The 118,321-nt window shown below is 32.3% G+C and overlaps 2 protein-coding genes across 2 annotated transcripts; both read right to left on the minus strand.

The window, feature by feature from the left end:
* Positions 1-57,867: 57,867 nt before the first annotated feature.
* On the minus strand, positions 57,868-68,849 carry LOC129000522 (uncharacterized). The gene is made up of 6 exons (XM_054427485.1): positions 68,781-68,849; positions 63,744-63,822; positions 63,070-63,233; positions 60,895-61,011; positions 59,136-59,291; positions 57,868-57,948 (listed from the first exon to the last, which is right to left on the minus strand). The coding sequence occupies exons 1-6, from the start codon at positions 68,847-68,849 to the stop codon at positions 57,868-57,870; spliced, it is 666 nt and encodes a 221-aa protein (XP_054283460.1).
* A 4,934-nt stretch (positions 68,850-73,783) lies between these two features.
* Positions 73,784-118,095, minus strand: LOC129000524 (adenylate kinase isoenzyme 5-like). The gene is made up of 10 exons (XM_054427486.1): positions 118,089-118,095; positions 112,245-112,418; positions 102,463-102,573; positions 95,380-95,525; positions 92,249-92,431; positions 80,156-80,375; positions 78,700-78,878; positions 75,974-76,087; positions 74,899-75,063; positions 73,784-74,258 (listed from the first exon to the last, which is right to left on the minus strand). The coding sequence occupies exons 1-10, from the start codon at positions 118,093-118,095 to the stop codon at positions 73,833-73,835; spliced, it is 1,725 nt and encodes a 574-aa protein (XP_054283461.1). The 3' UTR covers positions 73,784-73,832.
* Positions 118,096-118,321: the final 226 nt, after the last annotated feature.

A 118,321-nucleotide genomic window follows, 5' to 3' on the forward strand; every position in this document is an offset into this window, starting at 1 on the left:
ATATTAAAGTGATTTTTTTAAATTTAGGATTTTTGAAAGAATCAATATCCTAAAAATCGTATTTATTGAATTCGTATATCTTATGAAAACAGAAAAAAAACACAGCACACTTTTAATTAACAGATGCAAAACCACCGATTTTTTTCAATTAGAACCTAACCACCTATTCTTTCACCATACACCACTACATTTCCTCAGGCAAAACCAGAGTAGGATCATACATTACCACGAATGCAATTGGAGAAATAGGCTAAGCTGGGTTGGGATTGATTGCAATGTTAGGGGCCATGTCCATATATTGGGATGGTTTCAAAACAAATCGAGAGCCAATCCCTTTTTATGTATTAACAATAATTATGTTTTCCGTGCTTTAATTAGAAATACTAAATTGTAATTTTATTCTATAAAAAAGTTAAATTACATGTATTTTTATTTATCTTATATCAAGAGTAAATAATGTGTCAGAGCAACATATGTTTAACCTATTCATATGTTTTCTCTTAATTAAAACCACGTAAAAAGGTTTAAACCACTTTATCTTACATTTAATAAATCTTATAAATGTAACTACGTATCTCTAAGACAAAATTATGCATAGTTCAGGAAGAAATAATTCAGGTAACTACTACATGTTTATGTGTTTACTTTGTACATTGTTCAGTATATCTAAGTTCGCCAACACAAAGAATCAACAATGTCTTAATCAGCGTCTTATAAGTTGTTTTACAGTTAGTTATAAGCAAATTTAGTTAATACTAGCTGTTGTACCCGTGCTTTGCAACGGGAAGAGAACACGAAATAGAAACATTTTGATCTTTACATCTGTTGACAAAATAGTTACACATAAGCCTTTTAAAACAAAATTTAACCTTTATGGCCTTTATAGGATATAATAGATGTTGTCATAAATTAAATGTAAAATAATAATAGTACTGCACCCTGTTATTAAACCTTGTAACTTTTTAATACTATTCAATATCATAGAACCAACTTGGAAAGTTGAAACAGCTGACAAAATTATTTTATTCATTTTAAATATGATTACTCATAAGGTTAACATGGGAAACTCCAGAGCCACTGGGGCGGAGCCCGAAAGGACTTTTGAGATAAGAATGCGTCTATATGTTAATCGGGAATGTGAGCTATCATCATACCAAATTTCAGCCCAATCCGACCAGTATTTTTCGCATTTACTTGTCACAAACATACATCCATACATCCATACATCCAAACTTTCTCATTTATAATATTAGTAGGATATCTAATAGAAACTGTGTGATACTAATATTATTTTTTTCTAGAAGCATTATTATAGTTTCCTTTATCATATAAAATCAAAAACATTTCTTAAGGTGACACAGTACTCCCTATCCCACCCATGTTAAAATGGCAGTTTTTAGGTACACATAATTTTTACAAATATTAACCTATCAACTTGAAATTTTTTTTCTAAGTTTAATACATTATTACCAACAATAATATGAAGTAAAAAAGTTTTTGAGTAAAATTAAATTGTTACCTAGTATGATTTTAAAAGTTTTATAAATTATTTTGTAATTTTTTAACATAAAATATTTTTTTATTTCAAAGGTTTTTGTTTGTCATGGAAACTGATTCGTACTATTGTTCCTTATCACATGAGGAACACACACACCAATTTTTATTGAAATTCTTATTGAATTCTTATTGAATTTGAAATTTTTATTGAAATTGGATTATAATTGAGGAAGAAAAGTGTACCTAACTAAAAACCACTTGACTTTCGGAAAACGACAAAAGTACCTCCTGTTACGGGTAGTAGTAGGACCCTTGTATTAATTAATTGTTATATTAATTGATACAGGGAAAATATTGGGCATGCTAAAGTTAGAGTGTATAAATGTCGCTGTATAACTTAAAATAGGTTTTTCTTCCATAATATTTTGTATGTACGTGTTCAGGAAAGTGTGTTCTACAAAACTAAATAATAAAATATGTTTACAAAATTATAATATTTGAAGGCGTACCCTCTGTGTCATGATTAGTAGTAGGAGATTGGGTATGCTAAATTAGGCTGCAAGAGTTAATAAAAGTAGCTGGAAATGTTAAAAATATTTTTTTCTTCCTTAATATTTATTATCTACGTGTTCAGAAAAGTCTATTCTACAAAACTAAATAATAAAAAAAAATTAATTTAAAACTGAATATTTATATTAAAAACTTATGCGTATTTAGGTATACATAAGTAAACTTTCAGCGCTTTGGATGAATGTAACTACCCAAAACACTCATGTTTATTAAAACTGTGTTTTAAATATGTAATCTTTAACAAACTATACAAAAGATCTTGAGATTATATAATGAGATTTTAGTAGTTATTCCTAACATTTGAAAAGAGTTAAACAGTATAGCTGGAATTAAAATTATTGATTAATTATTTTGACCAAAAGGTCCAGGTAAAAGTGGATAAACAAAGTGGGAAATAAACACCGTAACAATATTTGTAAATGGATTAGTTCCATTAGTAAGAGGAACTTTACCAAAACAAAAACAAGTGTTAATAGAGGCTTGAAGTAGTGTAGTGTTGTTTCTCCATTTGTACTGCACTTCAATGATTAAATTTGTTTTACTATTAAATTAAATGTTGTCTGTTCCAAGTCAGTTCATTCATTTTCAGTTCAGTTAATTTATTTTTATTACGGTAAAAATTGCATGTACTAAGCAGCTGTCGAAATAGTAATAATTTCAAGTAACCATGGTTATTTCAGATTAACCAAAAAGTTGTTTGCCATACATTTTATTTCATTTAAATTCAAAATTGTTTTGTAGAAATTAGTTTTAAGTATTAAATTTGCAATTTCACGTCCGTCAAACTGATTTTACTTTTGACTTTTGTTTACCAAATACCACAGTTTCTTTTTTTAATGCGTTGCATTAAACAATATTAAAAGAACATGCGGGGTTCAAATAAGACCCTGTCACGAATGATAAGTATTACTGTGGTTGGTAAGACAGAAATGAAAACCAAAGATCGTAAGTTTCACTAGTTTCTTTTTAGTTTTGACGTGATCAATGTTATACCTCATTGTCTGTTACATTGAAACGAACGATCTTACCATTAATCTTTCTCGTGTAACACTATATCTCTAGTAACGTAGGTAACACTCACGATATGTCTTGTCCAAGGAATGGCCAATTTATAATACGACTTCCTAAAAACAATTTTGTTTATAGTATAGAACAAATTTTATTATCAAATGTTTACCATTACTTTCCATGTACTGTAAGCTGAAGTTTATTTACGGATTTTAGGATATGACCTAAAAGTTGTATTAACAAATGACATAGTTTATATAGTTTTTTACATGAAGTTAATCTCAACTCGTCAACTGGGGAAGAGTATCAAAGGCATTCAAGCTATTAAAAGGCATTCAAGCTATTAAAGCTTTTAGACTAAACTTTTGATATTTCTTTACTTAAAAAAAGAAGAAGTTTACATCTGTATTGAGATATACACTTTAAAAAATAACCTAAACAAATCCATCCTACACATTGTGTCCAAATGCTTTAAAGGATATTTAGTAATATTATCACAAGGTTTACTATCCTTTAGTTTACCAGGTAAATCTACAAACCTAATACTCTATAATAAATATTACAGCTGTCTTGAACCCTGCTGTCTTGGCAGTTACTTACAGTACTCCCTTTTAGCGCTAGCAAAGAATGTACTCAACTAAGATTATTGAGTTGTAATTAACTAGCCTAAAATACAGTCAAATAATCCCGTTGCGGCCTACTCTAAATCCTAGCATGACATCCCACCAGAAAGATATCGACCCAAATGTATTGAGGATGTTGTTTTAGTCTTTATATGTGGATCTTAAACATAGATAACGTCTCACTTGATGAATAGTTTCCCATAGCGAGTTTCCACAGAGAGATTACCCCTTTTTCAATGGTTACTCATTAGAAATATTGTGTAGTTAATCAGCAATACTGTGTAGTTAAAAAGCAATAATGTGTAGTTAATCAGCAATACTGTGTAGTTAATCAGCAATACTGTGTAGTTAAAAAGCAATACCGTGTAGTTAAGGAGCAATATTGTGCCTACTAGACAAAGACTGTGTGAAATCATTCTATTTTTCTGATGAATATCTAAAACCTTTTTCCTCTTTTGATTTTCCCTTAGTTGCCATTAGCTGTATGGGTTATTAATTAAAATCTGTGTCTAAGGAATATGTCGGCCTTAGTCACTAACAAGACTACAAGATCGCACCGCTCATCCTACACTCATTTCCATTCATACTTGGCTTAAGATACCTAATTTGTATGGTCGCAATTTTATTGAAATGTTTTAAAGTATTTTAAAATACTAAAACCATATCACAATTGAATAAAACAGGCACTTGCATATTCTTATTGCAACATACAAAAAACATATTTTAAAAGTATAACATGTTTTGTAGGAATGATATCTGTTAAAATAATATGATGGCCAAGATATAAAAGCTGAAAAAATGCAAAGTAAAAGAAGTACACACGGTATATAATACGAGGATATTATAGCAAGAATTCCAGGGTAAGAAAATGTGTAGATGTTTACACAACAGTGGAAAGAGATTGGGCTGTAAGCCAAGGGACGGCTTAATGTTATAATATTTAAACCTTAAACTCCTTACTTTGATATGCTACTTAGATATCGTAATTTAATATTGTAAACTAAAAACCAGGCTATTTAAGGTCTCTACAGCGAACTATAATTCTAAGCTCATAATACCTTTAGATATTATATATAATATAATACCTATTAGCCCCGAAAATTATACTCCATTTAATAGGTAGGTATTTGTACCACTGTTTTAATATAATAAGTATTATTCTCATTACCAGACAGGAAACAAGGAACGTTTCTGTGTTTTAATTTCAGCAGGTAACAATTGTTCTTACGTTTTTGTAGGGTATGCAATGGATGATGAAAACGAATAAAAACGATGGATTTAGTATTAAGCCCAACGAATACAAAACTCATATCTTTTATGAGTTACTGAACACTAAAATACTCGTAATATGTTCTTCTGAAAGAAAAGTACGATGAGGGATCAAACTGGTCTAGTAGTAAAGCGTGGGACTTTGGTTCTCGAGGTTCAACGTTCAAAACCCACCAATCACACATTGGCTTTATTTAAGTAATGATAATACGGTAAAATACATCCTCTATGTCTAGACTGGAGCAATTTGGAAAGCCTTTCTTGGCTAGAACCTTACTAAAGCGTAGTAAATGGATTATTATAACTCACTAACGTAAAAAGTTCAACCATAACTTAACCATAAAAAGGTTTGTTATTTATTTACTTTTCGCTCCTGATAAAATGAACGTGGCACAAACAATTCGAAATTACTTCAATAACGTTATGTGTACTTTAATAAATAATATGTTCCTAATAATCTCTCCTTACAATTTATAATTCACATTATATCACTTATATTGCTTTGTAAGAAATAAATTGGTGAAGGTTGGACAAACTATATGCACATATCTGATTTACTCTCTGTACTACTGCAATTAAACAACATATATCAATAGTGAACCTCCCACAAAACGTACAGTTCTGTAAATGCAATCTAAAAACAATAAAAAGCTTAAGTCCTCGATGAGACTCTAGATTTATCGAGCTCCGTAATGAGAATTCTTAATGGCTTCTCCACTTCTGTTTATCTTAAAACAATACTCTCTTGGAGTGTTTTTAAAACCATCATGTGGTTGGAAATATGTATATGGCCATAAAAAAGTGCAGACAGTTAATTAGGAATAATATTATATTATTGATTGGCCTCCTGTTGTATCTACAAGAGTTTATATAAATTTTTAGTGTATATATTTGAAAAATAGACTTTGTCAGATCGGAGAGTTTTATAAGTTTCAAGAGTAGTGGGGCTTTTGAATTGACAGTATATCTGCTATCGGCAAAATACAATAAATTGTTTTGTTAGGTAAAAATTACAGTAATTAAAATTCAAATTACTTTTCAGGATAAAGTCATCTAACTATTGTTATACTGTGATAACAATTTTAGATATCTCAAAATAATCATAGTTTATTAAACTTTAATAACATTTCTTTACTTAATTAGCAGTTCTGACTTACTAAACACACATGGACACATTTTTTAATTCTGAATCAGGATGCTATTTTTGTTCTTTTCCTAACTGAATAATAATATAAGAACGATCATCTGTAAAATCTAGATGAGGAAAAATAACTAGTTTAAACAAAAATGAAGACAAAGAAGATAGTACAAAAATCATATAAGGGAATACCATTACATCGATGGAATGGTGTATCAATGAAATGAAAAACTTTGAAATCCTTAAAACTTGTTACATTTTTTCTCAAGTAACTGTTTAAGTGTAGGTTTATGACGTAATTTAAAGTGGTAAATGATAATAGTTGCAGAAGCTGATGCCGATGGGCTTGATATTTGTTTGGTCCGTAGACGATGCAAAAGATTCTCTTTTTCTCAAAGACCATCTTTTTTTTATTTAACCACATATGTAACGTAACCATTTTTGACATTTCTAGGTATAGGATTTTACCATACAGGTGATGGATTTTTGAGTGACATGATATTAAAAGCTATGAGAAGAAATCATTCTTTAGGTATCTAAATACTTCTTGATAGTCATTTAAAGAAATTTAAACATGATATCCAGGAAAGCGAGGTGTTACCAACTAATTAATAGATTTTAATAGTAAAAGATTATATCTATAAAATAACTAAGTAGCTATTTGGCTTTTGTTAAATTAAATCAATAAATTGAAAATAATAACTGATTTTATGAGAGTTAATAACCCAAACATTAACCATAAATATATCTATTGCAATATAGCAGTAGCATATAGTATATAAATTGTACAAACTACGTCCCCGAAGGCTCCCAATACAAGCTTATCCATAGAGACAATGCATTTATGACAACATAAATCTTTTCAATATTCTTTGATCAATTGAAAAGTTTCCATTGCTGGAAAATGTATCACCTGGAGTTTTGCAGATATGCTAGTCTATTTATAATGTGCAGTTATGTGTTTGCCACTGTTGTGACAAATAAGTATTTTTCTCCATAACTATAACCTGACTCTTGTAAATCAGTTTTTTAACTTGAAATGCGATTTTTATCTTGTGCAACATATTTTGAGAATTCACTAGTATTATTCAGTAGCAATAGATCAAAGAAAAAACTCATTTGAATCAAACCTTGAAAGAATTAATCAAAATCAAATGCGTAACAATTTCAATGTAATACAATGTTGATCTGTTTCCTGTAAATGTTTGGCTGTCATCTCCGTATATATATCATGTCATAACCAATGTTAATCTAAACTTAAGGGTCTTGTTTGAAGAAGAAGATTACAGTAGCCTATAAAAATAACAATCCTTATTATTGTAAATTTAATACATCTTGAAGTATGTTAGCAGTGCATACACATTGTATTGTACATTTTTATTCATTTTTGCGGTTAAATTATTTTTACTTTTGGTCTGTAAACATACTTACCAAATACTGTTTTGACACGTTGCAATGGCAACAGCTTTATTACAGAATAAAAATAATCAAAAAAATGGCGAGACTGGATCTAAAAGACGAGATTGGCTAACACATTGCTTTGCTTTTGATTAGAACCGCAGTTTTTTTTTAGAATAAAGTATTATAACCGTTTTTAATTCTTACTTAGATTTTTAATTCATTCAGCATGAAGAATTTATGTTTAAATCAATAATTAAATGCGTTGTTGCACCCCACTGAAGAGTATACAGTTTTTCATCCGTTAACTGAAGATTGCTTACTGGTTATTTATATAGGACCTCAGAGTAACACTCTGAGATAGGACTAATCATGTACTGTTTTGATTGCAGAGCGTCGTCAACCTAACACTAGTCAAAGAAACGAGATGCAACTCAAATGACTGATGATTTATTCATTGGGCGTTTGTTTTATCTCTGATGGTTTTTTCAATTTCCTTTAGGGTTCAGTGGGTAAGCAAAGGATCTTTTCACATCGAAGGTCATATTATCGAAATAGCCTCACATGAACTTGAGAGTTTCCATAAACTTAGACTTTTTAAAATAACAGGACTTTTCTGTCGTTGGTCTTTGAGGTTACGTTATACAATAATCATTACACTACAAAATAACCTTCTTCAGTGTAAATCTATATCATATTAAGCTGTTTACTTGAGCTGGTTACTTAATATGACGGCTCACAAGGGTAGCCATATTTAGCACAATGATAGTAGCAACTAGAATACTAGAGTAGTAGGATATGCTATGACTGCTGATAATTAATCAAGAAATCGTGAATCTAGGGAAAACAAGAAAAATATAATTAATTTAAAATCAGAAATAAATATTCCCTAACAAAGTAATATGTGTTATGCAATTTTTCTGTAGCCATAAGGTTTAATTGTGTTATTTTAAGATAATAGTTTAGGTAAGCTGTTCGCTTTTTCTCTAAAAATCTATATAAATGATTCAATTGTAGGTTTGGATTCAAAATATATTAAATAAGCAAACTAATTTATTATAATTCATAAATGCTATCAAAACTGATTTTTGTGTAGTGACAACATTTGATAACAAAATAAGACAAAAAGGCTGACTTGCCTATTAGAATATAACAACTAATGCTGCCAACAAACTCTACTTAATTGTCACAGGTAATGCCAGTGATGATCCTTAACCACGAATGCAATTGGAGAACTTTGTTAAGCTGGGTTGTGATTGAATGGTGAAGTTGGTAAGCCCGTGCATTAATCAGGCAAATTTTAATATAAATCGAGTCCATCTTCCCATTTTTAAGGAATAAAATAGTGATTTTTAGGTTTTAAACAAAAATAAAACTATTAAAGTAACCCAACCCTAATAAACCTTCCTTCTTTGCCTAATTCACAATTCTTTACCTATTTATTTATTGTTTTGAACATTCCTCCTATTACCTGATTTGATCTATTAAAAATATGTTATTGTTGTATAAATTATAAATATGCATAATATAATTAATCTACTTAATTTTTTAAAACATCATTTTCCAAAACCAGCTGATCCAAAGAATACTAAAATAGTTTAATTATTTTACCAACATTATATTTACTCATAGATTTTCTAAAACATATCTGATTAAATCCATAAATAAAAAACTAGGTTTAAGAAACACTTATGTTTGATGCAAATGTTGTTTTTTGTGAAGTGTAATGTAACTTGGTATGAAGTGAATAAATTTGCCTAATATAAACGAAATAACTTCATATCCAAATAACCTGTCTTGCATCAGGATCACGAAGAAAACACAAATTTGTATTCAGTACTTTGTTTGTGTACGTAATACCGTACTGAATGAACCCTTTTACATGTTATTAACCGATGATGGATGCATCATGAACATAGTTTCAAGCCAAGCGTTTCTATAATTTAACTTAAATTAATAAAATTAACAAATCTTCATAAACTTAGCTCTGTTGTACTTTGGAGTAGATGTTATCTTATTTAGGAAGATAATTAAGGTAACTCCAATACGTGACAGTGTTTACCTTCCATATTGTTTAGTTCAAATAGGTTTGCTAATGTAAAGATACAACATTAACTTTAAATTTCATGGTACATATAAACTAAAAATTTTATGTTACATAATACATATGTACCTTAAGAGGGTATTTTTCTGTCGGTTTTAAATGTTCTATCAAACCCCATTTCGAGAAGTTTAAAAGCTTTGGCCATTTGTATTAATTTTTCCTAACTAATTATGGAAAGGTGCAAGGCTTAAGACGAGTTTTGAATTTTAAAATATCCAAATACAAGAAGTTTATAATAACTGGAGGATCTTTCAATAAGTATATTATCAGAAAAATATGTTTTTGTAAGCACACTTAGGGAGTATCAACTCCCTGGATAGATGATCGTATGATTACATGTCTTGTTTAAACCCCTTTTCTGGTTATGGTTATTTTTTGTTTCGATAAATTGAAACTAAATTGTGGTATTTTGCTTTACTACCATAGACATAAAAGAAGTAAAATTCTCATTGACTCCATATGCAAATTAACCTGAATTGCTTTTTTTTATTCAGTTTCAATTATTATTACGGTGGTAATTTTACATAGTAAATTTCAAGATTCGTAGATAAGGTAAACTGGTTTTAACAGTTTTGAGTAGCAAATAAGGCTAAGCAGAATAAACATTTACGTGTTGGATCTAAAAAGTTTTAATTACATGTAGATAGACAAAAGTGGAAGCAAAAAGACAATTTAATTTGTTAAATGGATTAGTTCCATTTATAAAGAGAATCTTACCAAAAGGATAACACTGTTTATGGAAGCTTGGAGAAGTGTGCTTTTGTACTTGCGCCTCCTCTGTACTTTAATAATTAAAGTTGTTTCCCCTGGATGGCATGTTTCGCTCTGCTCTGATTCAATTCATTCATACATTCTTAACATTTTTTCATGACAAAATACCCATTTACTGGGTAACTGTCGCAAGGATATTGATTTTAATGAAACAAGATTTCATGTATTTTATAATGACATTGTTTGGATCTGCTTAATTTCATTTTCTGCTCAAAAATTTTTTTGAGGTGCCATTGTAGATTTTACAGATCAAAAACTAAGTTTAAAAAACTGTGATATTTTATACGAGTTATTTAACAAGTAAGGGAAGGAAGCTAACACGTATAATTTTACAGTGAACGAGGTGTAACCCGGTCAATTTGAGACCACATCATTAGTTACATTGGAGCGAACGATCTTACAATTTATCTCTGCTATGTAATATTATACCTTACATAACGTCCAGGATCCTAATACCATTGACTATACACAGACCATCCGTGTATTGTCAATGCTAGTGCTCATAAATAATTTGTGGGGTTTAATTGCAAACTATATATAATTCAGGGAATGTCAGTATTTTGAGCATGACTATTATTTAAAATAAAACAAGTACCTCATTAATTGAACAAGACCTACAATCTCAAGCTATTTTAATGGTGGGGCCAGTACAAAATAATCTATTTTTACGTTAATTGTACGCCCTTCTAAACCCGTTGTTTGACAACGCTTTCTAAATCTTGTAACAAAATAACAGTGGAACCATTGTTAAAGTACAAAGGGCTTTGGGTGACTAAAATTTAATTTATACGAGCGAGTATGTACGAACTGTGTAAAAAACTAACTACGAATTGTAACAGTTTTATCCATAAAAATAACAGTTTATAACACAGCCTACATGTCTCAATTACACAATTCCTTACGAAGGGCATTGAATGTAACAGATTAATCTATTACTAGATAAAATGTAAAATGTGTATTTAATTTAAAATTATTTTAATACAATAATATGATTTATTTATATAATAAACTTACAAATAAACGTCCTACCTGGTTTAGAAGGCATTCTCACTAATCAATGTGGACTACAGGAAGAGTTGACAAGTTTTTCACCAAGTTTCTTCAAACACTTTGCACTTTACAATAAAGTCCACCTCATTTTACGCCGAACATAGAAACCGGTTTAAATAGTTTTAAATAGCATGATAAATCATTCACCACGTGGAAGCGTTAGACTTCGCGGTAAATGTAGGGACAGCACCGAACTAACAGACTGCAGCGCAATGAGTAACACTCTAACTCTCAACCCCTAACCTCCAACCCAACCCCTAAACCACCCCATACCCCCAAACCCTCCCATACCCCCGTGACCACGTCGCCAACTGACCTGAACACGCGGGAATAGTCCGTCGGATCAAAGATTTAGATGAAACTGAGAGAGATGAAAGACAACTGTTTTTGCAGATATTTGTTTTTTTACATTACCGGGGTTTTTCGTGGTTTTGAAAGTAAATTAAAATTACCAGCTTATATTATGAAGAGTAAAGTGTGTTGTTAGATAATGAAATAAATATAAAAATAATTGCAAATGTTCAATATGTAATGCTGATTTCCCCGTTTTAATATTTTGAATCGAATTTGTATTGTTGCCTTTGCCCACAAAAAGATGTTCTATTCTTGTTAAATACAATATTTTGGATCGTTATTGTGTTTTTAAACCAAAACTAAATTACCTGGGTAAAAATATCTGTTTCGTGCGGTTATTAACCGAGTAAACAGCAAGTCAACCAGTAAACGTGTCTAAAATCCAAAGAATAAGTGAAATAAACATTAAATAATATTGATTTATATTTATTATTTTAAAATTAAGAATAATTTTTTTGTGGAGACGATATATAATTACACATGTTATTATTCCATAACATTGTTCACGAAACTATTAAGATTATGATAACAGTATTGACTACAGTTTTATATTTATTTATTTATTTATTATACATTTCAACGGCATAGCCATTTGAAAAAAAGGCAACAAACAGTTTCCAACTTACACAAACAATGTGACAATCAATAGAACAATAGAAAAATCAACAATAAATAACAATTAAGTTAATAACAATATAAATAAATGACAAAATAAATAAATAACAATATAAATAAATAACAATATAAATAAATGACAATATAAATAAGTAATAATATTTATAAATGCAATATAAATAAATAACAATACCCGTTACAATAAATATGTTAATGAATATAATGAATGCCAAAAAGTTAAAAAATAGCGTAAGGCTGAATAACAACAACAAAAATTGATGGTAAGACAATCATCGACAAAAGTTTGATTAAGGAATTGCATTCCGTTGCTCACCAAGGACAGTGAGGAACTTTCTTCGAGCTAGTTTGAAGCCGTCGAAGAAGAAGTCCACTGCACCTGACACCGTGTTTCCCAGGCGAAGAATCCTAGCGAGTGGACTGTTGGCGTCATAGGATGTTGACCTGAAGCGCCGGCTAAAAAATGCTCTGAGACGAGTTCTGCCTGGAACCCTGATGTCGATCTCCAGAAGACGTTCGGAGCAACTGAGAATGCCATTCATGATCTTGTATAGGAGACACAGGTCAGCAACATCTCTTCGAAGGTCTAAAGGATGCAATCCCAGCATCTGTGCACAGTCGTCCACGGGAGCGTCTCTATAGGAGTAGCCATTTCTAACACAGACCAGACGAAGAAATCTTTTCTGGATGGCGTCCAAGCGTTGCCTGTCGAATTCCGTGTAGGGTGACCAGACCACAGAAGCATATTCAAGACCTTGTCTGACTAATGCGCAGTACAGAGACTTCAAAGCATGGGGACAACGGATACCTCGTGTGAATCGTATGATGAATCCCAGCATTTTGTTTCCTTTCCTGGTAACATGGTCCACATGATCTCCAAACCGTAGGTTGTGTGAGAAAATAGTTCCTAGGTCTTTGATGGTCGTGGTTCTTGGAATACTGTCTACTCCCAAAAAATACAAAAAGATGAGCGGATTAAGAGAGCGATGGTACGTTATAACAGAACATTTGCTGGGATTTATCTTCATATTATTGTCCTCACACCATATCATAACCTTATCCAGGTTCATCCGTAACTGTGCAGCGTTATTGTCAGAAAACACCTCGCAAAAAACTTCAGATCATCGGCGAACATGAGGGCATTAACGCCCATATGGTCAAGAAGATCATTGATGAATACATTGAAGAGGTACGGTTCCAAATGTGAACCCTGTGGAACCCCAGAAGTCTGATAAAAAGGTCTAGACACAACGGAGTCAATCCTGACAGCCAAGTGACGATCAGTCAGGTAGTCTTGAATCCAACTGACTAATGGGTTAAGCAATCCATACCCCTTAAGATTAGAGATGAGAATGTTGTGATCCACCTTGTCGAACGCTTTAGCAAAATCAATATAAACAGTATCCAGTTGGGATCCTTTTCTAACTGCTGAGAGAGCCTTTTCTTGAATGAACAGTAGGTTGGTTGTTGTAGACCTCCCGGTGACAAATCCATCCTGACTGTCATGAATGATTCCCCCAAAGACAGGCTTCAGCATGTCCAAAACCAAGCTCTCGAAGACTTTAGAGATGGCAGACAATATGGTTATTGGACGGTAGTTCCTAATGTCACAGGGATCGCCGGACTCAAGCAGCGGAACAATAAGACCAAACTTCAGGCATTCAGGGAATTTCCCACTAGAGAGGGAAATGTTAAAGAGACGTTGAAGAGGGGTCGCCAGAATATCACAACAATGCCGCAATAGAGAAGGGGGAATTTCACCAGGGCCTGCATTCTTAGATGGGTCTAGCTGAGCTAACTTGTGCTTGATTGCACCGTGGTGATATGAAGTGTGCTGATAGAGTTGATAGACACGCGGGTGCTAGGACTGAAGATTCAGAATAAACTGAGCCAAAGAAATTAGCAAAGAGGTCACATTTATCAGCCAGGTCTTCTGCAGAAACATTATCGAAGTGCATAGATTGTGGCATAGACGAGGAATTTCTGGCTGAGTTGACGAAACTCCAGAACACCCGTGGATTTAGTTAAGAATAGAAATATTTTTCAAGACGTTGGTTCTATAATGTATTATCAAAATATAAATATATTCTTAATAAATATAATCCGTATTTGATTTCATACACAAAACTATTCTTTAAATTATGACACAACGTTGATGTCTTATAATTAACTAAAATATTCACATTTCGATAAATACCAAAGTATAGTTGTTTGGAAAAAATCTAAATATCAAAAGCGATATTGATCATGGTTATACTTTTCATTTTGAAAGCTGAATAAACAACGGAAAGGTTTCACAGTGAAAAGCGTTTAATCCCTATTTGTGTTCCTTTGTGTTAGTGATGGTCTGTAAATCAAACAGCAGCAGCATCATACATCTAAACCCTACTCGGGGCTATAAAATATCAAAATTAAAAACATTCCAATCAATTCAGAGATCTATTAAAATTAACAAATGTTTCAGCACGTATTAATTGAGTATTCTGCGTATTTCACTTTCGGCGTGACAAAATGTTGCAATCAAATCACTCTCAAAGAACAAGCACTTTTAGAATGACAGGGTTGAGTATTTTCTCTATTTTTATTATTGTAGACGTTAAGTTGTGGCTGTAACTGACAAACATATCTAGAATCTATACTATATTTATTCTTATAGTGTCTGTATTTTCTGTTTTCTCAGTGGTTAAACTGAGCGCGGAACGCGGAGTGCGGAATTCGCTCTTCTTTTTTCACAGGTAATACAACACTTTAAAAAGATACAGCTGAGGAATAGATTATGACTATACCCTCATTGATAATAATTAGGGACTCTGCACCATTGGCAGAGTTCTGAGGTGAGGGTTTTAAAATGAGGTAAAAATTAATTGTTCTCCATGTGAGCAATGAACAAGCCCCCAACGTTCCAATTTTCTTTGACATTTCAATGTAAACCAGCAGAACTGTCATACGTTTTTCCTTTGAAAACTCCAAATATCTGACATTGACAACAGGTTTAATATAAAATTTCGCAGAACCATGTGACAGGTTTATTTATTTTAAGATTGTGGACATTAATCAAAGAATGTAACCAGCTGTGTCAATTAAAGGACTGTTCCCGAACTATTTGTGTTGGGCTTTATAAATAATTTTTTGGCAGACATTTGTGTCGAAAGTGGGCAAATTTTAATGTATACATGCTTTAAACTTTTTTTTTGGCTTATTGTTTCTAATTTAATGAGTCTTAACGTGTTTATATTGGGTGTCAAAATATAAAACAAAAAAACTTAATCTGCGTTTTATCAAATTTGAGAAACAAATGGTTTTATTTTTTTTTTCTTTTACAACAATTGCACCTATGTTACACTGTGTACAGTGTCTAATCATGCTACAAATCCAGATGGCTTCCCAGGGTTAGCTGATGTTTATTTTTCATTCATGGGATTTCATACATTTACTTGTGGTATAGCAGCTACTAGAAAGGAGTTAGATCTTCACAATAAAATCTATTTTCCGACCTCTTTTCCTTGCGTGGTTACTCATCAAAATGTTTAATCTTTTAATGACTTAGTTGTAATGATTCGACCTCACAACCGTTGTAGGGGTATTTCCAACATGAAAATATGAATTGGTAAAGAAAGTTTTGAATTTCGTCCTTTTCCCTCGCCTATGTTGTAAGTTTACTTTTAACCTATCGGCTTAGAAGGTAACACATTTTGGTTGAGCTAACTTTAAAAATTCATAAATTTATTGGGCTTCAAAGATATTTTAATACACTTACTAATATGCGATAAAAGAAAAAAACTGTATGAATGCGTACGATTTCTGCGTGACAATGATTTCGTCGTTCACAAAACTAGGAAATTATCTTGTATTGGTTATTGTATTATTTTTAATTGATCTGATAGCATTAATAAATATATTTAATAACCGAAGCATTAGCGACAATTTCTTATCACCTTTGCTCTAAACACACAGCCATTTTAAAAATTTAGTTATAGAATGAGCCTACGCATACGATAGTTCTAATTCTAATGATAGATACGCATATACTCGTAAAATACAGCCAATATCAATTTTTAAATTTAAATCAAAATATAACTTTTCAACAAAATACAGTTTTAATTAATTTTTGAGCTTATATGGCTATCAAATATCGTATCGTATTTAGAACTGTGTAAACGTAAATTTATATTTTTAATAAACCAGAAATTGACTTCATAAAACGATATCATAGCCAATAAAGTTTATTAAAGATAAAAAGTTAAACGTTATTGATATAAATTGATGTGGTTTTGAACAAGCTTTATCAATAAGCTTGACATTGATGCATCTGTGTTTGAAGTTGGTTCCTGACAAATTCAATGTATAAAGCGAACGAATCATAGCTTTTATCATATTGGTTTGTTTAGTAAGTAGCCTTATACTACACAGAAATGTAATTCATATTATTTTATAACTTCCAACAAAACATGGTAAAGTTACTTAAATTTACTTAAAAGTAAAAACTATTCCAACTATTCCAACTGTTTAACTTAAGGTTCATGGATCAATTTTTCTTTTATGAAAGAATGGCGTATATTATTTTAACATGATGGGGTTTCTTATTGTTCACGTTTTTAATCAACTAACAAACATATTATAGGATATGAAAAGAAAAAAAACTATGTGTAAATATAATTGGTTCATTGATTGATTGATATTGGTTGATAAATCAAAGAATGGAATTTGTTGGGTTTGATAATTAATAATTAATAAATACCCTCACCATAGCCAACCTATGGTCTTTAAAGACCAAGGCAATTATTTAGTGTTCCCTTGTTTAGACTAAGTGCTTAAAATACAGCATACTATTACTACATTTGTATTTTTACTTAACAATATTATACAAATATTTTTTTTTTACTCTCACTGACTAAGTTTAATTGTAAATTACCTAATAAAATGTCAATTGAAAATCACTATTTTAGATGCAGGTTTTTTCATAAAATCTTTAAGATTTCGTACAATACATGCTTTTAACTAGTTTTGAATAATTTTATTTTTTTTTAACTGACAAGCAAAATACCTCATGTTATAGTTTAGTATGTGAAATGCATAAATCACTTAGAAGACGAGGGTTAATTTCTGTGACTACTAATTTTCCTTGAGGCAGTTCTACAGCTTCAGTCAACCAAACTGGAACGTCCAGTGTGGTTAGGTGAAGTAGAGCGAGTTCTGAAGGAAAATGGTATTCATGCTTTTTAAATAAATTGTCGATTTCTAATTGTATATAACTCAGATTAACTGTAATTAGGGATATAGATTCCGTTTATAATTATGTAGCAAGTACTGTTGAATATAGTAGTTGCTTTGAACTGAAACTTTATTTTATACCTAATATTTCATATTTTGTAAATCCTAAAAAGGTTAAAAGAAGTATAAAAGGGCATTTAACCAATTAATGAAGTAGTAAGTATAAAAATCATTTTTTATATCGACAGCAATGACAATAACATACCAAGCTGTATAGTTTTTATTGTTTAAATAAATTAATTTATATTCTTTAAAAAAGATTATTATAAAATCAAAAAACCGTTAATGATTAAATTTACTACGGGAAAAGATTATATATAGTTCATATTATTATGCCCAAGTTAGAGTAACCTTTTAATTTGGATTAGAAATTCATAAATAATGCTTTATGTGAGGGACTAAATGAGAATGTAGGTTTACATTATGTTGAATGTTTATGAACACTTGCATTATTATTACAAACCACTGATTGACATGACATTAATGATTATATATCCCTGCTTCATAATGAATCATCTCTCTAGCGTAATGGTGGTGCCACCAAGTCCATTCTAATAACTACATTATTCAGTATCAATGTCATTACCTAATGATCATTGACTGAGCAGTTTCAATAGGCAAAGCCATAAATCAATATCAATACTATGAATAATAAATTAGATATATTTAAATTTAATTAAATTATTGGTTTGGATTTAAATTTGAAAGTCAAAAATGCATATTAAATTATGTTTATCATTTTCCTTTTTCGGATCATGCTGCTTTGGTCGTTGGTCTACAGACAATAGATCGATCCAACAGATTAGAAGAACAACCTATTTCTTCTGTCAGACAGTCATCTTTTAAATTAGTGATGCCCAAACAAAGCATTTGTAATCTGATTGAAAAATTGAATCTTGTCAACTGGTGTATGCTCTCACCTCAATATTTTTGCAATTCATCAACAATGTTTACATGTTTCTTTTCAATTTTAGTTAGTATATTTCAGTATTTTCAATGTTTAAAACCTTGTAGGCCTACTCCTAGGTTTAGATCTGCTAACACAAAATGTGTTTGGTACACACAAGAACTAGCTGCTATTAAGGAACAGCTCCTTTCTCTTGACTTTCTATTTAAAAGCACTAGCAGCCCTATTGTCAAAGGTCAGTTATTGGGTCTGAAAAAAGTATATAGAAATAAGATTTTGGATGCTAAAGTATCTTACAATAGTAAATTAATAGACTCCAGTAAAAACAAATGCAAGACAGCTTGGGCTATAGTTAAGAAAACCTGTAACTTATCGAGTGAAAATAAACCGTTGGTTGCACCAAATGTTTTTAATCAATTTTGTGTTGAAGTTGTCGAACAAACAAAAAGAGATATTGTACCACCTTTAGCTACAGCAGTAGAACTTGTTAAAAATGTGAGTTCAGGGCTTAGGCCTAATGGTAATTGTTTGAGTGGAAACCTGTCACAAATAAAGATGTCCTAAAGGCAGTAGAGCATCTCAGTAACTCGAGCAGTAATGATTATTATAACATGTCAAATAATTTTTTAAAGCAAATAATTCCAAGTATTGTAACCCCTTTTGTAGTTTGCATCAATAGTATTTTACTAGATGGTCACTTTCCAGATGAACTTAAAATTTCTAGGGTTTGTCCTGTTTATAAGAAGGGGCCTAAATATAAGCCAGAAAGCTATCGTCCTGTGTCTCTTGTGCCTGTGCTGTCAAAAATTATAGAAATAATAGTTTACAATCAGGTCATCTTGTTTTTAGAGGAAAATGAAATTTTGTACAGTTCTCAGTTTGGCTTTAGAAGGGGCAGGGCTACCCAGGATGCCATGGACGATCTCATTTCCCAAATCTTGCAGGCTTTTGAGGCGAGGTCCTATGCTCAAGTTACCTTCTGTGACTTGAGTAAAGCCTTCGATTGTGTTGATCACTCAGACCTTCTTTCAAAATTGCACTTCTATGGCATCCAGGGGGTTGCCTTGCAACTTTTCGAATCTTATCTAAAGGATAGGAGACAAGTTGTGTATATTGATGGTGTTCAGTCTCAAGAGGTTTATTTGAAATATGGTGTTCCCCAAGGATCAGTTTTGGGCCCTCTGTTATTTTTAATTAGTATTAATGATTTACCTCACAATGTGCAATGTAGAACCCTTCTTTACGCTGATGACACGACATTTGTTAACACTTCCAGTAACTTGCTGCATTTAAGTAATTTGGTAAATAACTCTATAGAAGAAGCTTCATCTTGGTTTAGAGCTAATGGCTATCTCTTAAATAAAAATAAAACTGAAAATATAGTATTCTCTTTGAGGCCTTATGACCATGAATCTTTAGCTATAGAAACAGCTGTCAGTACCAAGTTTTTAGGTGTATGTGTTGACCAACAGCTTACTTGGAATACTCATATTGATTGTGTTACTACTAGACTTTCTAGAGTTGTTTTCTTGTTGGGGCGTTTGAAATACTGTGTAACTCCAGAATATATCCGGATGGCTTATTTTGCTTTTTTTCAATCAATAATTAAGTACTGCTTGCTTGTCTGGGGCAATTGTTCAAGAATTGAAGAAGTATTAATATTACAAAAAAAAGCTGTTAGAATTATTGATGGTTCAGCTGATCTTGAACATTGTAGGCCTATTTTTATTAAATTCAAGATTTTTACTGTTATTAACCTTTATATTTTAGAACTTGTTATTTATTCTTTAAAAAAACTACCAGTCATGGTCCTGAATGAAGATGTACATCCCTACAATACTCGTGGTAGACATCAAATAAGTTACCAGCACCTCCGTTTGAGCAAATCTTTAAATAGCCATGTTGTTATGTGTAAGAAAGCTTATAATAAGGTAGTTATTAATGTAAATAAGTATCCACAAAAAATATTTTTAAAAACATTCAGTGACTGGCTCTTAAGAAATCCTTTTTACAGTATTGAAGAGTTCCTAGAACAACCTGTGATAAGTCTGTAACTTTGTATCCAAATCTGTTAATTATTTCTATATAGTCTATTTTTGTTTTCTTCAACTTTGTTAATTGTTCATTTGTTAAATTGTTTTTAGTCTATTGTGATTGTTAACCCTGTAGTTAAAAGGAATTTGTACAACATAGACTCATACCCAAGTTACCTCAGATTATTTAGACAATGAACATTGAAATTTTATGTTCTGCTCCACTGACAATGTCAATGCATGTAAATGTCCATGATAATAAATGATTTGATTTGACTATAAAGCGTTTGTTCTTATAACTATACAAAAAATTTGTTTATCTCATTCAATGACAAAGATGAAAATAATTATCTTTAGGAGTGTCATTATACAGAGTGATTGATATAAGTGTCAGCTATTTTATTCGAAAGTTATAATAGATATAAAAAAATAATCGTAACTGCCTTAGATATTTTTAAATTTATTTTTTCATGTTGAAAAAAACAATTTTGCCCCCCATTTTTCCAATATGGCTTAGCAGCGCACTTACTGTTAACTTGAAAATTCATTATTTCCTTTATGAACTGACTATAATTCCTTAGGTTCAAAAAGGTAAATAGCATTCTTTTGATGTAATAAAAACATTGATGATCTTACTTTATTATTCATAGAGTCTTGTGATATCAATTTCTTCTCTATAAAAGTACATGTATGTATTGTATAATTCCTTTTTGATTTTACTACATGATTTTACTGCCGAAAACAATGACAAAATCTATAAAATGAACAGCATATTTTTCACACCAACCAAACCTAAGTGATTTACAAACGTACAGTAACATTTACAAACAGATAACAGTGGTACTGTCAGACCCAATTCTGCAACAAAGCAAAACATTAATCCGGAGCGTAATAGAGTTAACTGGATACAAATGGTGGTAGCAAGTATAATTGATTTTGAGTAACTGTCCATGTGTCTCATTTACTCTGTTTCAGTTTGTTTCTCTAGAAGAAAACAATTCTTATCAATTTTACTGCAATAGTATAAACACTTTCTATTATTAGTTCATTTTTAGTTTTTGATTCATATAGAACATTAAATTGTCGAGAATTAGCCGTTTTTGAGTTATTTAAGTTAATAAAAATTCAAACAGCCGCCATTTTGAAATTTACAATCGGAACAAATTTATAATTTACATATCTTATACATAAAAAAAAATTGGTTTTTCTTTTCCGAGTTCGTTTGGCTCTTCTACCTAACCGATTTTCATGATTGAGGTCTCAAATTGAAGGTATGCACGCACAGATTTGCCATCAAGCATCGGCATATAATTATCAATAGTCTCACTCGGTTTATACGTAAACGAAATTTGCTCTCCCTGTATTTCTTATGGGAGTTAATTTTTTTTTCTCTTTGCCGAGTTCGTTTGGCTCTTCTACCAGACCGATTTTCAGGATCGAGGTCTCAAATTGAAGGTATGCACGCACAGATTTGCCATCAAGTACCGGCATATATTGATCTATAACCCCACTAAGCTTATACGTAAAGGCAATTTTATCCCTATGTATTTCGTATGTGAGTTAAATTTCGTTTATCTTTTCCGAGTTTGTTTGGATCTTCTACCAAACTGATTTTCGTGATTGAGGTCTCAAATTGAAGGTATGCACGCAGATATTTCTTATAAAGCATCGGCATATATTTACCTACTGTATTACTCGACCAACAAACATAATTTGACTCATTTTCGAATTCTTACTTCAATTTAAGATGTATTTCACCAGTTACAATTACATAATCCTGTAAATTTTTGTTTATGAACCTTGAGTGAAATACCGACTCTTATTCTAGCTATTAATTTATTCAAATCGGACGAGTTTCAAGCAAACACAAGGTGAACAACCAACATAATTTTATTTCATAACGTTTTTCTATGATTAAAACTCAATAGCTCCAGTATTATTTATGTTTTTTTTATACGTTTTAGATTCAAAATAATCATTAAATTATAGGCTTTAATTTGAGCTATTGATTGTTTGAATCAGTTAAGGTCAATTTACTGTATTACTCAATCAAAAATCATTAATTTGAATATTTCTCGGATATTACATACGTATTTTAACCCTCCGGAGCAGCATGTGATTGCAGTAATTATTCTGTTATTGTAGCAAATAAAACTTGCACGATGTACCTAAATAAAACTTGTACCTAAATGTCAAAATGTTCTCGTAATGCAAACAAACAGCAATGCTTATAATCTAGCTTTTTACAGCAACTGTAGACATAACGATGATGCTTAGTTGTAAACGGAACACATTTCTTCTAGAATATTCCAATACGTTAATTTTACTTTTCAGAAACCTGTGAAAATAATACGACAAGAAAATACTTTACCCTCGTTAACGCTATCAGAGTGATAAAAGAGCGAAATCCGCATTTTGGCTCCTTTGTGTTAGTGATTGGTTGTAAATCAAACACCAGTTTTATCCCTTTAAACACCACAGGGTGCTTCAACTTTAATTCTGTCATTATAGAACACAAATATTTGATGTAAAAACAAAAATAAATACAACTTTTAACCCTTTATGAATCGCACATGCTCCATACAAAGTAATATTATATTAATATTTTAGTTAGCTTGAATTCAGTTAATATAAGTATGATTATGTTGTTTTTTCCTGATATTTATACGGTATATTTTTTTACTGTATATGTATAAAGAAAAAAAACAAAAAAACTATTCTTTCAAATTTCAAAACTACTTTAAAACACCCGAAATAACCCGAAATGTTTAGGTCGCAAAGTCATTCAGGTCAATCCTAGAACGTGTAGGTGTGCTCCTACATGTCCGTGCAGAATTCGATCAAAATCTACCAAAAATACTGGAGTAGTCGTGTTCACACAAACCCACACACATATATATACATTGTGGCATTGTACCAACGTTGCTAGCTGCCTTTAGATGTGCTCGAATGCCCGCAGTATATTAATTTCCTTTTGGATCTATCCAAGCAAACAAGCTTTAATATCTTTTTGGAATCAACAACAGGACCGCGTGACCTTCCTTTTCTTAGAGATTGTACATTGGATTAAGGTTCCTATTTCCTGAATTCTGTTTTTGGTCATAATTCACCCAAATCCCTAGAAGGTCCGAGTGGGATAGCTGGTTCCAGAACCTAACCATGGTACGATTGGTGGCACCGCGGGGATCACGCTTGGCAGCTTTGTGCTGTACCCAACTTACATTATAATATATGGCCTACTAATATCACCAACAAACCTTATTTAACTATTACCTTAGGTTTGTTATCAGTACATTCACAAATAAAAACGTGTATTTTTTGTTTCTTTGCTAACTAACATAATACTTTTTTTAAAGCCAGAGAACATTAGTCTAATATTGAAGCTTTCTCATATTGCGATGATCCAATAACCTAATGCAAATATGAAACACGTATGTTATAGATAACAAAGTTCTACAATACATGTCCAGAAATATAACCTTCCTTGTCTTCCTTTTCGAAAAAAATTTGGACATTTCAAGTCCTTTGAGTTAAATAAACATTGGTATTAATGGTATAAGTTTATAGTACACTATAAACTGTTTTCCCCGTGCGGTACCGGGTTAGAATAGGACCGCAGCCTTCTCGGGCTTGTCGTAAGAGGCGACTAAAAGGGTGACCGACGAACTCACTGGGAGTCCCTGGGAGTGCCCCTGTTGTGTTGCAGGGGTTGATGTGTGCTCTGCACTGCCGATGGGTATTCTCAGTGGTCGTGAGAAACCAGCCACTTCGGTCCTTGGTCAGGGAGTGCGGCATGGATGCAGAGGTCGGGCTCTGCATTGCGACGGGCGACCCCCGGCACGTCAGGTATCCAATGCTGGGCAACCGGAGGTCGGGCCCCGGGGAACCGGGGTAGGGGTTTTTGTCCCCGAGGGTATACCCGTTCCTGACTGATTCCGGGCCGCTCCTTGCCGCACGATGCGCTGGAGAAAACACGATGAGTTTTGATAAAAATACCCCAAACACATCATTGAAGAGGAGCTCAAATGAGCAAGTAAATTCGTTTGAAGTGGAGCAGAGCCCTTTTGTCCGAAGCTCCAAACTTAAGAGGTCGCCACCACCGAAAAACGTGAGGACATCTCCGCCACCTGCACCTTTCAAGTGCTCTACGATTCCCCCGTTAGGATCTCCTTCGGGAAGTGGAGCTGGGAACGGTGCAGAAAATGTTGGCGATGTAGATGCTGTAGGGATGCCGAAGGAAACCCTCACAGCGACGTCGCGGTCGGAAAGCTCTGAGATTGTGCTTCTGCGTCAGGAATATCTTGACGCAGATAGTAACATTGAAACCCGGCTCCGTGACATGGAAAAGACCATTAAGGCTATGCTGGACACCTTCCGGACCCAGAGAGCCGTAAATCAAGTGCTCAAAAATGGAATGGCCAAACTAGAGGATGACCTTGGCTTTGTCTTTGCCTGCCTTCTGGTAAGCAAGGCGACCATGGAAAAGATTGCCGAAAAGGTAGTGTCCCTGCCCGATGAAAGAGCGCTGCCTTCTAAGAAACGTCGGAGGCCTTCCACATCGGAGAGTCCTCCAAAAAGAGAAGAAGGCGTCCAGACCAAAAAGACCTCGGTTAAGGCCAAGGCGACTCAGACGGACCTCTCGTCTGCTGTGTCCAGATCCTTTTCGGACGTAGCTGCAGCTCCAGCGAGGCGCCGACAGGCACAGCAACCCACGACCCCCCTTCAGGGAAGCTCCCGAAAGGGGTCAGTGGTGGAGACACCTGAGGCTGTGTGGGAAAAACGCCTTTCCAAAAAGGAGAAGAGGCAATTGAGGCGGGCGGAGGTCGCCTCCATGAAGAATGAGGCAGTGAAGGCACAGCCAACTGGCGTGGCCCAAACTGGGCCCGGCTCGGTCCCTGCTCCGAAAAGGTCGCGGCCCAAAAAGCCCAGGACAGAGGCAATCCTTGTCAAACCCTCAGGGGGGAGATCTTTTGCCGAGGTCTTGGGCGTAATAAAGGCCAAAGCTAAACCGGAGCAGACCGATACGGTTGTACGGTCGATTAGACAAACCCGGGAAGGGGACGTTCTCCTTGAACTGGGTAAGTCGAAAGACAAGGCTGCTTTTACTGCCGAACTGAAGGCAGCTGTTAAAGGCCAGGGCACCGTCCGTGCTCTTGAGCTCAAGTCATCAATTGAGGTTCGAGACATTGATTGTGTGTCGACGGAGAGTGACGTTGTTGAGGCCCTGAAGAAAGCTGTACCCGAGCTTGCCGGGAAAACGGCCATCCTAAGGGTTTGGCTCACAAAACCCAATAGGAGTCAGCAGCGGATGGCAATCGCCGAAATGGCAGACGCGCTTGCCACTAGGGTGCTGGCACTCCAGCATCTGAGAGTCGGCTGGGTCAACTGCAGGCTCAGACGGAGAGTGGAAGTGAAGAGGTGTTTTAAATGCCTCTGTTTCGGCCATTCCTCCCGAAACTGCAAGGGACCCGACCGAAGCAAGAACTGCCTTCGGTGCGGGGAGGTTGGTCACATCCGTAAGGACTGCAAAGTCGAGTCCTGTTTCCTTTGCAAAGAAAATGGGCTCGCTGACAAACATGTAAAGCATATAGCTGGGTCTGGGCAGTGTAGTGTATTTAAAACTGCTCTACAGCAAGCGAAATCTCTCCCACGAAGATAAGAATCCTTCAGTGCAATTTGGAGCGATCCAGGACGGCTGACGCACTTCTTTGTCAGTTTGCCCTCGAACACGATGTCGACGCTCTCTTAATCAGCGAACAGTATCAGTATCGAGATAGGGACCCATCTTTATGGTTCCCTGATAGTCTTGGCACTGCTGCATTCTGGGCTCGTAATGCAGCTAATGTACAAGTGCGGGGTCACGCGAATGGCCGAGGTTTCGTTTGGGTTCGGTGCAGGGATGTCACTTACTTCAGTGTCTACCTTACTCCCAACGAGGCCATCCGTGACTTTCGTGAGAAGATAGACCGCCTAGAAGAGAGCGTGCGCAATACCACAGGACACGTCGTCGTGGGTGGGGATTTTAATGCTAGGGCTGTCGAGTGGGGAATGACCCTCACAAATTCCCGGGGCAAGTACATTCTGGACTTTGCTGCCAGAGCCGGACTCGTTGTCGTCAACGAGGGCAACACGCCAACTTTCCGGCGCCCTGGGATGCGGGGAACGATCCCAGACATTACCCTTGCATCTGAGTCTCTTTTGCCAAGGATCAGAGCCTGGAGAGTCCTGGAGGATTACACGGCCAGTGACCACCAGTACATAATTTTTGACGTCCTGGATGGTCATCAGAGACAAGTGGCAGCGTTTCGTCAAGTGCCCGTTCGATGGAACATTAAAAAACTGGACGTGGCAAAATTCAACGGAGCCATCCTACGAAGAACGCCGGTGGTTCATCCTGCAACTGGCGTGCCTCACGCAGAGGCGTTAGTTGCATCCACGATGAAACTGATTGTCTCGGCCTGCGATGAGTCTATGCCTCGGAGGAGATACCGGTGCAATAAGCGTCCTGTGTACTGGTGGACTGCCGAGATTGCGGAATTGCGTCGAGCGGCATTGAGGGCCAGAAGACTTGCTACCAGGGCTAGAGAACCCCTAGACAGACGGCGTAAGTCGGATGCTTATAGGGTGGCTAGGAGGTATCTTCGTCGAGCCATCAATCGGAGTAAACGCAGTTGCTGGGATAAATTAAGGGACGATGTTGATTCCAACCCGTGGGGCCTGGGTTACAAACTTGTAACCAAGAAACTTGGAACCCGCTCTCCACCTTCCGTCATGGACAGGGTCACTATGGAGAGGATAGTCGAGTCCCTTTTCCCGGCTCACGCGTTGCGCCCACTGCGGGATTATGGAAGGGTGGACGACGTCCCACTTTTCAGCCCTGAAGAGCTGGTGGCGGCCGTCACATCCCTGAAGAACAACAAGGCTCCTGGTCCCGATGGGGTGCCCGGTGAAGTCCTCAAGAAGGTTTTGACTACCAACCCCTTGATCCTTTTGAGCATGTATAACGCCTGCCTGGTTGAAGGGGTTTTCCCTTCCTTGTGCTGGAAGACAGCTAGGCTTGTGCTTGTTGGGAAGGGCAAGGGAGACCCAGATCTGCCATCCTCTTACAGACCTCTGTGTATGTTGGATACGGCTGGCAAAGTCCTCGAGAAATTGATCCGTTCCCGGCTAAATTCAGCCGTTGTCGCTGCGGGGGACCTCTCCATTCGTCAGTATGGATTCAGGATGGGGCGGTCAACGATTGATGCGATTGAGGAGGTGAAGCAAGCCGTGATGAGAGCTGAGGATTTTACCCACTACTCTCGCAGGGTTGTGCTGCTCGTAACGCTCGATGTGCGAAATGCATTTAATTCGGCGAGGTGGTGCGATATGCTGGATGCTCTGGAGAACACCTTCCACGTGCCGGCATACCTCATGCGCATCATAGAGGATTATCTCCGGTTTCGCCTCCTAACGTATGACACTGCGGAGGGCCCGCAGACGATGAGTGTCACTTCTGGTGCTGCCCAAGGTTCCATACTCGGCCCAGACCTCTGGAACGTCGCTTATGACAGCCTTCTGAGGTCTGAAATGCCTGAGGAAACGGTCTTGGTTGGGTACGCAGACGACGTTGCAGCTTTGATAGCTGCACGTAGCGTTGAGCTGGCTCAGCTAAAGCTAAACCGAGTTATGCGTACCATAAACGCATGGATGGCAGACCACGGTCTCTCGCTTGCTCTGAGCAAAACCGAGATCCTGATTTTGACAAAAAAACGGATTGACACCATCGTGCCGTTGAGGGTGGGAGCCGTCGAGGTTCAAACTGTTCGTTCTGCCAAGTATCTTGGGGTCATGGTAGACAGCAAGCTTAGCTGGCGGGATCAGATCTTCCGTACAGCGGACAAGGCCGCTAGGGTGGTTTCTTCTCTTAGCCGGTAGATGGCCAATGTCGGAGGGCCTCGGTCCAGTCGTAGAAGGCTGTTAATGTCTTCGGTCCAGTCCGTACTCTTGTACGGTGCTGAGGTGTGGGCAGACGCACTAAATAAGGAGGCATACAGGATGCGGCTCGCCCGAGTGCAGCGTCAGGCAGCACTGAGGGTAGCATCTGCCTACCGAACAGTGTCCGAGCCCGCCGTCCTGGTGATTGCTGGAGTCATCCCCGTCAAACTTTTGGCGGCGGAGAGAAAGGCAATTTACCGGCGCCGTGGGGAGGACGAGGCACGAACAGAGGAACGCACCCGCACCTACCAGCTGTGGCAGGAGGGCTGGGAACAGGAGACACGGGGACTCTGGACCAGGCGACTGATACAGCAAGTCCAACCTTGGGTTGATCGGCGGTACGGAGAGGTGGACTTCTACCTCACCCAATTTCTGACGGGACACGGCTTTTTCCGGTCGTACCTGTTCAGGATGGGCAAAGCCGTGTCACCCGACTGCATATACTGCCCAGGCATTCTCGATGACGTGGAACATACATTTTTCCACTGCCAGCGCTGGGAAAGGCCCCGCCTGGAGGCTCAACAATTAATAGGACTGCTGTCGGTGGACACGGTCATACCGATTATGACGGAGGGTGAGGACAATTATTGGACCTGTGTGTCACATTATATCCAGGGTATTCTCCGCGCCAAGAAGATCGACCTTGACCGGGATGCGGTGTAGGTCATTAAGAATCTAAATGCCAGAAACGGTGCGAGCCCTGAGGGCTTAGGTCACATGTTGGCCAGACTTGAAGTAATGTGACAAACAATTCCAGGTCTGTGTCCAACAGAGTAGAGGGGGTTTTTTCGTGAGTAGTCTGATAATTTTCAGGAGTCTCACACTACAGGCTGGCTACCTGTGTGCGTAAAAGCATTTTCCTTCCTCTCCCTAAAAAAAAAAAAAACTATAAACTGTTTAGGCTCATTGATAGAAATAATACGTCACGTAATTTTATCTCTCAAATTAACAATGTTAACAATGGAGTAAATTATAATTTTCTTCATTTGAACTAGAGTAGTAATTAAGTTTTTATATTTGTGACTGTTGGATCTTTTTTATATTTTTAATGGCACACACACAGAAAGGCACAAAATATATTAAAGTAATCACAGATTAATATCTCAGAAGCAATTAATTGCTGAATAATAACAGAATCACAATGGTTAATGATTCAACGTAATTCAAGGATTATTCTCTCATTACTAATGGATTATACGCTTACCGCATTAGTCGTACTCGTTATCGGTTTAGTGTTAAATGAATTAAAACAAATATACCTATCATTTTTCCTTAAAAGATATCCGAATTCAAATTTTATTTAGACTCTTGTAGGTAAAGCTAGTTTGGACAATTTCCAAACCATATGCGTTGTGATTGTTACGAAAAAAATTGTTCTTGTTTGTAATGACTTAAATAAAAAGAGTTGACTACACAAATCTGTAAGTTACGATATGTAAGAAGCTTATTTATTTTACTTAAGTAAGCTGGACATAACACAATCATTATCAGGTGAGTGAAGGCCACTTTAAAATAAAATACCCCCGCCGCAGCAAACCTGCAGACTAAGCGAATTTCCATTTGACTGATTTGATTTACACTGAAATGTCTACTTAAAAATATAACATTTATTCCCGATTTAAATAGAATTAGTTTAACAAGTACTTAGGTTTGCTGCATCAGGGAGGGTAAAACAGTTTTTTTTGTAAAATGTTAATAGTTAGTAAGAAATAAAAACGTTTTCCAAATTTGATCAAAATATGTTCATAAACAAGCAAACTACAACAGTTTACTTATTCTCCATAAGAATAACATGGGAATTTTAAATTTACAATTTTTTTGAATTTTCTCCGTAACCATTAGGCGCATAATAACGCTTCAACATACAAAATTATTAGTTTTTTTAAGCTCTACAAAATGGTTTGGAAAGAAATTGCTAAATTTTATGTTTTTTGGGTCAAAATTGGGAAAAACCTATTTTTACCCCATAAAACCCCCCGTAAACCCCCGTTCCCATGGTCCGATCATGCTGGATCGCGAACTCGTTTGAATAAACGTAGGTTTACACGTTTGTACCAAATTTCATCAAAATTGGATCATTTTTGCTCGAGTTATCGTGCTAACGGACACATATATATAAATATATATATATATATATATATATATATATATATATGAATTTGAACGGATGGTGTTTTTGGCCTCTAGGGACCTCAAAACGAAAAAAAATCGGTCCCGCGTCCAGGTCTTACCATGAGTACTACGGTAATAGCTTATTCCCTATATGGGAAATTCGCTAAAAGTACCTAATCTAAGAAAAAGAGTCAAGAACAGTTTTTTTTTTCATTAAAAATTTCCTATCAAAAGCTATTAGCTGAAATATCACGTTTTAAGCTGTAAGATGAGGCTAAGTTATTGAGGGTGCACATACTTTTACAAGTAAAAAACGTGACAGTTTAGCTGATAGCTATTCGATCTTTCTGACCTGGTGTGGTTTGACAAGAAATTTTAAATTGTAAATCAATGATACCCTGTCTTTTTCATAAGTCTTACAATTAAGTATTAATAACTTAAGTTATGAGAATAAAATATCCACAATTTAAAAAAAGTTCAGATTCAAGCAACTTATTTTTTTTTGGTACTGTGTAGCTTTCTTTTTAACTAGATAGCTTAAAATCTAGATGCCTGCTTGTGTTTGCAGTTCATCTTTTAAATACACATAAACTTTCCTAATGATCATGTGTAAAAATAAAAATAAAATGCCGTCCTTCAGGGTGGATATGCATTTCTCGACATACCTTCATATGAATTTCTTCTTTCTTTTTCTATTACAAATTCTTTTCCAAAGTCTTGACACTTTTTTGTACACCTCACAATACTAAGAGTACAGAATATCAGTTAATTAGTCCTTTAATAGTAGTTTAATAGTAGTAGATAAGGTAGTTTTGTATCTATACCCACTATACAAAAAAATATGTGTCAAAACGGGTTATGACTCAATATAGATTTGTTAAGATATTGTAATTTAATAATACAACATTTTTACGCTTGTAAACACTTTGATCTAAATACGCTTCACTTCACCTAACACGCTCAGTCTGGTTGATCGAAACTCCAAAACCGCCTCGAGAAGGATTAGTAATATAGACGGGCTTAACCTACTGTTTCATGAAGTTTAAAATACAACTGTAACAGTTCTACGACTGAGATTATTATTAATTTATACTTTTTACCGAGTTTAATAGACTGATAGTCTGTGTATGTGTATAATGGATGTGATTCTAGTATGATTGCCTACTATCATAATGCAAAACACAGATATTATTATCCCCCTTTAAGTCAAATGTTTGAAAGACTTTATAAACACATTTTATTGTGATTTTTTATACGAAATGGTCATTCACTGGTGCACTGCACCTATTTTATTTTTATTTCGTTTGTTTGTGTTCTACGCATAATTTCAGCATTCCTTAGCAGCTCAAACAGGTGATTATTGCTTCATATCATTCTATTGTTATTCGTTACCTAGAAAAAAATTTTATTATAAATATTTAAAATGCGAGGAAAGCTTCATTTTGTGAAAGCAAAGTAAACCTTGTCTAAAATTTGATATATTTAAGACTCTCGGTCCCAGATCTCCCTTTGTCATAGTGGAAGCAAGTAAAGTCTTGCACCTTGACCTTCCCTCGGCCTTCTTTGCATCCATATCACTCGATCCACTGTTCTTCCCAAACAAACCTCTAAATCTTTCTAAAGCTTAGATCTATCTAATTACCTGCGTTTGTTACTTTATCAACTGTTCTTCCTTTATGGACCTTCTACTAACTTATCATTCTGAACATAAACCTCTTCACTGACTTTCGTAAATCCTATACACTACTTTTTACCTTTTAGGCTTTTACTTTAACATGAATTGCTTCGTGCAACCTGCACCCCCTTACTTCTCAGCCCTATCCCCTACTTTCTGTACTCTATGTTTGTCAACTTTTTCAACACCTCTTACCATATTCTACCAAACAAATTCCCTTCCCCGCTGTGGCTTTGAGGGTCAAACTTTTAATGCGGCCACTGGCAGTCTAAAGCCTGCAAAATGTTCTATGCTCTTGAACGCAGAGAGAAAGTATTGAAATTAATTATTTTAATAATAATCATTTATTGGGAGGCCTACTAGTTGGTAATCACTTTGTCACCAAGCCAAATGACAGGCTTATAAAATCAAAGATACACATGAAAACCAACTTTGTCTACGAGTTATTTAATTAATAGTCGTGTTAGCCGTCTGTAAAAAAATAAATACAAGAAATCCCTTCATTGTACTGATGTATCGTTAAGGTGACATTGTCAACATGTAAAATTGAGATGTGGATGGACGGAGACGGAGCGGAAGTGCACTCAGTTATGGAGGTGGCAGTTGTACCAACTGTTGCTGTGTTGTATAAAGATTACAATGAAATATTTAAGTAGCTATCGAACATATTGATTGAGAGGGTTTTTAAAGTAAATAAACGTATTTTTTTACGGACAACACTCGTATACAAACATTTCGTGTATACAATGCGTTCTAGGTTCGAATGTAGATGAACAATGCTTTTTATTTTCTATCACCGCTAATACCAAATTTCTCATTCCTGGCACGATTCTCTACCAAAGTATGAACACATGTCCCGACCTGTCTGAGTTATTACTACAGCAGTTTGTGGTTTGGATTAGAATATTATTGATAGTCGATTTATAAAAAAAAAAATTTTTAAACATCACATTAAAAACCTGCAGTTGTTTTAGTGTAGATTAATTTAATAAATGTATGGACAAATAAACAGTTTTAAAAAGTGGTTGGTATATAAAGTTTCATTTGGCAAAGCCAATCTTAAGTGCTATATAGTGGTTTGAATTACCTTCTTACTGTCAAAACGATCCTTTGTAGTTTGTAAGGCTACAGCTGTTTCATACTTTGAATAAAGCACATCATCAGGTCAATGAAGACTATTTGACATTCTTCTGACCTGATGATGTGCTCCATTCAAAGTATGAAACATCTGTAGCCTTACTAACTACAAAGGATCGTTTTGACAGTAACAATTAAGGTAATTTAAACCACTGTATAGTTAATTGAGACGATCCAGAGGCCATTCCATCATGTAATCAAAAGTAAATTAATGAAAGCATAAATTATAAAACAATTCAATTGGTTTATTTATGCCCTGTGGCAGAGGTCCCTCGTTGTTCGTAGTAGGGATTGTTATACTCTATGCATAGACTTTAATATGGCATTAGTGAATACGAACTCATTTTGTTATACTACGAACTAATTATTATTACAGATGTTTAAATGCAAACCACTCAAAGTTAGTATCCGGTCCAGGAGGCTCTAAGTGTTCATGGTTTTGTAATGACTCTGAGTCCTACAGCACATCCTATCAAAGCTCTTTAAACTAAAAAAAATCATACTTTTATAATTTGTAAATTCGTGAATAATAAGACTAGTTCCAATACTTAGTTAGAAAAAGGTAGCTACACTATCATCAAAATAGAATAGTAAAAATCTTTTTCACGATAGTATGTAATCGGCATTTTTTACAAGTATGCATTTTGCTGTTGTATGTTTAGTAAGACAAGCATCACATTATTCTATTGCCAGATGTAAGTGGCTCAGTATTATGCGCAAGTCTTCTGAGACGATTAATTACACCAGATAATGTCAGTCACAGGCGAATCTAGGACCTTGGACAGCCATGTTGGTTATAATGTCCTTGTTGGTGTACCATACACTATATAATTATCAGAGTCCAAGTATTTTAATAATTTGTCCTGCATTGATAAGAAAGTTTCCAAAAAATTATATGTTTTTTCAAAGTTTGAATTCATAGGCTATAATGTATGTGAGTGATTTATCAGTTATGTATACATGGTGCAGCATTTCACCGTGTTAAAGTACAGTGCCTGTGGCAGTACTTAGCGTGTTTTAAACATATATGTGTGTCTCAAACTAAGGGTAGAACTTTACATTTTCAGCGAATCACAATAAACTGTGTGAATAGTTGTGTCTTATTCACCTGACGAATTTCCAAGTTATACCGAAGGCTTTAATGGCTTAAACATTGACATTTTGAAAGATGGTATTTTATTTAAGTAATATGGTTATAACATAGTTGTAGTTTTTCTGTATATTAAATTTCTGTATATATTAGGTTAGTTTAGTTTTAGTTTGACTTGAGTAAGTTTGAAAATCATGTAAATGAAACTCGCTTGTAAATAAAGGCCTTTTTATTTATTATTTATTTAACATCAGCCTTTCGCTTTATAAAACCAAATAACTCAAAGCTATCGTCATCTAGTCTCTTCTAGTCATATAGTCATCTAGTCTCTTCTGCTAGAAAAAAAAACAACTAAACACAAGAATAATGCTCATGGTAAAAGAACCGGTGAACCAAAAATTAAAATAGGATGGCTAAGTCAAACACTTGTTGAAAGCAATCTTTTTATCTAGGGAAATAAGTCAGCAAAAGCCATCTTAAGAAAATATAGCCAAATTACCTTAGGAGTAATTATTACAGTAACGAAAGTAAACTTAAGTAGCATTTAGCCAGATGCGTAGTACAATGAACTAAATATGCTGTTGGACCAGGTAACAATGAGCTGCTAACTTATTGACAATCAATCTTCTGTTGTGTCTTACAGCTATGAAATGGTCTTGAAAGGGTGATTTACGTATGGTCTAAAGATTGTCTAAAAGTAGCTAGAACACTGTCAAACCGTATGCAAGAGACAACTGTTCTTGAATTTACAATCGTTTCGTAATAGGTCCGGTAATAATAGAATTAAGTACTGAAAAACATATTTTTAAAAAAGTAAACAAATTAAGGGAATTAATAAAACATTTGTATCGAGTTTGTCACAACTGTTCTTACTTTACTTGAACATGAAATTCCTCCATTTTTATCTTCGCAATTTTCTGTACTAGGCCTACCTCGTACATTTTTTGTTCACATTCAAGTTTCCTGCTTTGGTTCGTTCAACATTTTTCATTACCTAAATTACTTAAAAGATTTACTCAAACGTAACTCAATCAGTAAATGCACTGCTTTGGTGGTGTATTTATAATCTGTTCAAAGGATCGTCAATGCTTCCACTCGTATGCAAAGATTTACGTGCTGTATCTAAAATATCAGTTTTTAGCTTGGATCGCATTTAAGTGATGAGTACCATAAAAGTAATAAGTCTTAGAACCAAAACAAATAAGTTCCCGATTTTTTTTTATTCGTTGTATTGGAATGTAACTAAGATTTTGTAGCGTTTCCTTTCTATTCTTTATTATAAATGGTATTGAGGTGTAGTTTGAATAGCTAGTTTACGCTATCTCTCTGATGTTAAATAAAAATTTACCATTAACTTCATATTCTCTTTTAGGTAAAATGCATTTATTTAGAAATGTAATACTAAACACCTCAGTGGAACGATGTAATGAACTCCAAAATCCATCCCGAGATAAATAATCTTCCAGCTATAGCAAGTTTGAAATACCTAATTTACTGTAAAAAGATTACAATAACAAATTAGAAATTTTTCATTTTTTACTTAAAGACATTCTTTTTAGCGAATTTCCCTATAGGAAAGTAAGCTATTACCGTAGGTGGCATGGTAAGACCTAGACCCGGGACCGATTTACTTTTTCATTTTGATGTCCCCAGAGGCCAAAAACACCATTCGTTAAAATTTTTATATATGTATATATATATATATAGATTTATATATATTAAATATATATATATGTGTGTGTGTGTGTGTCCGTGAACGCGATAACTTGAGTAATTTTTGTCCGATTTTGATGAAATTTGATTTAAAGGTATAAAGCAGGATAAACTTGAATGAGTTCGCGAACCAGCATGATCGGACTATGGGAACGGGGGTTTACGGGGGTTTTATGGGGTAAAAATAGGTTTTTCCCATTTTTGACCATAAAAACACAAAATTTCACAATTACTTTTCAAACCATTTTGTACAGCTTAAAGAAACAAATAATTTAGTATATTGAAGCGTTATTATGCGCCTAAGGGTTACGGAGAACATTTAAAAAAATTGTAATTTTAAAATGCCCATGTTATTCTTATGGAGAATGAGAGTCAACTGTTGTAGTTTGCTTATTTATGAACATATTTTGATCAAATTTGGAAAATACATTAATTTCTTACTAAACTATAGTACCTATTAACATTTTACATTAAAAACACTTTTTTACCCTCCCTGTTACAGCAAACCTAAGTACTCGTTAAACTAATTCTATTTAAAAAGGGAATAAAAGTGATATATTTAAGGAGACGTTTTAGTGTAAATCCAATGAGGCAAATGGAAATTCGCTAAGTCTGCAGGTTTGCTGCGGTGGGGGTATTGTGTTTATACAGTTTTCTACAGAGCCTCATAAAAGTTAGTATACAGCCTAGATGCTGTACTTCAATATTGTGTAATGATAATTAAGTCATACCAGGTTTCAAAACTTGGTTTCGTACATTTTCAAGTCCAGAGCCAGAAAAAATATCAAATTGTCAAAATAGTTTGCAAAATAGTCTCGGGATCGGTATTGAGTTAAAAAACGGACATTATAAGTATTTCTGTAAAATTACAGAAGCCATACCAGGCTTTGAAAAAGATTAAATTTGAGATAATATGATAAATAAATAAATGATGAGTCATTTCAAACAATGAGTAAAGGTCTCAAGGGTCACAAACAGCGCCTGTGTCATTTGCATTGCTGCTATTTGCATCACAAATGTTAACCCTTCATCGTTATTGTCTCTACTTAACAGTTTGAGTTTAGCAAAATGGATTCAATTCTAGATACTTCTGACACACACAAAATCTAAATCTCTTTATTTCGTGAACTTTAATAATTTCTTTGTTTTGCCGTCATTTGGATTTACATAAATTAGAGTAATGCTCATTAATGTACAAAAATAAATTCAATGCTGCATCAATTGTTGTTGCTTCTCAGCACTTCTGTTGATCAGGTTGTAAGTTGAATACAAGGAGATTATAGACACAGGTAACCATAGCTTTGTATAATGTATTTTGACATACGTGTGTATAAGCATATTAACCCATGTTACCAAAGATAGAGAAGCCACATACGATATGGGGTTTTAGTAATGGGATTATAAGCCATATAGATTATAAGGGGACAAATGTAAAAACACACCGTTGTTTCAGAGACACCGCATATTACTTTCACAGTTCTCAGGCTGGGCAATAGAGTTACTCGTGATCTCGACTTCTTCGCCGACAGCTCTATAAGGAGGAAAAGCGAAGCAACCCTGGTGGAGATGTTCGAGTTCGACTAGCTTAGACGCCTTCTATTGTCATATTATTCTTTGTTAAATTTATTTTATTGGTGTATTTGTTATTTTGTTATTATTGTTATATTTATAGGCTTTGTTACCTTATGCATGGTAAATTCAATTAAATGCCCACAAAAATGTGAACTGTCTACCTCCACACTTATATGTTATATTTATATGTTATAACTATAATTAGTTATACACACACACACACACACTCTATAACTAGTTATATGTTATAGTTAGCTTTTGCCCCAATTACACTGTTTATACCGTATATGATTGAAACCAACTTCAGCAGTTTAAAGTTAAAGTTTTCTATAAAAAGCGCTTGGGTAAAAAAACAGTATCTGGCTTGTGATCAATACTTTGATAAAAAAATCAAAGATTTCTTATCTAAAGATGTAGGGACAAATGAATTGTGAAAACGCTTTAAAAGATACAAAATGAGGCCAAACGTCATTACTTGTAATGCAATAATACTGATATTACTATTAATATTAATGGTCATTTGCAAACAATTACCTCAATGAATAATGGATGAATCATCTAATGGCCTTCCAACTGTGTCCAGAACTTCTACCAAAGTTTAGGTTGAGTACCAAATATTAGGTTATCATGCACTAAGTAGCCTAAAATTACATATTTTTACTGAACAATGATTGAATTGATTTAACTCGTCGAGAAAATAGCTTACATGTTGGAGTTTACAAAATGGTGTTCAAGTTTTTTTTTAAACCATCTAATGGCCTTCCAACTGTGTCCAGAACTTCTACCAAAGTTTAGGTTGAGTACCAAATATTAGGTTATCATGCACTAAGTAGCCTAAAATTACATATTTTTACTGAACAATGATTGAATTGATTTAACTCGTCGAGAAAATAGCTTACATGTTGGAGTTTACAAAATGGTGTTCAAGTTTTTTTTTTTTTAAACCATAGCGGCATCTAATAAAGCCTTCTCTCTAAATACCTAAAGAACATTGTTTTGGTACACTGAATGGGGATTCCTATTTGAAATAGTATTGTATAAGCAAATAATCAAATAATTTTATTTTTTATTTTTGAGAGGATGTTTTTTGCATGCTCCAAAGAGTCAGTTTACATGGGTCGTTCTTTTTTTTAATAGAGGGCCAGGCTCACGGGATCGCAGCGCAGCTAGAACAGCTTATTGTGCACAGGGTCGTTCTGGACGTTCTTGATATGGTAGTAAGTTAGAAACAAACTGTAAAATAAAAACAATAAATACAAAAATATTGAAACAAATGAAATAACAACAAGCATATTTTTAACGAATGCCTATTCATAATTTGTTCCTTGTATATTTTTATAAATTGTTCAGAAACTGATGTAACGGCGTAAGATTTGAAATATTCGTTCACTAAAGACATGGAAGAGAACTTTAAACCAAAGTACTCAATAACGTTACAGTTCCAATTAATTACTTGTTTACTTTTGGTATTATTATTACACGGATATAAATTATAAAATTCAATTTGAAAGATTCCAATTAAATTTTAAAAATATTGGCAGTGTAAAAACATGAACTATTAAAATTCATTAAAACCATTTGTAAACCATTGCTACAATTCATCATTAGCATGACCACAGTTGTGACATAAGGATGTTGCCGTTCTACTCTTGCGTCTATTTAATTGAAAGAATATATGAATGAACAATAAAATACGAAAATGCATTTTATTAGTAAGATACAAATCGAAATAATTTTAAATATTTACGTTTTAAATGCATTTTATAAAAGTAGGGTACTATGTTTTTTCGAAAACGTGACGAAAACAGAAACTTGTTGTAAATGTCATAAAAACAGAATATAGTTCAAACATGACTGGTTTATCCGTATGTATAGGAGAATCAAATCAAATATAAAACATGCATTTTATATATTATATTTATATATTATTGTTATTTACCTCATGTGATTTAGAAAATATATAATTCTATAAGTTTAGTTTCAAGACCGGTGGAGAGGTGATAAATCTTAATTTAGATTTCTTAAACTATTATTGTTTTATCAGCACATTTTCTTTTAAACAGAATTATAAAATGTATTTTGAAAGCAGTGACAAAGAATTAGAAATAAATGGTAAAAGTGCCCTAACATAACTAACTAAGACTAGAGATAACTAACTAGAGATCTGCTGCAGTTTTCTTTGAAGTACTTTATCCTAAATGCATGAGGCAAGTATATTATAATATTTCTTGAAATTATATTATACTGTATGGTTATAAATCCATACAGTAAATAGATTGGATCGTATAAGATTTAATTCTCTGTTTGATTATTTATTACAAATTACAAGACTTAATATAATAATATAATATAATATAATATAATATAATATAATATAATATAATATAATGTAATATAATATATTATAATATAATATAATATAATATAATATAATGTAATGTAATATAATATAATATAATATAATATAATATAATATAATATAATATAATATAATGTAATATAATATAATATAATGTAATATAATATAATGTAATGCTTAATATAATAAATTGTTCTAATAAAGTTTTCCTGGAAATATCTCAACCAGTTTATAAGAAAATTGCTAACATCATTGTCAGAAATATTTTCGTACCAAAATGGTACTTTTGAAGTCATATTTAATTTACAGGGTATTCTACAAAGTGATAGCTATTAATGTACTAGCCATATCCAACACGCTACAAACTTTGAACTCTACAGTTTTAATAAGTACATAGTAAAAAAAATATACCCCTTAGCCCCATTTGATTCTAATTCATCAGAACAAATTGCGAGGAAGCAATACTGAACAAGAACATAGCTTAATTTGCTAGCGTTATTGAACAAAATACTAGCTTCTTTAATTAATTTGATTTCTTGACTTAAGTAACAATTTCACAATTTTAGTAAGAATAATATGTATTTTTTCGAATATAATCTGCTTTTTAAAACGCATTGTTATTTTATGGTTCCACCATTTCGTTCTGATTGGTTTGGAATCAATTTTTCATGATTTTACTATACAAACAGAATTTCCTCTTTTTAAGTCATTGGTATTTTTTTACTATTAAAAAAGTAATGATAGTTTGTTTTGGATTTTATTTGTCAGGCACTCAAGGCCAAGTCCAGGAAATTTTGTCAAACTTAACAATTTTAACCAGTCCTATGTACTAAAGAATCTATAGATTCCTTTTGCATATTTATTCCTAAGCAGATAATTTTGACTATGTAATATTTTTAAGTAAGGTACTAGAACTAGTAGTTTTTTAAATAGAAACTACCAACCAAAACCTATTACATTGAAAATTGGGTTTAAATCTTAAACGATTAGTACTTTTAAAAGCATATATTATCAACATTGATCAATCAAATTCGTCTGGTTATTGGCACAGAAAAACATCAGTGTCAAACTTTCATCATCGCCGATACCAAACTTGTCATTCCTAGCACGATTCTCAACTAAAGTCTCAATACATGTCCCAACATGTCGGAATTATGACTTCAGTGGTCTGTGGTTTGGTTTAGAGAATCATATTGATTAACAGTATAAAACGTCAAAAGCATAATCTTTTATAGAATTCTCTACTACACATTTTAACGTTTACATTTAGGGTGGTTAAACAATAATAGGTCTATCTAGTTTATTGTTATAGATTACAAGTATGTGACAATTATAGTTATAGACAGTTGAGTATGTGATGTATGTTATAAAGGAATGTAGGATTTTGGTGACATTTTAATCGTATCGTAGTCATAGTTTGTGGCATGGCAATCTGTGTCATAGTTTGTCCAGACACGTGGGTTCAAGAAAACGAAACTTTACTTTTCAAACAATACACAATTCGTATTTGCTTTACTTTCGTTAACTATATAACTTCAAAGAGATAATGATACCGTTACAAATTATTTCATCACGTTTATGAAAAATATGGAACTTATTGTCTTATTTTAAAGCAAGGTTGTATATTATTTCTGATTCAAAATTAATTTAAATGTTAGGTTGATACTGTAAAAGATCTCAAAGCAGTAGAGGTTACTAATCTTGGGTTTAAAAAAAGGCTTATTCTTTTTATGAAGTCAACCAAGGAAAAACTGGAAACCTTCTTATTTTAACTTAAATACTAAAGGTTTGATTTGACGGATATGAGTTCGTGGTTTGGTGTTGTTAAGTGGTCTTGTGGGCAGCCTTCTGAACTTTAAAGGGAATGTGCTAATTAAATAGTGTACCGTATCTTATTTTGGTGACACATCCGAATATTTGTTATCATTCAAGTCTTTAATTCTCTATATGAGACATTCTATGGGTTGAGCAGTGCCCAAGTGAAAGTATCAATCAATATTATGTAAAATATGAAGGATAATATTAAAGAATTTAAAATTACCTGCAATAAATATTTCTTGAAATTATATTATACTGTATGGTTATAAATTAACAGAAGGTGTTGTCAAAGCCTGACGTTGAAATTAGTAATTACTGACTAAAACTAACATCAGAGGCCTTCCATCAACAAGGTACAAGGCATAGCATGGCTCTAATATCAATGTGAGCTATCCAAACACCCACTGATAACGTCTAATACTAGGAACCCCCTTATCCATTATTAAATATGCAGAACATAAACATTACTTTCTAAAAAAAAAGAAAAGAAAAACAAATTATTGCGTAATAGATAACATAATGTATAATACTGTACCTTAAATAAAGATAAATAAATAAAATAAATGAATCGGGTTTAAAATATGCTTAAATTTTATCTAGAAAATGGGTAACATGTTGAATGTTGCTTAAAATACCTACTTTGTATGGTCACCATTTCATTGAAAAGTATAATGCCTCAAAGCCAGACACAACTATAAAACGACAAAATTACGAGGAAAATGCAGAACATTGCAAGGATAAAACTCAAGGAATTCCATGTGTATGTAAAGCAACTGTGTAAAGAGCTGTATGTTTTGTGACCTAAATTTACTGTTCACCATTTATATACACTCTGGTTGAATTTACTGAAAGGGTCATGCGAGAAAAACGTAAAAAAATATATTTATTAATCTTACCGTTAGTATACGAATGTATCATTGTGTATGTTTTGATGGTTTTGTTAAATTATGTATAATTCTTTTGAATCGATATCATTAATAAAGGTTATACATAATCTTTGGTTTATTAAAATATGTTAGATTAAATATTAACACTTCAAACATGTATTTGTAAGCTTTGAGGAGCAATCTTGATATTTAGATTCTACAACATATTAAACATTGAATAAGGAAATATGTAATATTTAAAATTTCAGTCAGTGCCTTAGAACAACAAAAAATGTTAACTTGCTTAGTGATTTTTGTTTAGGCTTATAGCTCAAAAATTACATTATAAACTGAAACTTCTAACGTGTGAAATTAAAAATCATTAAAGGTGATGACAGATTAAAATAAAAACAATGTAATAGTATTTCACTTATTGATGCCTTATAATAAACTAATAAAACTAATAATTCACCATAAGTACTAAATAAGCCTTTACTACAATGAAGGGGCATTATTATTTTTAATTGGATTTACAAATTTTTTTATACAAGCATTCACTCACTTTTTTAAGTTATTTGGCAATGCAGGGAAATTAGTTTTCATGGTGATCTTACGTTATTTTATAGTTAATATAATTAAATGCAACTAGAGGACATTGTAACTAGCATATCCGTCCAAAGTCCTAGAGATCGTCTGCGACTGACATTATCGTGTGTAATTAATTATCTGGGAAGGAACCTTGTGCTTAACTCTGGCCCACTTAGATACGACCCAAGAAATAGTACAGTTACTGCATACTTGGTTTACTAAAAACCATATTAAATAAATGCAATAATGCCACGTTTTAAACACATATCATACTCCCTTTTATAAAATGGTGTGCCAAATAGGTTTTTGTGTAACGTAGTAGAGAATTATTTATGTGAACTGTATGTGACTGTGTGTTACTGTATGTATGTGTGAATTGTATTGTATTTGACTCAATTCTTGACAACAATCCTTCTATTTCAAACTTGCACTAAATGTAATTCCTTAAAGTGTAAAGTATTTTTTTTTAGTTTACAGTATTTTTTTTTTATATACCTGAGAAAAATACAGTAAAACTACTAATACATTGCAGCTGACCAGAATGAATAAGAGGGGTACGTAGTTAAGATTCGACCATTTATTTGAGTTAAATGTTTGTTCCCCAGATTGAAAAATATGATTTCGTGTTTATACCTATGATATTCAGGAGTTATATGAATTTTAATAATAGATTAAGCTACCTAAAACATGGTTTGGTAAATCTTTCAAATACACAATTTTTAATAGTGTTCCCATGGCGAGCTATTTTCACTGCAATCACATAACGTACAAAACACCCGCAAATCAATTTTCCTTAACATTTTTACGTGTAAACATTCAGTACTAAAACCCGTTAATTAGTTCTAGTATCTTGATTATTTGATATTATTTATTCGTTATTTAAGTTGTAAATGATAACTTGGTGTGTTATATAGGTTTGTATTAAGATGTACTTCATTGGTTATAGTTAACAATATTTTTATTATCAATTAAGATGAAAACGTGAAAATGTTGTGGTATTTTATTTATCATGCACTAAACGTTTAAAAAATTAACGCTTATTTTAAAGTGGTATGTTAGACTTATATCAAGATAATAAATCGGCAGTCAATGATTTTCTCTGAATCAAACCACACGCCACTGTAGTAATAACTCAGGTAGGTCGGGCCATGTGTTGAGACTGGTGGAGAATCGTGCTAGGAATCAGAATACTGTCTTTGGCACCAAAAGAAATTGAAAATCATTATTCATCCATGTGAGACCCTAGATACATTTCCAGAAACACAAATGCCTGTTATAATGTGACACTAAAGGAATAAGAAAAGTACAGCTACCTTGAAAAACGAGTGACTTACCTTTAAATAGACCCTCAATTAATTTTGAAACACTATTTATAAAAGAATCAATAGCTTAGAAGGTTTGTATTTTGTATAAAAAAATAAACATTACAAAGCTACAAAGATTTTTTTATTTTATTTATGTACGTGTTTTACAATGCTAACGACGGATCTAACCAAATCGGTTAGATAACTTGATGTTTTGTCATGTTTTTGTTTGTATAGTGATACTGCAAAGTATCTTTTGACGAAGCAGGGTAACATGGACCATTTAGCTTCAAAGATACTCAGAAATTCACTGTAATTTTGCATATTATTTTTTGTCACACACCTTTACGCAATGTGTATAACCTTATGGAACTATCAGACATGTTTGTCCTAAATGACGTTTAGGTGAGTCGGTGGCTTAGGCGATAGCGCCAATGACTTAGAGCCCAAGACAGCGATGTCGTGTATATCCAAATACAGTATATCCTAGTATCTGCCAGTACCTTTTATCAGTAAACTTCTACATCTATACTGTCTCATCCCTTGCTTTGCTGGATACGTTCCCGCACAGATCCGTAGTCTATATAGACAGGCAATGCAACGTTAATAGAAGCCAACAATATTTCAAAAATATATTTAAAAGATATTAATGGTAATGGTGTGGAAGCTCTATCGTGTTAATACACCCTAAGTGAATATTTATTTAGCTTCAATGAGTTATTGGTAATTTATCAACACATTAGTTAAAACAACACCAAATAATATTCAGCAAGTTGTTTGTTGATATGAATAATGTTTATGCCCTATATGCTACACTCGTCTTTATCCAAAATAATTAATGTGCATAAAGTGAACTAAAATAAAACTAACATTAGTAAAAAACCTTGGACGTTTCATTAACCGTCAATCCATTAATTGACATAGGTTTGGGTAAAGAGTAATGAGTCAGTGGTTTAGTTCGTTACTGATGCGGTTTTTAGCAACCACGGCCTACCGAACTTTGGAGCAAATATGCGGTTATTTCGGCTTTTGAAGACTTTTATGAACATTTTATCTACGAAATGTCAAATATTTGTTTCCATTTTTTTACGATTCGGTTCTAGCAATGCTCAAGAGGGTAATGCCAGAGCCAGAAAGAGTGAGAAGAGAATAATGTGACGTAAGAGGTTATAGGTCTGGATGGGTATTTGGAGATATTCTAGCATTTGAGAGCGTTAAGGTTATCATTTTAAAAAAGAAGGTTTTTTAAGGATTTTACTTTTTATTCCAGTGGTCAGAGGTAAATTAATAGTTTACCACGAAAGTGTATATGCTATTGCATTCAGGGGTATATTTGTCAATCCAAGACCATGAATTATATACATTATATCTATACTATTATATAAAAATCTAATGGTGTCTGTCTGTATGTGTATTACTAATAGGCGCAAAAACTACTGAAGCAACTGGGCTTAAATTTTACAAAAATATATCTACCATACCAAGGACCATTATAGGACTATTTACAATTCGACACTAACCGTGGGCTTTGCCCCTTTGGCTTTAAAAGTTCTGAGGTGAGGATTTTAAAAGTAAATATTGATTGGTCTCCATGGCTGCCATGAGAACAAATACAATGTTTGCAATTTGCTATGCCACCCAAATGTAAACAAGCTGAACTGTCAAACCACATTAATTCACAATTCCACAGCTGACTTATAAATAGGCATATAATATTGTCTACAATCATGTGACATGTTTATTTATTCTTACATTTGATGGTTCATTGATTATTGATTTTATGAAATAAGTCAGATTGAATATCTGTTGCTGTATCTAACCCTAATTAATTATTTAAAATTTCGCTAGTGTGAATAATGTATTGAAAGATTTTGGTGTACAAAATAGTGAAATTATAAAGTTTATATTTACTTCAATCATTTTAACATTTTTCTACAATTAACATGTGTTTAGAATAGGGCTCACACCTTAAAACTTGAAACTTTTTTTCAAGGGGATAATTAATTGTATATTTTCACCATTTTGAGAGAAATATTGTTCACACCATTTCCTTTTCACAAATTTTTAAATCATAATTTCATATTACTACCCATAGATTGGTAAGTTATGGTGTTTTCTAATCCAGAGGTAGCTACTACCTATCTATATTATAACTTTTGACACTTCCTGTAGATTGCACATTCTATTCTAATAATGAACAACTTTTTACGAGCGTTTCATGGTAATTACATGTATATTTTCAACCAAGTTCCTCTTAACTTAACCTACCCTCGACATAAACATTGTTTGAATGACGTTAAATTTCCTAATTCTAACCTGATATTACAAATATTTCAATTTAAAAACAACAATAACAACCTAAGTTGTATATGCACTTGCCTTTGGTGCATGAATAGTAGGAGCTATAAATAGTAAGGCTAAGTATATTTCTGTTTGTTTTAGTAGTAAGAGTGTTGATGTTTTTGTTTGTTCAGATAGTGTACAGGGTGTCTCACGAGAGGTGTCTCAAATCGATTACGGAAAAACGGCTTAACATACAAGGATGAAATAAAATTATTTCCAGCTAAATTGACCCCAAGGAATAACGTAAAAATATTTTTAACTTTTTCCCAATACAGGGGTTGGGTTTGACGTAATTTAACACATCATCAAATTGGGCCTTTAGTGTTAAACCCAAATAACATGCATTTGATATAGGAAAATTAGGTTTTTTGTTATTTACGCAAAAACTAAAAGAGATACGAAGTAAGTGTAAATTACAAAGTTGTTAGGAATTAAAAACCCTATAAAATGATGTGCCACTTGACATATGTTGCAATTTGACATTTTTGAAAAATGAGCATTTGCAAATTTTCAAAAATAATTTTTTTTGGAATTTTTTAATATAAAAAAACCGTTACTTGTAGCATATCAAAGTACAGCTAATTTCTTAACGAGTAAGAAAATTTAACCGGAGAAGGGATAAATGCATTGGTATAGGAAACACAGAGTATTAAAAAAATATAGATTTTTTCCAAAACAACTTCCGCCATTTTATAACGGAAAAAGATAACTAATTTCTGTTTTCACCAAAATGTTTGTCTATCAAATACCTTTAAAACGATGTATAACATGACATATGTTTACATTTGAAAATTCCGAGATTCGAACTAGTGACCCTCAGTTTTTGGCACACCCTGTATTGGGAAAAAGTTAAAAATATTTTTACGTTATTCCTTGGGGTCAATTTAGCTGGAAATAATTTTATTTCATCCTTGTATGTTAAGCCGTTTTTCCGTAATCGATTTGAGACACCTCTCGTGAGACACCATGTATAATGAGATATTTTTATAATCAATGCTTAGTGAGCAATGCTTTTTTGAGCGGAGCGAGCGAAGCGAGCGAAGCTCTTATACTACACTCCTGCTTTTTTATTACAAATACTCCTCCTGAACGGCTGAAGCGATCTTCACGAAATTTAACACAGTCATAGTACCCAACCATGGGAAGGTATAAATCTGAAATGGTACAAATCGGACCATAGGAATATTCCCTACATGAATGCAAACTTTTAGAAATTTAACATGGGCCTTATGGGTTAATTGGTTGCCATGACATTATTTGCGAGTAAACAATAAAAAGTAAACAAGAGCCTCGACATATGTTAGTCAACAAATCTACCACATTATAAATACAGTACAAAAGAAAAAATCTGATGAATACTAAAGAGCATATTAGTTAATTGCATGTAATACGAAGTGATTAACAATCAGTCATATATTGAGTGATTAAAATCATGACGTTTATATTTAATTGTATAATCGTTCTGTTCTTTTTAACAACAATGAATAGTCAACTAATTAGGCCTAGGCCTATGTAGCGTGGAGAAGGAGAAGTTAAAACGAGGGCATTAAAAAACACTATAACATAATTATACCGACAAAAATCACACTGCCCTTGATTTGCAAGTAAATTTGTAAAAAAATGTACCTGTAGCTAAAAATACAAAATAATTTTACGAAATGAAATCACAACCACTTGGTTTACAGATAAGGTTTACAACTAAATGGTGTAACTTAGACAATAAAATCCCAAAGGATTAACACTAATATTGCTGTGTTCACTTCGAAAAGAATTAATCATTAATTAAATTAGGACTATATGCTCCTCTGTCAAATTCATGAGAAGATGTAACAACGTCGTTTTAAACCAAATATGCCTACTGGTAGGCCTATTGTCTACCACCTCGCTTTACTCTGCGATACTAACTTACAAAATAGTTTTAAACATTGCCATGTAGTAGTCTAAAGTTAGGTTGGAAAAAATATATAGGTTCCAGCTACTAGGAATAATAAGGTTTCAAGTTAAGCAAACTGCTTATTTTGATGTCATTATAAATGTTATGTAACGTACCGGTAAACCAATTCCTAAAGTTTTCACTTATTCTTTGTAGTCTACATTATAGTCGTATTGATAAATTGTATTGCACCAAAGGGAAATTTTGAAAGTGGTTGACAATATATTTCTTACTTTTAACTGCTGAAATAAAACTAGACCTAATTATATTATCGATTAGCCTATCTCAATTATTCGCTGTTAGGAAATTATTACAAACAAAAAGTTAATGTATTTATATAAAAAATGCATTCTTATCACAAAATTAAATTATAAATGTCTCAGATAAAAAAACTGATTAGTGAAGTTAAGAGAAAATCATATTTTAACAAAATCAGAAGCAAAACTTTAAGGCCGCCGAGGAGATTCGAACCTGGGATCTCAAATAATGCACGTTATTGCCTTTTAATAATTCAGGTATCGCATAGGTTTACCATGATTCATTTGCAGGATATAGAAATTATTGAGCAGAGCGTAGCGAAGCTCTTATCATTGACTTTATAACTTCTCTTATACTACACTCCTACTTTTGATTAATAGCATTGAGCATAATTTACTACAAAATGAATAACCATAAGGGTTGCCAGAATTAGGCTAATGCACCATATTGCGTTTGGATACTGTAAATAACTTTTACAGTATTTTATGTGAGCAAGACGTGCCATTAATGTAGACTTTGAATATGTACTGCAATTCCTATTTGCAGTGTACAAATAGGAATTCCATTAAGGTGAACCAAATATAACACTCATAGTTTCGATACTGCAATTACACAATTCGTTGACATGAACCCGACGCATAATTGACTTTAAATACTGCACATAGACATCCCATATAAGTGAAGCAGAAGTAGGCCTAAGCCTACCATTGACTTCGGATACTGCAATTCGGCATTTTATTTAAGTGAACGAAATAAATGGACCATGATTTAGGATACTGCAAGTAGACTATTCATTTACATGTACCATTGAGTTTGGATACTACAAGTAAACAATCCGTCTACGTGAACCGGACGTACAATTGACTTTAGAATCCTTAAATTGGCATTACATTTATGCGAACCAAATGTATCATTGGCATTGGTTACTGAAAGTAGACATTTAACTTATGAGAACCAGATGAAACATAGAATATGGTTCCTGCAAGTAGACAATTCATTCACTTAATCCTGACTTATGATTGACTTTGGATACCTACTGCAATTAGGCATTCTATTTAAAATGCGAACCAAATATATCATTGACATTGAATTAATATGCTGGCTCCGCTCAATATTGCAAGCAGAAAACTGCATTGTACACCTAGTAGAAACAAGATCACATGTTTAATTTAATTCAAACTGTAATATTAACCAGATGTTGTAAATTATTGTTTGTCTATGTTTGATTTTATCATTTAGTAAAAGCTTTGAGTTTTTTATTTCTTTTATTGTTTGAAAATGTTTTTTTATGTAATTAGTAAGTTAAAAGTTTTTGATAGGTACATTTATTGAAATTTAATCTTATTTTACTCTTCTTTTCATGTCAGATTTTATAAAGCACCGTATACATCAACCCCGGACGAAGGACGGGTCCTCTGCTAGTATATATATAACTGTTCAGTACTTATTAATACTTATAATCAGCCCCACATTATTTATTTTAAAACTCTTTGATGTAATATGTTCATTCATTTTACCAGCTGATGTTAAATTATTGATTGATACTGTTTATATTTCAGTGTTAAAAATGCTTCCTTCTTAAAATACAGTTCTACTATTGTTCAATATATTATTTCTTTTATTATTACCTAAATTTAGTCCACTTATTAATTATACCACAATAACGTAATCAATCAATTACTATTACATTTTTAAGACATATTTTACAATAAGATGCATTGAAAACCTGCGAAAAACTGTAAACAAATTATACTAAAGCCTACTTGCAAAAGCACACTCGTTTAAGTTTTTACACAAAATATAGGATTCGTTTGAAATTTGTTTAATGCTTTGATACCCTTACTAGTGGGACTTAATGTATATTTTTTCAAGAGCCAAAAATAAGTAAGTGTGCCCAGGTGTTCAGTTGACTTTTGTACTTAGAGTTTAAAAATACACTCACTAAGCCTTAACATTTTATAACCAAAGTTTTAATTACATGTAAAACTTCTCTGGCTTGGTCGGTCATTGACAGTGCCTATACGTAAGCCGCTTGGTTCAAGAGCATTAGTTTTAAATTTGTTTCGTAAAATAAATGTACTGTGACGCTGTTAAAGCTGTGAGGTTTCAAGCTCTCATAAGTTAACGGGTGCATCTGCACGTTTTATTTTGATTGTTGTTAAATAAATTGGGCAATTATGACTATAATTTAAGGCATTTAACAATATTTAAAAAGGATATGGATAATAAAGAGACTGTGATTTCCTTCTTTTAGTTTGACGTTACGTTGTTATTACGGGCAATCAGCATTTGATTGTGAAATTGATGGATAGACACCTGACTGTCGTTGGCGTATTGTAATTTAAGATTCGGAGATGCCAATAATTATGGTCAACCATAGCTCTGTATGGCTTTATTCATTAATAGCAGTGTAAAGGTAGAGAATAACGGTTATGAATTTGGGTTTAGTGGACATAAAGTATAAACAACTTTGCCTGAATAATAAATAACGCCCTCCTACGAAATTGTAAATCATAAAACCTAATTATATCAAAAGAATCTACAAAAAAAAACATAAAACTACCATGTTAACTCCCATGTTTCTTTTACAATAGGCAAGTGTGATTGGAAACAACTCAATTGGAAAATAATTTATTTTTGTAAAAAAATACAACCGACTTCAATCGCTCTAAAAAGAATGAAATAATTTCAATAAAGTAAACTTTTGTATTAGGCAAGCTCACGTGTTTTAAGTCGGCGGGACTCTACGATGATTTTTGATTGAGCATGATTTGAATTGAAAGAGGGTGTCCATATTGCAGGTGACTATCTATAACTAAAGGTGTTAATCTGCATGTCTTTTTCATAGCTATGCGTTAAGTGTTATTTTATTACCGTAATCAGAGATCGGCATTATAGTGGTATTAACGAGTATCTTTAAAAAGATTATAACGCATTTAAATGCTTCTAACTTGGAAAAGTAACGTTTTAATACTAAACTAGCTTCTTTTCCCTATCATAATATCAAACTAAATTATTTTCCTATTCATATAGAACATTTGTGTGTGTTATTTTCATAATGCATTTATTCTGAAGTAAACATAAAATACAAGAAAATATTTCCTTTAATATATAAACAAAACAGTTCAGTATGTTTTTTATATATTTATGTTATCCAGCTACAATTTATTGATTTTCAAAATACACAAACAATATTTAATTTCAATCATATTTGCAGTTTGAGCCGCGCCGACTTGAAATACTGTGAGCTTGCCTAATACAAAAGTTTACTTTATTGAAATTATTTCATTCTTTTTAGAGCGATTGAAGTCGGTTGTATTTTTTTACAAAAATAAATTATTTCGTAATTTTTAGTGACTGTATAATTTTTTATATATTATAATTACTTGAGGATTTTTGATAAGCAAAACCGTTTGACACAATCAAAAGTTCCACAGAACAATCATTATTTTAAAACTGCTTGAGTCACCTGTTCAGGTTACATAATCAATGGGTATGAAAATAAACATTTTTAGATATTCCTTAAGAAAGAAAGAGTTGTCCATTACATTAGGCCTAATGAAAAACTAATTGTCTTTTCTAGATACATTGAAATGTCAGACATCATCGTTTCCTGCAATTGGTGTACTTCTACATTATAAAAAGAAATACAGTAATGTCTCAAGCCTTTTGGAACAATATGAAAGTTATTCCTCAGCTACCAGCACTAAAAAATCTCTCAAAAGTGGAAAATTGGTCGTTAACACGTATAGTACCTTTGGAAAATATTATATGAAAGATTGGTTCAGCTAAAAGTGGTGTAAGTCATGTAGGGGGTTTTGTTTGCTCAAGATATAGCCTAGTCGAAATTGCAAATCATCTTCCTCTAGGACTTTCCGAAGCAGGCATAATAGTATTGATATGATATAGTAACTGGGTAGAGAATATCAATAAACATTCCACATCTGCAAATGCATGTTTAGTAATTAAAATATTTAACACTTTTAAGACAATTGACGATTATGCACTGTCACACTTCTTAGGTCGTGTAAGGAATAATTGCATTTAATTTATATTTAGACCTGTTTTACGAATGCTTTGGTTTTCACAATACACCTTTATTTGTCAATATCATACAGCTATTCACTGAAACATATATGTTTTTGTAAGTCAGAATATTTAATACTAAAAACAGAATTACTGTATACACAAATCAGGTCAAACGTTAAAATACATTTTTTATAGTAACCAAAACAAAATGCATTTTTCTCAATGTGATTCATTTAGGCACCATGGCAAGAAATAGTTTATTGATCAATATAAAGCAACTGTTTCATGAAGAATTGTCTGTAGCTTCATTTAAATGGTTTCAACTAACAGCTGTAGGAATGTTATTTTTATTTATTGCCTTCTCCGCACAAATGTAAACAATCTGCACAAATCTAAACAAAATAAATGTTGAATATTTAAGATTTTCAGAATTTTTCACCGAAACAAATATCATACTTAAACATAATATATAAGGTACCAAATAGAAACTCTCCTGGTTATTTTGGTGGTGGAACCACACTGAAAGAATCACAGAGAAATTGGTGAACATACATAGAAAAAAAACATCGCCACAAACAAATTGAGAACCTCCTCCTTTTGTTGGTAGTGGGGAAGTCGGTTAAAAATGTAATAATGAAAATCGCATCATTAATGTATAAGGTAATTTATATATTTATCAACGGCACTGCCAATATAACAATATATTATTTACAAGTTGATGAAATAAACAAAATAACGGTTAAGATATACGAGTTCATTTTTTTATGTTAACTTTTTTGATAGTTTGTTTACAATAAATGCAACAATATGGACTATTAAAAATTAATATTCAAAATTGATCATTACTGACAAAAACTGTAACTGTGACTGTTATTTATGGGTTAGTTGAATTTATGGTTTGTATTTTATGTGTAGTTACATACAATACCCTCCCAAAAAATATAAATAGCCATGTAAATGTACATGTTTCATGTAAGTCATTTAATGCCAAATTAAAGCTAGGTTAGTTTCACCTACTGTTTGTAATTATTGTTTTAAATGTATTATTTTTTGTTTGTGACTTGAGTTTTCTTGAAAACTAGTTTTGACTACAGGCATTTTATTACTTTATTATTATTATTATGTTTCTATATTAACATTATTATTTCATTATTATTATTATTATTTTATTATTATTAATATTCAAAAGATTATTGCAGACGTTCTATCACAATTTGGAAAACAATTATTTTTATGACATTTAGGGAACTGGGCGTTTTAAATCCTTTTCCTGTAATGTTTCGATCTTTACTGGGCTAAGAATGGGATCAGTTCCAGTGTTATTTATAGTAATCTGATAGATAAATAAAATTTTGTAAACCGATAAATATAATAGAATTACTCGGGAGCAACATGTATATAATTACGTTGAAAATCGTTTAAATCACTTTCTGAAGTCGTACAGAGTTACAGTACAAATTTAATTATTTGATTCTTATTAAACTACCATCAATATGAAGACTTTTATTTTCCCAAGGGGATAGAATGAAAAATACATGATGGAAAATTTTACCGCTGATTAAATTTAATCAAATAGAAATATTCTTGTAGTTGAAAGACTAATGAAAATGAGTTTAGTATCAAAGTTATGGGATTACTTCCCAAGTTTTCTTCTATTAAAACCACTTTGTATATTACTTTAAAGGAAATTTTCTAAAGAATAATCAAATAGGATGATATGACAACATAAAAAAACCCATAAACTGTTATCCCCGAATTTTTACTATATTAAATCATTTAATTGTAATCGTGTGGTAGTGTTTTGAGACTTCTATTTTGTGATCTGAAAATTCTCAAACAACCTTCTTGCAGTTAGTTTAAGGGTTCGATTGGTTTTGTTTTGGCATTTAAGCGAGCTCTTTGAGTTTAGCATAACCATAAAATTGGTTACATTTATCCAGATGTGCACAATTGTTTTACTGCATCACTCCAAAAATGTAAATTGTACTGTATGAGTCAACTGTATCATGCTTGAGTCTCTTTCCTAGAGACAATTAATTAGATTAGATAATGTCAGATGCAGGTTACCTATTAGGGTTTTGATAACTAAGCTAGTTGTAGGGTACTGAACTGTATTACTATCTGCCCTAGTCCATCCGTATGAATAATACACAACTGAAATATAATAGCATATTTTAAAATAGTTAACCGATTCTTTCCAACGAAAGCTTGACTTTCTATGGTAACGTGCACGCATCCTCCAATACTCAATTACTAATAGTACTTTATATTTATGACGATTGTATAACTTTTTATCTAAATTCCAAAAAAATCTCTGAAACAAGGACTGCGAATAAGATATTAGAAGGTAATGAATGATAGATGTTACAAATGATATTGTTAACTTAATTACTTACTTAATAACTCTTAACTTGCTAACATTAACATAACACAATTTTGCCTCGAGAATAACATAACTTAATGAATACATTTACTATTTGTTTGGCAAATGAAAACTCTTTTCCATATTACCATTATCTAAAAGTAAACTATCACTCACATATTACCAAAACAACACCTATGTTATAATATCATTTAAACTTTAATTACTGCGGAATTTTCACCATCGAAATTTAACTGGGGTTTTACGGAGCTACTGTGTGTTACCCTTTTTTAGTAGAATAACAAAATTTGTTCTACTGTTGTTTCTATAAAATCTGTTAAATATACGATTTGTGTGACTTAAATTTTTTTCTGAGGCAGTAGTTGGTTAATTTTTATGAAAGTTGTCTGAAATCATCAGTTTATCTGAACGCAAACAGTTTCAATGTAGATGCGTTGTCAGAGTCGTACAATACAACAACCTTATGCACTTGCTCAGCCAAGTAGATGGTTATCATCACAGTCTGTGCCAAAGAACTAGCAACGTTGGAATTGGGAGGTCGTTTCCAACATTTTGATTTTAGTACGGAGAGTTTCAAGGACAAAATCAATGTGTTATGAAAAAGTTTGACCCAATTTAAGTTGGGTAAAATATGTTTAGGTGGGCTTATAATTATGTTTATGTATCACCATTGTAGTAATCCATTTGTTTTTTAGCATTACAAAATGTATTTTTTTATAAGACAACAATCATTACCATATCCCAAACTCAATCTTCAATATACTGTATAATCATTAATTAATCATCCCAAATAAATTAAGTGTTTTAAAAGTCAATATAAAAAAGGAAATAGCAACAGAATAATCATTGAATTTTACAGTAAAAATACATAATATAGTAAAAGTTCAATTCTTATACATGATTTCATTGAATTGAGAATCAGTTGTGTGGTGTGTTAAATGCAGTTAATGAAAAACTAATTCCTTCACAATTTCAAAACCCTAGACGCCATTTTTAGGATATGATTTTTAATACCTATGGTAAAACATACGATTGCGTTAAGGCGTAACAGTATAAAATTCACAAATGGTTTCATAATATACAAGAGGTACCTAAGGAATTCCGTTATAGAACCGTGTTACCTGATAGATTAAGCGGGTCTTAATCAATCATAGTATGTCAGCTACTTTACTATAATCAATGTATATAACTAATGTAAATGTATCCAAACAGTTATGAACAGAGAACATTTTAGGGACACTCACTTGCCTAATGGGTACTAAAACGTTCGGATACTACAAAGGCCTGGAAGATAATCTATTATGGCTATTTGCATACGAATCGTTTGGAGAGAGGATACCATTTAAAAATAATTCTGAGGGAGGAATATGAAAATAGACTAAAACAATAATATACTTTCCTTTCTTTTGATTACACGTCCTAAACAGATTAGTGTAAATTTTAACCATAAAAATGTCAAATATTTATTGATTGACTTCGTTGGAATTTGTTGTCACTCTACCTAAAAGAAATTTGATTTCGTTCATTTATGTGTGGTGTCATATTATTTCAATTTAAATTAATACACACCCGCCATACCCGAAAGTATGTATCATTTATTGCTGTTCAAATATGTTATTGTAGGAAATATGAGTGATCAGTACAAAAAATTTAATATTTAAAAAAACAATATATGGTTATTATATGAAATAAAAATACCATGTTTCATTGATTCAGTTGTTAAATGAGTTTAACGCATGGACCATGTACAGTGTTTACAATGCTATTAAATTTGCTTTTTTCTTCCACAGTTGGCAAATATTTTGTCTGACTATGCAAACAAATTTTAAAATATCGTTATTAATTGAGTTTTCTAGGCTATTAAGAGCATACGGAGGAAAACGTTGTAATTTCAAGCCATTCCTTTGTGGTTAATTCCTATGAGGAATGTGTTAAATATAAAAACATAAAAAGTAATCACTTTAATTACAGCAAATAAATAAAAACAATCGAAAGATTCGTAAGGTATAACTTGGAAGAATGTATCTGTCAGCAATCATTGAGCCTAAATGGTTAAGCCTTATTATTTAAGAGATATCATCTTGTTAACAGCCGACTAACGAGACTCTGCATAGCATGTCAGAACATGCAGCCAAACACGCAGCGGGGCCCGCATCACCTTCAACCTGAACAGGTACATGTTATATTAAAATCAAATCTATTTGAATATCATGCAGCTTAGTCATAATTTAGGAATACCATCACTATCGTTAGTGTTTCTCTTATGAAAATTTTTAATGAGCTTTAAAACACTGCATATATTTAAAAACTCGTTTTCCCTATACCCACTGATTTCTTATAAATTAACTGTGTTAGGAGTTTATAATCATGGCCATGGGATCAATAGCTATACCATTGAACAAAACATACTCCCTTAGTAGATTCCCCATCCTTATGGAACAGCTGAAGTTAATTTTATCGTTAGTTCTGTCCGGTGAACTGTAGATGTCGTGTTTTTTACATTTTTTCTTGTTATTTCAGTCATTTAAAAACTCGTTTGACCAAATAATACGATATAATCATAAACAATAACTCATATTCTAGTTATATAACCAAACAGTAAACCACATATCATGAACGTAACTCTAAAATAATAGAAACAAAATTTCATCGACACTAGACACCAGTATCACTAGACATCAACTAGACAAGAAAAGAGAAGCTTCAAAATTTACAATGGAATGGAAAGTCTACTTGTGTTGGTAGGTCTATAAGGTAGACACAGGTAGGCCAATTAGGTATACAAATATTTTAATCTCAACTGATTGTTGGAAAATCGTTGTCAGCACTGTAAAATTTCACGAGATTTTAATATTATAACTTTATACCTTTTAAGACAAATCACTAATTTTGTTTCGGGTACAAAAAAAAACTCCAATGTGGTCAAGGCTGCTAACAACGATCATTGAAACGACAATAGGTAATGTAAGCTTTATATTTTTCTCTGAATGAATAATGATTTCCTATTTCTATCAGTGCCAACACCTCAGTTGGCATTCCTGGCACGATTCTCAACTAAAGTCACAACATATGTCTCCACGTGGCTGAGTTATTACTTCAGTGGTTTGTGGTCTGGTTCAGAGAACATAATTGATTTTAGATATTTTTCTTGCTTTCCACATTTATATTTTTAGTGTGTAGTGGTAGAACTAGTGTTGATTCTCAGTTTGAACAGTATTGAAAATTTGTAAAGAATGTCTAGTCTCATTACTTAAATCAATAGAGGAAGTAAATTGTAACACTTACAGTATTGACATAAGTAATAACCACCCCTATACATTTTCTAAAGTTAAAAGTCACTTCACGAACTTACAGTAAATGACCGTTTTTGAGTGGCGAGTGGAAGTGTGTGTTTGTTAAAATCCTCCATACTTTTGGCGAAAGCCTTCTCGTCATTCTGTAACTTCAAAGCTGATTTGAGGCCGTCTTCCGACCATCTCATATATATGACCAGAGAAACTGACCCCACCTGAAAGTACAGTTCTGTGTTATAAAGTTTCAGGCATCAGTTAATTGTTTAGAATTTTACTCATCAAGGTGGAATTCTTTAATAAAACTTTCTAAACTTCCTATATACAGTACAGTATCACTGACTTTTACCAAACACATCTTGGTTTCCTGTTATACCAGTCATACTTTGATTTTGGAATTTTACAACTGAGTTTGCTAATAAAGATTTTTATGAAATGTGTTAATTTAACTAAAGTTCTACTAATCAAAAAACTTACTAACCATAATCCAACCTAGGTACTCAAAATGCTCCAAATTATAGAATAAAGTGAATCATAACTGCTAACCTAGGCCCACGTTAAGTTGGGTTACAGTAAGTTAGAATAAATGTAGTTATAGTTTTGTAGATTTTACAAGGCAAAAATCAAGTTTTGGTAGGTATAACAGGACAGATTTTTTTTTATGTCCAAACTATCAAAATCTAATCTTGGCCTATATAAAAAAATATTCTTAGTATAAAAATGCATACAAAAATTATTTCTAATCCTACTATGGTCTTTTTAATCACGAGTATAAAATTGTGCCTCTAGATTTATTCAAAAATATATCACGAAAGCTGCAGCCAGTGGTAAGCAATTACTGTTGTAGACACTTGACTGTCACAAAAAACAAACAGCTTCTGCGAATCAGCTGTCAATCGAGCTGACGCTTTGGATTACTAATCCCTCTAACAAGCTTGTACATGTTGTGGCCAGAGAAAACTGACATTTTGTTGGACATTTCATAGGATCTCTACTTCAGAAAAATCTGCCGCGGTAAAAAAGGTTTCAATATTATTGTGAGGCTAACAGTGATATTTATTCTTTTTACATGTGGCAATATGTTTACCTAATTTTCTTTTTCGACAATTGCAAATCTATTATTATTTATATTTTTTATACATTTTCAATTTAACAAGGATGAATTTAACATCATTGTTTGTATAGGTTAACCTAATAATCTGTTAATTGTTTGGCGTCTTCATATATTCTTATTATTTAAATGGGATTTTATTTTTTTTAATAAAAGTATTGGACAAATTATATTCGAAAAAACCTATTGTTACACTATGCTGGTACCTCAAAATGCAAAGAAATAACCCTAATTTTGAATGTAAATTTAAAATTTGCTGGGCATTAGTGGGTTAATGTCTCGTGGCATCAAAATATTTAGAAGACCTAATAAAATAGTAAATAGCAATTTTACGGACTCACGTGTTCTTAAATGTATTTTGTGCATTAATCACTGAACTTATATAATCATACAATTTCTGAACCTTTCTTTAATCTATTGTATTATTCTTTAGACTATCATATATCTCTTGCATTGGTAAAGTTTCAACTCATGTTGCATAGAAATGGTGGATACATTTCATACTTAAATCCTAAAACCAACCCCAAAGTAAGACTTCTCTGCGTTTTAAGGATATCCTGGGTATGCTAATACTTACCAGAGAACAGAAACCAAAACCATCATTTTAAGTTATGATATCTAACTAATTTTTTGTAAGTGCATTGCAAGTCATACTAAAATAATTCTTTATAATCATTTAAGTCTCTAAAATGAATACAAAGTTTAGTTACGATTCTCTTGAGCATCTTAGCCTGGCACTTGCAGCGGGGAATGTCGGAGAATACAACCCCTTTGAGTCCCGGAGAGCGAGCTAGTAGTGACTCAATGATCAGGTCCTCCAATATACTCTGGAAAACAAATGTGCTGTAAACGAGCAGGCTCAATGTGTCGATTCTTGTTCTGCATATCAAGTATCCAATTTAATATATGTTGTTATCTGAGTTTGCTAGAATATTGATAAAACACAACTGTGTTGGTTAGTATATGGTTATACCTTCTAAAACTATTTTTACAATGAAAAACTGACCATGTTATGTATTTTAATAAATCAAAAGATTTACATTTGGTTTCAGAAAGGGTTTAAAGCTTAAGGCTCATTCTACGAGTACTATCTAGAATATAGTTTGCAACGATGATACATAATAGCTAAATAGTGTTATAATAAAAATTGATTAAATCTTTTATGAAATTGGACACATTAAGAGATGTAAAATGGTTAAACGCTTGCGGAAATTAATAGTAGGCATATATGTCATCACTAGGGCCTAAAGTGACTCTTTTTGACCCGACGTCAAGTTTTATGATCAAGGCGAAGCCGAGGTCGGAAAATGAGCGAGGGTTAAAAAGGCACTTTTTACCCATGTGGTGAACTATATTTTTACTTCATTTTGCATCATTAGTTAACAAACTAAGCTAGAAAACTAAATAATTGTACTTAAAGATAACTTCTCAAAACCACTTCCAGCTAGTTATAAATTCTGCTAATGCAAATAAGCAGCTGTTTAGTAAGTGATTCAATAATTTCGTCTATTACGATTGTGTTACTATACCGTCGATATGTTGAGCTATCGACAGAAATAGGCTAATTGCCACAATAAAAATTGACAAGTGTTTACAACAGCAGATTTTTACTTCCTTGAGACCGAAATGATTTTTACTCCCTAGAGAGTAAAAATGCTACTTTAGACCCGCAACGTATGCATTACAACGGATGTTGTTTTGCTGCATTATGACGAAAAATTGGGTTAAATAACTTATAAATAGTCAATTATGAATGTTTTAAAGAAATGTTTAATACATTTACGTTCTGCAACATTTCTATTTTTTATTGTAAAAACGCATGAATCTAAAATCTGAAATAAAACACCAGGTTTATAAAAGCCTAGATAATCTCAACTTTTTCATTGTTTGTTTTATGAAATTTCATTTCCGCAAATAACTTACAGTAATTAGTTTTTAACGTATTGTAAACCCCGATCTCAAAAACTGCAATTTTAAAATGTATTAAAAAATAATATAATACTGTACTCTTCTTTAACATAAACTTGTCTGCTCTCATACAGATGTAATCCTATTAGGGTATTTGTCACCGCGTATCTCAGAGTTGCATTGTTGTGAATTTTCGTTTAATATTAGAGCTTTAAAGTCTCTATAATGTTGTCGGGTAGCTGTTCGGGCTGAACACACACGCACACACACACAAAATCCGTGACGGTCGTACTAGTAGCATCCGCTTATACGTCACACCCATTTGGCCTTAACACTGGTTCCCACGGTATGGCCATAGGAATTACATTACATTTAAAAGTAATGTAGTAAGGTCAAATAAATATATGTAAACAATTTTTCATGTCCATTCCCATAAAATTAATTATATTCAAATTTTCTTTGAGTGTACTTATATAAGCCTATTTTCAAATATTGTATACTTTGCATGGGCTGGAATGGAAAAAAATTATGAAACATCTTAAATAGTAAGGTAGCAAATATGGCTAAGAATGTAACTGGTTGTAAATTAAGACAAAGGGGATAAGTATGTAAAAATTCATCAATTTGCATACACGGTTTATGGCTTATGTTATTTATTTGCTGGAAGATTTTCAGACTTATCTGAAGTATTCGGAGAATAATTAGCTGCATAAAAAAGTAAACATAAAAAACAATGGAGGAAATATTTCATTAAAGAAACGATTCTAACCCTAGATCCTTGGGTGGCTAAGAACAATATCATATCAAACTTTTGGTATTGCTGATCGTGTAATTCCAGTCACAAGAATTATATTTCATCGATATTTAAATGGTCCAATGTCATTATTGATCATCCCCTTTTAATGGGTTATATCGATCTCTAATCGAATATTATCAACTTGGCTAGCTAAAATAATAATAAGGATGTTAAGCCATACCATGGACACAAGGCCGTTATCTTCCAAGATGGCTTTAACCACTCGGCCTCGGTCGCTATCTGTGGCGGCCTCGGCCTCTAACAAAGACTTCTCACTGATAGCCTGGTAGCCATGTTTGTTGGCTATCAGATCTCCCAGGTCTAGAGCAGCATCAATCACTGGACCTTAGAAAATGTATAAAACTGAATTTATAACTAAGTTCACCGTGATACACTGTTGTGTTTTTTCTCATGTGTCCTAAAATGTATACCAAACTTGTTAATTTTTATAGTTAGGCCTACACACTTATAAAGCACATATATATATATTACCACGTGGAACATTTGTTATACAGTATTCTCTTTGGTCCGTTAGTGTTCAAATGGTCTTGTAGCCTCAATTTAATTTTGCATGCTATTATTACAAGTAATTATGTCTAGTTTTGTAACTTAAATGATAAAGAAATGCTTGTTTTTTTACATGGATAGTTGGAATTTTCCTTAGATATGTTTTATTCAATTTCAAACATCAAACTACTTACCAATATGCTGTAGGAAATAAAAATAATACCAACGTGCATTATCTCCATACGATTTCACAGCTTTTTGATTGTAGGTGTTCATAATGTTATCTCAGGCTATGATGTATGATGTATTTATGAATATATATTGTGTTTTAAGCAGATATATTCTTACCTATAACCCATATGTGAACTGGTTCGGAGTTTTTAATGTGAGTTGTGCCGTATTTTTTCTTGAATTTTACAAGTTCAGCCTGCAGAAAGAAACCAATTATGATGATATGAAACCAAATATCGATTTGAAATTTATATAAAAGAAATGTGATGCTTACAGTTTACAAACCAAGCGTGATGATTAAATACTCAACCTGGCATAAAATCACTTTTTTCAACCAAATAAGCGTAAAATCGTTTTTTTTACAACATAAATAAATTCATACATTTTTCACTATTCCAAAACCAAAAAGAACGTTCATAACATAACAAAATTAAGATTTGTAAAAAAAAACCTTTGATACAACTACTAATTATTTAAGCTGCATATCTCACCGTAAAGTGTTCAGACTTGTTAGGAGTTTATAATTCTAAACAAGATTTATTTTTAAAACTTCAAAACCTTTGTATATCGAACAAAGCCGAAAATGTTTTAGTTCTTTTTCATTCTCTAGCCCCGTTGAGGGGAAAATAAATTGCTAATGTATATTTTGATGATTTTATGTGTTTATCTACTCCAGTCTATTTTTTTTTACTTTTGTTTGTGAGGGAACAGCACAGTTGGCACTGTTGTCTTATAATGATAGTGCTTGGATTCGAACTAGCAAACTTCAGATTTTAAGGTCAACTCTATGATCACTTGCCTTACCAAGCAATTATGATGTATGATACGTGTTTATTATAAATTATAACAAAAGATTTTCTTCAGGATTAAACAATAAAAGATATCTTGAATAATATCTGTACACATATCACTATACTCTAACTATTATTACAATTTTAGGTTGTAACACAGCCCTGCGTATTTTTACCGAAATTTAGGTGAAAGTGGGTCGAGTTTGATATGGAGGTGAAGATTTTTGTACTTCACTCTTTACTTAAACCTGTTGCTATTAAAAGTGTTAACTGCTTATTAAAAATACAGTTATATGTGTATTTATTAACGTTCAATATTGCATAATATAATTATGATTGTATTAACGGAAGGAAACTATAGTGAAATTAAAAACTAAGAACCTACGGAGTTATTATACAGTGTGTGTTTTAACGCAATCCATATTACATGTACTATAAGACACTGTGAAACGATAAAAAAGAACACATTTCAGTATTTTTTATTTCATTGCCAATCAGCTGATATGCATTGTTGCATAAATATCTATAGCGTTAGTGTTATGAATGTATTGTGAATAAGTCTCAACTTGGCGTTTTCACAAGCCCTATTCATGCATGCGAAAAAAACATATTACGTCTTATTTTAAATCAATGAACAATAACTAAAACTCATATATAACTTGAACGATACTTCTAGGCTGATTGGTAATAAATTAAAGAAAACAAGGATAGGCCTACCATCACATTAGCTTGTTGTGTTGTTCAACGTGTCTCACGGTAGTTGTAATTATTTGGGTTGCGTTAAAAAACATCTGGAATTATTTTAACCGTTAAAATATGTAGGATGTGCCTACAGTCCTTGAATAAAAAAAACGGTTTTGGTCACAAAACGAATTTTAGACTCATGTTTGAATTAACTGTTGAGCCCGATACCAGATTTTCTTGAACTTAATGCTTTGGTTCTTTAAAATGAAGGATGTCTACTTTTGTATGGAAAAAAGACAAATTGTATAGTAAAATCAAATTGTAATTTGTATGCAAATTCACTTTGCATCAAGGATGCTCGGCTATATCAGTTAAAATGGAAGTCGTATAATCGTATCTAAATTATAAAGATATTTCAACGGGTCCGTCTCTCAGAGTCTGCAAAGCTAGTTTCAAAATGTATCTTGCTAAATGAACACGCTTTAGTTTATAAAACGTGTTTGCTTCATTTTCTTTTATAAAAATGTACATTTCAATGTTTGCTTTTCTAAAACAGATCAAAATAAAATAAACAAAATCTTTGTAATTAAATACCCTCCTTTTAAGGAACACAATTTGTCTCAATTGATTTGTATTCTCTGTATTACACTATGAGAGTACCTAATAAGAACAGCAATATTATTAAATATTTTTTTTTTCAATTTCATTTAATAAATGCCTTGTAATTACAACCGCATCATGCATCTTCCATAGGAAATTAGTCTCGTCATAATATAATAATTACAATGTTTTAACGACAGCTCATATCGTACAGGATTTAGTATTCTATAGATATTATGTATTTTAAAAATCGTCAAAAATTTTATTTACTGATATAGATTTCTCCTGGAATTTTAGTTAGATCTTGTAACTTCACTTAATTATGATATTAATTGATTAAATCCTCAACAATACACCTAATCTATTGTAGACAAATCTAATAAAGTCTTTTCATAAAATTCTTAGTTTATATGAGTATTTTGTCACTTGTCAATACTAACTATAATTGACTACTCCACATTATTTTAGAAAATTTTGCATTGACTTACTTACATTTCTAGGATGCAGTTTCGACTCGGAACATCCCATGTTCACTCCTCTACTCAGCTACACAGCTACTACATACACTACATACTGTTCACTGGTAGCTCCAGCTCCACGGGACACTATTGTACTTGGAACACAATTGACTAGACTTCCTCTATCGAATCAATCGTCGAACACCTATCATTGTTTAGTGTTATTCTCACGTTGGGTTAACTAAGTAATGTATATAATATGTATAATTGTTGCAATGGTTTGCTGAAAAGTTAAATCAGCAACCAAAGCTTGAGATTACTATAAGCCATACATATTTTGTGTCTAGCATTTTTCCTAAGCTATTATTACAGAAAGTAAATAATGTTTTGTTTAGTGCTATAAATAGTGTTAATTTGTCAACACGCAATTCAGTGCCTACTAGTATATTCTGTATCTCACTGCCTCAAACAGAGCATATCCAGTAATAGATTTTACATATTATAATTTATTTTACTATTAATTTTGTCAAATAAAATTTAAAGTTTTGTTATGTAAATATGACTATGGCAAGATAATGTTTATCTCATACTTGGAATTTTAAATCAAAAGTTAAATAATGGTACACATGTCCTCTTCTAAGAAAATAATTGATCATTACACTAACCAGTTTGTATGCATGTTATATGAAAATATTGTTTTGCTACCCTACCCTGGTAGGTAAAAATGTATAATTTTTTTAACTCTTTGATAGGTAATTGAAAGTTTTTTGTGGATTTTGCTTTGGAGGATAATGTACTTGTACATATGATAATCTGTAATTTTGCCTATGAACACAAATTGGTGAAAAGAAATAAGCTTTATCATTGATACTAATCATGTCAACTCATAAATGAAATAGTAAGACGTGTTAAAAATGAATTTATAACACATGGATTGCATATGATATTTCAACTATTGTACTGTAGTTTTAATATTTTTCAGGGGTTTTTTAAGAATGTTGGTTTTTGTGCAGACATTAAACTTGTTTGAAGTAGAGATATTTTTTGAATACGAAAACATTACAAACATTCTGGCATGTTGCACTTGCCATGTCAACAGCTTTATGTTCGCTCATCTATGTTCAAGTAATTAGCTCCGTTGCAAACAGGACTTAATTGAAAAATTCCGACCGAGTTTTAAAAAGCATCCATAATTTCAAATTCTACTCCAGTGACAAATTAAATCAACTCAAAATAGCTTCTTATTACTATTTTTCTTTTTTGATGCTCAGTAATTTGTGAATAAACTTAACGAATTTCTACGTGTTATTAATTTAGGAATATATATCTTAGGAAACATACCGAATTATTATGCATTTAGAATTTTATAATAATATATGTTCAGAGAAACTTACCTACCACTATTCTGAAATTCACCAGTTCACATCCCATGCATGTATTAACACACCATTAGAACAAGAATCAAGAAATAAGCCATGGTTTTGTTTTAAAGAACTGAAATAGTTATTTGTGTAACTAGTGGTGAAAGTGGCACTTTGCTGCACACGAGAGCAATGTTTACGCACGAGCCGAAGGCGAGTGCGGAATGATCTCGAGTGCAGTAAAGGCCTTTTTCATTCGTGTTACACATTATATTTCTCCTACAGTCCCTATAAAGCATATAAATAATTAGTCTTTCAAACACTATACAACACGTTTTTAGGTTCAGCTGGCAACACAAATGGTGCCCTAGAGAAAGTAGTACCCGTGGTCCGTATCACTCTGCTATCTTTCCTCGGCAAGCAATGTGCTCCGCGACTTGAGAATATAGTTCCGTATGTTTTTGTAATTTGAAGTGGTTTCCGCTTCTAAAAAATGCTTTAAAGGTATTTTCTTGTTTATTAAGATCGTAGGAATGTTTTAAAAACGTTTAAAAGAAAAGTCCAGAAAGTTCAGAAATACCGAAACTATAAACACGAAATGACAGGTTAAATCGTAGTTATAATAGTCAATCAGCTGCTCATAGTATTATTATCTTTAAGTGTTGCCAACCTATTTCCAAGCGTACACGGATTACGTGCATAATAGAACCACGCTGTTTTGTGTTGTTTCGTTGGAATCCTGATGTGCGGCAAAGTATAAACCGTACGACAAAGTATAAACAGTACGGCAAAGTATAATATGCAGCAATTAGCAGCTTTCTGTAATATAAACAGTACAAGGAAGCCAACTTTGTCGGGTGACTATAGGAAAAACATTATATATGTATCAAAAATACTTATATTTGTATAATAAGAGAGTTCCATGGTAAATGTCCAAATACCCTACATCTGAAACAATTAAGCCATTTTGTTGGAATATAAGGGACCTATACATCACATTTATGTTAAAAAATAAAGGTTTTCAGCCAATGTATCAATTGTAATACACTTACACTTTTCCAAAGTATCGTCAAAATATTATGTTTTCAGATTTAATCATAAACATACACAATACCGAATTACTTATCTTTTGATAAAATGAAACATAAGTTTTCATATTTGATTGTTGAATCTACTTGAAGGTTGTCGAGTAATGCTTCGCTTCTTTAATAAAGATGTAATTTTCTTTTCGTATTGTTGTTTAGCAGAGTGGAAAACTACCTTACCAGAAACAAAGGCAGACGTAGCGCGGCCCCCGAGCGTGTATTTGCTTGGTAGCGTTTCCTGCATGTTTACATGCTATGATAACAACAACAAAAGTCCAAGGTAGCATTTGGATTTGCATTTTTGTAGCAAAACGTGTTGTTATATCTCTTGTAAACACAATCTTTACTCGATTCTTTCATATTTTAAACCTCTAATAGTATGCGTCGACACATCTTTGCCTCCTACAAAACGTCAATTATTCATTTAATGCTTTTTATTTAATTTATGCTCATTTAATGTTTTATTATTATGTGGAAATCATCTATATCTTTGTTAAAGCAATTAAATATTCAAAAGTTTTTTCACCAACATATTCACACAATTACATTTGGAGAGTTTATGCCGATTTTTATGTTTCTAGCATACATTTTTTTAGATTCAGTTATTTCATCTTCCAAGAAAAGATAAGTTTGATCATCAACAGTAAAATAATATTATAAGATAAAATAAACCATGTTTTTTTCGCTAATAAAGCCAGAAAAAAACACATATCCATCACCATGTCTTGAATCTTAGTACTAAAATTTGTCTAATTGTTTAATTCTAAATCTAAATCACATTTTTGGATAGTTGCAACAATGTAATTTTAAATGGTTATTTTATATAGGCTAACGAAAATATATTAGCATCCAACACTCAATATAGATGTTTTTATTTTGTATTCAGAATTAATACTAACGATTTGATAGGCAGCGGTTCTAAATCCCGCCATTGCGCAATTGGTCGTTAAGGGATGAAGTGACGTGGTGGGTATGATATGTATCAATCACCCCGTTGTGTGAGATTAGCAGACTTTGCAGGACTCATATCACATCCTGAGCTTAGAGCCAATCCTGTTACATGATTGGGAATCATCAGCGAACAACCCAATGTGCTCGCCACATTTTACTGCGAAATCGGATACAAAATATAAAAATATTTTGGATAAATATAACGATTTGTGGATAAGCTAGTTTTAAACAACTCTGTGTGGATTGTTGTAGTGTACAGATAGTGAAATGGAAAGGAATAAACTCTTTAGAAATTTAAGATGGTTTTCAACGTTATTTTCCTTCAGCATTTCTAAAATAAGGAAACTTTGGGATTTTTAATAGGCCATAGGCAAGTATAGAGTATGTTTGCTCTAGTCCCTCCAAGATAGAGTGAGTCATTCATATTCAGGGGGGATGTTTAATGAAATGGTTTGTTTACTCCTACTACATACCAACGACACACTCCTCTTTTCCTTAACTTGGTTGTTAAGTATCAAACGTGATTTTATGATAACCACTACAGGTGTTAGCCATTTTTAACTTATTATGATATACTAACCTTAATCTCTGGTACAAAATTCATGTAGAAAGCATGCACTCAAATATGACTAGGCCTACATCTGTACGGAATAAAATTATATTTATAGTTGAATTAAATATATTATTATTGTTTAGAAATTAGTCTTCTTATACTCTAGAAAGTAAGTTAAAATAGTTTAATTAATTAAATTATGTGTTAATTTAATCATTATTTTGATATTGAAGATGTTACCTTATAATTAGCCAATTTAACTTAGTGGACACAAATTTCCAAGAATACATCAAAGGAAATTTTAATTTTGAATTCATTCGTTTTTTTATTATACATCTCTTTAGAAAATATAATAACATGCTTGCTAAGATTATTCGCTGTTTTATCAGCATAAATGGCTTTCCTAAATGTGACAAACCACGGTTCTTACCAAACGTCTTTATTTAACTATGGTAGAAACATTCTTATTATTGTAAATTGATTTGGAAAATAATGTAGATAATTTAATTTGCGCCTGAAATAATAAAATATTAAATGAAAATACAATTGTATTTTGTTAATCTCATTTAGTATTATCACCATTATTTTTACAATTCTTCAACATTTCCTAGAGCATATCATTTAATTAAAACTATGGATAATAATTTTCTCATTCTAGGAAAGTTTTATAATTGAGATGTAAAATATTTAGACTTAATGTCTAACATTTGCATACCAATGTTCAAGAAGTCTTAGTAGCACTGAATTAAACAAGTACGGAGATTTATTCCATAAGTTTCATTTTATCATAAATAAATAAATAGTTCATAAATAAGAGTACATCAATACTGCCATCGTTAAAATTATTCTCTAAAACATGACGATGTAATTACAAAAGTAAATGGTATAATATTGTAAAATGAATAAAAATATAATTATAAAACATATCAAATAACTATCAGAGAATAGAACGGGGTTAACTAATGTTTGTAACACGATTTTTTAGTTATACCTGACCTTTGCGTTTGCAACGGTGGATTGACGCGAAAGATGAACATATCGTCATTTTGTTAGTCGTTATTAAGTGTAGTATGTTTAATTTAATGTATAAAATAGTTACGCACCCTGCCATTTATTTTAGAAACACAATTTAATTGAATGGTTTAGTTAATTTACGTATTCAAGTTCAGGTCAGTGTTAGTAACTTATTGAAATACTTAGTAGACTAGGTACCATACCAAGGCTTTAAAGTTTAATTAAAACAAAGTAATATATGATGTCAATATATCAATACCATTAAACATTTGCCTACCGGGAAAGAAATTGGGGCAAAAGTGTAAGTTAAATATTATGTTCTAAGTGTATTACTGGAGTAAATTGTGGAGTAATTTCATGTGTGGCATTCTTTCATAGAAGTCCCAATATTGTGTCATTAAAATTATTTATAAAGATATTTGTTTACGAGAACCACTAACCTAAACTTTCTAACTGGCGTATCTAGACTTATACTTTTCTAACTTTAACTATAATTTTAACTTTGACTTTTCTAGATTTATATAGTTTGTGTATTGTCAGACTTTAAGTTGGATAGGATTAGGTAATGCAAAAAACAAATAGAATGAAACCATTAAAAACCTTTAACAGCAGCGTATTTTACGTTTTACCTAGAGTGATAACATGCACTGTATAGAATCTCTAGGCAAAGTATGATGGGTTTTACTTCATACTTTGCCTGACTCGTTTTATGGCAATGAATTATAAATAAAATTATAAAATCAAATCATAATAAACCAAAAAATGTATTTATAAATAACAATTGTTTTTAAATGTTTAATGACAAAATCTATTTACACAGTACAAAACCATTTTGCCTTATATATCTATATTTGTGTATTTGTAATAAACAATCACAAATATGGACCAGCCATATTATTAAAATACACTTAATATTAAAACAGAAAATGTGAGTGGTAACCAATTTGTTGTTTTTGAACCTATATAACGTTTATTTTTGTATTTATATTTATAAAAACCAACTTTCTTTTAATAAATCAAAAATAATACTTTGGTACGTATACTTTCTTGATAAAAACTCGTTCCACAAAATTGAGCTATTTTGCATATTAAAAGTACAGGTTATTTGGGATACCTTTTATATCTTACACCTTCTATTAAATTGTGTTTACATATAACAAATATAAAGTGCAGTACACAATAATGTGCAAAAAATGTGATCCTTTGTACATTCAACATCCAAACATTTAACAATCATAAGTATGAATTTACAAAAATATTTAGATTTAAATTCTAGAAAGGCACTTTTGGCATTTAAACAATTAATTAAATTGAGACCTAACAAAACATCCTAATGACAACTTACTTTTCTTACATAACAATAAAGAAAATACAATGAAAAAAATTTTAATATTTTGTCAAAAACATCCCCCACAAGAGGTTTTGTAAGATTAAGTAAGCATTTTAATAATACTAGTAACTAAAAGATTTTTGTGTATGGGCCCAACATCGTAAACATGGTGTTTAACAAAATTCAAAATATTGTTTAACCAACATGACAATTATTAAGAAAATAGGTTTAAATAAAACGTTGTATAGCATTAAAATATTCACCATTAACATATTCACTATTAACTATTTGCACTTTAGTGATAGATATTTTGATATGTGGCATCACGTCATACGACAGTACTATTTACACGGTACTACAATACTATAATTACAAGGCACTTTATGGTTTTTATAGTCTTTATGGATATATTAGTATATTTCAAATACACAGTATCTTCTTCAATGGGATATCCAGATGGGAGAGCTGGCCCTATTTTTCCAAACCAAAGATATAATTAAAAACTCGTTCCATGTTTCTGTCAAATTCTACACTAAATCAGATTTCAATAAACTACACAAACAAACGTATTTAGAGTAAACTTGATCCAAGTGAAATAATTGTGTTTACCTATTCCAGAAATGTTTAACATGCATGCCAATAGATGAAGCTAAAGATATTGTTATTTGGCAGAATTTTACAGAAAACTCGTTGTTGCGATGGGCATTGAGTGGAGATTAATATTTCCTTCATTTATACTACCACTCTCAGATGACTTTAACAGCTATGATTTTTATATACCTACATAGGGTTGAGTATTATTACAGATACAGTTTTAATTATCTGTATGCAATAAATTATCCTGAGATAAATATAACCAATGTTTTCAGATGAATTGGCAACTCACTACTTTAACTTGATTGTTAAGCCCCAAATAGAAAACTGTCCTAATAAGAGGAGACGAGAGTTTGAACTTTAGATGTACCGAATATGATCCATGGGAACCGGGCATGAGTTACTCTTGTAATATTAATAATTTATTCCATATCATACTTAGACAACATTCCTAATTAGTAGACTACTAACAGTCATTACATCTTACCATTCAACTTTTCCAATTTAACTACCTTCGTGTTTCCCTCAAACATTGAAGCTGTAGTGTTTGGGTTTTCTTTGACCTATCATCAATGCCATGGTATATATCCTGCTCAAACCCCTTCCATTTTCATATTGTTTTGCACCAATCTTTACATTTCTCTAAATACAAAGATGTGTATCGCTGTTAAGCCCTATAATCGCTATTCTAGCTAAATCTCTCCTATAACCAACCCCTGATTGAGCACATCCTACGCAGGGGTGATAACCAACACATCTCTCCCATCTGGCTCCCTGAAGAATGTTCATATGTGGGAATCCATGGGGTAACGATCTACATTCGCGTACATTCCCCGTATGGCTTCTCTGGACGGTGGTCTTCTAGGGGGCGGGTTCCCGTTCTGGCCCAGTGTAGGGCCTCCGAAGAGGCCACCATTCTGCATGTTTGTCTGGTGATAGTTGTTGATTGTAGAAGCTACATCAGTGATAGCCCTCGGAGGGCCTGCAGGGCCGTAGCCGTTCATATGTACTGGGACTGGACCATCGTCAACGTCCTCCAGGTCATGGATTACTGTGTGGTCTGCATGATGGTTGGAAAGGTGTCCGTTAGGGACCTGGGTTGGGGGTTCCGGTACAATCATACCCTCGGACTTTTTTAGACGTTCGATCTCCTGTAGAACCAGTTTGGTAAAGTCCTCTTGCACTTGGGGAGAATCTGTGTCACCATCAACCTGTAAAAACGTTTCAGTCATCCTGTAGAATAAAGGAGAAATGTTTCTAATAAATTTTAGAATAACAAGATAAGCTTCGCTATAAGTTGTATTACACCTAAAATACAGTACAGGGTTTAAAACTTACCATGCAACGTCCGAAAATAGTGTGTATCACAACATCTAAAATCAACAGGTATAAGCTTTGAATCTCCATAAATCCCACTTATGCCTTACCTAAAAAGGTACATTTTATAGACGTGTGTTTAAAAATTGTCTGTGTACTTAAAATGACAAAGTGTGTAATGTCTGTTTTTGGCTATGCTGTAGGACCGTATATTCTAACATAAAATAACAGTCGATGCGTATGTGGATAAAAATTAATGACACTTACCCATTAAAATGAAATATGAAAAATAGGGGATTACTTCTCAGCTTTAGCCTTGTCATACGGCAATAATTACGCAACGGTCTATTCATAGTCAACTACACTGCAAGGTACATTACATACATTAAATAACCATATAACATATGGCAGGTGGTCTTTATAATTATGTAGGAGACTTTACTACTTTTACTTATTATGATAAATTGTAAATCCTATAAGAAATAATCATTTGCAGTTGTATGTTAAATATATACATTAATATTGAAAACTCACAATGCTAAGTCGGTTCTCATTATCCATTGTTTTGAGCATTGGTAGAGTCTTCTCCCTGAACAGTTCCAGTCTTCTCCTGAAGGCGGCGATGCTGTCGTCCAGCCTGCCTCTGCCTAGCTGCAGCTTGGAGCAGTCCAGGAGGATGAGGTTGGGCTGCTGCTTGAACTAGAAACAGCAACAAAATCATGGACCTCACATAAAATCCAGCTTAAGAACTAGCCGTGTACGACTGTTTCAATGTCATGTTACTTAATCAATTGTCAACCAATTTTAAGGGATGACAGAATTTATAAGGATAGCCTACTATACAGGGTGATCAACTCCAGGAGGCCACCATTGGGATATCGAAAACGGTAAGAATTAGAGAAAACTTTAAATGGGGGACATTCCTTTATTTTTTGTGGCAGTTAGAAATATGATTTAGTTTTTTTTTTAATTCAGCCGCCATTTTCCAAAATGGCGGCCAACTTTGAAGTTTCTTATAGAACACCCTATATTTTATCATGTTTTCAGATAGAACAGGCAATTTAAAAACTTTTTTATTCCTGACATTTTTTCGATAAACCCACTCGTTTAGGAGTTACAGCCTATGGAAAAATGACTTCCGGTGAACATTTTACATCATGTAGCTCCTAAACAAGTAGGTTTATAGCGAAAATGCGATGAGTAAATAAGTCAAATAAGTCTTAAAATTGCATCCACATTCCATAAAGACCATAAAATACACAGTTTTCCACTTTTCAAGTTTGCCGCCATTTTGGAAAATGGCTGCCATTTTTAAAATAATAGAATTAATAGTTTTAACGAATTTAATGGTCTTTATGGAATGTATTTAGAGGTGGTCTAATACATATCTTTATTATGTATTAGAGGTGGCTGTGGTTAAACTCAACTTGCATAATTTTAACTGCAATATTTTTCTTTCATAAGTTTTTCAACATGGAGCTCAATTTCTTTTATGTATAAATCATGGAATGTTTCACACAAGTACATTTAGGCATAATTGCGTTGGTTACATCTCAAACAATCTTTTACAGGTTGTAATTTCCCTAGAGGTGTTTAACCAACCACTTACCTTATCTTCAAAGTATCTGACTTGATCTATGTCTCTTGGGAAGCCGTCGATGAGGATGCCTTGGGCGTTCATGTTGGTATTAAGATGAGTCTCTACAAGCTGCAGTACAGGGTCCTGGAACCAGGATATGAAATCAAATTTTAAAAGCAAATTTTTGTTAAACTTATGTTTACTTAACAATATCTGATTTTGAATTTCATATTTATACGTAGTGGTTAAAATACCAGATGATTTTATTAACGTTGTTGTGATGAATGTGACTTATTATTTACTGTTAAGTGTTTAAAGTTGCAGAAACATTATGAAATACATAGTAAATAAGAAACATAACTAAATAACTGGAAGAAAACATACGTTAATCCTAAATCTATCTGTTAAGAATTATGGATCTATAATAGACCATAGGTGATCCATGGAGCTATTTGTAACTTCAACTAATATTAAAGAAATTTAAATGTTCACCATTTCAATATATGGATTTTAAATCATGTAGCTCTTCTATAACCACAATTCTGTTATTATATAATTACCTAAGCTGGTAATAGAAATTCCTGGAACCGTAATTTAAATCTTGTCAGTAGTAATAACTCCAAACATATTACAAAATCAGAAAATATAAAATCAGTTTCAGTACAATAATTAAAAACCAAATCAATAAAAATGCTAATGCATGCTTTATCTAGTATCATTTATCGTATTTATTTATTGTATCATTTATAAGGATAGTCACAATATATAGCTAATTAGGTGATATCTTTTTGTGCAAAAAATCTACAAACAGCAGATCTAAGTTCATGGTCCACAAAATACGATTAATATAGTTACAAAATAACCTACATTATAGGTCAATTGGAAATGCAATAGAAATTAGTTGTACTAATTGTAATGCTTTCAATAATACTGACTGACCTTTTCGTAAATCGTAATTAGATAAATTGATTGTTCTTGTAATATCACAACTCTATTGATCTCTAATTGGTTTATTTAATCAGAACTATAGAGTTGATTATATTTACAAACCAAGTCAAAGCTTCTTTATTTTTCTATTTTCTGATAACTAGTACACGAGTATTGTTGGAACCACGTCAATTCCATAGATTAGTAAAAATATAATATTATTAGTTGTATACCTTAATTTTGTTTCATAATTTTGCTTTATAACCCACTCATACTTTAGTAGTTTGAACTCATTAAAAGTCATTTTTCTATCATAAGAGTAAGTACAAACATTTGTGTTTCAATGAAGGTTAAAAGAAGGATTATTAGTGTAATGTTTAATTGTTAATATTGTAACCATATAGGAACAAAATGAGTACAGTACTGCATAAGGTTGCTATTTTGACAACAGCATCGTTATTTTACAAAAGACTAACGAAGAAGGGTTTCCAAACGGTAACGATGACAATGATTGCCATGCTTTTGCCACTGGTTGGTTTTCACCAAATAACTCTTGGTCTCCACCAATGTATTTTATTATATATTGTTGTTTATTATGTAAGAATAAATTTTATCTCTAATCTAAAAATGTGCAAACCTTTTGGGAGCAATATGAGCTATGACATTAAGAATATTTTGTAGGTGAAATAAATTTATTTTATTTAGTTCAGTGTACAATCCTTCTTTTACTTCAATATGCTGTATATAAAAAAAGCTATAATTACTGTGAGTGTTATTCTGATGTACGTATTATACAGTGCGTATTGTATCTAATTGTTGAATAATTAAACAATAGCTACAATTAGGAGATCATATTACTAGTCTCAAAGAATACTTTTGAAGTAAAATGTTTTGTTATGTATAGTATATTGTGGATTTTTGCTGTATTGTTAAATGGACCTGGTCCATCTGAACTCATTAAAGTCCACAACTCAATATAGAACATTGACATATTACAACAACAAGGGCTAGGTGTTTAAATGTCGAAAAGAGTTTGTAAATGTTTTGAATCAAATTATACAGGTTTAAGCGAATTTCACCATATGGGGAACAATCTATTGCCATAGGTGTCATGGTAAGACCTGGATCCGGGACCAATTTACTTTTTCGTTTTCAGGTTCCAAAATTCGCCAAAACAATACGATTTTGAAATTTGTTATAAACGTGTAAATCCACATTTATTCAAAGGGGTTCGCGAATCCGCATGATCGGACAGTTGAAACAGTGGTGAAGGGGGGGAGGGGTTTATGGGGTAAAAATGGGGTTTTTAAATTTGTCGCCCTAAAAAACATAAAAATCTTGATTTCTTTTCCAACCGTTTTGTAGATCTCAAAAAAATAACAAATAATTTTGTATATTGAAGCATTGCTGTATGCCTAATGGTTACAGAAAAAAAAACAAAAAAAAGTGTAAATTTAAAATTATTACGTTATTCTTATTGAAAATAAATAAACTATTGTAGATTGCTTGTCTATGAACACAATTTTGTGAAATTTGTAAAGTGTGTTTACTTCATACTAAGCTATCGATATTCCCTGTATTCCCTGTAGATATATTGTCTATGTTGTATCGATATATTGTATTCCCTTTAGTAGCAAACCTAAGTACTCATTAAAACTAATAATATTTAATAAGGAAATAAATCTGCCAATTTAAGGGAATTATTTAGTGGAATTCCAGCCAGGTAGATGAGAATTCGCTTAGTCTGCAGGTCCGCTGCGGTGGGGGTATTTTATATTCATTTTGACACCAACAACAGTCTCATTTTTCACCGCAGTCAATTAGTTTACCTGGGTTACTAAGTCGCCAGCGACAATAGCCTTGCGGATCTCCTGTGTGTCCGATGCCACAGGACCCTCCTGTACGTCAGCAGCTGCCCTCAGCATCCTGCCTACACTCAGCGACACCCATCCCTGCGCCTGTCTCACCGCCTTGCTGCACAGGGTAGACTTGTTGCTGCCTGGCCCTCCTAAACATTGCAGCATGCTAAGTGTTAAATAATGGCATCAAATTCCGTGTATACTATTTGTTAAAAAATTTATATCCAAAAGCTATTTGCCGGTGTCAATCCTTATACCGATGACTACTTTTAAAAGAGTACGTTGTCCCATCATCAACATTTCCCAATCGAAGTATTTTTCAATTTATTTATTTACGTATACACCATTTTTACAGAAAAATACAGGATTTTTTTGTTACAAACATCTAGTCACAAAGATTATTCTTTATTTACAATAAATAATCGTGTTTGATATAGAGGACAAAAGAATTCCACAATAAGACAACCAAGACAATGCTAACGAAGCCTTGACTTGAACCGTTGGAAAACTATAGTTTGATAACAGTGAAGTTAACATAATCTCTATATTTTGTAACAAATTCCATTAAAACCTAAAGTCGAGGCAGCTTTAAGAACTGTTTAAATGTTTTAGCCAAATTTTCTTCATTACTTTATTAGTATATACTAAGAAAAGAAAAATACATGCCTCATTTTACCAAAAACTACATTCCTTCCTTAGACTTATAATTTGAAACCATAAAGTAAATGTAGTTACCCTTACATGTAGGAGTCATAATAACTTAAAAGTACATTTGTCTTTAAATATATGACTTTTCAAATAATACAAGAAAAAGGGCATTGGCCTTTTTATTTATTAAAAGAAACTGGAATCTCAGGCTATTCCGGATCTTGTAAACAACTCCAAAGCAAGTTATAAGTTATTCAGTAGCATTATTCCCTTCCTGGTGTGACAGAAAGTGCGGGAAAATATTATACCATCGACAAGAGTATACCCAATACAATATACATGATACCTTATATTTTCAACTTATGGGTTATATTATAGCTTAATAGAAATTAGATGTCACTATTATCTTTTGTTGCGATTTAGAGATATAACTGTTTAACGTTAATATAAATTTCAATAAAAAACATTCACACTAAAGACCTTTTTGTCATTTTGACACGAAAACTATTTGACGTAATAAAACTTTACACAGTAAGAACACGCATAAGTCATAGAATATTATAGATGTATAACCATAGATTATAGGTTTGATCTATGTTATTATTACATTCTGACCATTAAAATGTGTATAACCTAAACAAATGAGCTGCATTACACTTTGAATCATTTTTTTTAACTTCTTGAAATACCTATATCGAATATTATCTACTAAGCCACCCTAAGTGATCATTAACCATCAAAGAGCATTGAATTTCTAACCAATATATGTTCTACGTACCTATGACCCATACAACAGGTGGGTACCCCTTGGTTGGAGGTTGGTACACAGATGCTGTGGTGGTGTGGGGCGCCACCATACTAAGGGGCGCCACGTCCGGCATGTGCGCCACCCCGTTGGGCACCCCCGCCACCACTGTCTTGTCTTGCGACCCTAGGAACCTGAGCACTGCTACTCGAAAGTCTGTGTAAACTTCAGTCGGATGTCTCTCCCCATTTATCTGCAAAGAATAAATCACATTTTATTTTTATCATTTGGATGTAGCATTTTTATTGGAGTTTTGAGAGCGACGCAGTCTTATTTGCGTATTTGATATGAATGCAATATGTCTATCGCATAGAGTGAGATGAACCTTAGGGGTTTATCACTGATTGCAACCAATTGTTTATCTAGCCAAGCCAGGTTTTTGAAACCCCGTTGAATAAGGACCACTAGGCAAAGTTTCAAAACATCACTAACGTTTTCCATGATTGAACTGGTGATAATTTTCATGTGCACCCTATAAGTTACTCAGCTACACAGCAAGATCTCGTAACTACAAAAACCAAAATTAAATGTAAGGTACTGAGGTATTTTATAGGAACTACTGTTTACTCAATAACTGTCATATGATTATTTTCTTAGTTATTTTCCGTAATTATTTGACCCGCGAAAAAAATCTGCTAGCTTTCGAACCATTTCATTTGTGCATCATGTTATTATTTTATCATTATCATGTAATGATTACTTTTTATTTTTTTCCCTAACGTATCCAAAGTGTTTTCATACAGGTAAATGTATCTAACTATGCCATTTCAAAACCATCTGACTTTCACTAACCTACTAACCTTAAAAGCAATTACCCTACACTTTAAATAGAAAAGTGGCGAGGAAAATGACATGGTAAAAGATATAAGTGGTTACAAGGGTCAAGGTAATTATACAGGGTTGTGGAGGGGGAGTGGAAGCTACTGCATACTTGATACTGGCGTGACACAGCCGTATTGATCAGCTGTTACCAGATTCCCCAATGACGGTCATCTTGAAAAATTAATGAAATGTTGATGACTGTCTATAATCTTGGGAAAGATCAGGTGAACTATCATAATTCACTGGTTTATGATAAGGGAAGTGATCATTATGTAAATGCAGATGATGTTTTAAGATAAGTCGTTGGATTGGTGATGTTGTAGATTTAAATGTATAAAATCCCTGAATAAATCAATTTAAATTTATAAGGTAGGTAAAAAAAATGATGCTCAGTTGTGTTTTATTTTCTACTTTAATATATAAGCAGCTATATTTCGCAACACGTAAATTTAAAATAATTGAGTAATATTTTAAATTAAACTAGTAGTGAAACTCGGTTTTGTCCAGGTACAAATTAATGTATATTAGTGGTTATGGCATCACTTTTTTTTCCATAGGCGTACACAATTCTTGGTGCCAATTAATTATGAAATATGTGAAATATTCTTTCTCTACGGTAGAGAATTTGATAACATTATTGTTAAAAGGCACATAAAAATAAATAAGGTTTTTTCAGACCTGCGGAATTTGATAACCTTATTGTTAAAATGCACATAATAATAAATAAGGTTTTTAAGACCTGCGGATAAAAACATAACCTGCGTAAAAATATATTCTCACAGTTTTTATGAGAAACCCATCCTTGTAAACAAAAGTTACGTGGCCACCTATTTATTTACCTGTTATGCATTTTAAATCAAAAGATTTTACAGTGAAACAGCAACTTTGTCGATGTGAAAACCCTTGAAGCGAAACTAATAACTAATTTGCACATTGGTTATAAGTAGCTAGATACCACCTTCAATTTTATACTAACCTTATCTTACCTCTGTGGCCATTCAAACCTTAAGGGGTTTTTGGCTTTGCCAACTAACGACACACCTCAATTTTCTTCATCACCTGCCTCTTCTATAGTAGACACTAGTTTGGGGAAACTTCATTCTTTACGTGGTTTACCGACTTCGTTTTCGTCCAAGTGATCGTCTTCCTTGTGGAATACGCTTGGAATATTTTTTTGGGACATTGTAATAGACTTCCTTCAACCATGCATAGCCTATCCACCCGAGCATTTCAATTTTGAAAAGCACCCTTGTTCCTGGGTGTTTTCTTAATTTTTCGTAGCTCTTTGGCACTTTTTTATAGATAAAAAAATGATATTCAAGTCGAATTTTACAAGGTTTTATATGGATTCTACCATTAAAGCTAAACTCTTTCTAACAGAATATTAAATGCAAATAAAAAATCCATTACGAATGACATTATGTTAAATATAAGATGAACAAATGAGATTGTAAATGGAAATGCCAAGAAATTTTGGAAAATCTCAAATTGACTGTTTCTGGAAGGAAAAGTGAGATATAGCTCTCCAAATTGTGTATTTTAATCTTAATTTGCCCGCATAATAATCCCTTAAAATCTTAGACTCTAACTACCAAACACCCTGTATATATAATATATCCTTTACAAGATTTAGCGTGGAGACTTTTGTACTAAGCCAGCAACGTTGAAAAGTGAGTGTTTCCAAAGAAACAGATTTGACTAGAAGCTACAAATGTCCAACACCAAAGTTTGGCAGTTGTTGATGCGTCCATTACCTGTTGTAAACCATTACGTGAACGACTTGACTAGACAAAGGTAGTAATGGAGTTTAATGTTAAATTGATTACTGCCTTAACAATATAATAAGCAACTGGGTCAAGCAATATTACTTTATGATCGATTGTCAGCCCCAAGCCTTGCCTTTTGTTTATAGACCTTCAACCCACTCGACAAACTGTTCACTTAGTTTACAAGTCTCGACCTAAGTCTTATGATCATATAATTGTTATTTATACTTTTTATTGTTACTAAAAATTAAAATTCAACAATGCAGGTAAGTAATAATACAAATCATGGCCTATTTTAGATTTTAAAAAAGTAGCTTATGTTTAGCAATAAATATTACTAGCTCTTGTTTAGGATGCTTAAGAAATGTTTACCTTGAAAAAAACTGTACTTTGGATGATAGTGAGTGAGTAGTTTTTACAACTATTTTCAAATCTTTGTTTTTGTCACCCTAGTTAAACTAATTTGGTGCTCGGTATGGTTTTAGATTAAGTGTAGGCTATTTATTTTTAGTCTGCAAACCCCCCCCCCCCCAGATGTGTTAAACTTTCATGCAATTAATGTATATTATTTTAACTGTAAATTACTATATATCTGATTTAAAGTAGTAAATATGGCTCCCAATCGTAGCTTTTTAAAATATCTTTACTATGAGTATAAATTGCGAAATTTACATTATACGTAAAAGAATAAACAACTTTTCGTTTAACTTTCGGTATTTATGTACAAGCTAAATGTCTTAGAACCACTCGCATAATAGAATTTCGACTTTCAAAAAGTATTCAAATCCATATTACGGTAGGTAAGAAGTACTAGGTACTAAAAAGAAATTACTTAAGACAATTTAAAAGAATAGAAATCAGTTAAACCTAATCATACGGTAGAAACCTTCAGGTTAAAGGTAAATTAAAGAAAATGTCTTTGGACGAAAACTCTACATTTAAACGAAAGAATTTTCATCTTGCTTGAATAACTAAGCAAGCCTTAAACAAGGTAACTTAAACAAGAATCGCCTTCTGGTTAGAATACTTAAACATATGCACCTCAAATTGTGCCCTTTAAAAAAAACCAAACAACATTCAAATATTAGTTTAGATTTACAATTATTACTTGATTATTTCAACGCTACACAAAATATGTTTTCAAGGATTAGCAACAATTTAAATATAACAACCCAAACTATATACCTTCCGATATGATTTTGGTCTGTATATTACGATTGGTATCACTAATTTAAAAAATAACACTTGCATTTACCTTTTTTTGATTGGTTGTGAAAACCTATATTGTTGTACGCCTAACGCCTAAATTAATTTTAGATTCACAAGACAGTAGGAAGTAGATTAAAAATGTTATCATATTAAGTTCGTAGTATTAATGTCAGAGTAAATTTAATGGTTCAAAGAAAGATTAACACTAACCACATTTCCCAAATCAGATACGTTAGAAGCTAAATACTACTTTAACCGCCACCACTTTACAAAACTCAAGATCTAAGTGTCACTAATTATCGGAAATGTAATTAGTTTCAAAGCCGCAAGTTAATTCAACTTTCTTGTAGCTGATTTAACGTTCATCACTCAACGCAAAGTTGGTAACTGAGTTACTCAAAAGCTGTTATAAAAGGCTTAATGTGACCCAAAAATTGATCATTATCATAACTTTGTTTAAACTAACACAAATTACTTGGTCGTTTAGTAACAGCTTACTTGCTAAATAAATAAGACAAATATTTATTTGAGTTAAGGTGTTCCTGGGGACCAAGCTTTGCTAGGGGGAAATCATTAGTGTACTTTGAGAGTATTCTTCAATGTCATTTATCTAAATATTCTTTTATGTCTAGGGTGAATACCTTGTTGCCAACATAACCCTTGGTGGTCTTAATGGCTACCGGTTATGACAAACTTAGAGTATCATTGTCAAACCTAGACGACACCTTAAGTTTGTTGAATGCGGTAGCCATTGAGACCACCAAGGGTTATGTTGTCAACAAGATACCTCTGCATTCGTAATTGTTAAGTAATCTGGAACACCTCAAAAATGTATACGTTTATATGTTATTTTTGGAACTAACGCACCGTATAATCAAAACGTATAAATATATAATAATATCATACATTAAGGACAAAAATCTTTAATATTCCATAAGACCCTTTACTACCTTAAGGTCCATTTCCTATCCTGCGACTGTTACGACTCTAGCCGCATGGCCCTAGCCGCGCGTCTAGAGCCGTACGACTGGAGACGCTTCTCGCACATATGCATCCTTGTATTGGGGGTGTTTGGGGTTAAAAACAGATGGGTGTTGACGCACAAGTTCAATTAACCTTGAATCATCCATGATTTTGAAGGCACACACTTAAAACTCAGTATTAACTATCAAAAACCACACAATCAAACAACTCAGTATACTATCAATTCGCACCTCAACTCCGTATGTATGAACTATTTCGTTACAGCCGCGCGACTGAGCGACTGAACTGCTCACGGAGTGCGGCTCGAGCCGTCGCGACTGGACTGCTCCGTGAGCAGTTCAGTCGCTCAGTCGCGCGGCTGTAACGAAATAGTTCATACATACGGAGTTGAGGTGTGAATTAATTGATAGTATACTGAGTTGTTTGATTGTGTGGTTTTTGATAGTTAATACTGAGTTTCAAGTGTGTGCCTTCAAAATCATGGATGATTCAAGGTTAATTGAACTTGTTCGTCAACACCCATCTGTTTTTAACCCCAAACACCCACAATACAAGGATGCATATGTGCGAGAAAACGTCTGGAGACAGATTTCTAAAGAAACTGGCAGTTTGGTGTGCTGCCAAAGCTTCTTCCATGACGGTCAAAGTGCAACTGCACTAGTCACACTAAACGTGGGAGTCGCAGGAGTCGCGGCATAGGAAATAAGACAAGCGTCTCCAGCCGTACGGCTCTAGACGCGCGGCTAGAGTCGTAACAGTCGCAGGATAAGAAATGGACCTTTACTGAATAGAGTTCAAATCACAACCAACCCACATTTTGCTCGTTATATGGCTTTATAAAAGTGTTATACCTTAAAAGTCTATAACCACGAGATTTTTTATAATTTTCAGTAACCATCCTGTCTAAGTTTTCATCAATATTCATCCATCATTGAGCAGTTATTGTTGTCGAAACCAATAATAATGACTTTGATGAGGCATCAATCACAGACAGAGCGATGCGTCAATGATGACAAAGAGCTCTTCATTGCCTCATTCATCATAAGGTATCACGGCAATGAGGATGGCAGCGTCAATATAACTCAATTAACAAAACACAACACACTTTGATTAGGTTGGAGTTGAAATTGGCACAAATCTGTTGATTTTGTTAGCAAATAATTCTATAGTTAAGGGATTTATTGTGAATAACTATTCGTTTTAAGCTGTGAAACATATGACTACACAATTATCAATCAAAATCGTTTAGGTTAAATGGTAAGCTGTATTGAACCATTCAAAGAACATATGTTTGATTGGTCAGGTATATGAGTGGTTATCATGGTCGCCTGGTCATCAAAAGATATCCGGTTCGATCTTCAGGCAAGTTAGTGGCTTTTTGAGGGCTGAAAAAGGACCCAGCTGCACTTTGATCATCAAGAATTTCATACGATTGAAAAAAATAAAGTAAAACTATTATTGATATAGTAAAAAAATACGAAAGGAATTTCACATTATTCTACATCCATCCAAACACTTACTAAAAAAACGCACCTTTGTAGTACCACCATCTTAATTTATAATATAATATAAATACAATTTTATCTCGATACATTTTTTAAAATTAGTTTTATTTTATCTCTAGGGAATAATTTTTAAATTGTAATTTAAAACTATAAGAGAGAAAACAATGCTCAACAATGTGTTAAGGTGTAAAGGGGATACGAACAAATGAATTGTTCAGATTTAATTCCACCGAGAGTTTATATGGCGTGATTTGACGACTTGAGTTATTGAATTTCATTCTACTAATAGAACAAAATAAACTGTGGTCAATATATCTCCGGTTTTGAAAGAAATCATAGTTTGTTTGGAATTCCGATTTGATTGCCTTTGTTACAGCTGGAGCATATAAACTATCAGAAATTAATTTGAAGTTTCAGAACTGTGTTAACAATTCAACTGAATTGATGGATTTGACTAAAGTTATTAATTGTTAATCACTTTCCTGATTAAAAGTACTAAACATGGTTGAATTTAAAATACAATAAAATATTAATTTCTATTACAGTGGATATTCAAATGCAGATAATTCTGTAGCTCGGTTCCTATAGGAATATTTAATTAACCACATAACTATATCTTGTTCAACTAGTTTGATCATAATGAAGCAATTACGTTCATTAATCCTCTATTTGTAGGTAACATTGGCCTAATTATGGCCAGTTGCTGTCCTGCTTAACACAAACAATCATTATTTGATTTCCCACAATTATTTGTCATATTAGTCCAACTAACTGTTTATAACACAATAATTGTCAAGTATCTCTTCCAGAAAGAATACGTTCTATAGTGTTTGTATGATAATTCAAGTGCTTAGCTTCGATGGTTAAAGCTAAACATATTAGTGAGACCTGTAAAAACAGTGTTTTCCCACAAAAACATGTTTCATTACTAAAAGTAACGTTTTTAATAATAATATACGATAATACGGTAATCAGTTATACGTTGCTAAATGGAATACATAATATTACTTGGTTTGGTAAACCTAGTGTCTTTTAAACTATGACGACTGAAATTGGTTAAAGGATTAAAATATTAAACGTGGTGTGTTTCAATAAAACGCTGTGTTTAAATTAAATTGGCAAAACGTTGTCTTATCATTTTGGTCACTGACAAATTGCTTTTAAGTAAATCTTGATTAGTTGATATCCCAACCCTACAATCATGCATGCTTTAACTAGTATGACAAGGTTTGCAAATTTCATCCATATCAAAAATTTAAAAGTTTTTTTATGTAGATATGGCATTGTTCTTAGAAAACAAAACAAACTCTTAAATGTAAAAAATGTATTTAACAATCAAATTTCCTATAATTTTTTGCATTTTTTGAGTTAAAAGGTCTGTTGATAACAAATCCTAAATATTTTGTTTGATGAAAGTAAATTACAGAGTGTAATTTAATAACATAAGTAACTGGTAAAAAAACACTAGGTTTTCTTATTTCTCCTCTTTCACTTTTATAAAAAAAACCCCAAATTACCTGCTGGGATCTTTTTAACTACATAACCGTTTAGTTGCAACAGTATTTTAAAACATTTTACCAAAGTTATAAGCCATTACATTTCATGATAACCAGCCTGAGGTTAGTAGTGTGGTTGAAATGTTTAGCTAATGCTGTAAACTGTTGAACATACAGCTTTAAGGGTTCCGTTAGTTAAAGCCACAAGAACCATCTGGTATGGACGTTATCTTATCTGCTCACAGCTTCAACTTCTGTACAACTTGCTGTATTGAATCAACTTTGGCGCTTCAAGTCATATAACATTTTACTGAACAAATATATTAGATATATATGAGCTTTTGAGTCTTAAAATTCATTGTTGTAGCCCCGGAACTGTAATATATAAAATATCTGGTTTTACAATACCTTTATCAGTTCCAAAAGTAACTTTCGTCAACGTGTGTTACATGTTTCGGCGAGCTGCCATTGTCAAACACTTCAATACAGGAAGATGTAGATCCGCTTGAATAGCTTCGTTTTCACAACACATTACAGGACATACAACATTATACACGACACGTACGACATAAAACAATAAAAATGTAGTTTGATAGGCCTATCATGAATATGCAACATTGCCGGTACACGAGCTGTATTGAAGTGTTTGACAATGGCAGCTCGCCGAAACATGTAACACACGTTGACGAAAGTTACTTTTGGAACTGATAAAGGTATTGTAAAACCAGATATTTTTTTGAGTCTTAGCTGTGCTTTTTATAGAATATAATCTTAAAAACTGCAAAACCAAAAGTTTTCTTTTGACGAGTACAAACCTTGTTGAATGCATATCAAGATCCAAAATGATAAAAGTTATTAAAAATGTATATTGTAACGTTGTTATAGAACATATGTTACTACTCATGTCAAATTCCAAACTACTATGGATGGAAAACTAAGTAATCTGAATATTTTTGAAAAATATTTAATTTTTTTTACCTGTATTTCTTTTTTGGCAACATAACGCTATGCACACAATTAATTTATAAACATTAAGGATTAAGTTTTTAATCAAAATAAAAAAGAGAGAAATTGCGCACTTATGATGAAACTAATATTGTCATAATATTGAAAATGTATTAGTTAAAAGAGAGTAATTGAGTTATATCATATAAATTTAAATATATCATTGATTAATGTTCCATTAATGACTATTAAAGGGTTAACACTGTGACATGACCATTTATTTAATTGCATAGTTATAAAAATAAATAATTGATAGTTCATGTATAGCAAAATAAATACAGTTAACAACGAAAATAGCAATGATAAATAATGTATTGGTAGGAAATCGTTAATATAGTGCTACTTTTTCCCCTATTTAGTAAACATTATTTGAATTGTATTTAAATCACCGTAAGCTTTTCTTTATGAAGTCAAATAAAAATCCATGAGAAAAGCAGAAGAAATTAATTATTCAAATCGGACGAGTTTTAAGCAAACGCAAGGTGAACAAACAACATAACAATAATTTTTATAAAAATGTTCTATGATTAAAAATCAATAGCTCCAGTATTGTTTATGTTTTATTTTTATGTTTTAGCCTCAAAGTAATCAGTAAACTGTTGGCTTGAAATTTGAGATATTGATTGTTTAAATCAGATAGGTTCAAGATATTGTATTACTCAATCAAAAGTCATAAATTTTATCATTACTCGGATATGGTATTTATTTAAACGCTGTGGAGGTCTAGTTTTTTATTTTATTTTTTTTATTAAAACAAACGTTGGATATTTCTTTATTACGGTTAGGAACTTTACATAACTTATAGCATTTTTAGGTTATGCCTTTAATTTAAAGTTAATATTTACATTGATCGTATCGTTTTGATTGTTGCAAATTGAAACAGTTGACAAAACAATAAATAATCTTGGTTTGTTTACGACGGTAAAACCTAAAAAAGATAGTAAACACTTCCGCATAGTAAACATTCTTTTTGAGTAGTAATCAAGGCAACGATTAATTTTCGTAGGTGATAAACATATAACGAAAACCGGTCATTTCACAGTAGTGTAGCGAAAAGAATGCATACGTCTAGGTCATTGTTTGCACTATCTTTGACTTAAACAACGACGTATTTTGAACCTGACGTGTTTGATGTGTGCTGACGTAGTCATATGCCGATCAGCTGATTAATGGTTGCAGCTCTGCTAGGACGCTTTGTTGACTCTCTCAATTCATACAGTTGGATTTATGAGTTTAATTACTGTTTTGTAAGAAATGCTATTGCTATGATTAGGCTTTGTACGGGTCATAAGAAAAAACGTTACGTAACCCCAAAATATATTCAGGAAATTTTGTAACTGTGAAAACAAACATGTCCTTTTTTATACAAACGAAGATACCATCTCAATCCACGTGTAAATCCAGAATAATTATAACTGCATTTTAAACAGTAATTGTTTAAATAATACCTAAACCAATATCAATGTTTTTCGATATTTCATTTCGCAATAATTTGTTCTCCTTCCAATTAATTAATGCAGTTATATTTAAATACGACGTTTCCCATTCATGTCAGTTGTTTACGCGAAAATGGTTTATATTTAGTCAATAAGGTTTTGAATATTTATTTTTATTATAGACGCTTATATTATAAATACGTGATACGGTGGCTATAGATTTTTTATCCATAATAAATATACATAGAACTTCTGAAACAGAATTGACATTTATTACGATTGACTTATTATCGAGTGCAGTATTGACAATATATGTGAATATCCATGCATAGAAAGCTTTACAGCTACACACTCAGTGGTCCAACTAATCTCACTCCATCTTCAATACAAACATCGCCTCGTGATTCCATTTCTGCCTCGAAACCGCTGATTTAGACAATGTTCAGCGGAGCGTAGCAATCACTCTCTGTATTCATTGACTCTTGTTTGTATATTGTTTTTATATATATATATATATATATACATATATATATATATATTTATATATATATATATATGTTATATTTTGTTCTATAATTAAATGAGTTTAAGTTAGTTCTTGATTTTATTTCGCCATATATATATTTATAAATTGTATAGGTTAGGACTGACCTTGGGTACTTGGGGAACTTAAGCACCGTAAAAATTACCTCAACAATACTCCTTAATAAAAAATATATCCTTATCACAAAAACGTTACGGTATTTTTTCTTACAAATTGAAATGAAGGCTATGCGTAATTTTCATATTAATACACTCAAATTGTCATCTACATAATCTAAATGATTAGTTTATAGATCACTGGTTTAAGTATTTTATTTTACACTATCTATGTATAAAACATAGAGTAACACTTCAGTTGCCAATTTAGTTAAAGTTTAATAAACATGCTTATGAACATTTACATGATATTTTTAAAAACAATATACAAACAAGAGTCAATGAATACAGAGAGTGATTGCTACGCTCCGCTGAACATTGTCTAAATCAGCGGTTTCGAGGCAGAAATGGAATCACGAGGCGATGTTTGTATTGAAGATGGAGTGAGATTAGTTGGACCACTGAGTGTGTAGCTGTAAAGCTTTCTATGCATGGATATTCACATATATTGTCAATACTGCACTCGATAATAAGTCAATCGTAATAAATGTCAATTATATATATACAAACTTATATCAATTCCAAATTTTTCTCGTATTTTTTCCATACGTGTGGCTGAGAATATAATATTTTCAAAACATTTTAAGGTCTTTTGAATACAATAAAAGGTTAAGTTACCTGTGTCCGCCAGTCGATCCTTATGTGCTGTGTCCTATTACAGGATATGCATTTCGGCAGAATAAATTGCCATCATCGGTCCTAATATAAGATCTTGATCTTCCCCGTTGGGGAACTATTCTTTTGAATAGTTTGTTATGGTGTTTTCATACCATAACTTGTTGGGCCTGACGATGCATACATACTTGTTTTATAGATGCAGTACACAATGCTTTCGCCTGGGAGAAATCGTACTAGATCTGTTATTTACTCATTCATAGCCTAAGAATGTCATAGAGGGAGCGACCTGGTATAGTGGTTGGAGCACAGGACTTCCGTTCATGAGGTCCTTGGTTCAAATCCCGCCAAATCACTAATGTGTTTTTCTTTGAATTAGAAAATATCCATTGGAATTACAATGTTATCAAAGTGATAAAGCTACAACCCCCAGGTCTAGCCTGAAGTAATGTGAAAACAATCCCGAGCTCGTGCCTAAGGACAAAAATGGATTATCAAATGGTTTAGAAAAAAAAAAACTAATACTCACAGCTATCAGCATTCCTCGCTGGTCGTAGTAGTCTGCTACTGGTATGACGTTCTTGTAGAAGTTGGAGAGTTCCATACGAGCCAGGCTAAGTACCACGTGGCCTAGTTTGGCTCCGTAGTCTATCTGCCTCTCCAGTACCTTCTCTCTCCAGGCTACGAGGATCACACCACTCACTATCTGGATCTGGAATGGAGATTAAAAATAGGAATATCACTTGTAAAATGGAGACTCGACTAAGGCTCATTTTAACTCTAACATGAATTGAGTATATAGCTGTGTTAGAAACTATAAGATCAGCTGTTTTTGCCAGGACCAAAATGCAACTGCTACAAATTTATAAACACATAAGTTTATTGACTTTTCTCAGGATCAGTCCAGTGATTCTGGTTAATTTAGCAATGTAAACGTCAACACTCAGATACGTAACAATGTATGCTATATCACTATTATGTATGCTATAACCATCGATCTCTATTATTACATCGATGGCTATAACAGAATTACAAAGTAACATTGAAATTCATGTTAACAAGACAATGTAGATGATTAATTATTGGGTTTTTTAGAATATTTGAAATTATAAATGGTTTTCTGTCATTCATGTAAGAATCCGATATCATGTTGACGGGGATGTAAAAGTTATGGAAAACCAATTATGGATTGGTGATTAAGGAGCTCGACGAATAATTAGAAAACAACCTCAATGTTAAAGAATGTTCAAAAACTCCTTCATTGACTAATTGCTTATCAACCAAGTTACGAAGAGTCTTTTGAAAAGTCAATATTAGATTATAGTTTTGTCACTCTAATCGTTACTAAATACAACACCAAAAACCATTAAACCACGTAATACTTACTGTATACTGTAACGTTTGTAGTAAATTACTGTATAACAGTTATCATAGCATAACCTGTTTATGCATAACAGTACATGCATAACATGCATATTTTTTTATAAAAGCAGTATATACGGATTTTATGCCAAGAGAAATGTTGCTTCACTAAAAAACTTTAATGAAAAATGTGTTTAATCCTCATCATGGGTGTGTAAAAGGTGTTTTTCTCCCTTTTTTAAGTTCGAAATATATACACGCATTAAAAGGCTGAATTCCACTTTGAAACGTAACCTTTGTTGTAAACAAGGTTTTAGAAATGTTCCTCTAATAAACAGCGGTTATTTCTCCAAATTATCAAATATGTGTACATTGTATACTACCTAAGCAAATGACGTCATTCTGGTTTTTTTATTAATTAGCTTGAAACAGCTTATGCTCCCAAACAGCATTATTAGGTAAATGTTGATAACACGTTTTTTCTGTACCGTGTATTATTAAATACCCAGTGCTGGATTTTGGATTATTAGTCATGTAATCAAACACATTTAGGAGCGCCTTCATTTACATGCATATGGAAATGTGTAGGAATTCATCGGTCATATGTTCAACTATAGATGCCAATATAGATGCTAATGTGACAAAAACTATTAGGATTGCCATATGGCTTGACTGAGATGTGTATGTTATGAAATTCCAGAAGAATTAACATTCGTACACAATTTAAATTATGTATGTATATCATGTTAACAATAAATCAAACTTTTATTAAATGAATATGTAAATTCTAAATTGTCCATATACATTCCATATATGTTCACAAATCAACATGTCAATAGCCAAATCCATAATCCTCTAAATATTCAATAATAATGTTTTGTGGATTATATATACATATATATTTTTTATGCAATGCTTGGAATAGATTTTTTGAAAGATATTGTTATTTATTATACTTATTTGACCACACAAAGCTTTACATATTAACAAATTTAGGAGAAAACTAATCAATTTGAACAAAAACTATTTACTACCTTATGTACATTGTATTAAATGGTTCCTTGAAATAATGTATACTAGATGTCCCAGCCCAGCTTAATTGAAAGCACGAGGTTAGTCTACGTTTAACCAGAGTCAGTTTCATTTACACAAGACCTTAATTGGTTTAGGTAACGTTTGCGGTAGAGTTTGTAGGTATGTTGTCCCAGCAAATTTAACCTTATTAGGTTGTATCGAGTGTTGTCTGTTAATGCGTAAATCCAATATCGCAAATCAGCCAACCGATCAATAACTAAAGTAAATAAAACAATTTGTTTAACTTTTTTAAAGTTTTTGTAAGCATAAAGAGCCAAATCCAGTTTAAAATTGTCATAGATAGTTTTTATACCTTTATTTAAAAGCTTAAAACACTCAAATTATTGAAATAAAACCTTAATTTCTAGCAATACACAAACGCATTCCTGTTCCTGTATTCCTTTGATCTTCTATGAGACATGTTCCATTGCCATTTAATCAATTATTTCTACCTTTGTGGTAGTTAGGGATCAGAGAGGGTGCAATTTAAATAAACCACACAGAGCTGGAGTTAGCTGCTATAAACTATTGCTTTATCTCCGTTACACTACATTTTCACCACCTGAAACAGTGGCTGATAGTGGAATATTTAGTTTGAATATATGTTATATTTTTTTAACGTTGCGGTGTAACTTTTGGTGAGTCAGTAGGTTTTTTAGAGAAGACAGTAGGTTGAGTTGGCAAGGTAAATTGGACTTTTAGGTATGAGGAAAATAAAGTGTAGTAAGAGTAGCTAAGGGAGATGAAGTAGGTGAGGTAATATACCTAGTTAAGGATAATAGGTAGGTAGGTAACTAGTGGGTTGTGAAGGCAGAGTACATGGGGTAGGTAAGGTAGATGGCGTTTTTAGGTAAGTTTGCTGGTAGGAAGGTAGAACAGGTAAATATGTTGGGGTTGACAAGCTAGGTAAGGTTAGTAGGTAACTATGTAGGTAGAGAAGGTTTTTCAGTTGGGATTGTTAGGGTGGATCCCTATCCACCCTAACAAATAATGTCGGATAGTTTAGGCCTTCTAATTGTAGGTACAATACTAACCTACTCATCAGCTCCTTTGACACTTATAGTAACAAAACAAATCACTTCACTTGATACATTCCTTCGTTAACGTTATGTAGTTTATATTCGGGCTAAATATTTTGCAATATTATTGTTCAAAAGGTTAGTTTAATTGTATTTTAGAACTATGTATTCAATATGATATCTTATGAAGTGTCATTAAGTCTACCTTGTTGGTGTATTCCACTACGTCCCGCATATTCCTAGGGTAGCCAGACACTAGGTAGGCCTTAGCTGCCGGAGCCATCTTGATCTCCAGCATCAAAACCTCGGTGACGGTCTTGCTGGACAGCTGGTTGAAGTCTTTCATATCTGCTACACAAAAACATTATATTTAATACTCATTGTATTCAATTTGTGATAAAGTGTGATAGAAATATAGCAGATCTAAAATGTGTTCTCTGCAAAACCAAGATCATTGCTACGGGCCGAGGTATACATTTAAATCTTACACATAGACCGGATGTCACTTGGTTAACAGTACACGCAGACCACGGACAAAAAACTGTGAAACAGTGATCATTTACTTTGCAATACTCTGCAATCTTGTTTGTAAATTATTTGGTACCTACTTATATCATAGTTTTTTATTTTTTTTTTTATTTTAACATTTTATTTTCCATGCTACAACACACGGCACTTTTATTTTGCGGATAAATTCACGTTGTATCGTATTGAACTACCCTGTAAGAAGTAAATTTAAAGATTCTACGAACCATGAGATCTCATTTAAGTGGTATATTAGTATTAAATTATTAAAGAGACTATTATAATTCAACACGTCCTTCGAAAGTTTCAACCTCCATTATAAATAGTGTCTGAAGCAGATGTTAGCTATAGCTGACGTATGTCACGTAAGTTGAGAAGAGATGCTAAGTTAGATCCAGGTTTGCTAGGTTTTACTGTCGTATGTACAAATTATACTACTAAACAAACTGCAGCCCAGATATGTTTCATCTTAAGTTATCTGACAGAACTTAAGTTATCTGTCCTTAAGCTCACATAAATTCTATAAGTGTTGCTGACAAAAGTTTGATTACGTATAAAATTAAAGGCCCTAATATTTAAGTAACACAAACCAATATGCAAGTGCAATGAAATGACTTCTTAAAGTTTTATTTATACAAATCGTTGATGTTTTAAGTTGTTTACCCTTTTCACAATCAATAGAATTTTATTACACCTTATCGGGTGGATTCTATGATTTTTATGTATGAGATGATGATTTATAAAACCATGTTAGTTTTAAGTACCATAGTAACTCAAATACAGATGAGATATAATTATCTTTTATTAAGTAATTTAAATATTTAGTAGATTTTAAATTATCATTCCAGTTCTATTTGACGATTCGTTAGCCATTTAAACGTATAATTATTCAAGATCTATTTAAATGCTAAAATAAAGTACCTGACAGACAAAACTAAAATTGTAAGATGTCTAACACAAATCTGAGAGCATTTTATAACAGAACAGGGTAATGACCTGTATTAACAAATTATTTGGTAAAATACTAAGTGTTGCTGATTTCAGCTAGTTCAATAAGTAATATGTGTGTTTCATTATACCCATACCTAATCACACACGCTTAGTAAGTATCCATTTTGTCGTGTCTACTTCATGACTATTTACAAAATCGTTTCTGTGTTTAAAAAATGTAACAGTATATTATGTACTAAGAGAGGTCATGGTCATTATGAACTCTTTTCTCTATTAAATGAAATAAATACAAAGCCGCAATCCTAAAGTAGACAAGGAACAGGCTATACTTCAAGTTAATCGCCCTGCAGGACATTAGGGTAACAAAGCTCCTCCCCCAAGACTTTTTGCTTGCCATTTTCTTTGCGCGGTCCATAAAAAAATATCTTTCTCGATTCCTTTACGTAAGCATATGACCGAGATTTAATTGGTCCTGGACAACGATAAAATAAAACAACGAGACAAATAAATAACTTATGTAGCTGCATTAATAAAGCAATGAAATACGCATAATAAACATTTTTATTCAACAAAAGCTATTTTCAAAATGCAAAACTGTTCCACTCTGAAACCTTTTAAAAAGGCGTAAGTATTTGAATACTGTAATAATTACTATGACAAACAATTGAATTAGTAGATTCTGACAATTAATTGTTTCAACAATGCTTAACCACTCGTACTTCACTCGTGTATTCAAAACAAAACACGAGTTTTTAACAATCACTTTACAAGTTAAATACCATTTGATTCGCTGGCAATTGTTCATTGTTTGGCAGGCAATATGAATGAATAATTTGTTTCTACGGATCCTTTGTCAAATGTTTCCTTAAACGAAATAATAATATTAGAATATTATTATATTTCTGAAAACTACTTTAACCAGAACAACATATTGTTACACTATTTAATGGCAACATTACAAAACAAGATAAAAAATCATGTTTAAAATCCACGATGAGTAAGAAAACTTATTGAGTATTCATATATCTTAAATTCGTTTAGAATAACCAAACCATGCCATGTGAATTTGTTATGTACATTGTAAAACGAAATAAACTAATGATTCTTTATTTTACACATAATATTTGTACAAAATACAGATTTATATAAATATCATAATCATTATTTTAAAGTAAATCTAGAACATGACAACAAAAATAACTGTAAGTTGATATAAAGTTGCTTATGAGCTTTAATTGAGGATTGTCTTTCATATCATGTTATATACTTTTTTAGGGAAATGCATCCTACATTACGATGTTATTGCAAGTGAGAGTCTAATATTTGTTCAGTTTTAGGCTCTACATGAAATCACAATTCTTTATACTGTACTCTCGTAATAGCAAAATGTCATAAAGAATTGGTACTGTTTTACCACTGCTTATAGTTCAAACGAATCCAATAAAACTCCTCTTCTAACCTCTGTTTGTTCATTTAGTTAATATACTTCTGCATAATATTAACATCTAAAGTTTTTCACAAATGTGTCTAACGATTTTTACATTATAGTTTAAAGTATTTTTTTTTTCGAAAAGAAATTATTTCCTCCATATAATTTCTTTTAAGGGCTATTAAACTAAAATTTAATAAATTGAAATATTAAACAAAATTTTGACCAAAGCCTCATAAAAAAAGTTTTGAATATGAACATCTTAATTGAAATTATTTAAAACATTTATTGTTCACCACTCATATTTACATTGTAAATTATTCTAGATACATAATATGTATTTACTTATATTTATGTATATTCTCAGAATACTGCTGGAACATGTAAATCATCATATAGTCCCTGAGAAGCAGTTCACAAGGTGTGATCTAGTTTGTCTAAAATAAACCCGTCGCTCCCCACTAATACGACATCCCTGTGGCACCTCGCGTGAGATAAGTAGCAGCGACTGATGAGAGATGTCTTGATTGAGCTGAGGAACCCGACCTACATAACTCAATTAACACCACTACTTGACACGAATAATTCCGTAAAACAATCTTCATAAATGATTAATTTTTGAGTTAAGTCGTGCCGAAAACATGGCGTTTTACATAATTTCTTTTTTGCAGTATTGTTAACTACTCGCAATAGAACGTTTAACGATTTCTTTAAAAAGGAGATTCCTGGGTAACATATAAATTTTGCAAATCAAATGGCAAGACTTAAAAAGTGAGACATTTTTACTTTAATGGAAGGACAGATTAGTTCAATCAAAATGACAACATCCACGTATATTCAGCAATCTAATTTATAGTACAACTATTTTCATGGCGTATTTGCCATGTTACAATATCAGTGAAAAAGTTTAAATTATTTTTATTATTTCGTAAAATTAGTACCCTAAAGTAAAATTTTTTTTGGTGGATGTACTGCCTCGTTTTACTATTTTTTTTATTCTTGCGTGATTCTTTATATCCTAATACATTTAAGTAGTTTTTAAATGAAGCTACAAAAGCCACTAAAACAATATGGATTTACATTCTGTTCAAATGTTGTTATACAGTGTGGTAGAAAAATCCTGGATTTTTTAAATATTTTTTTACTAATATAGCTAAAGTAATGAGACTTGTAATATCAATAACAGCCATAAGTTATTGTGTCTACTCTTTTAACCTATTATCACTTGTTTGTCCCTTAAGGGAGCCCACGAGGGGTCAGACAGAATTCTTAAACAACAGCATAGGTCGAGATTGGTATAACATTTAAAGGTCTTCCTTAGTAGAAGACATTGCCACAAACCCGAACACAAAAGGACAACTGAGTCAAAAATGACAGCTGGTCAAAGATTCATTGATTTTGCATTGCTATTATACGCTACCTCTTTAAGGGGTGACCGCGAGTATTTGGAAGACGAAGACCCTAATTAAATACCAAAACTGGAACTATGCTGTTTTTTAAGATTGTTGTTTGACTCCTCGTGGGCCGCCCCCCTTGAAGACATTTATGGCTATCATTGATATAACAAGTCTCGTTAATTTCATATAAATTGGTAAGAATTATATTATACCGTTCCGGGACTTTTCTACCAGACTGTATTTTAAAACCGTGCTATTTTCATTTATAAACCTTATGAAAATAGTTTTTCATGCATTAACTAATTTAACACAATACAGTTACCCTTTCCTCAATAATTAAACAAGCAAAAGGAAAGACTAATGAATAAAATTTCCATTGACAATGAATCCAAAAGGAAGCAATTAATGGTTTGGGTGACAAGGAATATTTAAATAGAACATCTTACAGTCTTTCATTACGAATTTCCCTTTCAAACTACTATCTTTTCAAATGCCCGCGGATTGGAGATAAAACGCTTTGTGAAATAAAATTAATTAATTTTACAATTGGTTTAACCTAAAACTGAAAAGGATTGTTTAAATTCAGTCAATGAGTTGACTACTTTATTCTTGTACCTTTATGATTTTAACCATACCAATAAAATAATACAAACTAATAAATTAATATTTTCCAGATGAAAATTGTAAACAGCCCTTTAAAGCACGTATAAAACTCAATGATATGTTAAATTTAATTAAAATCTTTACTTATCAACCATCCAACCCTCAGATCACGAAACCCTTAGAACGAAGATATAGCATATTATATGTTTGAATACTCCTGTGTTAACGTTAATAGTGAGTTACTTAAACAATGTAGTGTATTAAAATATGGTTACTTAAAATTTTTAACTATAGTTTTAGCATCTAATAAGAGGTTCTTAATAATTATTCATCAGGCATAACTAGGCATGACTAGAAACATTGAACTTCCAACAAACCATTTAGTAAATCTGGTGATGCTATATCCATGAAAGTTTAAAAATAGGAAATTTATTATATTACACTACAACAAAAAGATAACAACCTCCCTCCAAGGGTGCTACAGTTTTAGCCATAGAAGTGGAGTGGATGCTTGAGCTCTCTCGACAAAATCTAAAATGGACTTGCCCTCTTAGGAGTGAAGTAAAGCAATATGACAAATACTATTGGGATATTTTAGTATTTGTCTTTATTTTATTTTACCTTTATTAGGCTGTATTCTAGAAACCTATAAACAACAAAGCATCTGTATAATATTAGTACGCAAGTATATGAGCATAAAAATGTTGAAAAATACTTTATTTTTTATTTTGTTTATTTCTATCAACAGCAAAAAATTAAATCCACAAAATACCCTACAAGTTGTTAACGTTACGGAGAATAAATTATTCACAAAGGTAAAATGAACAAAACCTGTTATAAATGCGCAATGTCTATAAAGAACAATAATGTGTTTATTCTTTTGCAGGAAAATAACTGAGCTTTGTTACAATTAAACCGTTTAAACTTCAAAAGCTGCTCGGTGGCCTCGGGAGGAATTCTTCATCGTTAGCGATTATAACGGCGAGAACTTGGCCACTAATCGTTCTTGTCTTTGTTAATTTAAATGTGACGAACGCCTTTGATGACTTATTTCTACATCGCTTGAGCTTAATTTAATATAAATTTTATCAATAAAATTGTTACAGTGGCTTTTTTTTACTAAATTTTATTTAATTTTAATGTAGAGGTAATTAATTTTAAACTAAAGGTAGTGAGTAGTGTGTATACTATTTAAGAACAGAGTTCTTCAGTTCAGTTACAATTATAAATTTAAAAACAATTTAATAAAGTTAGTAAATGTTCTTTTTAAAAGGTATTTTGCATTGATCACATACTTTAAGCACTTGACACTTAGCTGCAAAACAAATTTTCTATAAAATATTACAGTTTAGTTAAATTATTTTGATTATTATGTTTTGTTTATTGTTTTTATTTTTGTTTTTTATTCATTATTATTTTAATAAGGCTGTATGCGTTGAATTATGTGTTTAGGTAACTTCAACTTAAGCAACTATCAGTGTTGTTCAGTGGCAGATTAATGCTACTTTTTAAATACTCCAGATGGTTTTGGCTTGTTTGTTTCCAAAAGTTTGTAACTATTACAGTAGTTGCATACATGGAGCAAGATTATAGTTATTTGTGCAACTAGTGAGAAAAGTGAGCAATTGACTCACTCGAGAGAAATCCTTACTCACGAGCCGTAGGCGAGTGAGGAATGGTTTCTCGAGTGAGGCAATTGTACTTTGAACTCGAGTTGCACATTATACTTTTCCTACAGTTACCATAAAACAAATAAATTGGTGAAGAAACATAACCTATTTTTACACATAAGTGAACTTTTAATATAACATTTAATGTGAAGTGACAAATACAACAGTACAACAGCTGACCAGCTGATTTACAGCCAGTGCTGCCAACGTATTTCGCGCCCATACGACGTTGCCTGCATGTTACGCGCTCACTATTTCGTGTCTTCACGTTGCAAATCTGGAGTGAGACAATGTTAACATTGTCTCACTGATGAGCGAATTGGCCACTTTGCTTTCTCAAATCAGTGAGAAAACATGTATATTTTTAGGTAACTGTAGGAAAAATTATTTTAATGGACTAAGAAACTTTTCTGTTTGAGGGTAATATCAACACTGGTAGTTTATCAGAGTATGTACCAAATACGGGTACATAAAAAATACAAAGTGTGTAGAGAAGGAAATAAGAAGAGGAAAAGCAAGGAAGAGAAACATGGAGTCACAAGAACTCCAAACATAAACCTGCTTATTATAAACGAACACAATTTGCTCGTTATATGCCCGTGTAGTTATTACTTCTCTGTGACCCTTTATAGTATCGTTGCACCTAACTGTTAGGTATGACGACTGAGGAGTTAGTTTATACTAACTAGTTTATACTACTAGTTTATACTCACCGTTGCCGACAGTATACTGCTGCAGAAGGTCTGTCATGTTGATATGGACCACTCCACGTTTCTCTTGCATTAGAGTGTCACAATGGGTCACCTTACCGCTGCCTGGGCCACCTGAAAACATTTATTGTAAAGGAAATAAATAAGTAGCACCATTTTGTATTGTAGTACAAAATGGTAGTTATGAAACTCACTAAAAGGAAGTCATAGTGTGCAGTACTGCAGAAATTCAATGGATATATTTTTCAATATTAAAAGTTTATTTTTGCAGTACTATGATTGTGCAATTTTAAGGGATGTGTGGTATCCATGGGTAGACTTAGTGCGAGTTTTGGGGATAGTTAGTTGGTATAGTGGTTGGAATGTATGATTCTAACTTAAATATATTCAAATTGGGGTATTGAAGTTTATTATGTATTTATTGGATATCTTGTGTTTTTTACTGTACTTTTATATATGTTATGACTAAACTTAACTTTGACTGATTTAATGATTTAATATTGTATCTTAAGTAAATGCCATTATACTAACCACTGGTCATTCATGAACGAAGATAGACCTAAAGGGTCAGTAGTCAGTTTATTGACCTCCTCTTATCTGCTGATATGACAATGATAAAAACACAATATTTAGTGTTTGGTTTTTATAATAATATAACACATGATGTTTAAATGGCTATTGCTAAATTTTCTACAAACTGAAAACATAATTGTCCATACGTAGTACTTTTTGGGTGGTTAGCCACTGACTGTGTGTGCAAAATCAATAAACATTACCATGCTCTATAAAGGATTAACATGGAATAATCATGAAAATTACGGCGAAGGGAAAATTGTTGAGTTCAATATAACGTATGATTATACAAATACATCACCTGGACAAAGCCCTGACAAAATCATCACTACTTTCATTTATAAAGGTCACGAAGTTCATGGAAAACATGACGATGCTATCGTATATCAAGATCATCAATTACTCCTCATTATCCCACACAAGAACTGTCCTAAAGTCAATAAGTGCCGATAGATATTCCGAAGCGCATTTAGAATGCATGAAAACTCCCCATAAACCAACACATCATCAGTTTCTGATGAACGATTAGTCATAACAGCGAGTTAAATATTTGATTATAATCGATAGTAATCAGTATCGATCGGTCGCTCACGTGTGTGCTGGACACCTGTTCTGTTCGACTCACGCAAGTGCAGTAGTCGATACCGATAGCGACCCATGATATCATTACCTTTGAATACTGACCTCCTCGATGCCATTATAAACGGTATTCTGATTACCTTGAATTCTGACAAACGCGGCTTGACAAATAGTTGGTGATTGTTGGCTGGATAGTGGGAAAGCAATTATGGATTTATTACTCTCTATTGTTTATTTTTCGTTGTGGGTTTAGTTATTGAACAATACTTTGTTACGAAATGTAAGACTAAGTATGTTTCCCTTATCTAAGTATGCATAAACACATTTAAGCTGTCAGTCTACAAGAACACTGTTAATTTAAAGTAAACAATAATGCAATTTAACCTCTCTAAAGCTACTACAATTGCTTAAGAAGGTTAAGCTTCTAGTATATGAGATTTTACGAAATATTTGAAGAACTTTACATACAATGAACTATAATAATTCGTTATATTTAGGTTGTACACTTCATAGTTTATCGCCACGAAGATCATACCAAGCATGTGATTTTTAGTATGGTTACAAAGACATTATATTTGCAATAATTGGACCAAACTACTGTCAAATGGTTCAAATGGATGGTAGGCATGTTTTCAAAAGGGGATAATACTCCAAAGCGATACAATAGTATGTTCTGGGTAAACATATTGAGCAACATAATTTTAAATAATACTCAAGTCCAATTTTAAATATAAAAGCACTCCATAATCATCTAAAAGCATCAAACATACATATTATATTATTCGCAAATAGTATAAAAATAATAAAAATAAAAATAAGTTTTTCAAGTCTCAATATTATCTGTATAAAGTCACAAAAAACATACCTACTTAAGTTTAATTTAAAGTAAACTACAGTTTCCTACGGTAAAAAAATAAATTCTTACAAATGGAAGATTACAAATTAATATTTAAGATATTAGAGGTATTTAGAATGTACATTTTCTTCCAATGCATAAAATTTAGATTATTAATTTTTAAGGGCATTAGTTTAATAAACTTAGCTCAATTTACAACTCCTCCTTCGATATAAATTTTGAAATGTAGCTGGATACATACATATTAAAGTTAGATTTTGGATTTATTTTTTAAATATTTCTTGTTTCAAAATATTCTAACTTATTGAAATATACATAATAATATAATAAATGAGCCGTTTAGCTCTCCAGACATTATTATATCCACAAATATACCAAGACAAATATTTTATTTCGTAAAGTAGAGGTAAAGAATGTAACATTGAAAACTCAAAATAATAAGCATAAAAGTGCATTTAAAAAAAATTGTAGCCCTCCCACGAGAGATATGTAAACCAGTAAAATCATTTTGAAAGAAAATAAATGGATAAAACCTGGTAAAAGGAAATGTAATTTACCAGTTGAAACCCTAGAATTACACATGTACACTAAAATTAGACTCTAAAACCAGGCAAATTTGAAGATTCCGACTGTGAGATAGAGTGAAATCCTTGAAATTGAACTTGCAAACAAAATAAACTCGATCACGTGCAAATAGGAAATTATGTCACTTGAAAAAAAAGAAATAAAGAAAAACTGGTGGTTTCAAAATCACGTTTTTCAAGTTTCCTTAAAATTACACTCTTAAACCAGCAGTTTGACTATTTTTCACTGAGGTCGAGTGGAAGCTTAAATCCCCAGTTTAAAGTAGCAGTTCATTTACAAAGGGTTTATTTGGCAAAGATTAACCACTTTAACCCAGTTGTACAGCACCTAAGTCTATCAACCAAAGGGCATTATTTATAACGGAGAGGGTAAAAGTCTAAAAATACAGTTCTAACGTACGATAAAGTCCAAGTACAGCGCTCGTCCTTGACACGGTGACGGCTGAGGACACAGTGGTGGGAGGTAAGAGGGGGTGGAGGACTCTAGTGGCATTGAGAGCCAAGGATAATCAGCGTTAACACGGCTGTCTGTCTGTCTATCTGTCTGTCTGTAGCCACATCGATAACCGAAGGCTACACTGACCCGCCAACATGTGAACCTGTAACTCCCACTGTGTCGTCATCAATGGTCCAAACTAACGCCATTCCTAGATACTTTGTTCTATTCTGATATAATTTTATTATTAATGATTTTTTTTGGTTAATTACTTGAATAACATTACATTCGACCAACTAAACCTAAAGTAAAATTTAAAAAAATTACCTTCTCTACTTTGTTTCATTTACGCACTATAAGGCGCGCACGAAAAACATATCGCTCGTTTCTTTTATTGGATCTTCAATGTTGATGTGTCATAAAATTTGTAACAAAAATTCACAAAAATTCCGTTTGTCTTAAAATTCACAATAAAATAGTATTCTAGTGTTTTTTTATAAGATCAACTGTTTTCTAGTTATTATTGTTCAAAAAATTCAAATAGCCGTCATTCTGAATTTTTACATTAGAAAAAGTTTTTCCTTGATGAGTTAGAGACACTGGTTTTAAGATCCATGAAAAAATGTCTAAGTTCTACAGACACAGTTATTGAGAAAACTATATTTTTACTACAAAATGGTGGCCTTTTGAGTTACCACTGTATTGACTTACAGACTATTTAAATGTGATATTTGAATGTGTTATAAAGCCTGAAGCAATACCGTAAAAAGTTGGTAGAGAGTAACAAAACACCCTGTATGATCGTCAAGGCTCGTGACTTGCACACAGTGGATATTCACGACTTGCTACAAATCACCCTGCTTCCGGTGACCAACACGTAACTTCCGGTCTCCAGTGAAGTGTAATGTTTGAATGTTGATCATCACGCGACGACTAGTTGCTTCTCGGGTAGATCAAACAGACTTGACGTCATAATCCGTCTTTGAGTACAAAGCCGAAAACATTCTCTCCTTTTAGCGAATTTCCCTATAGGGAAGTAGCTGTTACCGTAGGTCTCATGGTAAGACCTAAGCCTGGGACCGATTTACTGATTCATTTTGATGTCCCGAGAGGCCAAAAACACCAATCGTTCAAATTTTTATATATCTATATATAGAGATATATATATATGTGTCCATCCACACGATAACTTGAGTAATCTTTGTCCGATTTTGATAAAATTTGGTATGAAGGTGTAAGGCGGGATAAACTTGAACGAGTTCGCGAACCAGCATGATCGGACTATGGGAACAGGGGTTTACGGGGGGTGTTATGGGGTAAAAATAGGTTTTTCCCATTTTTGACCCAAAAAACATAAAATTTAGCAATTTCTTTCCAAACCATTTTGTAGAGCTTAAAAAAACAAATAATTTAGTATATTGAAGCGTTATTATGCGCCTAATGCTTACGGAGAAAATCCAAAAAAGAATTAAATTTAAAATTCCCATGTTATTCTTATGGAGAACAAGTAAACTGTTGTAGTTTGCTTGTTTATGAACATATTTTGATAAAATTTGGAAAATGTTTTTATTTCTTACTAACTATTAACATTTTACAAAAAAAAAACAGTTTTACCCTTCCTGATGCAGCAATCCTAAGTACTTCAAAGTCAAAGTCAAAGTCAAAGTCCTTTATTCAACCAGATTAACAATACATTGCATTGGCCAAGTCAAGAGATTACATTTTTATGAAATTAATTAACTACTAAATACATTATATACAAATTGTTTTCTTTTATGTTTAATAAGGTTAAAGACTACCAGGAAATTCCCGGACGCTGTAGCAGACCTTATTTATCAACATGGACTTAACTAATTTCCTGAATTTTCCGATGTCCTGTTCGGCTTTCAAAGGGAGAGGGAGGTCATTAAAAAGTTTTACTGCATTGAAGTGGAAATTTTTCTGAAAGAAAGTGGTTGAGTGTCGTGGTACTGAAAGATTGAAATTGTTGCGGAGACGATAACTATGGATACTTGGAGAGCTATATGATGATTGGGTTTTCTTGATAAATGATAATGTTTCTAAAATGTAAATGGAAGGGAAATTTAGAACTTTATGTGATCTGAAGACATCTCTGCAGGATTGACGACGGTGAAGGGAAAAAACAGTTCGGAGAGCCTTTTTTAAAGCCTGAATATACTTGTTAAACTAATTCTATTTAAATAGGAAATAAATGTTTTTTAAGTAGACATTTTAGTGTGAATCCAATCAGGCAAATGGAAATTCGCTTAGTCTGCTGGTTTGCTGCGGCGGGGGTATTTTAACTTGTGTTTTTCCGGTTTTTTTTCATTAGGTGACAAACCTTTTTATGAATTCCCCAACAAAAAACTCTGATGTTCTTAACAAAATGTTAACGCACATTGTTAATCACATTGAACATTTCGGGGACAATCAATTTAGCTGTTATTAGCTTATATAGTAGATGCATTCTTATATAAGCTTCATATAAAATCTTTTGCATTCTTATAAAATGCAGAAGATTTTAACATTATAATTAATATTTTATTCATTGCTTACTGACAATGTAATAAGTGTAATCTTTTAGAGAATTTCCCATAATAGGAAATAAGCTATCGTAGGTCTCATGATAAGACCTAGACCCGGGACCACTTTAATTTTTCGGTTGGATTTCGCCAGAGCACAAAAACAAATCCTCTTCAAATTCATATATATATATACATATATGTTTGTGTCCGTTAGCGCGATAACTCGAGTAACAGATGATTAGATTATGATGGAATTTGGTACAAACGTGTAAACCATCATAAAGTTCGCGAACCAGCATAATCGGACTATGGGAACGGAGTTTATATGGGGTGAAAATGGATTCTCACCATTTTTTACAAAAAAAATCCTTTTAGAATATCTTTCCAAAACAATTTTTTTGAGCATTAAAAATAAATATTTTTGTATATTGAAGCGTTTTTTTTATGCCCAATGGTTACGGAGATACTTAAAAAAGTGTAAATTTAAAATCCCATTTTTTGTGGAGAATAAATTAAATGTTATAGATTGCTTGTTTATGGATATATTTTAAGAAAATGTGGCAATTTTGTGTATATCATATTAAGCTATCAACATTCCAATGACAAACCTCAATACCTTCCGTGTAGCAGCAAACCTTAGTACTCATTAAAATTAATGTTATTTCAATAAGAAATAAATCTGGCAAATATTAAGGGAATATTTTAGTAGAAATCTAGTAGGCAAATGGAAATTTGTTATCTGCAGGTTTGCTGTGGTGGGCTGTTTTAAGTTAACTGGTTGGTTTAAACATTGAAAAGTTTATGAAGAGCACACATTTCTATTTAAATCATTCATGACACTTTTTTAAGTGCCTAATTACATATAAGAAGTAATTAGCTTCTCATAAAAAGAAATACCAAGGGAGAAACAATGAATGAACTAACCATCCAGAGTTTTTATAACAAAACGAGTGTTTAAAGAAATTGTAAAACCTAACAACGAAAATCATTTGTAATCTGGCTAATGGTAATACTTTGGTAATAACAACAAAGGGCCGACTGAGTACCCTATCTTCGATAATGAGCCAGGCACAAACAATATTGAGTTTGAGTAGCCGAGATATTATTACCTTTTGTCTACTTACTCTTTGAAACATTTTTTGGTCGTTTTGCTCTTTTATATTTTTGTTAATGAATTGCCTTTCTGAACTGTAAGCCTTTGTTTAGCTTTTTAAAGGTTTCTAGAGGGTGAAAAGGATCAGAGTACCTTTATTTTAACAGATTTCAGAGTAAATAATTCCCTTAAAAAGGGATTGGAATTCATACTTTAATTATTTTGATACTTATTAAAATGTAAACTACTATCACTTTGTCAGTATTTTCACCATGTATACATTAACAAAAAAAATAGTTTATGGTGAATTTCAGCATCTTTGCCCTAGCTAAACCTGTCATAACAGTTCATACTAAATATTAACGAAGTCTTACAATGTTAAATAACCAGTTCATACATTGTAAATTGAATACAATTAATGTAAACTACTTAGGTTGCTTGTATGTCAAGGGACATTATTTGGTTAATTGCTGTTATCGATTGATATCGATATACTATGGAGTCTTTGGATACTGGGTTTACTAATGAAAGTGAATAACAATTAAATAAGACTATGTTTAAACTAAAATCTACACAATAGTACTTAGCAATGCGTCAAATTTCTTAATGTCAGACATTTCTGTGAACGATACCCAAGTCTGGGATAGATTTGACCCATTCTTTAGTCTATAAATTGGGGGTCTGGCACTAATTTGTTTCTTAATTGCTTCATGGATTAAGTCTTCATTCAACAAGAAACCCGTAAAACGACCTTGTCATTTCTTTTTTTATTTTATCTCATAAGATCATTATGTAGTTCAACATTGGTATAACTTGTTGAATGATTACTGCTATAAATCATCAAAAGGAAATCTTAAATAAGAGCTATGAAAATATTTGTGATGAGCAGAGTAAAATATCATAAATATGTAATAAATCCACGGTGCCTTGTTTGGAACTAAATAACCTGATTCAGTGAAATAAATTAATTAGTAATTAGAGGAATAATTTATTTAAGGAATCCATCATTTCTTCATAATTGTGTGACCATGATAAATTTTTATTTATATTTTTTTAAGAATCTTCAACAAAGTTTTTACACTTTAATTTGTACAATTACAAATATCTACAACAATTATTTCTAACTGATTAATCAAACCAACACCTAAAACGCATTGATTAAACTTTTTGTTTCCAAAATATTGGAAACACACCTTTAAAAAAGATACTCTAAGACGAAACTATTTCAGATGTTTTTACAGTTGTGTAAATATTCATCAAATCAATAATACAAATTCTATTTCGTGTGAAATAAAACATTTAAACCTGTTTTAGAATGTGTTGTATGAGTGTTCTGCCGTGCAAAATAAAGCTACGTTTGTTGGATGGATTTTACAAAAATCCAACTCTTCGAAAGAATTATATTCTTATTGTTTATCGAGCTCTGACTTTTTTACTCAACTGGAAATACGATTCCTGCAAGTCAAGTTCTTGGTAATTGGTCCAAGGATTCGATTACACTCCAATCATTTACAATAATTAAATCCTCTGGGATTTTGATTCAATTTATTCCAGATAATGGATCTTCCTTTAGAACAAACTTGTCGGATCCGGGAAAAACGTTGGTTCAGTAAACCTTATATTAATTTTATGGACTTTTTCTTGAAAAAAAAAAATTATAATGGTCCTTAAATGCAATACATAATAATACCAAATATATTGTTAACATTTGGATGACCTTATGTATGTCTATTACTTGTCCAGGTAGCCAAATAGTTAAAGACCCCTGGGTTAATTACTAGCAAGATTGATTCTGGACATAGATACAGTTTACCACTAGGCCATTAATTGATTTTGCTATTTCAAAAAGGTTGACGTTAGATAGTAAAAATGCCAGTACTTTGGTCATCCCCTAACAAATAAAAACATTAAAAATGAGGTTTAATTAGTATTTGTAGGTTTTGCCGAAGCATAGTTAAAACTCATATTTAAATAAATATTGCTAACCAAGCCAAATGCATAATGACTCACTTTGATTTCATTTTATTAGCAATAATTCTTCTTACTATGATGATGAAATAACAAATTGTTATGCAAATCAATTTAATGTGTGGGTTTGGTCAAGCAGAAGGAAAACCAATAATTTTACATAAAAATACATAGTACTGATTTAATAATAAAAAAATATTTGAAGTGCAGTCAAAATCATATGAACACTTTGCTTAAATTAAAACAATACGATTATTTCAATACTTGCAAAATTTGTTCTTCTATTATACTCCAATACAAAATTAAAAATATAAAGTAAATACAAATTTGTTTTTACCTGCCAAAAAAATGTGTTGTCAAAAGCAAACTATTTATATGCCCATTGCGCAGTGACAAAACAAATTCTTCTCGCCAATAATGTCACTAGCAACAATAAGAAGTGATATTGCTATATCAGTATAAAGGAATCTCCCGCCAAAAGCCATGCCGAGCAGCCATTTCCCGCCAATAACCACTTCGTTTCCGGTGGTAATGAGGCACTCTGTTGAATCCTAAGTGGCCTCAAGTGGCCACTGCTCTGGCTTAGACGCTAAAATCCACACGTTCATCCTCTAACTGAGGATATTTTTTATTTTTTTTATTTATTTATTTATTTATAACCATTTGATTTTTGTGTTTGGGAAGCAATAGGTACGATTCAATATATATTTTGGAATTAATATATATTTTTGTAAATTTACATAATATGTATTAGAAAATATGGTGGAGTTGGGAATTTTAACTGGCATCCCAAGGTAAAAGTTTCTTTGAGGTAAATGTGTTGCTAGTATCTTGGACACTGCGAGCTGGTGTAGTGGTTATAGCGCGGGACTTCAGTCCCTGAGGTCCCGGGTTCAAATCCCGCCAAATCACTAATGGATTTTATCTAAGTGATAATGCCGCAACCCCTAGGTCTAGCCTGAAGTAATGTGAAAAAAAATACCGGGCTCGTGCCTAGCGTCTTAGGACAAATAAAGTATCTTGGACATTGTTTTATTTCGACTTAAGACTGTAACGAATGAGAACAACTGTCAATAGAGGAGGGTAACATGCTTTAAACCTTAATATGTGCTACACTTATAAGACTTAAACTATAAAGGCCGAGTAAAGCAAACAGTCAAGAGATACTCACCAAGTACGAATATAACTGGCACCCTGGGCGCCTCGAATTTAATATGTGAACCGTTTTGTAGAGGAAACTGTCCCTCGGGAGGTGTGTTGGTGAGACGAAACCTGCCTTCCCCATCACTGAGCCACCCCTCCCTCCCCTGCATCTCAAACTCTTGTGATCCATTTTGTTCTCTTTCTGAAACAAGTAATACCTTGCATTAACAATGCAAATAATATTTTCGACAAGAACAGTAATACAGCTCAAGAGGGTTCAATTATGTGTCTTACTTCTATGATTGAACGAAAAACTACCGTAACTTTTACTCTATGTCGTCAGCATATCCATAGTTACAGCCCGGTCTAAAATGGCTTAAGTTTAGTTAGTACTTATCAGTATCTTTGTTGGTTTATTTGCTTTTATAATTGTGGAATATTGCTATTAAGTGGAGGAAATACGTACTTAAATGTAAAGCCCATTAGCACGATAATACAAGCAAAAATGATCCGATTTTGATGAAATTTGATACAAACGTGTAAACCTACATTGATTCGAACGAGTTCGCGAAAAAGCATGATTGGACTATGGGAATGGTGGTTTATGGGAGGTTTAATGGGGTAAAAATTGAGTTTCCCCAATTTTGACCCTAAAACAAAAAAATTATATTTCTTTCCAAACTATTTTGTAGAGCTAAAAAAACAAATAATTAAGTGTACTGAAGCGTTGTTATAAGCGTTAGTTACGAAAAAATTACAAAAAATTGTTAATATAAAATTCCTATGTTATTCTTATGGAGAATAAGTAAACTGCTGTAGTTTGCTTGTTTATAAACATATTTTGATTAAATTTGGAAAATGCATTTATTTCATACTAAACTATTAACATAAAAAAACACTTCCCCCGTTGCAGAAAACCTATGTACTTTCTAAACAAATGCTATTTAAATAAGGTATAAATGTGACATTTTTAAGGAGATATTATAGTGTAAATCCGATCTGGCAAATGGAAATTTGCTTAGTCAGCAGGTTTGCTGCGGCGGGGGTATTTATACATGAACCATACAAATAATTGTTTTATACATGAAACCTATCAAGTAAATAGTAAATATACCAAATACAAGTCAGTTTTTAACGTATAGTTATATAAAGGAATTTTAATGGTCATTTGTTGCAATATGCTTAAGTATTCTGTGAACTTCAAAGTTATTATAAAGTTTGCTTCAATTTAAAAGTTCACTTGTTATCTTTTCCGTATTTTATCACATCTCATACTTATAAATCATTTAATAAATGTCACCTGCATTAAAAAGGCAACAAGATAGTTAGATTAAAACTCCGAGACTTTCCGCAACACTTTGTAAAAATTTGATTCAAGATGTCAAGTTTCTCTCAGTAGCAGCTTATTTGACAGATAAGAATGCAATTTCATTTCGACTAAACGGCTGCAGGGAGCAATACGAAATATTGCTATGCGAGACAACAGTTTTCTTTTCTTTACAAGTTTTCCCTGTTACTTCTAACCATTAAAACTTTATAAAGTAACTAAAGTTTAAATGTTTGAGCTTCTTTATAAAAGTAGCTTAGGCGTCAGTTTAAAACATTGTCATTCATCTCAATTAATCCATTTACATAACACAACTAATACTGTACTTAGAAAGTGCACTTTATTTTCCTTGCCTAAAAGTAAACAATTAACACATATATTACAGATTACCTCTTCATGCATGAATGACAATAAAAAATTATAACTATCTCTAGTTATAGTTATAGCATGGGTAGGTTAATGGTGTTTTTTTTTTTTTTTTTTTTTTTTTGTGCAAGAAATACAGCAATTGCAAGACTTCAAATGAGTTTACGTATTTTTACATTCCCATCTTATGAGTAATAATATTTGTCAAAAGAAATACAAAATTTAATGAATTTTGTTTTTATTAAAAATTAATTAATAATGTTAATAAGTATCATATATCTTAATTATTATTATTATTTATGTACTGCTGTCTTATTAAAATTTTCAAATAAAGTGTTGTTTTATTTTTATTGTTATATCAAAACTTTAGTTAGTGATAATTCATACAATAACTAAATTCACTCTTTATAAACTGGTAAAAGTTTAGTTATTGGGAAAATAAAAAGAATACTGAAAGATTAATCTGTATAATTTAAAATGATTATTGAGCTTCGTTACCCAAAACCTTTGGTGGAAATAAATCATTTGTCTATCATCTTGCCTTGTTTATTGCTGAATTTTGATTCTTGTTCACTTTCCAAATACTGTAGTCCTAGTTAATTAGCAGCTACAATATACGGGTCAGTAGGTGCTGCGGGCGACTGTGGACCAAAGGTTTGACTAAACTCGACCTTTACCGTCCCTTTGTAGCTCTTACCTTCAGAATATTAAATCAACATTATGTTGCCTCGACAAAATACAACATAGTTTTTATTAAAAAAAAGTAGTAATGAATAGTTATATTTGTAGGCTTGTTTTAGAAAAACGTTGAATACTATAATTTCAAAACACAACGTTCAATTATGTTAAACGAAACAGTTGATAATTATAAAATTACAAAATCTCTATTGGGATTGTAATAAGACTCAATATTGTAATTATGAAGCGTATACAAATCTGTATGTTTTATTACTAATAATCTGTTATAATTTTTACATAATCGTTATAATATATACTGTTTTTTTTTTCTTTTTTTTTTTGCTGAAAACAATAAACCTTCCTAAAATTTAAAATAAGAGAATTAGTTTTAAAAATACTAATATTTATGTTTGCACATAACAGAATTGCATGAGTGTTCCAGGAATATCAATAGAAAACTGTTGATTTCTTGAATAAAGTAAATTGCACTAGATTTGAATATGTTTGAAAGGTTTTTCATCGCCGTTTTTATATTTACCATTAAGTTTATTTTGCAGAGTTTTGGCAAATAAAAGGTTAGTCCAATTAGTTTTTTTTATTTTATATTTAGGTAGGCTATTTAAGCTGAACAAATAAGAACGACATATCACTGTAGACACAGTGACAACCATAATTACGGTGTAACAACAAGTTTATTAACGACATAACTTAGTTTATGACAACATGTTTACACGGATGTCGACCCATTACACTGTCTATTTACTACTGTCCCCACAACGGTTTACTAGCTAAGTGGGTTGCAAATGGATTATGACTACAAAACGTGAAAGTTAACAGTTACGTGTTATTACAAGATACTAAGGAATTCATACAGTTATGTTTTATAAGTTTATAATTTGTTTTTAGAGGGTCAATGTGTTTACTTATACGTATATTAGGTAAGATGGTGTATCAATAAAAATATTGTATTGCAAAAAGAATGTTTGTCAGTGAAGTTCATTCGTGTCAACATACCCCTCGCTTTGCTTAAGGATTTATAAGTGCAGGCCAGAGACCCATATGGAGGGCGAACGTTAAGTAAAAAGTCACCACCAATATCTTTGCTGAAAATTAAATTTAAAAAACCATCCTATTACAATATTCCAAAAACCACAAATAACTGCTTCATTGAGATAACAATATCAAGCCTTTCTATCCATTAAACATGGCATGTAGACTATTTATTTAACAACATATAGTCATTAAGAGCTCATAAATGGTAAAAATAAAAAGTTTTTGTGAAGTAAAATGTATCGAGTGGTGATTAGCAAAGAAACTATAAATACATCTTTGCACAATCTAATAGCTTTGAAGCCTCTAATACATTTTTGGAGATTTTTCCACTTGGAAGCCTGGAGCCCCAGATTAAATATTAATTATATGCAACTATAGAAATCCTGCGCAATCAGAAGCGTATTAGTTAAAATTTAAACAATAATAGAAACACAAATACTGTATGTATACAACTCTGCACACGGGCTTTGTATTTGGGAATACGTTGTACTTAGACTAGTAATGGTATTGTATATACCTGTTATTGTACATGTTAGACTAATATTATCTGAGACACCAGTATAGCTGTAGGTCAACACATAGAGTGTTCTATTGACGTTGTCTATAACTAAACACTAGCACTAGGCTACTTCGGTACAATACCCTGTTTATAAGACATTAAAATCTAGTTTGAGTAATTATGTATTAAACTAGTAATGTATTATATGAAATATTCAAACGATATTTTATAAGTTTAAGTACGAAAGAGCATACATAGTGTAAAGGATAGGACACTGAAAGTATTTTGCAGTTTATTTTGCACATTTAATTTAATTCTCAATAAATAATAGAGAAGCCGAAGGTATAATTAATTCCTTTAACACATCAGTTAGAGTTACACAAAAAAAGTTTGGTTTAATATATGTAGTCATATAAAAGCAATCAATACAATTTTAATTGAAGTTCTATATTTTTGGCAAGTTCCTGCCTCAAACTGCCTAAGAACTAATTATTCTATACAACACTTTGTTATAAGTAAATAAAACCATGGCAATTATAGGCTAGTTATCATTTGATAACTAGCCTATAATTGCCATGGCAAGGCCAAGATTCTATTACACCGTAAATAAATATATTTACCATTTGAATTTATATTTCAAAAGTAGATGTTTTTGTTCATTTAGTTCATATTAGGATCGAGGTAGACATCAGCAAAAATAAGGTAAGTTGTTGTAATACGTCTTGCAAAATTCTTGTAATTTGCCAAACACTGTAATATAACTTGCGTTTTGGTACTATTTACAGTAATAATACACCTTATATTTGACAACTGCCACCAAACGTAGTTTTCATTTATTGTATGTGTGTTTTTTCATGTATAATTTCAACCCACCGACCATAATGGTGGATTGGTCTTTAAGTAATTCTTCAAACAATCAATTTCTAATGTAATTAGATTGAAACCATACGTTAGCATATTTACATTTTGTTTAATAAATACGTGTGACTCATGGAGTTACTACCACTAATCAATTCATTACTGTGGTGATCGGTTGTTAGGCTTGTTGTTTGGTCACGTGTAGGTAGCTCAATCATGCATCAGTTCAGATTATAGAATTACCAACCACATGCGTGTTACAGACCATGTATTTGCTGTGCTGCTTTTCCTCAGTGAATACTACATGGGATAGTGAAAATCTAGGGTACTTTACCAGTTATTAGTATGAACTAGCTAAGTACAGTATTAGAATTTATTCCAAATAAGCTTATTTGTTACAGTGAACTTTTTGTGCCAGACTTTGGTATTTAGGCTTATGTGATGGTAGCCTATAAACTAACTTTTAAGGGAAAAGTTAATTAATAAGAGTTTAGCAAATTGAAAGATTTTAGGACAAAAGATTGTTATTAGGGTATATAATATTTTACTATAGCGTCTGGAATAGAAAAATAAATTAAAGGGTGATAAGTTAATTTCTATATATTTGTCATTTTGTATTTTTACACAATAATTCTTTTACACTTGTATGAAAATAGTGTACTGTACACCAACTACATTTAGGTGCCTTATTGATATTTTATACAAAGAGCATAGGTTAAGGTTTTAAGCTATATTTTGAAGGCTGATATTAAGAACTGAAATATTTAAACTGACAATTATTTAAGAAATCAATCGCGTGAATTAATTTATCCAAACCTTATAACTTTATAATATAAAACATGTTTGAAAAAATAATTTTTACTACTGCATCTATAAACTAAACCCTTAGATATACGCCACGTTTCCTAATAGTTACTAATAATGAAATATAGTTAATTACTTACATCGATAATGAGTTTATGTGTTGAAATTTAATCAGAGAGATTAAGTAGATGAATGGCTTGCGGCAAGTAAAAGTTGAGGGAGAAGTATTGGGAAAGCATCAACTACAGGACGTGTCAGTGGCTTTCAAAACAAAAACACCAACTTACCGTCCATATTTTGATTGAAATTTACGTATATTTGTTTTAAAATATTATTCACTTATTTTATTTAATAGCAAACTCATTCTTTAATTGTTAACGTATAATTTAGTTTATCAGTACCAAATAATATTATTATATTTTAAGTAATAACAAAAAGGACAATAAATTACTATTGTATTGTATAGTTTAATAATTACGTCAGTCAGACATTTCAAGACTTATTAACAAATGTCGAGAGC

Source organism: Macrosteles quadrilineatus, unplaced genomic scaffold (assembly GCF_028750875.1).
Source record: "Macrosteles quadrilineatus isolate MER2022 unplaced genomic scaffold, UCM_ALF_1.0 Scaffold_8__2_contigs__length_117827958, whole genome shotgun sequence".
Lineage (NCBI taxonomy): Eukaryota > Metazoa > Arthropoda > Insecta > Hemiptera > Cicadellidae > Macrosteles > Macrosteles quadrilineatus.

Bases quoted from the DNA above. Each gene is read 5' to 3' on its own strand.
- LOC129000522 (XM_054427485.1), bottom strand. From the start codon at position 68,849: ATGCAGGAAACGCTACCAAGCAAATACACGCTCGGGGGCCGCGCTACG. The intron at 59,292-60,894 runs GTAACTAAACTT...CTGTACTTTCAG, and splicing joins CTAAGATGCTCAAGAGAATC to GTGGGGTCAGTTTCTCTGGT. The intron at 57,949-59,135 runs GTAAGTTCGTGA...GTACCTGTTCAG, and splicing joins CTCAAAAACGGTCATTTACT to GTTGAAGGTGATGCGGGCCC.
- LOC129000524 (XM_054427486.1), bottom strand. The intron at 102,574-112,244 runs GTGAGTATCTCT...AAATGTTTTCAG, and splicing joins GCCAGTTATATTCGTACTTG to GTGGCCCAGGCAGCGGTAAG. The intron at 78,879-80,155 runs GTACGTAGAACA...TGCAATGTTTAG, and splicing joins ACCTGTTGTATGGGTCATAG to GAGGGCCAGGCAGCAACAAG.